Here is a 115687-nt window from a genome sequence, read left to right as displayed (position 1 = left end):
TTTTACTCAGTCGCTTTGGTACATTTCTCGAATCATCCTCGACATTTGCAAAATAGTAAGTGCATTTCTCAAAACAATTCGTACAAATTGCAAAACACCATGGATTACCTGCAAAAGCCAGTCTCTTGCTCAAAATCCTTAGTTCATCTCTCAAAAGTAAATATCTGTGTCAATGAACATGTCAGTGCCATCAGAATGACAAGTCCTTGTGTCATTGTGTACGGATAAGACGGTCAAATTGCTTAGTCATGTTGTCAATATAACCGTGTACACTGGAGGGATGTTCTGATGTAAATATGGCTAAAGTTTTGATGACAATTATTGTAAATTGTTGGTTACACCTTAGTGTATGTGGGAGTTTGAATGCAAGAGACTGGACAAGATTCACATTTACACTTTTTACTGTTTGTACTGTAATTTGTTGACAGATGTCATTGCCATATAGAAAGGAAAAGACAGCACTTCATAGCACAAAGAAAAAAAAAAAGTAGAAATGTGAACGTCTAATGGAAATGTATAGAAATATGATTGACATATTATGACAACTTGTTCAACCATTTTGCATGTAAAGACTTATGCTATGAACTAATGGCTAAATGTTGTGGGGGGTGAGACTATTCAACAGAGACCCATTATAATACATTTTGATCAACATGACATAGGCAACTGATAATGTAGGAAACAGCAGAGAATTGTACATAATCATTTGCATGGATGTACCAAAGCATTTGCAACTTGTTCAAAGAAATGAGAAACTGCTTTTTTGATGTGCACAAGTGACACAATGATGTGAAGATTGAACAGGTAGTTTGAGAATTTCAATTCTGATCTGAGAAATGTACCAAAGCGACTGAGAAAAACTGTAATATAATATATAATAAAACATCTAATAATAAAATATAATATAATAAAATAAATATAAAATAAATAAAAATTTATATATATATATATATATATATATATATATATATATATATATATATATATATATATATATATATATATATATATATATTTATATATATATATATATATATATATATATAAATTTTTATTTATTTTATAATATATATAATTTGTATTTAGTATTATAACTTAATTTATTATTTGCTAAGTACTAACTGCAAACAATAAATATAGATATATAGATATATAATAAATATAATATAGATAAACAGACAGACAGACAGACAGACAGACAGACAGACAGACAGACAGACATAGATAGATAGATAGATAGATAGATAGATAGATAGATAGATAGATAGATAGATAGATAGATAGATAGATAGATAGATAGATAGATAGATAGATAGATAGATAGATAGATAGATAGATAGATAGATAGATAGATAGATAGATAGATAGATAGATAGATACAGATGGACAGACTGATATATCTTTATTTCATTTGTTTGTTTGCTGTATGGCCTCAGTTGCAGACAGACAGAGCCGGAAATAAACCAACAATGTCATGCAGAGAAAAGGCCCTCTCCTCTCTGTGGATAAAAAGAGATCCAAGTCTTGCCATGTGTCTGCCAGACCTGTCAGTAAGGCCTGTTTTATCAGGTCACATTGTCCATGGATTATGGATGTTACTGTGGAAACCTGACAGAATGGAATGCTTTGTCTCAGTGTCTCTCTATCTATCTCTCTCTCTCTTTTCCTGCATATGAGCAGTGATTTCTGAAGGGTCCTTCTAGCTCTGAGGCCGTGCTTTCAGGCTGCTTCACTCCATCAAACAGCTGATAAAACGGTCCAGGGAGAGAGAGAAAGATAGACTGCTTTGCCAGACGTCTATACCGGGCTTGTGAAATGGACCAGATAAACTCCAGTAAGTGTGAATATATCTCTCTTCGAATAAATGTTGTTCTTTAATATTAAAAGACTACATTAAACAAGCCAACAAATGCTTGAGTGATTCTTCGATTATAGTGTGAAAATCTATTTTATTTTCTTCTCTGCGTGCCGGCTGAGTATTAATAGGCTGTTGCGAGAAAACCGTTAATAAACTATGTCTAATAATGCTTCAGTAAACAAAATTTGTCAACTATACTGAATGGCTCACTATTTGCTAATACAGAGAACTGGCCACCAGGGGCAATTTAATAAGTCAAGTCAAGTCAAGTCAACTTTATTTATATAGCGCTTTTAACAATGTAGATTGTTTCAAAGCAGCTTTACAGTGTTAAACAGGAAAATAATGCAGCATAATTTTATTCAGCTGTATAGCCATTCTGGAAAAATTTCAAGTATCATACAGTGACAGTGTGGGCTTTAGATTCATAATTTGATCAGTAATTTAGTTTAAATGGTTAATTTAGTTTATTATTTAGATGTATTTTGATGTTTAGTTGAAAAATTTAGTGTCCCCAACTGAGCACGCCAAGCCAGAGGCAACAGTGGCAAGGAAACCAAAACCCCATTAGGTGACCTAATGGAGAAAAATAAACCTTGGGAGAAACCAGGCTCAGTCGGGGTGCCAGTTCTCCTCTGGCCAATTAACAAACAGCGTATTATTATTATTATTCTGGCAGTTTTACAGCTCGGAGGTCATAATAGATCAGAATATTCGAGGGACTGGGGGCAACATGCTGGAGACGGGTTTATTGAGGATGATGTTGATTAAATAATTATTAAAGTGCAATATTCGAATGATCGGAGGCAACACGCAGGAGACGGGTTTATTGAGATGCCGTGTCGATGAGGCAGTTTCAGGGGGAGTCTAATCACGGTCTCCCAGACACTTCGGGGTCCTGTGTTGGTCTTCTCTGGGCGCAGGTCCACCATCTGATCTGGATACGGCCCGGATCCAGCTGACTGCAGTAAACCTCGGGATAAAACAGAGAGACTAACATTAGCGTAGATGCCATTCTTCTGATGATGTAACGAGTACATCAGGTGTTATGGGAAGTGTTCCCGGTTCCGGCTGACCTAGTTAATGCAGCCTAACAATCATTTCATTGAAAAAGTGTTTTATGTGTATGCCACAGTAAAGAGATGTGTTTTTAGTCTAGATTTAAACTGACAGAGTGTGTCTGCTTCCCGAACAATGTTAGGAAGACTGTTCCAGAGTTTAGGTGCTAAATAGGAAAACGATCGACCGCCTGCAGTTGATTTGGATATTCTCGGTATGATCAACTGGCCAGAATTTTGAGACCGCAGTAGACGTGATGGAGTATAATATGTTAAGAGCTCGCTCAAGTATTGGGGAGCTAAACCATTTAGTGCTTTGTAAGTAATAAGTAAGATTTTAAAATGTATGAGATGTTTAATAAGGAGCCAGTGCAGTGTTGACAGAACTGGGCTAATATGGTCATACTTCCTGGTTCTAGTAAGAACTCGAGCTGCTGCGTTTTGGACCAGCTGGAGTTTATTTATTATGCGAGCAGGGCAACCACCCAGTAGAGCATTACAATAATCTAACCTTGAGGTCATGAACGCATGAACTAACTGTTCAGCATTTTGCATTGAGAGCATGTGCCGTAATTTAGATATATTTTTAAGATGGTAGAAAGCAGTTTTACAGATGCTAGAAACGTGGCTTTCAAACGAAAGATTGGTATCAAAGAGCACACCCAGGTTCCTCACTGACGACGAGGACTTGACAGAACAGCCATCAAGTGTTAGACAGTATTCTAGGTTACTACTTGTAGAGCTTTTTTGTCCAATAATTAAAAATTCAGTTTTTTCTGAATTGAGTTGCAGGAAATTACCAGTCATCCAATGTTTTATATCAGCTATGCATTCCGTTAATCTTGTGGATTGGTAAGTTTCTTTAGGGCGTGAAGAAATATAGAGCTGAGTATCGTCAGCATAACAATGAAAACTAACGCCATGCTTCCTAATGATATCTCCCAGTGGTAGCATGTACAGGGTGAAGAGTAGCGGTCCTAGCACTGAGCCTTGCGGTACTCCATACTGAACTTGCGATCGGTGTGACATATCTTCATTTACTACTACAAACTGATAACGGTCGCATAGGTATGATTTAAACCATGATAATGCAATTCCACTAATACCTACATAATTTTCGAGTCTATTCAAAAGAATGTTGTGGTCGATAGTATCAAATGCAGCGCTAAGATCGAGTAACACTAATAGAGAGATACAGCCACGATCGGATGATAAGAGCAAATCATTTGTAACTCTGACGAGAGCAGTCTCAGTGCTATGATACGGTCTAAATCCTGACTGGAAATCCTCACAGATACCATTTCTTTCTAAAAAGGAACATAATTGTGAAGACACTGCCTTTTCAAGTATTTTTGACAGAAAGGGTAGATTTGAGATTGGTCTATAATTGACTAAATCTGTAGGATCAAGTTGCGGTTTTTTAATAAGTGGTTTAATAATTGCCAACTTAAAAGTTTTCGGTACATATCCTAATGACAAAGATGAATTAATGATATTAAGAAGAGGATCTATGACCTCTGGTAGCATCTCTTTTAATAGCCTAGTTGGTATAGGGTCGAGCATACATGTTGTCGATTTTGATGATTTAACGAGTTTAGCCAATTCTTCTTCTCCTATAGCAGTGAATGAGTGTAATTTTTCCTCAGTGACACTACAATGCTCTGTCTGATGTGATGCTGTATTAGACGGCTGCATGGTTAAAAATTTTTTCCTAATATTATCAATCTTACATGTGAAGAAGTTCATAAAGTCATTACTGCTGTGCTGTTTACAATCATCAGAAGTTGAAGCTTTATTTTTGGTTAATTTAGCCACTGTATCGAATAAATACCTTGGGTTGTGTTTGTTTTCTTCCAAGAGAGTTGAGAAATAAGCAGATCTAGCAGTTTTTACAGCCTTTCTGTATGTGATCATGTGCTCTTTCCACGAATTACGAAATACCTCTAATTTTGTTTTCTTCCAGCTGCGCTCCATTTTTCTGGCTGCTGTTTTAAGGGCCCGGGTGTGCTCGTTGTACCACGGCGTTGGACTATTTTCTTTAATCTTCTTTAAGCGCAGAGGAGCAACTGTGTCTAAAGTACTGCAAAAGAGAGAGTCAATAGTTTCTGTTGCAACATCGAGTTCTTCTATACTATCTGGGATGCTGAGCAGATGATACTGATGAGGGAGATTATTTAAAAAGTAATCTTTAGTAGCGGCAGTGATTGTCCTGCCATTTTTAAAGCGAGGGGGCGGCTTTGCAACCTTAGCTAAATTAAGTATACATGATACTAAGTAATGATCTGAGATGTCATCGCTCTGCTGCAGAATTTCAACGGTATCAACATTTATTCCATGTGACAATATTAGGTCTAAAGTATGATTATGGCGATGAGTGGCTCCTGACACGTGTTGCCTAACTCCAATAGAGTTTAGTGTGTCTTTAAATGCTAATCCCAATACGTCTTTTCCGTTGTCAACATGGATATTAAAATCACCAACAATTAGTACTTTATCTACGGCCAGTACTAACTCTGATAGAAAATCAGCAAATTCTTTGATAAAGTCTGTATTATGCCCAGGTGGCCTGTATACAGTAGCTAACACAAATGTTGAACGGGTTTTATCATGTACACTACATAGCGTTACATAAAGCACCAAAACTTCGAAGGAATTATATTTGAAACTAGACTTCTGAGTAATACTGAAGATATTATTATAAATTACAGCGACCCCTCCCCCTTTACCTTTCAGACGCGGCTCATGTTTATAACAATAATCTTGGGGGGTGGACTCATTTAAGGTAATGTAGTCGTCAGGTTTTAGCCAGGTTTCTGTCAAACAGAGCACATCTAGATTATTATCTGTAATAATATCATTAACAATAAGCGCTTTTGGGGAAAGGGATCTAATATTCAGCAACCCAAGCTTTATCAATTGTTCATCTGTATAAGAATAAGAATCCAAGAGTCCTAATAGCTTCTGCTAAGGATTTCTAATATCTCTGGAAAAAGCTAACTGTTAGCTTTCACATTCATCTCAATGGGAAAGTGCGAGGTATGCGACCTGGATGGACCCCAAAAGATATTTCTCGTTTTTTTTATTTAGCAGTGTTATCTAAAGTAAACTAGCTGGCAGGGTTATTGTCGTTATCTTTCAACTAGCATGGTATCTATCTGAAACATGCTAGCAATGTGATAAAACATACTAGCAACTGCATAGCAACACCCTAGCAACCACCAAGAGCACCCAGCAACCACATAGAAACACCGTAGAAACCACCCAGAATGCCCTAGCAACTGCATAATGTAGAAACACCCTAGCAACCACACAGAGTATCCAGCAACCACATAGAAACACAGTAGAAACCACCCAGAATGCCCTAGCAACTGCATAATGTAGCAACACCCTAGCAACCACACAGAGTATCCAGCAACCACATACACTCTAAAAAATGCTGGATTAAAAATAACCCAAGTTGGGTTGAAAATGGACAAACCCAGCGGTTGAGTTGTTTTAACCCAGTGAATGGGTTGTTTTAACTCAGCGGTTGGGTTAAATGTTTGCGTAAAACAACCCAATTGCTGGGTTAAATTAACCCAATCGCTGGGTTAAAACAACCCAATCGCTGGGTCTGTCCATTTTCAACCCAACTTGGGTTATTTTTAACCCAGCATTTTTTAGAGGGTAGAAACCACCCAGAATGCCCTAGCAACTGCATAATGTAGCAACACCCTAGCAACCACAGAGTACCCAGCAACTGCATTGAAACACCCTAGAAACCAACCAGAATGCCCTAGCAACTGCATAATGTAGCAACACCCTAGCAACCACACAGAGTTCCAGCAACCGCATAGAAACACCATAGAAACCACCCAGAATGCCCTAGCGACTGCATAATGTAGCAACACCCTAGCAACCACACAGAGTATCCAGCAACCACATAGAAACACAGTAGAAACCACCCAGAATGCCCTAGCAACTGCATAATGTAGAAATACCCTAGCAACCACACAGAGTACCCAGCAACCACATAGAAACACCATAGAAACCACCAAGAATGCCCTAGCAACTGCATAATGTAGCAACACCCTAGCAACCACGCAGAGTATCCAGCAACCACATAGAAACACAGTAGAAACAACCCAGAATACCCTAGCAACTGCATAATTTAGCAACACCCTAGCAACTACACAGAGTATCCAGCAACCACATAGAAACACCCTAGAAACCACCCAGAATGCCCTAGCGACTGCATAATGTAGCAACAACCTAGCAACCACACAGAGTATCCAGCAACCACATAGAAACACCATAGAAACCACCCAGAATGCCCTAGCAACTGCATAATGTAGAAATACCCTAGCAACCACACAGAGTACCCAGCAACCACATAGAAACACCCTAGAAACCACCCAGAATGCCCTAGAAAATATTTTATATATTTATATAACACAATTGTACTATGAACAATTACAACGATTTCTAAGAAGACACTCAATAGAAATAAAGAATAATAAAAAATAAAAAACGATATAATATGATTTATATATATATATATATATATATATATATATATATATATATATATATATATATATATATATATATATATATATATATATATATATATATATATATATGTATATGTATATATTATTAGTAATATATATTTTTGGCCATTGTTTGTATATTTAAAATGTGTTTCATTGCCCCCACAGCTCTTAAAAACCTCCTCTGCTATAATATAATTACATTTTTACTTTAATTACGGCATCTACCATGGTGAAATCTGACCCCTCTGGATCCTACTGGTAACGTTTTGAACTTCTTTCAGTGACTTCTGTCTTTTAAGATCTCATCAATACACTTTTTAACACGCTTAACTCTCCGTTTATGTTTTTACAGCAATGATCTGCAAGTACTTCACTACCTAACGACCAGCAGATGGACTCAGCATGTGGAAATCATCAGGGCCACACGCACAATGCGGTGATCGGAAGAGCTTTTGTCATCCAGTAATTGTTGCCATCTCCAGCCTCTAATCTTTCACTGAGTCATTCCGGTCACTGATCTGGGACCAGATTCACTGTTTCGTTAAAAAGTTGTGTCTGAGCGACACATGGAGGGAGATGCTCATAGATTACATTTCTATTCGAGGGTTTGCCTGTTCAAAAATATTTCACATTGATAGAATCAGAACTGCATTTCCAGTTGCACTTTTGTAAGAGTGGTAGCTAAATCAGCATGCTAATCAGCTAGCATTAGACCACTCATACAGTCTACTTATTTTTAATGTAGTTTGACATCTTGGTGTGTTGTGAAATAGCTGTGAAATGTTTAGCTATTTTTAGCAAGTTTTAAACCCTCACTCAACTCTAAAAACTCTCACATCTAAAGTTGCATCTGAGTCACCCCTGTGTCTAATTAAGATTGAGACAGTTCCACTGACGCTTTAGCAAAGAGACAATGGCCCTGTATCATGACCTATTCGCGTTGCCATGGCAGTCAATGGTCTTTTCAACGTCCCAGGACAAATAGCGACTCAATCGCTAATTAGCCAACAGATTGAACAAGAGGCTCAGGCTCCACATGTTTAGAGCAGCTTAGTGGTCACTGTTTTAGGCTGATGAAGCGGTCTTTTTACGCGCCAAAGAGCCGCAGGTGGTTGTGCCGACTTCTTAGCTGAGGTAAATCACTCATTGGCTAGGCTAGGCTAGGCTAGTGTAAAGTGTTGTTATCATTTGGATGGTAAAATGGGACCTGTTATGCCCTTTTTAAAAGTCTTGATTTGGTTTTTGGGCTCTACTAGAAGGTTTTCATACTTGAATGTTCAAAAAACACATTATTTCTCACATATTTGACAATGTTGCACCATCTCTCTTCACTAGCCGGGTTTCCATTACAGATTTGCGCAAAACTTTAGCGATATTTTCAAAATGGAGAAACGGCGGTATTTCCATTAATCGATGTTATGATGACTAAAATATTTTTTCTTCTCATGAGAAGTAATTCCAAAACCACTAGCAACCACACAGAGTATCCAGCAACCGCATATAAATACCCTAGAAACCACCCAGAATGCCCTAGCAACTGCATAAGGTAGCAACACCCTGGCAACCACCCAGAGCACCCAGCAACCACATAGAAACAGCGTAGAAACCAACCAGAATGCCCTAACAACTGCAAAACTTAGCAACACCCTAGCAACCACACCGAGTATCCAGCAACCGCATAGAAACACCCTAGAAACCACCGAGAATGCCCTAGCAACTGAATAATGTAGCAGCACCCTAACAACCACACAGAGTATCCAGCAACCACATAGAAACACCCTAGAAACTACCCAGAATGCCCTAGCAACTGCATAAGGTAGCAACACCCTGGCAACCACCCAGAGCACCCAGCAACCACATAGAAACAGTGTAGAAACCACCCAGAATGCCCTAGCAACTGCATAAGGTAACAACACCCTGGCAACCACCCAGAGCACCCAGCAACCACATAGAAACAGCGTAGAAACCAACCAGAATGCCCTACCAACTGCAAAACTTAGCAACACCCTAGCAACCACACAGAGTATCCAGCAACCGCATAGAAACACCCTAGAAACCACCGAGAATGCCCTAGCAACTGAATAATGTAGCAACACCCTATCAACCACACAGAGTATCCAGCAACCGCATAGAAACCACCCAGAATGCCCTAACAACTGCATAATTTAGCAACACCCTAGCAACTACACAGAGTATCCAGCAACCGTATAGAAACACCCTAGAAACCACCCAGAATGCCCTAGCAACTGAATAATGTAGCAACACCCTAGCAACCACACAGAGTATCCAGCAACTGCATAGAAAGTCCCAGGACAAATAGTGACTCAATCGCTAATTAGCCAACAGATTGAACAAGAGGCTCAGGCTCCACATGTTTAGAGCAGCTTAGCGGCCACTGTTTTAGGCTGATGAAGCGGTCTTTTTACGCGCCAAAGAGCCGCAGGTGGTTGTGCCGACTTCTTAGCTGAGGTAAATCACTCATTGGCCAGGCTAGGCTAGGCTAGTGTTAAGTGTTGTTATCATTTGGATTGTAAAATGGCACCCGTTATGCCCTTTTTCAAAGTCTTGATTTGGTTTTTGGGCCCTACTAGAAGGTTAAATGTTCAAAAAACACATTATTTCTCACATATTTGACAATGTAGCACCACCTCTCTTCACAAGCCGGGTTTCCATTAGGCCTACAGATTTGGGCAAAACTTTTGCGATATTTTCTAAATTGAGAAATGGCGGTATTTCCATTATTCGATGTTATGATGACTAACATATTTTTTCCTCTCATGAGAAGTAATTCCAAAACCACTAGCAACCACACAGAGTATCCAGCATCCGCATAGAAACACCCTAGAAACCACCCAGAATGCCCTAGCAACTGCATAATGTAGCAACACCCTAGCAACCACACAGAGTATCCAGCAACCACATACAAACACCGTAGAAACCACCCAGAATGCCCTAACAACTGCATAATTTAGCAACACCCTAGCAACCACACAGAGTATCCAGCAACCACATAGAAACACCCTAGAAACCACCGAGAATGCCCTAGCAACTGAATAATGTAGCAACACCCTATCAACCACACAGAGTATCCAGCAACCGCATAGAAACACGGTAGAAACCACCCAGAATGCCCTAGCAAATGCATAAGGTAGCAACACCCTAGCAACCACCCAGAGCACCCAGCAACCACATAGAAACAGCGTAGAAACCACACAGAATGCCCTAGCGACTGCATAATGTAGCAACACCCTAGCAACCACCCAGAGCACCCAGCAACCATATAGAAACACCCTAGAAACCACCCAGAATTCCCTAGCAACTGCATAAAGTAGCAACACCCTAGCAACCACACAGAGTATCCAGCAACCGCATAGAAACCACCCAGAATGCCCTAACAACTGCATAATTTAGCAACACCCTAGCAACTACACAGAGTATCCAGCAACCGCATAGAAACACCCTAGAAACCACCCAGAATGCCCTAGCAACTGAATAATGTAGCAACACCCTAGCAACTACACAGAGTATCCAGCAACCGCATAGAAACACCCTAGAAACCACCCAGAATGCCCTAGCAACTGAATAATGTAGCAACACCCTACATCCAGCAACCGCATAGAAACGTCCCAGGACAAATAGTGACTCAATCGCTAATTAGCCAACAGATTGAACAAGAGGCTCAGGCTCCACATGTTTAGAGCAGCTTAGCGGCCACTGTTTTAGGCTGATGAAGCGGTCCTTTTACGCGCCAAAGAGCCGCAGGTGGTTGTGCTGACTTCTTAGCTGAGGTAAATCACTCATTGGCCAGGCTAGGCTAGTGTTAAGTGTTGTTATCATTTGGATGGTAAAATGGGACCCGTTATGCCCTTTTTCAAAGTCTTGATTTGGTTTTTGGGCTCTACTAGAAGGTTGAATGTTCAAAAAACACATTATTTCTCACATATTTGACAATATTGCACCACCTCTTTTCACTAGCCGGGTTTCAATTACAGATTAGCGCAAAACTTTAGCGATATATTTTCTTAATAAATTGTGGCATTTCTTTGTTGTTTAGAATTCAGTATTCCCATAATTCTTTTGTTTTTTATGAGTTTAATAAAGAACTTTAATAAAGCACCCACTGATCGCCTGGATCTCACAACTCCGAAAACGCCGGATAAAATTTTCAAATAGGCGCTCTCTTTATAAATAAACCACATATTTGAACTTTAAACAACTACATTCTCACCTGAACAACTCTTTTCGTGACACAATAACAGTTATTAAACATTTTTAAATTACGCTGGGTTTCTCATCCGCTATTGACGCTTGCTGGTTGGCGCGAGATGCATTCTGGGATACCTGTCTGTCTCAAGTCTGCCCAAGTCACCTCTCGATGCATTCTCGATAAAAGGGGCGGATCCAGGACACATCCGGGGATTTGAACTGTACTTGGCTAGATGTGAACAGTACTCAATCACAAGTCCACGAGAACACAAGTACAGACAAGAACGCATATTGAGCGCCTCTGTTTAGTTCTGTCTCTATGAAGCCCCTCCTTCTGAAATGCACAGTGTGCTCTGATTGGTCGGTTGGACCAATGTGTTGTGATTGGTCAGCCGCTTCAAGCGTGTTTTAGAAAAGTCACGTCCCTTACCATAATCACGAGTTTCAACACATTAATGCATTTTCTTATGCGTTGGGTGGGAATTATTTAAATGAGGAATATTGTGACGTGTTTGTTCCCATAAGAAAACTCAAGACTACAAGAAAGGCGTTTCATGGATTTCAGAAACACAAACTTTGTGCTTTTGTAACAGATCTTTTTCATGCTCAAACAGCAACATTACACACTAAAGAAAGTTGACTATATAAAAAAGCAAAATAGGACCCCTTTAAGATGAAGAAAGTTCCTCAAAATGAAGAACATCATTGTGTGTAGCCTGCATACTGGCCTGACGATCCATCTACAGCAATAACATTGACAGTTATTCGTATGTGTTTGTGGACACCCTGAAGGAGAATGAACAATGCGGAAAGGCAATTCATTTCGCTTCACTATAACCTTGCTTCCACTGAGAGTTCACAGCTCCCAGGAAGCTTTCAAAATGTCAGCGCATATCACGAATGCAAAAGGACGACACTAAGCCATCAATATTTTCTTGCAGTTTCCCAGCTTGAGGTCCACGGATCTAAAGTACAAAATCTGATAACCGGAGATTGATTTTTTTTTTCTCTCTCTCTCAAATGTGTCAAGTCGAACGTCACATTTCATGGAAATCAATTATATTCTGGTTGGTCTCAAGAAGAAAACTAAATGTAAAGCACCAGAAATGGCTAAACATCTTTTTTTAATTGTACTTATTTACATATTATATATAAAATCAATAAAAAAAATGCTTTCAAAACAGATCACATCTTTAAAAAAAACAGTGTGTGTGTGTTATATTGTATATAATATATATACCAGGACAGCTGGAACCAATGAGATCCTAAGACGTTGGGTGTGACGGGATTGGGCCATTTTCCACACACTATTTCTGAAGTCACAGCCGCTGGAATGGAGGCTCATATCTATCAGAAGTGTGTCTGTGTGTGTGTGTGTGTGTGTGTGTGTGTGTGTGTGTGTGTGTGTGTGTGTGTGTGTGTGTGTGTGTGTGTGTGTGTGTGTGTGTGTGTGTGTGTGTGTGTGTGTGTGTGTGTGTGTGTGTGTGTGTGTGTGTGTGTGTGTGTGTGTGTGTTTGTGTGTTTGTGTGTGTCTCTGACAAAGGGAAATGAAATGGCAGTGAGGGCAATCGAATAAATCAGCATGTTCACATCTCAGCTCCCATAATGCATTTCAACCGTGTGGTATTTTTTATACTACATGGGCACTTTTTACTCTAAGAATTCAGAGTTTTTCAAACCTTAAAGGGTTACTTCAGTGATTAGCATTAAGCTTTGTATCAGTAGAAACCCGTTAGTATATTCGAATTATCGTACTTTCCCCCCTCATGTCCCCCTGAAACGAGAGATTTGTGCCTTTTATTTATGGACAAAATCCTCAGATGACGCAAATATCGTCATTTTGCGTCATCGGAGGATTTTAGAAGCTAGTTCTGCATGTTTTCAACCCGCCCACAGGGGGAGGGATCTGTACGTTAAATAATGTTTTATCAACAAAGCTCGGGAGGAGCACGTTCAGGAAATTGACAAGAGTGGAGAGTTATGTGGCGTTCACACCGGACACGAATGACGCAAATAAATCGCGCTGTTCGCGCAAAGTTGGACGCTTTGACGCACATTTTGAGTTTACTCGCTTCATTCGCACGTGAAATTCGCTTCACAAAAGATGCGAATTCGCGTCATGGGAGGGGCTTCTGCCAGCCGGCTCATCTCGTTGAGAAATGGCTGACATGGGCTGTGTTTACACATCTTTTTTGTTAAAATCTACTGTTAATGTGTGACAAAACGTAGTTTTAAGACTTTTTCAGGCGATAATGTAGTTATTTAAAGCTCAAATCTGTGGTTTATTTCTAAAAAGAGCGCCTATTTGAAAATTTTATCTGGCGTTTTCAGAGTTGTGAGCTCCAGTGGATCAGCAGCGCTCATTAACCCCGGCGAGAGCAGCCTTTCCTCGGCTAGTCCTTCAGACATTTGCCGCTGGCTCTGATGTCTCTGTAGTGTTTTGAGCTATAATTCGTCTTGTGTAGATGTTGTGTAGAGATCTTTGGTCTCATGGATCTATAATTTGTTCCCTGGCAAATTGTTTAGGCTGAGGACAAAGAGAAGTTTCATTACTATTTTTTTTTAGGCTATTTAACTTTGCATTACCGTTGTAGCCGACTAGCACTGACTTTCAATGTTTGACTGAATTGTTTGCTTTATTTCATGTATAGCTTATTATACCTTTTACTTATACTTTTGTATTATTGATCAAACATAAACTTGCATTTAACAAAAAGAGACTGGGCTGTGTTTCATGTCATTTAATGTTATCACAGTGATAATCATATGCACACTTGTCTGAACCAGATATTAATATACAGATTTTCTCCTCATTGTTGTCACTACTAGAGCAAGCTCCTGATTGGTTAACGCGGCGCAAATATCCGCCAAAGTTCAGATTTTTCAACTCGGGCGATTCGCGCGAGTCACGCTCCAAACGCTCAATTCGCGCCGTGTCATTCGCGCGAATCGCGTCATTCGCGCCGCCTCATTCGCGCAAATCGCACCACAGAATGTCTATTTGCGTCTTTGCATTGACTTAACATGTAAATCACTCGCGCAAATCGCGTCATTCGCATCCGGTGTGAACGCACCATTACTCAGCGCATATGCGTGGTAACGTTAGCATAACACAACAAGAAAGTTAGCTCGTTACTTTGCTAACAACTCTATCACTATGTATAGCCTACTGTTTGATCAGAAATCGTGTGGAGTTTTAGCGAGAGTTTTGCCTCTAGGCGAATGTGTTTAGTACCAGATGGCCCAGGCTGTTGGTCATCTGGGAAGGTGAATATCGAAGGAATCGCGGTGTCCTTCAGAGTGGCTCTCTTCATTCCAAGCACATTCGGTTCTTTCCGTATTTTCAGGTTTTCCATATAATAGTGTCCTCTCCAAAATTCGGGTGGTTGATAGCCCGCAGCCACTGTTTGCACCGCTCCAAATTTTTAACCGCAAACGATGAAAACTTTCTGGTTTTGGCTGTACATCCCGGTACAAAGCAACTTAGCACCATTTGGATGGAAAATACACAACTGTTTAAGTTATTTTAGGAACTATCTCGTCACGGAGACTCACGATAAAACGGCGTCGTTTTAGTTTCTAGTCAACTAACGTTAGACCCGGGAGTGGCCTCATAGGGCAGCGAAGCAAGTGCATTCTGGGAGTTGTTGTCTTTCATCCACATGAGCCAAAAACACATTTTCTGTCTTTTCTCAGTCTAGAAGGCACCAACTTCAAAAATAATTTCACCTTTCTACTACATAAATGACCCAGTTTAAATACACATTCATCTTCCCAGTGCTGAAGTGCCCCTTTAATAAGCTACTACTGACAAACAACGTCTTAACTGAAATGGAACCCCATAAGTTACAGCTTTGTAACTTTACATGCGCTTAAACTCGCGCTTAAAGGGATAGTTCACCCAAAAATTTTAATTAGCCCATGATTTACTCATCCTCAAGTCATCCGAGGTGTGTATGACATTCTTCTTTCAGACGAATAAAATCTGAGTTATATTAAAAATGTTCTGGCTAATCCAAGCTTTATAATAGCAGTAATAGTTGCTCTGTTTTTGATCCATATTTAAAAATGTATTTAATTTTTTTCTATGGCTCTGCATCAGCCGTCCCCGCGCCATCACTTCCGGCGAATAAGGTCAAAATACATGCAAAATACTGGCGCGATCATAGATATATACATAGATTCCTCATTAGAGCCTGCGCGGATCGGTCGAATGAGGCATCTACGTATATATATCTTTGATCGCGCCAGTATTTTGACCTTATTCACCGGAAGTTATGGCGCTGGGAAAACTAGATGACATTCGTCTCATAAGAGGTAAAAAAATAACAAATACTGTTGGGTTTCTCGCAGAAACCGATGGTTTCGTGTCTTAAGACATCAATGTGTCGCCACGAGCCGCATGGTTTAATAAGGATTCGTATGTCTGTGTGTTTTTACTCTCATTGCTCTCATACTCTAAAATATCCCCATTGACATTATTATACGACTATAACACTGCAGCGGTTGGAGTTAAAAATCTTCATTTGTGTTCTACTGAAGAAACAAAAACACCTAGGATGCCCTGGGGGTAAGCAGATAAACATAAAAATGTCGTTTTTGAGTGAACTATCCCTTTAATATAACCCAACTCCCACCAGAGAGAGACTCAATTCAGTGCTTGACATTATCATGTTGCTAAGCTAACAGAGAATTTACATTTCGGTGAATTAAGTTGGTCAACCTCATTTGTAAGTGTTATATCATGCTTACTTTTATCTAAAAATCACGTTTATGTACAAATCGCTACCTCAAAGTTACATTTCTGTTACATTTTTCTCATAATATCAGGTTGTGATACTCTAACAAGAATATAAATGTGTAAAATGTTAAGTTAGATTGAACTTTATCTATATTTGTCTGGATTTAAATATTTTTCATTGAGCATGCAATGCATTCTAGGAGTACTTCTCATTTATGAAGGATGATTGAAATTCCGACTTACAATTTGGCCATAATAAGGTATCTAAACTCATTTTACTTCTGTAATGGGATGTGTTTCTGAATACTAGATATTTGATGAGGGAAAAAGCATGTCATTTTATAGATTGGGAAGTGATTGAAAAGCTGACAGCTTCATTTTAGTGGCCAATTTGGAACGCAACTATAGACTATAATTTTGCTGCGTTCCATTTACCTCAAAGGATGGATGTCGTAGGGAATGACGTCGAACATGTTGACCATGTTCCAATACAAAGGTCAGAAAACTATGAGTGCATTCAGACAAACCTTTGCCTTGCTCTTTTGGAATATAAACACATAAAAAGAGGGATTTTCCACAGTATCATGTCCACAGATAGAGGGTGGATAGTACTGTGTGCACCACAGAGTTGGAGACAGAAGTGTTAAAAAACAATTTATTACTATGGTTTCACTGCGCTTGATGCGCTGAGCAGCCATTTTGGATTCGGAGGTCAGAGTTGTTGTGCTTCCCCTATATACTATCAGTTTATAATATTGTGTTGGTCCATTTTTGCATTGTAGTGTGGACTGAGAAAATATTTGAAAATGCTGATGCATTTTTAGTCATGTGATATATAGTATAGATATTTATGTTTATTCCGGCTATTAATTTTCATAGTGTAAAAATAAATGTTACTTTGTACAATCTTCATGTTACATTCCTGCAAAGATGACAGAACATGTACTCACAATTGCTGTTTTGGATCAAAATATGAGGGCAATTGTGTTTAGACCATACATGGAATGGCGACTGGATCCACCAGTAAGTGGCGAGATATTTTGCTATTAAAAGAAAATGTATCCAGATTAACGTAGACGTAGACGTCTGTCTCGTGAGTTATGTTGGAGCAGTGTTTAATTGCTGTCTGGGGCGAAATTACTGAATTAATTCAAAATTAATTCAGTTCACATTTACTTCACTTCACATTTACTCCACTTCAGTTTACATTTACTTCACTTCACACTTACTTCACTTCAGTTTACATGTACTTCACTTCACACTTACTTCACTTCAGTTTACATGTAATTCAGTTCAGATTTACTTCAGTTCACATTTACCTCACTTAACTTCACACTTACTTCACTTCAGTTTACATTTGCTTCAGTTCACATTTACCTCACTTCACACTTACTTCAGTTCACACTTACTTCACTTCAGTTTACAATTACTTCAGTTCACATTTACTTCAGTTCACATTTACTTCAGTTCACATTTACTCCACTTCAATTTACATTTACTTCAGTTCACATTTACCTCACTTCACACTTCAGTTCACATTTACTTCAGTTCACATTTACTTCACTTCACACTTACTTCACTTCACATTTACTTCAGTTCACATTTACTTCAGTTCACACTTACTTCAGTTCGCATTTACTTCAGTTCACATTTACTTCAGTTCACATTTACTTCAGTTCATATTTACTTCAGTTCACATTTACTTCAGTTCACATTTACTTCACTTCACACTTACTTCACTTCACATTTACTTCACTTCACATTTACTTCAGTTCACACTTACTTCAGATCGCATTTACTTCACTTCACATTTACTTCAGTTCACATTTACTTCAGTTCATATTTACTTCAGTTCACATTTACTTCAGTTCACATTTACTTCAGTTCACACTTCAGTTCGCATTTACTTCAGTTCACATTTACTTCACTTCACACTTACTTCAGTTCACACTTACTTCAGTTCATATTTACTTCAGTTCACATTTACTTCACTTCACACTTACTTCACTTCACATTTACTTCAGTTCACATTTACTTCCCTTCAGTTCACATTTACTTTACTTCACATTTACTTCACTTCACATTTACTTCACTTTACATTTACTTCACATTTACTTCACTTCACATTTACTTCACTTCACATTTACTTCAAATTGACTTCACTTCGCATTTACTTCACTTACTTCACTTCACAATAAAACAGATTAAAATCTTTGAAACTCCTCACATGCTTCATTCAGACTGCCTCACAGCATTACACCTTTATGGGGAAAAAATAGCCATTGGGGGAGTGTCTTTTGTCTCCCCTGGTGTGAATCACATAAATATCCATGGTAACCAACACTCCCACACGTACAGCAAAATTACATGTTGGCCAATAGTATGTTATAAGTAGCTGAAATAAGCACAAATGTCAGGGCATGTCAAACATCTCAAGGGCCCCAAAAACACTTCAGACCCCAGAGGGTTAATAGTGTCCAGACGTTACGCTCTGTTCTCCATGTGTGCCATGCCACACACATTTCTTTTTTGAAGCACACACCCTTGCTAAGCAGCACTGTTTCTGTGTAAATCGTTAATTACAAAGCCTTGCGTCATTGTGTGTGTGTGTGTGTCAGTCCGTTTTATAAATTTGCCGATGCTCTTGGGTTTTAATGTTAACAGATCTTTGGAAATGGCCCAAACCCTTGAGAAGAGCTGCCCACTGTGACATGTTTTACAGATTACGCTGGCTGCAGATAAATTTCCAGCTCGACACTTATGCAGAAACCGCCACTAATTGGCCTAAATATTATCATGTGATCTCCTGAGAGTCAAACTGCAATACTTTTATTCCCAAATGCCTTCATTTACTTTCAAAATGATTGTGTTTTTTGTGTGTTGATTTTGCAGCCAGGTGCAACAACGTGCTACCCAGCGTCACCGCGTGACCTCGGAGCTCAAACAGAAGTCCAGATAAGGATGTGGCCGCTTGAATACCCCTGTGTGTTTCCCATAGTTCAGTTCCCAGACAGAAAAACCTCTGAGTCAATGCCTGAGAATGCAGTGCGGGCAAAGAAAACTACTGCAGCCTGCACAAATACCCTCTGTGTGACGATACATAAAGATAATGACAACAGAAACAGCCTGAATTGTTCTGGCTGGTTTACAGAGACACAGCGCTTACTTTTAAAGGAACGTATGTACTTGGTTAAATACAAGATGTGACATGCTGTTAGTAACCACAGAAAACCATTTCAATACTCCTCCCTCAGTTGAAAAAACAAACCATGGTAATGTTTACATTCATTTTCTTACAATGGAAGTCAAAGATAACATTTTTGTTTAAACGCTGTATAAAATTGTAAACGTTGTTTGTTGTTTTGAGCTGTATAGTTGTCTAAAACACCCTTAAAGGGGTCATGAACTGGCTTTTAAAAAAAATGTATACTGTTGTCTGAGGTCAACTTATGACGTTTGTGTGTTTTTTACATTCAAAAACATCATAATGAATAAGTGACAGGCTATTTTCTGCCCTAGTTTTGAGGCTCTCTCAAGAAACGCTCTGTTTTTATGGGCACTAAAGACTTGGAAGTAAACGCCCACGGCTAGGATTGGATAAGATTTGCATATTTAATGAGCTTCAGCTCCCCTGTCAGTACATGTGGGAATTGTTTTGAAAGCGTGTGGGGAAACGGCAACCGGAATGAATCACTCACAGGGCTTGCAAAATATCTTTATCAAACAAACACAATGATTTATCTCTCATCCACCCGCGATTGATTGTAATGTTATTTTTTTATTAACGTTACTTGGCCTGCCCGGTCGATGAATATAACCGCGAACCGCACACACACACACACACACATATCAAGTCAAGAGAGTGAACAACGCACATCAAGAAAGGAGTGTTATTTCACTATTTAAGATATCCGGCCGTTGATATGTTTTGGTAGCCCGTCTGAAAAACACATAGCCCCGGGACGTTGGGCTTTGCGAGCCCTGGCCCATAAACATGTCAGAGTCTTATCCCGAATCGCAATGAACCAACATCGTCACAAATAAAGGATTCTCCAGCCTTTGACAGCGTGCTAAGGTATGTTCAGTTAGACATTTTTACTCACATTAGTGTTTCGCTTCATTCATTCATGTAATCTCATCCTGTCCGCAAATCCAGTCTCTTGTTTACAAATGAATCCGCGGTTAAATGAAGGAACAGACGCGCAATGTCTTCCCCATGTGAGCTGGATATTCATTAAAAACAAAGTTCATGCATTCATAATATTGGAATCCGAATGAAGCTTATGTGGTATGTTTATTGATTAGAAGTTCAATGCGGTTTAGCTCTATGTAGGCCTATATCATCTCAGGCACGAGTCGGTGGGCGGGGCTACAGAATCAGGCGTTGTTCTTCTTCTGTTGAGGCGGTGTTTCACCACACGGTAACGTCAAGGTGTAGCATATTCTGAGATCGAGCGTTTTCTGGGCCTGGTGTCAATAAAAGCTTTTCTTTGACTAACAAGGAAGTTTTAAGTTCCAAAACTTATATTACCATGACTTTTTATATATCAAAAGCTCAAGGGAAAGTTGATTTTTCATTTCATGACCTTTTTAAGCTCCTTTTATTGACTATTTTCTCATTTAAGTAGCCTATGTGAAACATTAGCATGTTGCTATGCTAACAATGCAACTCTCTACTGTAATATCTGACATGATTAGCTTAATAAACCCATAAATTTTCATTTAAATGGATAGTTCATCCAAATGTATTCACCGTGAAAGTCAATAGGGGTCCAGTGGACCCCTTTGACTTGCATTATAATCACATTTTATTTGTATTCCACAGTATAAAGAAAGTCATACAGGTCATACATGACAAAAAAAATGAGGTGAACTGTCCCTTTAAGACTAAAGTAAACAGGTTTGAAGTTGACTATGTTTTGTACTATGGTAAAACAAAAATACTAAAAGAATAATTTAAGAACCATAATTGATCGTTTACGTTTATATTTGTAGCCTACATTTACGATTATATCCCTCAATATAAGATGCAGCCGCTAATGTTACATATTTATTCACCGTCTGCATCATGGAGTTGACATAAAGCTTATGTGGAAGATATTATACAAACATATTTGGCATGCCATATTTTTCATTTCATGGGCATGCACCTCAGGCTAAAATTCAGAATAAGTGTAAACAGGCCTGTGCGGAGACCGTACAAATGTCAACAAAAGGATGTGCAAATAGGGAACTTCTCAAATAATGAGCTCTCTGCTTACACGACTGTATGCTAATCCCGCGCAACCTTTATACCTGAGCGATCCTGTATTTTTGCGCATTTAAATCTGCTTTTAGTTGACGTCCTTTCAAACCCGGGCCTCTGACTGAGAGTAAAGCTCAAACTTTGACACCGTGTCACGGAGACTAATGAACTGTGTGGTATTGCTTCATGCATAAGAACGGGTGTCAGTCAAATCGAAATGCAACTCTTTGATCCAGTACAAAGTACATCACTTTCTAATGACTTGATTTTTGTTCATTCGCTGCTTCTATGCCAGACAAAGGTGTGTGTTTTTTGTCTATGCACTGTGAAAGCTTATACCATGTGGATTTTCATATGTTTTTCATCTCTTTCTCTCTCCGTTTTGCCTTTCAATGCATTTTTTTCTCCCTCTCTCACAAAACAGACAACAACCCCTCACCACCCCCAGAGAATGCGGGGCATGATGCTGGTGGTGAAGAGGAGTCTCTTTGTTGCCGTCTCAAAGCTTGCAGCAGCTCTAGCTCCCTCCTCGAGTCTGCTATCAAATTATTGCACCGGCCCCTTGAGCTTCACCCCACAGACCCCCACTCATTTTTTTGTGGATATATATAAAGGTCTTTGTAGCTTTCTTGGAACTTCAAACTCTAAGCTGAAGGATGTTTTTGTTCTTTGTGGGTTTTCAACTCACTACATACACCGTTCCGGCATAACATTATGACCACTGACAGGTGAAGTGAATAACACTGATTATCTCTTCATCTCCTGTTAGTGGGTGGGATATATTAGGCATCAAGTGAACATTTTGTCCTCAAAGTTGATGTGTTAGAAGCAGGAAAAATGGGCAAGCGTAAGGATTTGAGCGAGTTTGACAAAGATCAAATTGTGATGGCTAGACCAATGTTTCCCAACCTTTTTTCAGTCATGGCACCCTTTGAAAATGTTCTCCATTTTGTGGCACCCCCTCGCATACGTTACGCTAGGGGTATAACGGTACAGATTGCTCACGGTTCGTTTTGTATCACGGTTTTAGGTTCACGGTTCAGTTTTTGCTGTATGTTAAGGGAAAAAAGGACTACTGTCAAATTAAAATAAAGAAAATAATAAGAACAATTAATTTAAATACAAGCAGCAGCACAAATAAATACTTTTGAGCAAAGATACTAATAAAATAAACTGCTTTTCAGGTTTTTCAGGTACGTCTAACATTAGTTATCAAGTACAGAAATTGATCAAATGTAAAATAACATTGCATATTTGACTGTATAAAGTAAAGATAAATCCTATTAAACTTACAAAAGCTATTCAATCAAGAGCAGTAAGTGATGTCCTTGTCTTTTGTTGTTTGACATTAAACAGACAGCAGTAAAGGCTACTGCCCCTTTAAGACCTAATGCTCGGATATGCGTCGTCTTTCTCGACTGTATAAAGTTTACTTAAAGGGTTAGTTCACCCCAAAATGAAAATTCTGTCATTAATTACTCACCCTCATGTCGTTCGACACCCGTAAGACCTCTGTTCATCTTCGGAACACAAATGAAGATATTTTTGTTGAAAGCTGATGGCTGAGAAAGGCTTCAGATAGGCCTCCATTGGCATTCAGTACATTTACACTCCCAAGACCCATAAAAGGCACTTAAAATGTCGTTACAAAGTCCATCTCACCACAGTGGCTCTACAATAATTTTACGATGCGACGACAATAGTTTTTGTGCGCAAAAAAAAATCAAAATAACGACTTTATTTAACCTCTTCTTGTCTTCCGTGTGTGCCTCCACGACGCATGCGCGAGAATATGACGTAGCGCCGGCGTTTAGACGCACATCAAGAATCAGCATTTGAATCTCAACAATGGTGACATTCTTAATCTTGCAATGCATGCTGGAAGTCATGAGTTTTATACTGTGGTGGCTTAGTAGGGTTGGAGCTAAACTCTGCAGGACATAAGCTCTCTAGGACTGAACTTGCCTACCCCTGCACTGTAAAAAAAAAATTGGGGGGAAAAATTGTGCAAATTGATCATTACATATTGGCCCAATAAATGACTTCCAAATAATTATCGCCATGCAAAAAGATGCATTGTACTAATCATAGCTTAAGGTCTTCACTCAAAATTATAATTGTATATTCACCGAACATATTTAATTGTGCTCAGTCAATCTATGAAGTCGAAGTGAAAAATCCATGTTGGCTGAACAAGTCATACGTCCGAAAAACGGTATACGCATGCGCAAAATGCACTTGAAGAAAACCGTTTGTGTGGAGATTTCAAATGCGGATCGCGGGAGCGGCAGCGCGAGCGGAGCCGAACCAGCCGGTGCTGAAGACCGAAACACATTCCCAAGAGAATAGAGAGATATTCATCTCACAAAGACGTTGGTGAGTATTGAGCACTGAAATTATTCTCCAGAGTTTTGCTTTATGACCGGGTATGAAGTTTAAAAGACATTTTGTAGAATCACGAGTTCATGCATTCATTGTTTTCATGAGTGTGTTCTCGTTTACCACATAATTATCTAATGGTAGCCTGTAGCCAATAGTTTCATTTTCCTCATGTCTTATATGTCTAAAACAATAGGTAATAAGGAAATTACGTCATTTGTGTGAAATGTGCGGCATGCGACTGTTGAACACGGTGCGTTTGGCGTCGGCCTCTTTCAGGGCTTAAGTTATTGCCTTTTAATATCAAACACGTCAAGCTCGTGATTTTCTTATGTCCATTCATTCGTCTCATCCTCATTATATAATGAAGAAATTTCTGTTCTGTCTCTTGCCAGATGTGATGCAGGGGAACTTTGTCATTAATGTTAGTTTTTATTTTTATTTGCAGGTTTTTAGCCTATGCAGTGCCGTGTTTTCTTCACCACATTAAGACATCCTGTTATGCAGAAGACTTCTTGAATTCAGAGTTTTTCCTTATTGAAAATAAGGTATTTTCACCCAAATATCCTGTGTTGGAATTTACTTGTTAATAAAGGAATGTGATAAAATGTCAACCCTGTTGTCTGTTTCTGTATTATGCTTAATATATTTATGTTTTTAGTCATTTTTGTCTTTTGGGACAGTGAGAAATAAACAATTGTTACTACAATTTAAAATATTTAATTGGACCAACCTCACAGTTTCACTGTAAAACATTTGTCCAATTCAAAATTTTCTAGTGACTGATCACATCTATGTTTTAGTTGGCCAGATTGAAAAATTTAGATGTGATCGGTCACTAGAAAAATTTTAAATTGGAGAGGCCTGACATTTTTTACAGTGTTGGTAAATTACATTTTTCCATTGGCTCAACATATTATTTCTAATTGAGCCCATGTTAACAGGCTGTTGCCACAATGGATAAAATTAAATTCACAGAAATTCAATTGGCCAATTGAAACTTTTAGATGTGACCAGTCACTAGAAAATTTTGAGTTGGGAAGATTATAAATTTTTTACAGTGTGACTTAGAGGTACAAAAACAAGTGCACTTGTACCTTAAAAGGTACAATTTTGTACTCTTATTTTTGAGAGTGTACGCTTTAAGCCGCTTCACCTTTTCTGATGATTTGGAAGCAAATCTGCCACGCTACCCTTTTTATTACAGGATTCAGCCTTTAATTGAAATATTTTAAAGCCTTTTCATGTGTTGCAATCTATCAGTATATCACCTTGACATTTTGACTGTGCAACAAAAGAAATTTATATTTTCATCATTGAACAGGTAAGTCTTTGTTGATTACATGTTTAATGCACTTTTATTTAATCACAAAAACGTGTCATTCATTAAGTAATAAATATGACTGTATTAGAGAATTGAGTATATTAATATTCTTGGGAGTATAAGTATGTATTAAAGAGATTGAAAGCTTGATGGAGGGTATAGAGTGAATATCATCCGCATCATCACTCAAAGAAAATTAATAATTGATCAGGCAAACTCCAGACGCCAGGGGAAAAGTGATTTTCCTTGAGGGCCCGCGGTGACAGATGGCGAACCACCGGCTCCCAGGCTCCGCCCAGCCGCCTCACACTCCCCGCCCCTCTCCGTGACATCACCGGCGCTCCGACCCCGCCCAGATGCGTTGCGAGACTCGTTTTGCCCAAGAACCACAAAGGAGCACAAAGTGACCAACTCAACACTACAACTGCGCGCTGCTGTGGATAAACATAACAGGAATGCAGAGGTGAGTTTACACCATCGTTGCGCGTTTTGTGCCTGTCAATCCTCACGCCTGCTTTTGAAACCAGTCGGATTATATTTTGAAACCTCCGAAATGTTTGTGTCCCTGTCTGAGCGCTCAGTGTTAAGTAGAACATGCGTTTCTTGTAACATTTCTGCTGCTTTTACAAGCCTGAAGTTGCAATGATGCACACGTATCAGGTGTATTCACATTTGAAATGTATAAACTTAAAATGGGTGTATTAATAAGGCAAAATTGACTAATACATTACATATATAACGGGTTTTAGACCTAGAAATTATGGATTTATTATTTGAATGAACTCATTTACACTTAATTTGTACCTATTTAACCAACTTGTACAGTTAAGTAGTAGGGTATAAAGTAAAAAGCTTAAATTATCAATTATAATTGATATTCCCAGAATTCTCTTTGTGAACCATCACTTATTGTTGTAAGCAAATGTTGTCTTCATCGAGATATAGCCAATGCCTACCTGTGTTATTTTTTGAATACTTTTAATTTGGCAAAATGGTCAAACCCATTTAAAACCACTATAATACTATACCGAAGTAACTGCAGTTCTACTACTAAAAAAGAATGAATACAGTATGAATTTGGTAACAGTGTCTAATTTGAATTACTAAACTACTGAAACTCTGATTACAATGGTACAGTTTCATTAGGAACGACTTGTTTTCGTTTGACACTTGGTTATTAGTTACCGTGGTTATCAGTGTTTGATAGTCACGACCACCCTGGTGGTCATTTCTAATGGTGAGGAGGACATCCTATACACCCCCTTCTCCCTCCCTCTCTCTCCGCTCCCATTCCCTGCCGTCGATCCCTCTCCTCTTCCTCCCTCCCCTTCCCACATTCCTTTCAGACTTTGAATGGAACAGGATTGACCTGTGGCATAACTCAGTCTCGTTTTCCTACAAGACCTCAGCTTTCCCTCTGTTATATTAACAATTTATTTTCAAGTTAGGTGGTGTATTAAATATTCATGGCTTGCAGAACAAATGGCTGCTACTTTAGATCCGTATGGGCGTGTGTGTGCTTGTGTATTTTGAATAACAAAGTTATGTTCTATATCCGTATTGAATGTTTTTTAACTGTAGAATATAACGTTAACTTGTTTTGTACAAACTCGCTTGCAGTGAAACCACATTTGTTGAGTTCGAATACATCTTGAAATCTTGAAAGTCAAGATATAAAGAGGCTTTCCTTCAAGGAATGTTCCGGATTCTACACAAGTTAAAGTGTGTCGATAACCACAGAAACATTGTCTTTTTTGATTAGGACTTTTCATTCGGTTGGTAAAAACAAACAAAAGATGCTTGTAACACGCTTACAATGGAACTAAAGCTTGGCTTCAGTACGACAAGTAAAGTCATGAGTTTTAAACAATTATATGTGTAATTTTTTTTGGTGGAAAACAAGCCATTAGAATGAATGCACGTAGACCTTGTTAGACGCTTTATCTTTACTCTTTGTAATGGTTACGATTTATTTTTGCTTGTTGCAGTCCCGAAAAGTTGCCATGTGGCGTTCTGCACCTTTAGTAAGTTAAAAAACCCTGATCTGAAGTTTTAAACTGCTAAATAAACAGACGGAACAAGCCATTACAATTAAAGGGGTGATGAATTGAGAAATAAACTTTCCCTTGAGCCTTTGATATATAAAAGTTTTGGAGCTAAAAACGTCATTGTTAGTCAAAGAAAAGCTTTTATTGACACCAGGCCCAGAAAACGAGAGATCTCAGAATATGTCGACCATTGACGTCATAGAAGGCAGAAGCGCTGCCTCAAGCCCCGCCCACCGACTCGTGGAGCTAAACGGGTCACGCTACCGGGCAATAAACATGCCGGTTCCAGCTCACGTGTGTAAGGCGTTGCGCGTTTTGTTCGCTTCATTTCACCGCGGATTCGTTTGTAAACAAGACGCAGGTCGAGACTGGATTTGCAGACATATTGAGATTAAAACATAATGCTGTGCCTTCTATATTGGATCCGACAGTAACGGCGCAACACACTTATGTGAGTAAAACATGTTTTTATATGTGTTCGTACTGCATTGTTACAGATCGTTTGATATCTATTGATTACAAACCTTAGCACGCTGTCACAGGCTGGAGTATCCTTTATTTGAGGTGTTATTGGTTCATTCGGGATCAGACTCGGACTTGTAACATTATGGGACAGGGCTTGCAAAGCCCAACGTCCCGGGGCTACCAAAACGTATCACCGGCCTGCCGACGGGCTATCTTAAATAGTGAAATAAAGCATGTGTGTGTACGGTTCGCGGTTATATTCACTAATCGGGCCGGCCAAGTAATACAAAAAAAAACATTCCAATCAATCGCGGGTGGATGAGAGATAAATCATTATGTTTGTTTGATAAAGATATTTTTCGAGCCCTGTGAGTGTTTCCCCAGATTCCCACATGTACTGAGGGGAGCTGAAGCTCATTAAATTTTCAAATCTTATCCAATCCTAGCCGTGGGCGATTACTTCCAAGTCTTCAGTGCGGCACGCCCATAAAAACCGAGCGTTTCTTCAGAGAGCCTCACAACCAGGGCAATAGCCTATTAGTTATTCATTATGATGTTTCTGAATGTAAAAACCATGCGAAGGTCATAAGTTGACCTCGTGATTCGCGCAAATGACGCAAATCACCCGAGTTGAAAAATCTGAACTTTGGCGGATATTCGCGCCACGTTGACACATCAGGAGCTTGCTCTAGTAGTGACAACAATAAGGAGAAAATCTGGATATTAATATCTGGTTCAGACATTGTGAGTATCACTGTGATAACATTAAATGACATGAAACACAGCCCAGTCTCTTTTTGTTAAATGCAAGTTTATGTATAATCAATAATACAAAAGTATAAGTAAAAGGTATAATAAGCTACACATGAAATAAAGCAAACAATTCAGTCAAACATTGAAAGTCAGTGCTAGTCGGCTACAACGGTAACGCAAAGTTAAATAGCCTAAAAATAAAAAGTAATGAAACTTCACTTTGTCCTCAGCTTAAACGATTTGCCAGGGAACAAATTATAGATCCATGAGACCAAAGCTCGGCCGTTACATCTACACAAGACGAATTATAGCTCGAGACACCACAGAGACATCAGAGCCAGCGGCAAATGTCTGAAGAACTAGCCGAGGAAAGGCTGCTCTCGCCGGGGTTAATGAGCGCTGCTGATCCACTGGAGCTCACAACTCTGAAAACGCCAGATAAAATGTATATGTATAATGTAAATGTTATAAATAAACCACAGATTTGAGCTTTAAACAACTACATTATCGCCTGAAAAAGTCTTAAAACTACGTTTTGTCACACATTAACAGTAGATTTTAACAAAAAAGACGTGTAAACACAGCCCATGTCAGCCATTTATCAATGAGACGAGCCGGCTGGCAGAAGCCCCTCCCATGACGCAAATTTGCGTCTTTTGTGAAGCGAATGTCACGCGCGACTGAAGCGAGTAAACTCAAAATGTTCAAGCGTCCAACTTCACGCGAATAGTGCGATTTAGTCGCGTCATTCGCGTCCGGTGTGAACGCCACATTAAAGGGAAAGTTCACCTAAAAATGAAAATTCTGTTTTCATTTACTCACCCAAATGCTGTATGAGTTTTTTTCTTCTGTTGAACTAAAAAGAAGATATTTTGATTAATGTTGGTAACCAGACAGTTGACGGTAGCCATTGACTTCCATAGTAGGAACACTTTTTTTTGCGAATTTTTGATCAGGCTTTAGCTACTTTCCATCGAATAGTTAGTAACACTGACCCATATTTTTTAGCCGTCTCTGTCCGCTTGTTTGGTGTACAGCATTTGAATCGCACTAACAGAGCAACTGTATCGAACCAAACTTGCCAAGTGTCTTCACACTTGTAAGCGGACAGAGACCCATCTTTTCAGGGTGTGTCTCCGCGTCTCCTCGCTGCAGATCTTCATTTGTGTGTGTGACGGAGGGACACATTTTATAAGCTCTTCACGAGTTCTCAGCTGGTCAAAATACCATCATATGTAGGCTACGCACACACAACGAGCACATTTAGTCTGGCAAACAGCATTGTTTTGGATGTTTGGTATCATAAAAGCGACCAATCAGGTCGTGAACATATCCCTGTTCCTTTAGTTTGGGTATCTTTTGGTTCGGTGTTAAAATGTCAGTGTGAACGTTAAGTAGGGATGCGCGGTATACCGGAACTGGGAAAATACCAATATGTATTTTATTTCAAACGGTACGAAATCAAGAATTTTCTCATTTCGGTATATGCTGCTGTTTCGAAGTTCACCGCTAGGTGGCAGTGCGCTACCCAAACTGACGCGAAACCGGCAAATGTGGTGCCAGAGGAACAAAATGAATACAGCAGTTGAATCTCACTCAACACGCACAAAAGGAGTTAATAAAGAGAGAAGTAGAAGTGAAATTTGAAATTGCTTTGCTTATAAAACTGCTGAAGAACCATCAAACCTTGCCAAGCATTTGTCTCTTGCCATTCCTGCCTTGTATAAGACATTAAGAGATCGACAGGTGAGTGCATAAATCAAACAATCTAATTTAGACATTTATTTTCTTTTAACACTGATCAACGCACATACATAAGATCGTATTGTTTAAATATATTGAAATCTCCAGCGTTCGTTTCAACCAATGACGTTTGGATTTCATAATATTTGCACACATACTATTGCACTATATTCGCGCAAGACATAACCAACTGTGTTTATGTGACTGCTCACCAAAGATGGACATTTGACATAAGTTTGTGTGTATTTGACTAAGGAAAAACAACTTAATTTGGAATGCACGACGCTCTTTATGCTGCGTTCACACCAAACGCGAATAGAGGGTCAAAATCGCGTCTACCGCATCTAGTTTCACGCGCAAACATTTTGAATGCATTCGCGCGTCCGCAACGAGTTAGCGAAGCGAAATTGACGTGCGTTCAAGGCACTCCAGGAGAAATATGTCATAAAACACCACTCTGCCTCTTCATTTTCATTAAAAATATATATTAAGCATTAATAGCCACACAAATGTGGTCCAGGCAACTCCTACATTATCTTCACTGCATGTATATTTAAATATCCTTAAAATATAAAGTTATGAAACTTCTCTTTGCCCTCAGTCAAAACAATTTGGCAGACAACAAATGATAGATTCATGACACCAAAGATCGGCCGTTAGATCCACACAAGATGAACCACTACAGGACATCAGAGCCAGCGGCAAACATCAGAAGGACTGGCAGAGGAAAGTCTGCCCTCGCCGGGGTTATGAGCGGTGATTGCCCGGTGATCGCCTGGATCTCACAACTCCAAAAACACAAGATTATTTTTTTTAAATATGCGCTCTCTTTATAAATAAACCACAGATTTGAGCTTTAAACAACTACATTCTGCAGGGTTTCTCATCACGTCACTTCGCCACGTGACAGCAGCGAGCAGGCTCCTGATTGGTTAACGCGGCGCGAATTGACGAAAAGTTCAAAGTTCAAATTTTTCAACTCTGGCGTCAGACACGAATTCGTTTCAAACGCGTGAATGCACAAAAGCACCATTCACGTGTAACGCGCATATCGTGCAAGACGCTCAATTCGCGTCATTCGCGCGAACTGGACGCGCGAATGAGGCGGATTCGCGTCCTTCGTGCCGCGGAACCTCCAGACGCGCGTCAACGAGCCTTTCCATTGACTTAACATTGAAATCACTCGCGCCAGACGCTCTATTCGCGTTTGGTGTGAACGCAGCATTAGGCTTGTGTGTTTGTCGTTAGTATGAGCGCAAAGAAAACTCTCTCTTAGCTCCCATCCCCATGTATGACGGAATGCTATAAAATCACTCGCATGTTCAAATTGGCAAGATTTAAAAAGACGTGGCCAGTGATTTCCATCAGCTGTCCCGCAACGAAAGCATAAGTTTTGAATTCTCTAGCTCATTTTGAGAGCTAGAGAAGGGTGTATTGCTGAAATTACTTTGCACAAGAAAGTTTCCAAATGACTGATTTGATCATCTTTTTTTGATTCATTTAATAATAAACATTTGCGTTAATTTCCCGCGTGATAAACCTCAAACCTGCGAGAGTGAGTAAAATTATGCGCAATTCCCGCGGCAAAATTCAGACCCTGCATGGTATCGATTTAATATCGGTACTTTGGTATTAGATTGTGGTACCGTACCGAAGCCAAAATTGTGGTATCGAGCCATCCCTAACATTAAGCAGACCAGGTCTAAATGTTTTTTTTTGGTCCAAACCAAACAAACCGAGCTGTGAACACGGCCTCAGGGGCCTCGGCCCGCTTGTTTCACACATATTCAAATGAACCGCCCCAACAGAGCAATCGCACCAGGGTTCGTTTTAATCAAACCAAACATGACAAGTGTGAACACACCCTTAGGCAACCTTTAGCACAGCAAGCTAATTTAAGAATCAATGCCAAAACTACAGAAAAAAAAACACATCTAACTAGCAAAATAACTAAAAATAAATTATGCAGTAAATCAAACAAAAAGCAACACGTCACAGATGTTCTCCATATGGCTTAACTTGGATCAAAGCTGTAGCATTCCTTTCACAGAAAGGCCTATCAGCCAAAAAACACTTTCTATTATTTGTGTCGTGCCACTGTACATAAAGCCATGTTAGTCCAGCTTAGAACAGCAGTGTTAAAATCCCCCTGGAGTCAGATGGCAGTAGACTGTGAAAGACAGGGCATAAAATGGCAGATCGTTTTACGAGGATTTAATGTTTCAGCGCTGGCCATCAGGAGAGATTACATTGTAAGTATATTGTGGCTTTTACAGCGTTTATCCTGAGGCAAGCAGGCCTGATCTAGAAACACTTTGCTCCGACTCCCATCCAAATGCTCTTTCCATTCCCATATCCCTTGGCCGCTCTTCCAATATGAATGCGACTATTATAGACGGCCTGCGTTATGATGCTATGTTTAAAGAAAGCCACTGGTTTCAGTTCAGCTAAGGGTAAGTATTACTCAGAATAGCCTAGAATTACATACTCTCTTTTGCTTTTTCTGTGTGTCGGGATGAGGGAGTGTATTGTTGATGGTATCAGTGGGTGTCTTTAGCCGGGATCAGGACCAAGACCTGGGCGGTTTGTTTTCAGGACTCATGTCTCGGGCATCTATTCAAGCCTGTTGTCTAACTCTCTGATTCCTGGTGATTCATCGGCCGCAGATGTGTTTATATACAAAATAGCCATCTTTGTCCATTTCGCTCAAGTAGAAGCATGAAACGTGTCAAGAAAGGCTCGTATTTTAAGCTCAAAATCAAAATGAAACTAGAAATTGGTTTGTTGGAGAAAAATGTATTTATTTATTGCATTTCTGTTCATGACAATTACATACATTTTCTCCAAAATGAGATTTATTTATGAGGTTTTCTTTCTTGGACTATGTTAATGAGATTTTTGGAGAAAAATGTTTTTAATCATCAGAGAGAGCGAAAGAGAGAATTTAAATCCTTAGGATTTCAACCAGGGGACTGAACTTTTCATGACATTTATGAGTATTAATTTCCAATTTAATTGTGATTTTAAATCATGAAATATGTATTGCCTTTTATTATGCTGATATATTAATTTAAAAATGGTTGTAATAATCATAATGGGGTTTCAAAAAAAAAAAAGCTAAAATGTCTGTACATACATATGTGTGTGTGTGTGTGTGTGTGTGTGTGTGTATAAATATTAGACACACACAGTTTATAACGTTTTTATATATATATATATATATATAATAAAAATATACATGCACTGTACATGGGTGGTTGACATATGTGGCTGAAAAATCTCAAATATAAGTAAAGGAACTCATTGGGTTATATTCTACCAACTCTTATATTTCCATATATATATATATATATATATGTTTATATATATATTTATATATATATATATATATATATATGTTTATATATATATATATATATATATATATATATGTTTATATATATATTATATATATATTATATATATATATATATATATATATATATATATATATATATATATATATATATATATATATATATATATATATATATATATATATATTTCACAAATGGACTTAGGTTGCCACCTGTGCAATATCACGGTACCACGCTTGAGTTGACCCATTCTTTCACAAATGTGTGTAGAAGCGTCTGCATGCCTAGTGCTTGATTTATACACCTGTGGCCATGGAAGTGATTGGAACACCTGTATGATTTGGAGGGGCGTCCCAATACTTCTGGCAATATATTCGTTAGTGGTATTTTTTATGTGAAGTGAGAGACATGCTTTAGTGAGATTTGCTGTTTTTATGTGTTCGTTACATGTCATATAAGGGCATCTTCACCGTACATTCACCTCGATCACTGATTCAGCTGACTGACGGGCTGCTTGACATCTGTAGTTTGTCTGCGTTCTTTGGCGTTTTTGCTTCCTATATTTGGCCCAGAGGAAGCTCGGGGTTATGAGTGAGATTCTTGTGCTGTTTATGTTCTATCAGCTGAGGAACGATATGAAATTCCAGTCTGTGGCAGCCCATTTCCAGCTGCAGGGCTTCAGATACACACACACACACACACACACACACAGCAGGAGGAGGAGGAGATGGGGAGGGACGCCAGCTACTCATCAGCCAAGCATTTCCTCTCTTTCTTTTTCTCTTTTCCTCTCTTGCTGTTTCTCCTTTATTCTGTCAGTCTGTCCAGGGCACTTCCTGTCATAGTTTGGCCACTTCCTGTTTCTGTAAACAGAGTCGTTGTCCAGGAGAAGGCTTGACCCGTCCCAAAGTGGTCATTGTTTATATGCTAAATATAATGGTCAGTTGTGAAATTTTGGATATATTTTGAGATCAAGAGCATTGGTCGTTTCCCACTTTCATCAGGAGAAAAGGCCTTCTTATTATGTGCTTTGATAATAGTTAATTAAGTTAATGAAAGCTTTCGAATGTCTAAGTACATGTTTAAGTCCCATTTAATGAAGTGTTCCGTAGATAAAGTCACAGCAAACAAACTCTGACAGTCACAGATGGAGCGTTTTCTCCACTTGGTCAATTTCTGAATGATTTTCTTTAAATGGAAAGATCTAGTCGTTATCATGTGTGCTTCCATTTATTTTCTAGCCAAAAGGGCCTTCCGGGAAGTATTTGGCATCTGAGAAAGACTCTGTGGCTGAAATGTAGATGCAATGCATACATTTGAGATGCAGGCTGTCGGACATCTGAGACGAGGAAATCTGATTGGCCCTTGCTATTCTGGAGTTTGGCCAATTGGGTGTTTGATTCTGTCCGAATGACTGAGAGATTGAAGTGGCAGCTTGAGTTTCATTAATGCTAGACTGAAAACACAATTTATTTTTTACATTTCTCACCAGGCACACCCTGACAGACCCTAGAGCATTTACACTTCCATATTTGTGCTGATTTGTGAGCGATGTGGATTTCTAAATGGCAAATCTAGAATTGCAGATGGTCAGTTCATTACCTTTGTCACTTCTTGTTCCTGGCCCTGCATGGTTTTGAGTTTGGCTTTCCAGGCTTGAATTATTTTAAAATATATTGAATATATACAATAAGTATATTAAATAAATGAACTAATGTAAAAACTTTTTTTTTTTTTTTGCTAAATTATTTATTTAATTTCATATGGTAAATAAATTGCATTAAAACTATTAATATTTGGATGATTAAATTATTAATTAGATATGAATTAAAAAATATAAATAAATATTACAAATCTAGATCATTTACTCTAAATAACCATAACGAAATGATTTATTTGATATAGTTATTTTGTTAATTTAATATAAATAGTTCTAGTAATAATTATAATATTAAAATAAAAATATAAATATAAAATATTATAAATAATATATTATACTTATTTCCAAATTGTATTATCTTAATATCTTATTACTAAAATATTTAAGCAATATTAAAAATGTATTATTATTTATAATATACTAAATATAAATAATTTTGTATCAATTGTATAATTAAAATAAAATATAAAAAAACTGTTTAAATATATTAATGTAAAATATGAAATATATATATAATATAATATTTTATTTTAATAAAATTACGGAAATATTTAATATAAATTATACAATAATATATAATAATTAAATCAATAATATAAATAAGTCCGTAATATTTAGAATTATAAACTACTAATAACAGAATAGTCTCTTATTTATACTTATTTATAAATTACTAATAAAATAATATATAATAATTAAATAAGTAATTTATAAATAAGAGACTATTCTGTTATAAGTAGTTTATAATTCTAAATATTACTAACTTATTTATATAATTTATTTAATTATTATATATTATTTTTAAGTTATATTACATTTTTTCTATTAAAATAAAATATCAATATAATTTCTTAATATATTAATATTATCAATTTATTTATATAACATTATTTTATAACATAATTATATTAAATATAAATAATTTAGTAATATTATTATTGTAAACCATTATGAAAATATTCATATAAATATTACAAATATAAATAATATATTATAATATTATCAAATTATTTGTATTTATTTAATATAATTATTAATAATAATATACAAGTATTTAAGTAACTTATTCAAGCAAGATTGTTCTTAACCTCACAACACTTCATAGACATAACAAAATACACTCTAAAAACGAGAAGCAAACTTTGGCACTCTTTCATTGCATAGACACCTCGGCTTATCACAAATGTTGGTTGCGTCATGAAACGGTTGTGTGATGATGCAAGAGCTCTGATGTGAAGGCTGCACCACCCCAGTAACACACTGGTGAGAAAATACACAGATGTCCTGCGCTTCAGGTTTTATTCAATTTCAGGCCACATTTGGTGTGTAATGTAAAATATGATTCCATAGCACCATGAACATGTTAAATGATGAATGTGTAGGGATGCTGGCTTCCTGTCAGCACTGCTCTCCAGAGAAGTGTGTGTGTGTGTGCTATAATAATTAGGTTTGACACCATGGTTTTGCTCTGGTTAGTCTCTGCAGGGTTTCTCCTCCCACCAAGGACTTCACTCTCTCCCAAACACATGTACGCGCTAAACTCAGAAAATAAATGATGAGATTATGCACTTGCTGAAGCGCTGGAATCACATCCTGTAGGGCATCTCGTGTCCAATTTACTAGAACTAATATAACCTATAAAAAAACTCTACGCAAATGTAAACATCACCAATGTACGGCCTTGAGTATATACTGTGTCTTCTGAATAGGTCACGATGGTTGACTAGTCGATCAGTTGCCTAACAACATACAGGTGCTGGTCATATAATTAGAATATCATCAAAAAGTTGATTTATTTCACTAATTCCATTCAAAAAGTGAAACTTGTATATTATATTATATTCATTCATAACACACAGACTGATATATTTCAAATTATTATTTCTTTTAATTTTGATGATTATAACTGACAACTAAGGAAAATCCCAAATTCAGTATCTCAGAAAATTAGAATATTACTTAAGACCAATACAAAGAAAGGATTTTTAGAAATCTTGGCCAACTGAAAAGTATGAGCATGTCCAGCACTCAATACTTAGTTGGGGCTCCTTTTGCCTGAATTACTGCAGCAATGCGGCGTGGCATGAGGAGATCAGTCTGTGGCACTGCTCAGGTGTTATGAGAGCCCAGGTTGCTCTGATAGTGACCTTCAGCTCTTCTGCATTGTTGGGTCTGGCATATCGCATCTTCATCTTCACAATACCCCATAGATTTTCTATGGGGTTAAAGTCAGGCGAGTTTGCAGGCCAATTAAGAACAGGGATACCATGGTCCTTAAACCAGGTACAGGTTGCTTTGGCACTGTGTGCAGGTACCAAGTCCTGTTGGAAAATTAAATCTGCATCTCCATAAAGTTGGTCAGCAGCAGGAAGCATGAAGTGCTCTAAAACTTCCTGGTATACGGCTGCGTTGACCTTGGACCTCAGAAAACACAGTGGACCAACACCAGCAGATGACATGGCACCCCAAACCATCACTGACTGTGGAAACTTTACACTGGACCTCAAGCAACGTGGATTGTGTGCCTCTCCTCTCTTCCTCCAGACTCTGGGACCCTGATTTCCAAAGGAAATGCAAAATTGACTTTCATCAGAGAACATAACTTTGGACCATTCTGCAGCAGTCCAGTCCTTTTTGTCTTTAGCCCAGGCGAGACGCGTCAAGAGTGGCTTGACACAAGGATTGCGACAGCTGAAATCCATGTCTTGCATACGTCTGTGCGTAGTGGTTCTTGAAGCACTGACTCCAGTTGCAGTCCACTCTTTGTGAATCTCCCCCACATTTTTGAATGGGTTTTGTTTCACAATCCTCTCCAGGGTGTTGTTATCCCTATTGCTTGTACACTTTTTTCTACCACATCTTTTCCTTCCCTTCGCCGCTCTATTAATGTTCTTGGACACAGAGCTCTGTGAACTGCCAGCCTCTTTTGCAATGACCTTTTGTGTCTTGCCCTCCTTGTGCAAGGTGTCAATGGTCGTCTTTTGGACTGTCTGGTCAGCAGTCTTCCCCATGATTGTGTAGCCTACAGAACTAGACTGAGAGACCATTTAAAGGCCTTTGCAGGTGTTTTGAGTTAATTAGCTGATTAGAGTGTGGCACCAGGTGTCTTCAATATTGAACCTTTTCACAATATTCAAATTTACTGAATTTGGGATTTTCCTTAGTTGTCAGTTATAATCATCAAAATTAAAAGAAATAAACATTTGAAATATATCAGTCTGTGTGTAATGAATGAATATAATATACAAGTTTCACTTTTTGAATGGAATTAGTGAAATAAATCAACTTTTTGATGATATTCTAATTATATGACCAGCACCTGTACATGTTGACTAGATTTTGTTCCTCAAGTTGTTGTTGAGCCAGAGTTTAATTAGCCTGCTTTGCTTTAGCTCTTAGCATTAGCTTAATCGGTTAGCTTGAAATAAAGTGGGACTTTGGCTAGCTTTCTTCATACTATTCTCTTCTAACTGTTGCTCGCCATGACAGTAGTTGACCTGAAAGATAAACTGACTATAGAAGACAATAGATGATATCAGGAAGCAACTTAATACCATAGACTGTAAAAAAATATGGACGTAGTGTCTGTGACGTCACCCGTAGGATTCTGAAGAGCAGTTTTGAAGCGTAAAGTAGGGATGAGCTTTCCGTTGCCATCTTGGCAGTGCCTCATCGCGCGTCACTCCTGGATAATAGAAAATGGACAGAGACGGGACGTGGGCGGAGCTGAGGTGACGACTAACAGACAGCAGACAAACTGCAATCCACCTGTCACTCAAAGTGGCCATGCCCTTAATTATGCAGGACTTTAAGGCTTTATATAATGTAAACGAATATTTTAAAAAAAAATCACGCCCCTCACAGTAGTCATGAAGGGCAAAATTAGCCGTATAGACCAAAACCACAATTTGTCCCAGACTGTAAACATGTGTTCTTCTGCTGTAAAGTTGGGCATTTTAACATGAGCTCAATGAGATTCTGCTCCTTCTGGAGTCTGTCTCTAGTGGCCATTTGATGAATTGCAGTTTAAGTCACTTCCGTATTGGCTTCAAGAGAAACTGGGGGAGGTTGCCGCTTGAGCTTAATACACACATGACGGCGGTATGTAAATCGAGTTACCCCTCCCACTTCTGCTTGTTTTACTGAGATTTCTTATCCCGTGCGAGTCAGCCATTAATATTACAGACGTCCCATGGTAAAATGACATTACTCCAATCTACCCTTGTAAAACTCATCCCATCTTAAAAGGGCTTTAGTGGCCGAAAGCATGACTTCTGCAGCATTGCGATCTACACCTTGTGAGTCCCTCAGGAATAGAACAAACCTTAAAAAGCACAATCGTCATCAGTTTCCACAAGCACAATAGTGTTGCATTGTTTCATAATTAATGAGGACTCAGCACAAATTCAGTCCTTGTAATCCTCCTAAATGCCCCTGTAACTCTTGTTGTCAGTCGCCATGCCTCCTGAGGTAAATCTTCACTGGCTTATGGTGAACGCACCGAGATGCGTGTCTGTCAGAGTGTTCGGGGGTGTTTGTGAAGATGGACGGGGGTGGGCAATGCTAGGGAAAAGTCTTCATTGATATGTAGAGCGTTTCTTGAGAGACAGTCCGACCTTAAGCAACACAACAGTTCATTCGCAGAGGACTTTGTTTAAGCCTCGGCTAATCCAGACCGCCCGACAGGAATGAAACCTGGCATCGTTTTCTTCTGTCTTTGGAGGGATACATTTGGGAACCGTTTACTGGCCTTGAATTGTTTCTTTTTGTGTATTCATGTATGCAAATTAAATTCTGAATATAATTGAAACAACAGTATGATGTGCTCTCCTTTGACTTGTGGTACACCAGAAATAAAACGAGTGCACATGCTTCAGCACAGCGAGCCAGCTATGATGTGCTTGTAAATGTGGCACAAGGCTCGCAACATTTCCTAATTGCATATGTGTATGTATGTAAGTTTTTTTGGTTTGTGATATTGACAAAAACATAACATTTTAGAATATAATTTACTGAAGCACAAAATCAGATCCAGAATCCCCTCTGTAAAAGCCCTCTCATCTAATATGTCAACAAATAGAACCAAGAATTTTAAACCTGGTCCTTTCCAATTTCCAGATTTTGTTTGGAAAATGTATGCAAATGAGCATTTATTTAAGTATATAAGGCCTCATTTGCATATTAAAACATTAATTTACACACAACTTGTAATACCTTTTTTTCTTATGTTTATGCCAGTAATAAACTGGAGAAGTTTCACAGTGATATCCAGTAATTTATAAAAATCCCTATTCACCTGTAGTGTCTCGCCTTAAAAAGTAACTTATTTTTAAGAAAAGTAATGCGTTACTTAGTTACTTTCGTGTGACCCTTCTTACCTGGACTGGGCTTGTTTTTTTTATATATATCTTCCTGGGACCCAGGAATAGACTTTTGTCCACTGTAGTGGACATTATATTTTAGTGAATTTCTCTGACATCATACATGTCACAGTTTTAATGGATGTTTGGATGTCCTGTAAAGAGCACATTTGGGGCTTTGCTGAGATACCAAATGTTTGGAGGTTTCACCAGGACAACAACTTCTTCTTGGTCTTTAAAATCGGCTGACATTAATGTTTAGCACTCTTATGGAAATATGATAATATTTTGTAATTATAATTTAAATCAGATTAATTTTCAAGGAAAATTTCAGGAAAATGCTATGGGATTTCTAATCAAATTATGACTTTCTGTAACAACAAAACAGGGCATTGATTTCATAAATGTTCACTGTAGAGGACGTCAGGACTTAAATCATGTTTATCAGGCATTTTGGAGACCCAACAAGTGCGAACGCACGAAAACTGCTTGAAGGCCGACCATCGGCTTGGTGTGTTCCGGGCATAGACTGTAAAAAAATATGGACGTAGTGTCCGTGACGACACCCTTAGGATAGAAGAGCAGTTTTGAAGCGTAAAGTAGGGTCGAGCTGGCCGTTGCCATCTTAGCAGCGCGTCATTTCTGGATAACAGAAAATGGGCAAAGAGTCGGGATGTGGAGGTGACTTGATAACTAACAGACAGCAGACAAACGGCAATCCACCTGTCACTCAAAGTGGCCCCGCCCTTAATTATGCAGAACTTTAAGCCTTTATATAATGTAAACGAATGAGTTCACCCTCCTCACAGTCGTCATGAAGGGCAAAATTAGCCGTTTAGACCAAAACCACAATTTGTCCCAGACTGTAAACATGTGTTCTTCTGCTGTAAAGTTGGCCATTTTAACATGAGCTCAGTGAGATTCTGCTCCTTCTGGAGTCTGTCTCTAGTGGCCAGTCGATGAATTGCAGTTTAAGTCACTTCCGTATTGGCTTCAAGAGAAACTGGGAGAGGTTGCCGCTTGGTTCCGGGCTTAACACTTCACCAATAAAAACAAAAGTCATTTTTGCTTGTGGTTTAACTGAATCATCGAAGGTCAGCAGCAAGTACATTGGTCAATATGCAAATGCAAGCTCACATTTAGTCTAGAACTATAATAACCATCATGTTTACACACGCCTCTGCACTTACGATTTTTCTCAACATGTAGACAGGAGAGATGTCAGTCAATAAATTGGAAAACAAAGACGTCGGCTAGTCCTTCTGACGTCTGCCGCTGGCTCTGATGTCTCTGTAGTGGTTAAACACGAGATATGATTCGTCTTGTCTAACGGGCGATCTTTGGTCTCATGAATCTATCATTTGTTCCCTGGCAAATCGTTTTGGCTGAGGGCAAAGTGAAGTTTCATAACTTTATATTTATAGGCCTTTTCTTCTGCAATCCAGAATGGCAGCACAGCTGAAAGATTAGTTTGAGCTGCTCCCTCTACTGGACAGGAGTGAATTTCCACTTCCTTCAGCTTGAGACACTTTTGGTGTGAAAGGGCCTTTAAATTTGTGAAAAATAGAACTTTTGACAAGCAAGCAAGCCCAACCCAGATGAGAAAAAGTAACGCAAAAGTAATGTAACGCATTACTTTCCACAAAAAGTACCTCGCACAATTAGTTACTTTTTTTTAGAGAGTAACACAATATTGTAATGCATAAAGTTTAAAAGTAGGCTAACTTTCCCCAACACTGTGTGTGCGTGTGTGTGCGTGCGCGTGTACATTTTAAAATAAATATTTAATTTTGTTATATTTCTAAAACACATTTTACCTAACATTTATATATATATATATATATATGTATATATGTGTGTGTGTGTGTAAAACAAATCTAGAAAAATTTTACCAAAAAAAACGTTACTAATTATTAGTGCTGTGAATCGATTAAAAAAAGTAACTAATTATCAAATTTTTTCTGTAATTAATCACGATTAATCACGATTAACGATTTTTATATTGTAATAATTTCAGTTACTCTCCAAATGAATGAAGAAACAATTTAAAGACAGCATATTTTTTAATATTTGTAGTAATGGCATCTTTTTATGAATGAAGGCCTGATGTCTCTATGAAACATTAATGACGTTACATTACAGTATAACTGAAAGCTACATTGTGTCCTATTTTTACAGATTCATTTAGAGTGTAGTTGTGTGTTGTCTGTTTACTTCACTGATCCCTAGTCAGAAAGATCCAGTTTGTACTGAGGAATATGTTTGATAAATGTTGTAATGTCAGACTCATTTGCGTTAGCTGAACCTTGTCAGGTAGAATGACCTATTCACGTAGAGAGGATAAATGAAGTCTGTCATTTAATGGGCTCCTGAAAATTAGCTTCTTATGGGCACTTTGAAATATTATCTCCCACCCACACCCCTCTGCACCTCTTTACCTGAGTAAACCTTTTGTTTTAGAGTCAGTGGTGAAGTATGGAATCGCGGGGTACTGGAGGGAGAAATTGCTTTTTCCTCTGCTATATATACGAGGTGGTCATATTTACCAAGTAATGAGCAACCGGAAAATCCCACTTGTCTGATTCACCCAATTAGCTCGTCACAGAAAAATAAAATTCATTCATATCATTAATGGAACTAATAATGAAATGTTATAACCACAGGCCATAATGTGCCACGTTATCTCCGTTATTGGCCAAACGCCACGTTTTGGAAATGTAATTATAATGATTCAGTTGAAATGACAGGTGTTTTAATGCGAGTTGGAAGGATCTGTTTGATATGGATGTGGTAATGCCGCTCTGTTTGGATTAATTAATTCAGCCAAACACTTTTTTTAATCTGTATGAAGCCGTCTGAAGGACAATGATTAAGGAGTGCTTGAATTTAAACTCATGAGGTTTCTGCAGAGCTAACAATGTATCTAAGAGCATCTAAATTCCCTGGCCTCCAGCTTGAACTGCTTTCGACTCATCTTCTGTGAGTTACGTGCCGCATCTGAGATAAGGGTTCTCTTGTCTTATGGGACACCCGAGAGACGTGGATTACCAGTGTTTCATGTTGTAGACGGATGGTTAAAAATGTCTCTTTGGGTGAATTTTATGGGGTTGTAACTATACGGGAATTGCAAGATGTAGTTTTTCGATTTCAGTTCCATTAGCCTAATGGTCCTTGTAGTACTTTTGAGGATGTATTGAGTTTTGTTTTATAGTGCATATGCCATTCCGTCCATGTTGGTGGACATTTTCTTTTTATGTTTAGTAAAGGTTAGTACTGGAACTAAATTGTTGCATTTTCGTAACTGAAAAGTTGCGTAATTTCGAATGTTTTTGTGATACGGGATGTGACTATATGGGAATTGCAAAGCTCTTTTTCCGAATAGCCAGCAGCCATTTCACCCTGTAACCCAAGACTGGTTTCCCACTGAAGTTAAGCAGGGCTGAGCCTGGGCAGTACCTGGATGGGAGACCTCCTGGGAAAACTAGGTTGCTTCTGGTAGAGGTGTTAGTGAGGCCAGCAGGGGGTGCTCACCCTGTGGTCTGTGTGGGTCCTAACACCCCAGTGTAGTGATGGGGACACTATACTCTCAATTCGTCCTTTGGATGAGACGTTAAACCGAGGTCCTGACTCTCTGTGGTTTTAAAAAAATCCCTTTGTCCTTCGGAGAAAAGAGTAGGGGTGTAACCCCGGCATCATGGCCAAATTTGCCCATCGGCCTCTGTCCATCATGGCTTCCAAATCATCCCCATATACAGATTTGTTTCCTCACTCTGTCAATAAACTGGTGTGTGGTGGGCGTTGTGGCGCAATATGGCTGACGTCGCATCATCCAGGTGGATACTGCACATTGGTGGTGGTTGAGGAGATTCGCCCTTCTATATGTTAAGCGATTTGATTACCCAGAAAAGCGATATATACAATTTTATTATTATTATTATTATTATTATTCTATTATTACATATTATGGCCCTTTTTACAAGATGTAATACGTCTCAGATGTCCCCAGAATGTATCTGTGAATTTTCACCTCAAAATACCCCACATATTTATTATATCATGTTGTAAATGCCCATTTTTGAGTTGAAGGAAAAACATGCTATTTTTGTGCATGTATCTTTAAATGCAAATGAGCTGCTGCTCCCCACCCCACTTTCCAGAAGAGGGCGGAGCCTTTATAGCTCGGATACTCTGCCAAACTAACAAAACATCCGTTTGGTTTTGATCATCATATCTATTGTGGTCACGCTCACGCGACATTACAGTTTTTTATCATCATGAAAGTGTATTATCTGTGTGCGTTTTAAAGCCATATCAGTCTAAACTTCTGATATATGGTTTTCTGAGCGCACACATCTGAAGCACGCGCACAGAAAGCTGTGTGTCAGACGGCGTGTCCTGTGAGTATTAAACTAAGTTCTCTTTCATGTCTTAAACTGTCAAAAACACATAAAAGTTCACATAAACACAGTCGGTTATGTCTGTGAACATAAACAGCAAGTAAAGAAATCGCTTGTGTATATTAGATCTGTGTATTAAAGTGACGGCAGCGTAATACACAGTACCTACTGCTAAATATGCTGTTAATATGAATCAAAAAACAAAAGAAAAACAGAAAACCTCTCACTGCTCTTGATTGAATTAACTTTAGTAGCTTTAATAAGAATACATTTCTTACTTGAATACAAATGTTCTGGAGAGGAGATTAACTGTGACTCATTCAGGGCGGGGTCTATGTTAATAGGGCGGAGCTTGTCAGCATTCGTGGGCGGGACCTAAGCATATGGGACATCACAAAAGCTAGAATCTGCAAACGGCTTGTTCTGAGACGCTGCGTATGATTTATGGAGATTAAAAAAAGAGTAGTGGATTTGTACCATTATAGGGTGCTTGTGTACACACGCGACACACATTTTTGTTCAAACAAACACCATGTAAAAGTGAATTTTGCACAACAGGTCCCCTTTAACAGCTCTTGTAGTACTTTTGAAGTAGTTATTGAGTGTTGTGTTGTTTTGTATTGCACACCGCCATTCCGTCCATGTTGACGGGAAAAAAATGGATGCAAGTCTTTTGTTTTGTTTTATTACCGTTGAAATGTTAAAAGTTGCCTTTTCATAATCGAAAATAATGATTTCAGCTACACACTTTTTTTTTCTTCAAGTCTGGTCACATTAGAGCATTTCAGTGCCATTTTGTGGGCAACAAAGGATGCACTGAAATGAAAATTCTGGATTCAAAACCGAAAATGCTTTTTAATAATTATTTATTTCTTATTTTAAATTGGCTTTCTTTTGTATTAATAATATTATACTTTTTTTAATTAAATTCAATCATTTGAATGATACTGAATTTAGAAAATATATAAGCCAATAAAAACAAATAACCACACTTTTATTGAAAGTAACACTAAAACTGGACAGAAAATATATTAATATTTAATATCAATATATTATTCTTTATTTTGTACATAAAAACTGTAGCGAATGGCAATGTATGAAGCACTGCTCACAAACAAGTCACTTTCAAACCAATTTCTGATAGTCAACACAGCAAATTCACGAGACCAATTTAAACAAGCAATTTTGTTCTCAAACGAAACGAGTAGATTCCTATATAAATGACTGGATATTGCCCACATTTCGCCAAACAATGGTTAAGTGTGACTGTACCTTCAGACCGTAATTCATAGTAGATTTGAGTCTGAGATTGTCAGATCAATGACGAAATGGCTTTATCACCAGAGTCCATGAAAATAGACATAAAAGGGATAGATGGATTGTGGGAAGGAGACGGTAGTCTTCAGTCATTGGAGTGCCCCAGGTGCTCTTATCAGAAATCATGATTACATCCTTGTCAGACCTAGGTTTCTAATCCATCAATTGCTCTTCCTCTGCCTCCTAAAACCAACCCCATTGACACATCCTACTGGGCCAGTGATGGTCTCGTAGACGTTTATTTGCGGGAGCTCCCAGTGTTAGAAGAGCCGTAGACCTTGAAGCATTTCTCCAGCTCTGATAAAGCTGTGGGAGGTCAGAGCTGTAATTTTTACAATTTCGTTCATCCAGGAAGGCACTTTCTCCATCAGCTTCTGATGGCCTGAATTATGAATAAAATAAAAGAGGGTTGGACTTAAGGGAACGGAAGACGTGGTGGTATTGCTGACCTACTTTAGCATCTTATGTAGATAAAAAGAAATGGACATTTAAAGGGGAATGAATCCTTCCACGAGTCTTTTGTGTGAAAGGCTTTTAAAACATACATGGCAAAGATGCTTTCCTTCTTTTGAAGGGTTCATTAAGCATTTAAGTAACGGGCATGAAAGTTCCTTCCAAGGCCTTCATGGATTTCCTTCCAAAGAGCCTTTTAAAATTATTTTTCACCATAAAATTGTGCATTCACATAAGTAGTACAGGGACACCCTCATGTCATTTCAACCTCGTTTATGACTTTGAGGTTAACTCTTGTAGAAATGACATTATTATCAGCTAATCTGAGTTACTTGGCCCTTTAGTCTTGTTTGATATTCTTTTCATGCTTCTACGCTTATTTAGTCCAACTAATTATAGCTTGTTTTACATCTCGGTGTTGTTTTGCATGTCTGTCACGTCAAGAGCAGATTAATAGCGCTCATCGTCTCTCACAGAAGTCGAGGCAATCATGCATGGAAATTGAGTCTGTTTCTCCCCCCCCAAAGCCAAACTGTTGCTCATCTTAAGAGAGCATAAATCATAACAGGAAAAATAGTGCCTCTAATCCACAACAAATTGCAAAAATTGATCATTTTTATAAAGTGCTTTGCAAAAAGTTTTTTTTTTTTATGGAACCATGCTGACACAAAAAGTAATGTCTTCACTTTTACGATAGTGTTTATTCATTGTCATCACCCAGCGGGTGTTTTAGTTTGTTTAATTGGAGGAACCCCTGCTGCACCGTATGCATGTGATTTTTAGTTCAAGGTGTCCTTTGATATGCTTTGATATCTTTCTTTGTGAACCCGGCAAATCAAACGCTCTACCAGTGATAAAAGACTGTTTCATCCAGATATTAGGTCTATAAATGAGTACATTTTACATTGTTGCTGTTTCCAGCAAGGACAACCACCTTACCTTTTATATTTATTCTATTTATTGATGTTATAAATTACATATTTAAGTGATTTTATTACTTTGTTTTAGATAGTATGGCTTGCAGTCTCAAGTAAATGTGCACAATATTGTCCCATAAAGCCTTATGAATCTTTAAAGCTACAATAAGTGCCCTTTTATGATGAATGAAATTAGTGTATTTTTCTGAAATGCTGTTTACCTCCCATAATCTGTCATATTTACAAATGAAACAGAATATTCAAGATGAAAAAAATGTAAAATGGGGATTAGTGACTTTGCTTAAAATAAATGTTGTCTCAGAAATGCAGCAAGGCATTAAATTGAATAAAAGACTTGGTGTTTTTGTTGATGTTTGGACTGGAGTAGCATACACAATGAGGCCAGGAATGTGCAGTAAGTAAGTAAACTGGATATATTTTGATTTTTATGCCGGCTTTAAGCTCTATTAGCGGTGAGACTTTACTAAGATGTTTTATGAGAGATTAAAAAAGGGTAGAAGTCAAGCTAAGGTCAAAGATTGAACACATTTAGCCATTTCCGGAGGTGGCAGCACCTTGTTATGGCTGTATATGAGCCACATACATGGCTTATTGATCGTTCATCAGCAGTAACCTCCTTCATTGTCATCCCTTAGCCATCAGATGTGACAGGACTGAATGTTTAGCAAAGAGCATAAAAAAATTATATTGAGAGATTCAGAATTCACTAGGATCTTTTGTTTGAGTTCTAAACTAATCGTTTCTGACTCAAGTTTTCAACTTCTAAATAGACAAAACATAAACCTCTTTCAAGATCGAGTGCTAAAGGGACAAACTTGTCCCAGTTTGTCCCTGTAGCTATGCCACACTAATCTACAATCTCTCTGAAGAGTTTTGCCTTAATGATTCATTAATCTGATTGCAGCGTGTCTCGTTATTCTCAGTGCATCAAGCGTTTGTCCTGCCACACAAAGCTAATCAAGATTGTCCTTTTTGTTTTCCCAGCAGGAAGAAAATGCAAAACTGCCAGTGTTTGATTGTCAGGTTTGGAGCAATGGTAAAGTAGCCTAACCAATCCAAGATGGCCGCCCACAGGATCAGAGTGACCAACAACATCAATGTGCTCCCTAGATGTAAATCAGAGGGCACTCTTATTGACCTTGATGAGGGAGTGACTGAGGCGAGTCTCATAGATGTCAAAGGTCAGTTTATTGCGTTGCAAATAAAAGAGGACATCTAATACGGTTGTACTGTGTACATCGCAAATCAGTAATTCTTATTATGTTTATCTCTACAGTGCCTTCTCCCAGTGCCTTGCGTTTGGCCCCCTCAACATCATTTGGGACTGCACGGGAAGTGGTTGCCATAAAGGATTATTGTCCATCCAGTTTTACCACTCTAAAGTTCTCCAAAGGTGATCATCTCTATGTGCTGGACACATCTGGTGGGGAATGGTGGTACGCCCACAACAACCGAGAAATGGGATACATTCCTTCGACATATGTCCAACCGATCAACTACAGGAACTCATCTCTAAGTGACAGTGGGATGATTGACAATCTTGGGGACTGCTCGGAGGAGGGAGCAAAAGAGCTGGACCTGCTGGGGGAGTGGACTGGAGTGTCGCTGATGCCCTCCATGCCTTATGACAACAACAACCCCTTCTCCATGCTCTCCTCGACCAACCCATTCCTAAATGGGTCCTTGGATGATGTTCTCGATCAGAATAGCAATGAGAAGACGAACCAATGCAACAGCATGGATTTGCTTTTCTTTGACTTGCCTTCAGCCCCCATCTCCACCACCAGCAACACAAAAGGGTACAGCAATAGTGTCTTTGATGGAACACACACCAGCGCTAATCTTGAAGCCCTGCAAATGCTTCGCAAGGACAATCCCTTTTTTCGGAGCAAGAGATCTTACAGTTTATCCGAGTTATCAACCTTACAAGCTCAGTCAAATCCTCCATTGCCTTCATCAGGGTTTTTTTCAGGGCTTAAAGCTCCCTCACCGGAGCAGTTTCAGAACAGAGAGGACTTTAGGACAGCATGGCTAAACCATCGAAAGTTGGCACGGTCTTGCCATGACCTTGAGTCCCTTGGGCAGAACCCAGGCTGGGGTCAAACACAACCCGTAGAGACTAACATTGTCTGCAAGTTGGACAGCTGTGGAGGGGCAGTACAGCTCCCAGATACAAATATCAGTATTCATGTTCCCGAAGGCCACGTTGCAGTGGGAGACACTCAGCAAATCTCTATGAAGGCTCTACTAGATCCTCCCTTGGAGTTGAACAATGACAGATGCTCGACTGTCAGTCCAGTGGTTGAAATCAAACTGAGTAACATGGAGATAAAGTCATTCATTACCTTAGAGATGAAGGTATCCGTCACGACTAAGACAGAAAGTCCAATGGCTGAGGTTTTGTGTGTAAGAAGTGACTGCAAAGAGGGTCCTTATTCTCCTGTTCCACATGCATACATTTATGGTGATACGGTTCAGGTTCAGCTGGACAACTTGGAGCCTTGCATGTATGTAGCCGTTGTTGTTCAGACCCAACAGGTTTCCTTCAATTCATCTGTTTGGGATCATATGATGAAGAAAGTTACATTGGGTCTCTACGGGCCCAAACACATTCATCCATCTTTTAAGACTGTGGTGGCCATTTTTGGCCATGACTGTGCTCCCAAGACTCTACTAGTCAGCGAGGTTGGGAAGCAAGCAAAGTCTGCCCCTCCTGTTTCACTACAACTGTGGGGGAAGCACCAGTTTGTCCTTGGCAGACCTCAGGACTTGCAGATAGGTATGTACTCTAACATGTCAAACTATGAGGTCAAGGCAAATGAACAGGCTAGGATTGTTCGTGGGTTTCAGATCAAGCTAGGCAAGGTGAGCCGGCTCATCTACATGATTACGTCTCGGAACGCAGATGAGATTTCTGACTTCACGTTACGTGTCCAGGTAAAAGATGATCAGGATTGCATCCTTGCACAGTTTTGCGTTCAGACACCACAGCCGCCCCCTAAAACTGGGATACGGAACAACGGCCAGAGGCGGTTCCTTAAGAAAAAGGAAGTTGATAAAATAATTTTGTCTCCTCTGGCTATCACCACCAAATACCCACAGTTTCAAGAGCGCTGCATTACCAACTTGAAATTTGGTAAGCTGATCAAAACGGTTATCAGGCAGACCAAGAATCAGTACTTGCTGGAATATAAAAAAGGGGATATTATCGCCCTACTCAGTGAGGAGAAGATCAAACTCAAAGGACAACTATGGACCAAAGAGTGGTACATTGGATACTATCAGGGAAAGATTGGGCTTGTACATGTAAAAAATGTGCTCGTCTTGGGAAAGGTTAAGCCTATATACTTTTGTGGGCCAGACCTTACAACCACAATGCTGATGGAACAAATCCTAAAGCCCTGCAAGTTTCTCACTTATATTTACGCCTCTGTGAGGACAATACTTATGGAAAATCTGGGAAACTGGCGAGCATTTGCTGATGCTCTGGGCTACGTGAATCTTCCTTTGACATATTTTTGCAGAGCAGAGCTGGATAGTGAACCAGAGAGGGTTGCCTCAGTGCTGGAGAAACTAAAGGAAGATTGCCTCAACATGGAGACCAAAGAGAAGAAATCCTTTCAGAAGGAACTGATGACGGTAAGCCCATGTGTGTGTTGGTTTGTCCGAACTGCATAGTTTTCAAACTATTGTGGTTGTGTTTGCTTTTTCAATACAGTTGAAGCCCTGTTCACAATGGATAACTATTGGAAATTTGGCCACAAAGTACTTAATTTAAACCTGTTTTTATGCAGTTCTGCTTATCTGCCTTTTCTCTTATTAATGCTTGGGGCTAATTCTGATGAGAGTGCACTTAGCTGCTCTGTGCTGCCTTTCTTATCTGTACAGCTGTGGAAACCTGCAAGTACAGCAGCCGAATCCCTTCTTGGCTCGCTCACACTCTGACTGAAAGAAAGACTGCACTTGTATTTGTTTTTTTATCTCTGGGCACAGGATGTCCAGGGATGGTTATGTACAGTACAAGCTGCCACTGTTTAATGTCCAGAAATATAAACTCTTTGTTGACCTTAAAAGATTAGTTCATCTAAAAATGAAAATTGTCTTCTTTTACTCACCACTTTTGCTCATGTTTTTACAAACCTTTATGGCTCTCTTAAATGTGATCTGGTCCTCACACAAAGTTATTGTATGGCTTGAAAAGACTTAAAATATTGTTCACAAGTCATATGGAACACTGGATATGTTCATGGTACATGTACTGGATTGGAATGACATTAGTGGGTGATTTTTGAGTGAACTACACTACACTGTAAACCCAAATAAGATGGCAAACCTCAACATATTTGAGGTAATCAGTTACATAAAAAAATTAAGTTTCAAGAAATCAATAAATCTGCATTTTCGTGTATACAGCCAATCTGTATATTTTGTGGTGATGTCATCACACCTCGTCCTGCGCAGTAAAAGGGATACAGCTACGGCCACTGGGCATGTGCACATCAATATTGCGAATCGGTAACGTAATGCTTTGATAGCCATAGCGTAGCTCATGCTCCACCTCAAATCTGGCCCACAAGAGCCACTTTCATGCAGAGCTTAGCTCTAACGCTAATCAAACACACCTGAACATGCTAATCACTGTCATGAGTAGTATCAGTAGTATCGGTCACTGTGTATCACAGGTAGATGAGTTTGATCAGGGTTGGTGCTAAACTCGTCAGCGCATTGGCCCTCGAGGGCAAGATTTGAGGAACCCTGCCATATATGGTAACAAAAAATGCCACATAACAGAAACTAGCATAGCAAAACATTAAACAATACTAAATATCCCATTTAACATGAATCTTGCACAAAAAAACCATTATATAACACTTAACTTTAAGCAGTTACTCTCCCTTTCGAGTGTCATGGTAAAGCATGCTGGCAAATCGAAATCCCAGCCCACTTTCAGTTAAATTTAATTTTGTCTAAATTAAAAGAAACAAGTTCATAAAACTCAAAATGATTAACCAATTCAGATTACTTTAAATTGTGTCAGTTTTGTGAACTCAAAAGAAAAAGAAAGTTGTAAATACTCATAGAAGTTCATTTGATTGAACCAATTTGCTTAATGTAAGTTTACACTAATCCAAACCAAATCATTATATTGAGCGTTAGGGTTTACAGTGTACTCCTTTTAGTTCAAAGTGCTCTTTTCCACTATTGTGTTACTGTCAACACTAGTGTGGTTGAGCTACTGTCAAAGCAGCAGATATATATTTTTTTTACAGTGTAGGCATTTCTACCTTATTCTAATAGCACTGACCAATATCCCATTCATAAATAAACAGGTTAGTACCCCACTTTTGTCAGCTTAGGTCTTGCAGATCTGAAAGATCAGAAAGATGTGTTATCACCTGTTCAGACTGGACAGCAAAAGAGAGAACAAAGGACGTATTCACGAAACATTTTAGCTTGCCACTAAGAGTTCTCCTAAATGGCAGTAAAAGTTCTTAGTGACGAGTTTTTTCTATTCACAAAGCTGCTGAGAGCCACTTTTACTAAGGAATAGATAGAAGTCTTAAGCTAAGAGTAAGGGTGGGCTTGACCTCGTTGCTATGGATGATGTCAACACGCTTACTATGACCACAGTGATTGGCTGATAGGGGAGGGATCTCTGTCAGTGATTTAATTATTGAAATATTTTGTTGAACGAGGTTTCATGTTGCTATATTCAAATAAAAAGTTTAAATAAGAATGTTGCCATATTCAAATAAAGATTTTAAAAAGTAGGCCAAGTGTCACTAATTAAATTAACATATGTTCAGCTAATTGTCAGCCTCTTATATGTCTCTTACACGAATTCAAGCAAAAATTATGTTTTATAAACAAAGTTCGTGAGGAGCACGTTCAAATGGTCTATATAATCAGCGCGAGAGGAGGTATATACACAGCCGAGAGCCGACTCGCCTAGTTACCGCATTAGTTCGTTTCGCCTAGTTAGTTTTCTGCATCCCTCCACCACCCCGTTCCTCACTCACGGTCGGCATAACTCTGGGTTTGGGCTAAATTCCAAGTTCGGAGCCCTCGATCCCCTTGGACAGTCCTAATATGCTTATAATTTTTACTCTATTCGATCATTTGTAAGTGTGAACTCGTAAAAAAACAACTGCCACAGGTAATCTTACATAAGTTTTTTTAAATTAAACATACATTTATTATCACTATTGCCTCAATGTTGTATAGTGTCTTTGGGCGGATTGAGGCAACAGCCAGTAGGATTGTTTAGTGATTTGGTCTTAGTGACTTAGGAGTCCTCTAAACTACTCCTAGCGTTTCACGGATTCAGGAGCTAGTTTTAGTGCTAAAATGCTTTGTGAAATACTCTTATGCTGCGTTCACACCAAACGCGAATAGAGCGTCAGGAGCAAGTGATTTCAATGTTAAGTCAATGGAAAGGCGCGTTGACGCGCATCCGGAGGTTCTGCAGCGCGACAGACGCGATTCCACCTCATTCGCGCGTAAAATTCACGAGAATTGGATGCGAATTGAGCTTCTTGCGCGATACGCGCGTTTCACGCGAGTGGTCCTTTTTGTGCATTCACGCATTTGAAGCGAAATCGCGTCTGACGGCGAGTTGAAAGATTTGATCTTTGGCGTCAGTTCACGCCGCATTAACCAATCAGGAGCCTGCTTGCTGCTGTCATGTGGTAAAGAGACGTGATGAGAAACCCTGCAAAATTTAAAAACTGCTATTATTGTGTCACAAAATGAGGTTTTAAGACTTTTTCAGGTGAGAATGCAGTTGTTTAAAGCTCAAATCTGTGGTTTATTTATAAAGAGAGCGTTTTTGGAGTTGTGAGATCCAGGTGATCACCGGGCGCTCAGCGCTCATTAACCCCGGCGAGAGCAGCCTTTCCTCGGCCAGTCCTTCAGACGTTTGCCGCTGGCTCTGATGTCCTGTAGTGGTTCGTCTTGTGTGGATCTAACGGGCGATCTTTGGTGTCATGAATCTATAATTTGTTGTCTGCCAAATCGTTTTGACTGAGGGCAAAGAAGTTTCATAACTTTTATTTTTTTAAGGATATTTAAATATACATGCAGTGAAGATAATGTAGGAGTTGCCTGGACCACATTTGTGTGGCTATTAATGATTAATATATATATTTTTAATGAAAATGAAAAGAGGCAGAGTGGTGTTTTATGACATATTTCTTCTGGAGCGCCTTGAACGCCCGTCTATTTCGCTTCAAACTCTCAATTTATACGAGTCCTAAAATTAGGACTGACACGCCCATTATTTTTAAGAGTTTCTCCTAAAGTTGGGAGCTACTTTTAGCCTTAAGATGTTTTGTGAATACGGCCCCTGATGTAGTAAGTGTAGTCTTCTCTAGCAAAATACTAGCTTTAGCATCTTATCTTGGATAAAAAAAAATACTAATGTAAGTTTTGCTACATTGTAGTTATTTTTGAAGGTCTGACTATTCCCTGACCTCAGTGTTAAAGTAATATATCCCTGGCAGAAATCTTCATTTGATCTCCACAACAGCCAGTGCTTTTGTTAAAGTTAAATTATTCAAGACTTGAGTGGGTGGTAAGCGGCTGTTATACCTCAACAATCGTTCGCATCTCTTTCATAGCGTTTCTGATAATGTTTCTGCTGGCTGAGAGGGAGCTTCATCATTGTTTCCCTGCCGTGCTTCTAGTGCTGACACATTCATCAAGTGGAGATGAGGCTTTTATTCCCAAGGCCTGACGTCAAAGGCTAGCCGATTGTCTTCTGTGGTTGTGAATCGATTTTGAAATTGCAGCCTGTAGTCCCCTGATGGACGCACGGCCTTTCCTTGCCTCGCTATTGCTATTATTTAGTGATTTGTCTTTTTGAGTTTGGTAATTACGGCCAATGCTTCTGAGCCTGGTGACATTTTGAGCTGTGCAAACAATGAGATGGAAAAAATTTAGCTCAGCGTTAAGTCTGCCAGGCCAGCTATTAAGCTTAGCGTAGCAATTTATAGGTCTTTCAAGCTAATACCCATCGGTATTGTGATTGAACAATTCTGTATGCTGCCTCGGTATCCTAACTTACAGTCAGCATTCCACACTCACAAATGTGCTTAGCCTAAATCCATAAATGTATGACTTTTCCTATTAAGCCAAGTTTTGTCAAGTCAAATGGCAGCTTGCCACCTTTACTCAGCAAGTGGTGCGTTTTCAAAGCTTGCATGCTAGGTGGTTAGCTAGGCATTCTGGAAGCTTCCAAACACTCAAAGAGCTTGGCAGCTGCCTCAGCCATATCTAAACACTCCTAAAATAAAACCAAACAGCAGGAGGGCACTCCGAGGCCACCAGGCTAGTAAAGAAAACAAGCTAAACTGAGACATTTTTAATGTGCTTGGTTTAAATATTTGGGGGTGGGCAGAACTGGGGTTATCGCCGGCTAACAGTGAGCCACCTGGTTTGGGCTCGGTGTGGCTTCTTTGTGTAAATGTCACTGTAGTCACAAAAAAAATAGCTTTGTTGTAAGATTATGTTTAATAGCTTGGATAATTCTAGCTATTTCTAAATACAGTCCCTCCAGAAAAACGCGATTATGCGATCGCGTGATTTAATGCATAATCAGCCAAAGTCCGCATATTCATGCGGGGGCCGCATTTTTTCAAATACGGCGCACTTTCGCCGCATAAATTGCCTATTTCCGCGTGCAAAATATGCGGGGCTATCATGATTTCATAATCCCCGCATTTTCGTTGCAAAAAAAGTCATATATATTAGCAGAAAGTTGAAAATTTTTCGTTTACTTCACACAAGAGCCGCCATTTCTGCCTATTGCCATGAGAACGTTTTGAAGTGACGTGATTACCCGACGCGAACGTCATCGAAAAGCTTCAAACCCCGTGGAGAAACCATTGATACCGGTGAAACCATGATGAAGCACAAACTCCCATTGGCCAACAAAAATAACAGCAAAAGAGCAAAGCAGTTTCCCTGTGTTCCCTGTGCTGACTGATTTCAAAACACAGCATCATGAAGCTTTGAAGCGTTATGAATCAATGAGTCGATTCAGCGGTTTGAAGCGTTATGAATCAATGAGTTGATTCAGCGGTTTGAAGCGTTATGAATCAATGAGTCGATTCAGCGGTTTGAAGCGTTATGAATCAATGAGTTGATTCAGCGGTTTGAAGCGTTATGAATCAATGAGTTGATTCAGCGGTTTGAAGCGTTATGAATCAATGAGTCGATTCAGCGGGTTGGATCGCCAAAGTCACGTATTTCAGCAATTTGACACGCGATCCGAATCATGAATCGACTCGATGATTCATAGCATCATGATGCTGTGTTTTGAAATCAGTCATCACTATATAAGTCGTTATTTAGTTTTTTTTGCACACAATAACTATTATCGTCGCTTCATAAAGTTATTGTGGAACCACTGTAGTGAGATGGACTTTGTAACGACGTCTTTAGTAGGCTACCTTTTATGGGTCTTGAGAGTGTACATTGTGCCAATGGAGGCCTTTCTGAGCCATCGGAATTCAACTAAAATATCTTAATTTGTGTCCAACAACATAAAGGGAAGTCATTAATGACAGAATTTTCATTTTTAGGTGAACTAACCCTTTAAGAGATTGCACTTTGTGCATTGGAAGCACTCAAATGTCTGTTTTGTATAGCGACATCTGTAAAACAGGAAGTTATTTATTAATTTTTTCAGAAGTTGTAGCATATTCCTTTTGTAAAGCTACAGAACTTGATTGACTAAATGTTTTGTAAATTTGAGCCATTATTAAGGTCTTCAATAAAACAATATGAGAACTTAAATATTCCAGCACTTTCTGTGATGTAGTGCTTTTTTTCTCTTTCTCATCAAACCGCAGTTTTTGCAAGTTCCTGCAATTTTATCGCATAAAATTGCATAAATATCCCGCATTTTTCATCGCATTTTTTAAGAAAACGTGCCGCATAATCAAGGATTTTTGCCCGCAACAATCACAAAAAAAAGCCGCATTTTTCTGGAAGGACTGTAAATAGCGCATTTCATCTCAATTTGCTGACAGTTTTGTCTGGTTTAAATTGGCCATCTCTGCCCCTAAGGGTTAAATAATGCATTTATAAGAGATTTCCAACAGCTTTTGCCTGAGGACTGGCTTGCTGAGCCCTGACATTTTTCTCAAATAGCCATGGTGTGGTGGGACACATTTTACATGCTTCTTTAGAAATCAATGCGAAACATGACCTTCACCTCTCCCTGCCCTCTGGTAGCAAAACTAAAATTAGATTATTTTTCTGTGGCTGTTAGACCATAACCTCAGAACTCATTTTACAGTCATTTATTGTGAGTGTAAGTAGTATATTGACACTTTGTGTCCACTACTCTACTCTTCAACAGTATCATTTAGCTCTATTTAGTTTCAAAGGGAAAAGCTGAAACTTTGCACTCCCTCCTAACTACTCGCATTCTAATTTGCATACTAACTGTTCACAATAGCATGCAAGATTAGAATTTGTGGATTCTAAATGATAAATGCAAGGTGCTCACATGGTGTAGTATTTCCAGTAGATTGTCGAAGTGAACATCTTTACATGGTTTTTCAGTTAAAATTGCTCACAAATATTTGCTGTGTTTGTAATTTAGAAAGAAATTGAGATAAGCTAGATTGTTTAAACGTCAACATTGAAGTTTTGTTACATGTTTAACTAAATGCTAATGTTCAAATCATGCTAGAAACTATATTGCCAAAAGTTTTGGGACGCCTGTCTTTACATGCACATGAACTTTAAAGGTCCCGTTTTTCCAGTTTTTTTAAAGCTTTGATTGTGTTTACAGTGTGTTTCGCGTGTAAAAAAACAGTATTTTTCACACAATTTACTTATCTGTATACTAGGGGTGCTCCGATTGATCGGCAACCGATCTCGATCGGTCGATAATCGCTTTGGGATGATTGATCGGCGGTCTCCAAAAAGGCCGATCTCATGAACCGATCGCATGCTGACGACACATTAAACCCGCACCTGCCATGAGAGCTAGGGCATGATATGCAGCGTCATCGTCTCATTCTCTTTCCAGCGCGGGTAAAATTATTATAATGCTGAAGGTGAGGTACAATTCATATTTCTATATTAAATAACTTACGCAGTCATTTGAAAACTTTCTGTGGGACGTAAGTTCACAAACAGCGCGCGTACTATGTATGTACTAAATTACCGTCTTGACGAGTGTGCATGTAAACCCCGTCGTGACTCGCGAGTGAACGTTTGTGCAACTGCATGTAATTGTAACCGTGTTCGCTCTTAAAGTGACAGCTGTCGAATAAACTGCTGCTGTCTCTGAGTTTCTCTTTGTCTTGTGTTGTTTGATGAACCTTTATGACACTCACTGCTCTTGAATGACTAACTTTTGCAACCTTAAGTGTAAGGATTAATCTAATTTAATTTATTCAGGGAAGACCAATATTAATTTACATTTGATTTCTTATTAAATGTCTTTAGTATTTCTTACCTCAATACTAATGTTAGACCTACCTGAAAAATTGTTTTTAAAAACAGAAATGCACTGCATGATCAAATATTTAGGTGAGATAATTATATACATTTATTATATACATTTATTTGGGAAAGATGGCCTACAGTAGCCTTAAGTTATCTCATTTTCTAAAATAAACACTTGGTGGTTCTTCAAGATCTTGACTCAGTTAATTTAGAGTTAGTTTCATTTCTATAAATGGTGCACGATTATAGATAAAAGATTGCCATTCCCCTGCCATTCTGTGATCGGCAGTGATCGGCAATCGGCAGATCATGATCTTGGTGATCGGTGATCGGCCCCAAAAATGCTGATCTGTTTTCACTGTCCTAAAAACGGCCTGATGATTTCCTTGTTCTATGAAGTCCCTCCTTCAGAAAAACGTAACGAGTTCTGATTGTGCCAGCGGTTCCCGTGTTGTGATTGGACAGCAGCTTAGCGCACGTTGCCCGGAAAGGTCACGCCTCTTACCATAACGGGGAGATGCATGCGCTCAAAGTACAGAGTACCTGAAGGCCAAACAAAGGTGATTTGACTCCGGGATGAAAATAACAGCGTCTCGACGATATAGCGACAAACGCACTACAACGCAACCGAACGCAACACTTCCTCTTCTCCACGTGGGAGAGCAACAAGACCACGCCCCCTTTTTTGCGTATTCTTGTGGGCGGAGGTTAGTCAACAAACTGTTCTACTGACGTCATTAAAGCAGGATGTACAGGGATGTAGTCCAAATCGGCCGTTCACTGTAGGCTTTGAAAGGGAACTTCTGTTAAATAAAATATCTCGCTTGGCATTGAACTTTGAGCTTTATAATTTTACAGGTATTATTTATGCTCTTACAGCAACATTACACACTAACTAAAGTTTTAAAAATGGGATCACGAAGAACAGGACCTTTAATGACATCCCATTCTTAATCCGTAGGGTTTAATATGGAGTTGGCCCACCCTTTGCAGCTCTAACAGCTTCAGCTCTTCTGGGAAGGCTTTCCACAAGGTTTAGGAGTGTGTTTATGGGAATTTTTGTCCATTCTTCTAGAAGCGCATTTGTGAGGTCAGGCGCTGATGTTGGACGAGAAGGCCTGGCTCTCAGTCTCAGCTCTAATTCATCCTAAAGGTGTTCTATCGAGTTGAGGTTAGGACTCCACACCAAACTCACTCGTCCATGTCTTAATGGACCGACGCTTTGTGCACTGGTGCGCAGTCATGTTGGGACAGGAAGGGGCCATCCCCAAACTGTTCCCACAAAGTTGGGTGCATGAAATTGTCCAAAATATCTTGGTATGCTGAAGCATTAAGAGTTCCTTTAAACTAAGGGGCCAAGCCCAATACGGATCATTAAAGTTCATGTGCATGTAAAGGCAGGCGTCACAAAACTTTTGGCAATATTATGTGTGTGTGTGTGCCTGTGTGGATTTATATAAACATTGATCCAACTACTACATTTGCTTGAGTGAAGAAAAGTTATATCTTAGAGGCAAGTGGCTTTGTTTAGCTATATACAGACCTGCTTGACTGGTTTGCTGTTCATATTTTTAATGACTCGTGTAAGTATCCATTGTCTCAGTCTCGTTACTCAAATGTGTTAGCAAGTCCAATTAGCATTCATCACTGTGTTTGTTTCAGAACTGCTTTCCAAGACTTTGACTTATGCTGCATTGACGCACTGCTGCATGAATGATTCGAAATCAGTTTTATTGCTCAAATATATCACTGTGTTATCAAGACCTTACCTAATAAATAACATCTTACAACTGAGATCAGGCCAGTCTTGTGGACAGAGGTCATTATTTTCCTAGAGTTACTTTTTCCCTCCGCACAGTGAGTTCTGACAGCAGACATTTGCCGTAAATTTATTTCCTTAACCCTGCAGACTACAAACCACCTTTACCTCATGGGCGGCTCTCAGTCAGATCTGTCTGATTCGGGTGTCGTGTGGTGCCAACGGTTGATCTTGGCAGGTGTAATCTATCTGATGATAGGGGAAACCAGCTAATGGGAGGATGCCAAGGGAGGCCAAGATAAATCCAGCAGCTATGATTCGTTTTCCACGGCATGATAGATGCCGCGATGTATCACTTGGTAATTGAATGATTGAGGTATCGTACCATCAATCACTGAAATTAAAGTTAATGGGAGGGAGTCAGCTGGACCCGAAAGTAAATTGCAAACATGGATTACATTTTGGAATGATTGATAAAAAAAATTCAGAGTTACAGTATAAAAAAACAAGCCATTAATTTTGTTATCATGAACATATTTTAAGCTGTAGTTTGTCTAAACCTGAAAAGTTCTGGAAGTTATTCAACATTTAAAAGTAATAGAAATGTATATAGTGAATACAATCCAAAAGTCTAAGATCACTAGTTAAAATGATTCTGTTGTATTTGTTTCTAATTTAATTCAGATGTTTATTACAAAATATTTAATCAGCATAATTAAAGGTGCACTATGTAACTTTTCCGTCCGCTAGAGGTCGCCTGTTCAAAACAAAGGCGTAGTTTGATGATGGCACGTTTGTGGAGCTGAGGAACCGCTGAAGCGATTGTTAATAAGATGAACGCAACACACGCCTTGCGAGCAGCGGGACATTTATTATGACACAGTTGCCGGCGCCATTTCCGCTTTTCTGGTCATGAGTATCAGGTAACGCAGCTCTGTTGATCATATTAGACACATCTGAGTGTGTTGAAAATGATGTTATGACGTTACTCTGTGCGTTCTCTCGACGGCTGCTATGACACTTGTTCACACTGCAGTGAGAGTAAAGCGTTTCTGCAAAATAACCGGAAACCGAGGGGAACGCAGATATGACGCCATTGAAAGGGCGACTTCCTCACACGTCCCGGTTCCTTGGTTAAAATAGCAATTTTCTAACGATTTACAAATAGTTGGAAACATTTGGCATAAGAACTCAACTGAACAAAATATATAACACTGGCCTAATGGCTTTTGGATACTTTACCGAAAATGTTTTAACATAACTATTTGCTGGTTTAAATAAAGGTCTCACACACTTTTGCTATTCTTGCTTTAAAAAGCTTGAGCGCCGTGGTCCTCCTCATTCACTTTTTTTTTTATTTCACGTTCCACAAAAGAAAGAAAGTCATAGAGAAAGTCATGAGGGTGAGTAAGTGATGAATTGTCATTTTTGGGTGAACTATTCTTGTAATATGTTGGTCAGAAAGCAGAACAAATCTGATATTATACATTCTCCCGCACAGGCAAAAAGCCTTTCAACTAGAAAATAAAGCTCTTCTCATTATTCTTGTCACTAGAGAGATAGAAAATCCTTGGCGGGTTCATTTTATTCAGTTTTACAACTAAGAAAGAAAATCTTTCGTCTTCCTCCCACTCATCGGCTTGCCTCCCCCCCCCCCTGCTGTTTCTTTTATTTCCATCTTTTTTGCTTCCCATCTCTCTCTAAACTACCGAAACGCAGGAAGCCACAGCAGGCATCTGAACTGTAGAAAATGAGATGCCACCGTTCCTAAGCTCACAGGTCAATTTCATCTGTCCATCATTCCCTTCATGTTGTCTCCGAAGAAAGTGGACGATAGTGTGCCGAGGACGAGTGGTTCGGCAATCCCATTTGAGAGCATGTCTCTTATAGTCACCTTTCAGCCACTATTCCGATACCCTTAATGGGTTTTTTTTTTTGTGATTTGAACTTTCCTGTAAAACCTGAAATTGGTTTCAATCCCACTTTCAGGTCTGAGTCCCTCAGACCTGGATGTTTCACACAGAACTGAAGGACTACTTCAGTCGTTGATGTAGTGTTTTCATTCATAAAACTAAACCGGAGATATATCTGACAATACAAGTCTGTGAGAAGTCCAGCCCAGTCTTTCAGCCTTAGAGTTAGAGTTAGCCTGGTCCTACCAGACTCTCGTACATTTAATTTGTACAGAGAGTCTGGCCACTCTCCATTGACAAGCGTTAACTTCCTTGAAGGCGGGTACTCTGTTGAAGTTTAAAACCATTGGATCTGCCCAGAGCCACTCTGGAACTGCCATAACCAATCGCTAACTTCTGGTCGTGACGTATGTCATCTCAAATTAGGGCACGACATCAGCGTCATCGTTCTCAGCCACTCCCTCTGTTCGCTGATTGGACAGGTTAAAATTTGATCGGAGAAAACCAGAGAATATACCACAATCCCAGACGGAGTACTGAAGGAAAATGAAAATTGAGCTGAAGTGCGTAGGAGGGCGGAGCCAGGCTAAGTTAGAGTTAGCAAAGATGGCTAAATATGTATGGAATCGCATGCTTGCTTTTACTTTACATATGGTAGAGCATTCTAGCATTCCAATATGTTTGTATCGTTGTAAACCAATATTTATATGGCAGAAATAGGAAGGGTAGTATGCTATTCTATAGGCTTCTTGTTAAGGTAGCAGCACATTATCTGCTCTGATTGGTTAATTGAGCCGGTCTGTTGTGATTGCTCTTTTAGCGTGCGTCGGAAACAAAACGACCATTAAATATATTTCATCTCTGGAAGCTCCTCAGCACCTTTATAAACAGTGATACGAACAGTAACAATGGTGTCTGTTTTACCGTATCAATTCGAGCTTGACTCCTCATCCTTTTGAAGTGCATGCAAAGTGTATTTGCAGTGTAGAAAACAGCATTTTCTTGACATGTCAGCAACACAAACTAAACTCTTCCAGGTCTCAGTTACAATCAAAGTGTATTTCACACATACAGTATTTACCTAGCCTAGAAATCTAGACGCACCCTAGCGGCAGAAAATATATTTTGCCACGAGTGTAGTCTAGCAACTCTCGGTAGACCTGAGAGCTGGAAAAACCAAACTCTGGTCAGGCCAATCACAGCGTGTGTAGAGTCGGTGGGCGGGCTTAACATAATGACGGCACGTCACGGCAGAATTGCAGAGGTTCTGCGTGTTACTCGTAATCAAAGAAGCTGACGAACAGCGGTCTTTTGAATCGGCTTTGGCCGCGACTCTGGAAGACTTGGAGTTAAGCTTTTCTTTGAGAAAAGAACAAAGAACGGCACTGAAGTCATTCTTAAGAAAAGAAGATATGTTCGAAGTTTTGCCGACCGGATACGGCGAAAGTCTATCAACTAACGTTAGCTCGGCTCACCTTCTTCGCTCTGGTTGGTTGTGGCGCTCATGGCGCTATTCAATTGCATGCAAAGGGAATTTGAAAGACAACCATTTATCCCGCCCCTCGGATTGAGCCCTGTCAATGGTGAGGGCTTGTCAGGCTAGTATTTACTGATAAATTACCTGTAAATTACCGTTGAGAGTAGAGGGTGGAGGTATAGAGTGGTGGGTAGGGTTAGGGTGTAGTTGGATATTCTAGATCCACCCATTAGGCCCAAATTACATTTGCTCCTCCTCGCTGTACATCTTGCTAGGAGTAGCTAGACGTATGCTCCACCCATTTGCTCTGCAGTGAGCAGCCTGTCCAACATGGCGCCATTTATCGGTTAATCCAAAATTTCAAAACTGATACCCGATTATGAAAAAATGCTTAAATATTGGGGAAAATATCCCTAAAACTGATTATCGGTCGATCTCTAGTTAAGAGATCACGTGTGAACAGGACCTTACCAGTAAATTGGTTGTGGCAGTTTACTATTATGAGAAATTGTAACATCACCAGTAAATTACCAATATGATGCAGTGTGTGAACAAAGAATGAAGATTGCCGGTATGAGCACATACTAGGTCAAAATACACTGTCGTTTACTGTACTTTGGGCTAATCATAAAGCTCTTTTGGAGCTGTTTACGGTGAATTCCGCTGCTTTTAACGTTTTTTCGTAAATTTGCGCTAGGCCTATTGTTAAAATTCACAGAAAGAATCGGGTGACCAGATCACAAAATAGAATGAAAAAGTGCTATCTGACCATCATTTCCTTTCTAGGCTAAACAAAGCTTTGTGCTTCACTCCTGTGGTAATATTCACGTGAAACAGCATTCACATACAAAACACTGGGTTAGTAAAATAACGAAATTATTGTTTTTAAGTAGAAAATAGTATTTATGTAAAGAGATATATTAAAATAAAAAGAGCTCTTTCCCCCTCACGTGCAACCTAGCGGATGAGTCATTATTTGGGTTAGTAAAAATAATGAAATGATAGTTTTAAGTAGAAAATAGTATTTATGTAAAGAGATATAGTAAATTAGCGTGTGTACCCAAACGACGATATCATCGACCATCACAATGTTTTACTGTAAACATCGTCAACTGCCAATTTAGGGGACATTGCCCAACCCTATTACAAATCTACAGAGACATTTTACGGAAGTGAGACTGAAATTGCTGACAAATCGTTTCAGCAGTTCAGAATCGAAACTTTATTTGTCGTGCACTGTGATCTTTAAAACTTTGCAGACCTTTTACATTCACAAACAGTTACACACTACATGAAAGGTAATATTCGAAAAAGCATAATATGGGCACTTTTTAAAAACAAGTGAATTTCAATTCAGATATTTGCCTACATACGTAACTACACCATCCCAAACTTGAATTTCACCTCAGATATTTGCCTACGTAACTACACCATCCCAAATCCAATCATCTTGTTCGTCTATTGACGCATCTTATTGAGCTTGGCATCTGCACTCTGATATTTTGTTTGACTTGGATAACACTGTGGTTGTGGCCACAAGGCAGTTTATTCATATTCATAGAGTTCTGATATTTGCTTAATTCCAAACGGCATCATCCATTTTAGCCCGATTAAAAGGTCTCATTCCGAACAGGTGGCCTGCTGGCCTCCGGAATGTTCCGTGTTCTAATTCCGGAACATTCCTTTGTGATGGATAGGCACAAGAATTCTGATCATGCCTGTGGTCCCGTTCCTTCACGATTCATCATTTTCTTATTAACCAGGTAATTCAGGAGGTATTCTGGTCCAACTGGAGGTGTCTCTTATGCTCTTGTTACATTCCAAACACACTCCAGGAGGGAGTTTACATTCCTGTGAGTCTGGACTCTGGATGGGTATTCTAGTGAGGTGATGTTGTAATTCAGGCAAGTCAGATTTGAATCAGAAAGACGGATGGGAAGCCGTTTATGCCTTAGCAGACGTCTAATTAATTTGCATGTTCACTTTTCCCGAGTCTTTATACCAAAACATCCAATCAATCATTTTTGTGAGTTCCTTTTGGCTGGATACTCTTTATGGTCTTGTTAGTAAAACAAACATTTTTAGAGCCTGAAACATTCTTCCCATTTGTTTATAGAGCTCATTTCGGAAAGACTTAGAAAGATGAAAAAGCTCAGGAAGTGGACACATAAATAGAAAAAGTCTATTCAGAGAGTGGCAGTTCACCAAAACATCTCTGGAAATAGACGCTCGACCCTGGACTGACTAGACACATTCAAATAATAAATAAACCATCCATTTTAAAGCCACTCATTTCTTTCTTACCTTGAGTAAAGGACCATTGGAGACTCATTCATAGAGGGAATTCTGTCAGTTGTTCTTTGATGAGGGTACGGTAATGAATACCACCTACAGTCCTTAACATTACTGTGCAAATGCAGAAACGGTCCTGTGTGGTCCAACTCTTGATGGCATAATTGGTGTACAAAAGATTCTTATGAACAAGATTGTGTTTAGCGAATCGATAACATACAGCACAACTGTAGTTTGATTCCCAAACGAGTGACTAAATTAATTGCTCATTTTATAGCTCAACCGGTGTAGTTTGATACCTAAAGGAATGACTCTTAGGAAGCAAATTTTTTTTAAAGTTATGTTTTTGGCCTTGTTGTGCCTTTATTATTGGATATGGCAGTAGAGATTTGACAGGAAAGCATAGGGTGGAGTAAAAGGGGAATAGGATCGGCAAAGGACCCCAAGCCGGGAATTGAACACGGATCACCGGAGGCTCAGTTGCTCGATATGTCGGTGCACTAACCACAAGGCTTTCAGCTCTGATCTTTTAGAGAATAAAAAGAGTCTTATTCCTGAACAAATGATTGTAGACTAATGAATCTTTTGAATCAGTTCTTTTTAATGAATCAAAACACATAAGGTAAACCACGGGTGCTTCTCAATATCCCTCCTCGTTTCCTCGCTCCTCCGTCCTCCACTTCCTGAGGAGTCTCAGGTATATCCTTTGCGGAAGTGTTTTATCGACTAAACGTGACACACACATTAATTCTCCTCCACCTTCACATCTTGGCACAGTTTATTCATCATTATTATTAATTATATTTACATGTACAAGACACAAATATTATGTCAAATAACAACAACTGACAGTTGCAGAATTATAAGCACAAGAAAATGAAAGAAACAAACTGTAATACTATACAACAAATAAAAAGCAGTTAATAACTGGGAATCATTTGTTGTTAATAACTGGTAATATTAAATAAAATATGGACAAATGTGGTATTTTGTGGAGGTTGAAACTATTACAATATAAATGGTTATCTCTAACGCTTTGAAGTGACGCTAAAGGGAGCGAGGATATATCATTTCACTTGATTCAATTCCTCCGTCCTTGTGTCTTTTCCTTACGTCCTTCCCGCGCATCCTGAAGGGGTGGCGATAAGACACGAGGAAAGGAAGCTAGGAAAGGAAACGAGGATGCACAAATAAGAATTTAGAAGCACCCAATGTATTCCGATTTCAGAGCGATTGGCCCCTATGATTCGGTTCGTTTTAGTGAATCAAAACAAAAAGCACAACTGGTGTAGTCTGATTCAAGAAGGAGTCGATTCTTTTTAGTGATTTAAAGATAAACCGTGTGACCAATTAAAGGTGCACTATGTAACATATTTTCAGTAAAATATCCAAAAACCACTAGCCCAGTGTTATATATTTTGTTCAGTTGAATTCTTACAATATCCCAAACTTCCAACTATTTGTAAATCGTGAGAAAATTGCTATTTTAACCGAGGAACCGGGACGTGTGAGGGAGTCGCCTGTCGATGACATCATATCTGCGTTCCCCTCGGTTTCCGGTTTTATTCTGCAGAAACGCTTTACTCTCACTGCAGTGTGAACAAGTGTCATAGCAGCCGGCGAGAGAACACACAGAGTAACGTCATAACATCATCAACACACTCAGATGTGTCTAATATGATAAAGAGCTCCGTAACCTCACACTCATGACCGGAAAAGCGGAAATGGCGCTGGCGACTGTGTCATAATAAAAGTCCCGCTGCTCGTGAGGCGTGTATTGCGTTCATCTTATTAACAATTGCTCTAGCGGTTCCTCAGCTCCAGAACACTCGGTCCTGCTCTGCTTCAGACTACAGTAACGTTAATAATCACATCCATCAACATGATTTCTGCCTGAGTCCTATCCCGATTCTTTCCCACCGGCTGTGAGCTGAAGACCACATGTCCCAAGATTCTGCGCTCAAACTTGCCATCCTCAAGTTACGCCCTTTGTTTTGAATAGGTGACCTCTAGTGGACAGAAAAGTTACATAGTGCACCTTTTATGATAAAGAATGCCTATTAAAGGGATAGTTTACCCAAAAATGAAAATTCTATCATCTACTCACCCTTGAGTTAAATTACTTTCTTTCCTCTGCTGAACACAAAAGACGTTATTTTGAAGAATGTCGGTAATCAAAAAAGTTGATGGACCCCATTATTGTATTTTTTTTCATCCTATGGATGGCAATGGGGACCTGGGCCTGTTAGGTTACTCATAATCTTCAAAATATCTTGTGTTCAGCAGAAGACAGAAACTTTGAAAGAAAAGTGGAAGTACAATTCCAAAAGGAATCAGTCTTATGAGGCGAATCAAAGAAATACAGTGCCTCATGAATGACTCTTATGAAAGGAATCAAACAACAAACAGTGCTACCTGTTTAATCTGATTCCTGAATTAATGACTTTTATGAGCCAATTGTTTTTAGCGAATCAAATGTGAAGTACCGTGTGTGTCCAGTGCACTGTGAATGAGTCTTAGGAATCTGATCAAAAACATACAGCCCTTACTGTTTAGAAAGGTTTACTATGCATGTTGCAGAGATTATGCAAATGCAACTGGAAATTTGAGATCTTCGTAAGCAAGTAATTAGCTGAAAGACTCATCTGTCATTCATTAAAGGTTATCTGGAGGTACTGTTGGGAGCAGTAATGCAACTCTGTGCATTTCTTGGGAACATTTATGCGAAGTGAGCCTTCCAACAATAATAAATTACAGGGCAATTTGGCAAGAAAGAAAATTACCCTGGCTGTTCAGCTGAACGTATTTTTCCCTCTAATGACTGTGACATTTTGCCATCTCATCCCAAATGTCAGGAATCAGCAGACCTCTTGAGTGCTTTCAACAGATCCAAAGAGAATCTTCTCTCTGGCCGTGAACGCAGCGAGGGCGTTTGTGTTAAAGATCAGCCGTGGATCGGCCCGCTTTCAGAATGAAGTGTGCAAAAAGAGAAACAGACAAAGAAAGATGAGAGAAGATGGTGGGGGGGGGGGGGGGGGGTAGATGGAAATTGCTTTTTCAGAAAAGCATTACTGCATTCAAACAAAATGATATTTGCATCCTGTGGTGTCAGATACTGTCAAAGCAATATGTGTATGTATGTATGTGTGTATAAATACATGCATATGACCGCAGGATATAAATAGTCTTTATATGAATGTGGCAATAATGTTTTTCTGAAAAATAATATTTCATGTATTCTAAATAAATAAATGTGTGGGTCTCTATTGCATTAAATATATATATATATATATATATCAATTCCACTGTGTTATGGTCCATCCCAGATGCCTCCGAGCCCAGAGAAGTCGACGGCGCTTCTGGACACTGTTAACATAGGGCTTCCTTTTGGCACAGAACAGTTTTAACTGGCATTTGTGGATGTAACTACGCATATATATAATTAATTAATATATATAATTAATAATAATAAATAAAATAAAAAAATATATTAAGTACACATATACACTGTATTTATAATGTAAATATGAAATTATATTAAATATTATATTTTAATTATAATTTTAATATATACTAGTTATTCATAGTTATTATAAATTCATAAAATTATTCCTATAATTATAAAATCCTAATCTTATAAAATCTTTATATATATATATATATATATATATTATTTAATTATATTTTTTGTTCAACTGTTTCAAATCACATCATTATTTAACCATTTTATATCACATATATATACACATATATACACACACACACATATACACACACACGTATATGTATATATATATATGTGTGTGTGTGTATATATATATATATATATGTGTGTGTGTGTGTGTGTATATATATATATATATAACATTTTATTTAGTTATAATAATCAGATTTTTATCAAATTTGGATTTTATTATATATATTATAATATTAATAATAATAAATAAAATCAAAAAATATATGAACATATACACTGTATTTATAATGTAAATATGAAATTATATTAAATATTATATTTTATTTATAATTTTAATATATACTAGTTATTCATTGTTCTTATAAATTCATAAAATTATTCCTATAATTATAAAATCCTAATCTTATAAAATCTTTATATATATATATATATATATATATATATATATATATATATATATATATATATATATATATATATATATATATATATATATATATATATATATATATATATATATATATATATATATATAATTATTTAATTATATTTTTTTCTCTTTTTTTCTCAATACTTTCATATATTTATAAAGTGTGTGTGTGTGTGTGTGTGTATATGTGTATAAACAGTAAACAATAAGGATATCTGAAAACAAATATATATAACAATAATTCAGTTACAGTATATTATGAAGTTATTTTCTCGCCAATACGTTTTTGTAGATATTCGCTTGTTTTTGTCCCTCAAACTACAGTGCCTGTCCTTTAGGTTTAGATTTTCCGAAGCGCTCTGTAGTTGCTTCATATCGAGTCTGTAAAGAATATGAATTTGTCCTTTAAACAAAAGAACTCTGTGCGCTGCGGGGGAATAAATCTAAAGTCTCCTCACAGCTTTATCACGCGTCTGAAGCGATACCTCCCTCATCTCACTTATACATGTACAGTGCCCCCCCATCGAGCAGTGGAAAGGAAGTCATTGACTTTATTTACCCAACAGGGAGACTGGATGTGTGCGGCCGTTCTCATGATTGTATACATCTGAAGTTATCGTCTCGCTGAGATTCTCCCCCGGCTCCAGTTGTGCTTTTCTTTCCTCTTTTCCCTTCTTTGGCAGCAAGCATGAAAGAGAGAGGGGATTACCACTCCGTTCTGCTGGACCCCAGGGGTCCCGTCTCATTCCAAACATTGCTGTGTTTGCGTGTGTGTGTGGCAGGAAACAGGGTCGGTCGGGTCCTCTGAAGGGTTCAGTCACTCATCCGTGGAGGCTGCAGAGAGTACAAACTCCTGACCTTGCATTTTTGTCTTACCTTATCCATTCTTTCTTTATGATGGTTTACAGCCTACTGTTGTACACACGGGCGTTGTTTTAAAACGCATCAGTTTGATTTCTTCTCCTAGGGGAAGCTGGATCACTCTCTCTAGTGTGTGTGCTGGGAGGATCGTGTGTCGCACACAATTGGATTTAGAAATATGGCTGTCTAATCTCTAACACTATGTATGTGTGTGTCTGTGTGATTGTTATCCTTGGCTGTTTTTAACTTGTGTGGTTTAATTTAAGCTGTTTTGCATAAATATGCTTGGTACTTGCTTTCACGTTGTTTTTGTTTTGTTAATTTTTTACATTCTATTCATAAAAGAATCCTGAAACAAAATGTATCAGTTTCCAGAGAGATATTAAGTGGCACAACTGATTTAAACATTGATAATAATCAGAAATGGGTAACGCTTTACAATGAGGTTGTATTAGTTAACATTTACTAAACAGCGTTAGTTAACTAGTGAACCTTATTGTAAAGTGTTACCAAGAAATGTTTCTCGAGCAGCAAATCATCATATTAGAATGATTTCTGAAGGATCATGTGAAACTGAAGACTGGAGTATTGATCCTGAAAATGCATGATGGCTCATGATATAGGCTACCTCATGATATACCTGCCAGCCCTATGTGAGTCAATAAATGATTGTGTATTATGGCTCTAGAAAGATGTCCAGTCATGTTGAAGACCTCACAATATCATCATATATTAACCAGAGACGTCCTAATAACTTCTAATGGAGTTCTCTAATGGCGTAATTATGAGATATGATGAGCGTTTTATGCAGGGCCAGAGGGCAGCACTAATGTTAATTGTGTTGCTCGTGAAACATTAATTTAAAAGAACAGAAACCTTTAGGGTAAAATGTGACTTTAAATACTGGCATAATTGCAGAAAAAAGTCATAAAGATATTTTTGCCCTATTTCGGATCTATTGTATGTTCGTTGATATCAAATTAAAAGGGGACCCGTAATCCCCTTTTACAATGTCTTTATTTAGTTTCTGGGGTCTACTAGATTTTTTAATGCTTGAATGTCCAAAAAACACTTTTTCATTTACTTGACATTGTTGCAGCACCTCTCTTCCCAGTCTGTTGAGTTCATGTCTCTATGAAGCTCCTCCTTCCGAAATGGTGTGCTCTGATTGGTCGGCTGGACCAGTGTGTTGTGATTGGTCAGCGTGTTTCAGAAATGACACGCCCCTTACCATAATCGCAAGCATCAACACACTACTACCGCAACTCAACCAGGCCCCGCCCCTTTATTTTTTTAGGGGCGGGAATTATTTAAATGAGGAATATTGTGGCATGTTTGTTCCCGAAAGAAAACTCAATTGAGGCGTTTCAGGGAGTTCATAAACAGTGTTTGCTGATATAGAGAATAACTAATTGAATGTTTCTTCCATTTTGTCTCTCACCCAGGCTCTTCTGAAAATGGATTGTCAGGGTTTAGTGGCCCGGCTCATCATGGACTTTGTGTTGCTGACGACGGCAGTGGAAGTGGCTCCTCGCTGGAGGGAACTGGCCGAAAAACTCGCCCATGTATCCAAGCAACAAATGGAGGCCTATGAGGCTCCACACAGGGACAAAACCGGGATGGTGGACAGTGAGGTGAGGACATAAAACCTCCTTTTGAATATGAAAGAGCACAGTTAACATTTCGTGAGTTCAATCACAAGATGTATCCATTTACATTTATCTCATCATTTCAGGCCATGTGGAAACCAGCCTACGACTTCCTGTTGACGTGGGCGGCTCAAATTGGCGACAGCTACCGCGATGTCATCCACGAACTGCACATGGGCCTGGACCGGATGAAAAATCCCATCACCAAACGCTGGAAACACCTCACCGGCACGCTTATCCTTGTCAATTGCCTCGACTTGCTTCGAAGCTCCGCCTTTAGCCCCGCCCCTCAGGATGACTTCGCCATTTAGCTCCGCAAACCTCGCAGAATCAACATCACCTCGGAAGACTGCTGGACTTTTAACGGATATACACTTTTCTATGTCACCGCCAGCTGTGAGTTTACCTCAATCCAATCGACGCGAGGACGTCCTGTACCCGCCCACATCCATATAAGGGCATACGGAAAGCCAATAAAGCCAAAACACAGAGTGTTTTAAGTGTAGCTATTTTTTGAGATTTCTGAAGGACGTTTTTATCAGTTTTGTTCTTTGTGATATCTATATTTTTTTATATCGGATGGCACAAAGGAAATTTTTACAATCACGTTTTTCACGATTTCATCTTTGTTCGTTACTAAAAACGAAGGTCTATTTTGTGACGTCACATTTACCCACGTTCGTCTTGGTCCAGCTGTTCTGTAATTTGTTGCCAATGTAACGGAGGCCAGCTAGTAGTCGCTGTGCGAGGAAACCTCACTCCTCTGATCTCAAGAGATGCTCTAGCGACTGACGCTAGAAGTTGCAGCCTTTAACCTCCTTGTTAGAGCGGCGGACCCGTGTTCGAGTCCCACTTGGAACGGGTGGTTCGAACAGAAGGGGGGCCGTGACCCGGATGGGAGTGAGATTTGGGGGGGTTAGTGTAACGGAGGCCAGCTAGTAGTCGCTGTGCAAGGAAACCTCACTCCTCTGATCTCAAGAGACGCTCTAGCGACTGACGCTAGAGGTTGCAGCCTTTAACCTCTTTGTTAGAGCGGCGGACCCGGGTTCGAGTCCCGCTTGGAACGGGTGGTTCGAACAGAAGGGGGGCCGTGACCCGGATGGGAGTGAGGCTTAGGGGGGTTAGTGTAACGGAGGCCAGCTAGTAGTCGCTGTGCGAGTAAACCTCACTCCTCTGATCTCAAGAGACGCTCTAGCGACTGACGCTAGAGGTTGCAGCCTTTAACCTCTTTGTTAGAGCGGCGGACCCGGGTTCGAGTCCCGCTTGGAACGGGTGGTTCGAACAGGAAGGGTTACATTGGTGCCGTGACCCAGATGGGAGTGAGGCTTAGGGGGGTGAGTGTAACGGAGGCCGGCTAGTAGTTGCTGTGCTAGTAAACCTCACCCCTCTGATCTCAAGAGACACTCTAGCGACTGACGCTAGAAGTTGCAGCCTTTAACCTCCTTGTTAGAGCGGCGGACCCGTGTTCGAGTCCCACTTGGAACGGGTGGTTCGAACAGAAGGGGGGCCGTGACCCGGATGGGAGTGAGGTTTGGGGGGTTTGTGTAACGGAGGCCAGCTAGTAGTCGCTGTGCGAGTAAACCTCACTCCTCTGATCTCAAGAGACGCTCTAGCGACTGATGCTGGAGGTTGCAGCCTTTAACCTCTTTGTTAGAGCGGCGGACCGGGGTTCGAGTCCCGCTTGGAACGGGTGGTGCGAACAGGAGGGGTTACACCAAATGCAATGATTTTTATTTGTTGCATTATATTTGATCGGTTGCTTTGCACAAGGAATAAGACGGATTAGTCTTACTAGACACACAAAACGCCACAAACTGAGAGGAAGGAGCATATGGTGTGTTAATGAGATGGTAAGTTCAGACTGTGGGTCATGTGTTTCATCTTTTTAAGCTTTTGCAAAAAGTGCAACGTTTGCTTTTGAGACCAGATGTCGAACCGTGTACTAGGTATTACATTGCAGTGTTGCTTTAGTTTCAATCGTGAGTCGTTCATTCAGTGTTTTTGTCCAGAAACAAATGCAGTCAGATGAATAAATGAATAGATCATAGCGTGATTTTTATTTATGACTGATTTTTTTTTCTCTTTTGTGTTCTGCATTTATATATTTTTTTCCATATTTTCCATTTTTATGTTCTTGTAAAGCTTTTTTGTTGGTCTAACAATCATTTATTTTACGTCCTGTACATGTCGAGGAGATTTTGTGCTGTTTATTGTAACAGCATGTAGGGAAAAAAAAGCGAATATATGTATGTATATCTGTGATTTGAGATTTCTGTCACACATTTATAACTTGTTTTTGTGTTAGCTCTTTGAGAGTGACTGTTTGAAAAGTTATAATTCACACATTGTCTTAGTTGCAGCCAAATGTTTAGCACGAAAACAAATGAAACACGCTGTCCCATGTTGTTCCCATGGATTCAATAAAGCAGCTGTAAATTGAGAGAATGCTGTTGTTCGATTTGTCTGCTCCCTCTTTATTGCAACAATTTCTCATCATTTTTCAAATCGCGACTTCATTTCTAGTCATTGCAACTGGTTCTAAATATTACAACTTTCTCAGTGCATTTTATATCTGACAATTGTGACTTCTTTTTTTCTTTTTGTTGCGACCATTTCTTATGATTGCAAGAGTATATCTCTTGCAAAGTTTTTTCCACAATAGACTACTAACTTTTTGTTCATAGATTCGACTATTTGTCCAAAATGCAACCAAATTTTATGTTACCGTGACTATTTCTCGTAATTGCGACTATATCTCGCAATTGTGACTTCATTTCCCGTTATTGCAACTGTTTCTCGTTATTATCGAGACTTATTTCTCAACTTGTGATTTCTCAACTTGTGATTATCACAGTTGTTACTTCATGTCCTGTTATTGCAAATGTTTCTTATAATTGTGACTTTATATCACAATTGTGACTTCTTCATTTTTCTGTTATTGACTATAGACATTTTTAAATTCATGTTATACTCACAATTAGCTTTTAGAAACAGGCTTACATGGTGATATACAGGTTAAAATGTTAAATCAGTATAGAAATGCTAATCCTCTAGTTACAGTTAACTCTGTCAAGCTTTTATAATAGCACTTATAAATTGAAAAAGTTTTGTTTATTATCCACCCCAAAGATATTACTACCACTAAGGATTTAGATCATTTGAGTTTTCATGCATTTAAAAAGTCTGTGCCCTTTAGTGTGTGTGTGTGTGTGTGTGTGTGTGTGTGTGTGTGTGTGTGTGTGTGTGTGTGTGTGTGTGTGTGTGTGTGTGTGTGTGTGTGTGTGTCTGACCTCCGCTCAACAGCTTTCTGCATCCCTAAGCACTTCAATAGAGCTGACTGTGAAAAATCAATTTACACTATATTTAAACCGCTAAATTAATTACAAGCTTGCAGAAAGTTGAATGGCCTCTATAAAATCTAGATCGATTTTTTACGATCATAATTAAAGAAGAATAGCACGATGACTAGAATCATTGTGGCGCAGCTCTGCACGAACTAAAATCATGAAGAGCAAACGCATCAAATCACAGAATCAAATCCTGTCTCCTTTATAAAGAAATGGTTAGATCCAGTCCTGGATGCTGATTGGTCCATACAGCGTTGCAGCTGTGCTAAATTAAACAATATAATAACAGCTATGACACAAAACACCTGTTCAGAATAATGTGTATATCAATGCACAGAACCCATAGAGGCAGATTTCAGATATTCTGTTAGGCTTCTTTTCTTTTCTTTTTTAAACAACACTCGAGTCGCATTAAGTAATTGTATGATATTTTTGTTTTTTTCTCACTTTTGAAGCTTGACATACTCTCTCTCATTTTTTATAAAAGATTGACTAATCGTCAAAAGAAAGAAAATCATACCGAGTGTGAGTAAACGATTGTTTCAAGCTTAGTTAAAATGTTAGGTGCAATATCTTCTAGTTGAAGTATGGCAGTTAATTAGCTTAATATTTTAAAGAACATTTGAACCCTTAATATTTTTATTTTGTACAATAGTTTTATAAATAATAAATAAAATACAGGCAATTACTGTTACTCAAAAACCCTTGTTTACAAGACTGGAATTGGCAGTGAAGTGTTTTAAATGACTAAAATGGAAACAAATTAAAAAGAACAATCTTGTAGCACATATTTAAGTCTTTTCACGGTGTCAAGGGCTCTGATGTGTTTGATTTCATTGTTTGCGATGTCTACATGTCTCGTCACAGACAAGATTTGTTACGGCTAGAATCTGAGGAAATTGACAAATATTCCCTTGGGTCTTTCTTTCATCTACATCGCACATTCTTTGAAGTTAGACGGTATGTGTTGTTTCAAGTTAAAGGGGTAGTTCACCCAAAAGTGAAATTCTGTCATAATTTACTCACCCTCAATTTTTCTAAACCTGTATGAACACAAAGGAAGATATTTGGAAGAATGTTTGTAACCAAGCAGATCTCTGCCCCCATTGCCTACCATAGTATTTTTTGTCCTACTTGTTAGTCAATGGGGGCCAAGATATGCTTGGTTCCAAACATTCTTCCAAATATCTTCCTTTGTGTACAGCAGAACAAAGAAAGATATGCAGGTTTGAAACAACGTGAGGGTGAGTCATTTATGACAGAATTTTCATTTTTGGGTGAACTATTCCTTTAAAAAGATACTTTTGCCTATTTAGATTTTCCAACGTTCAACAAGACTTTAATCAAATAAACTGAAAGTAAAGGGCGGCAGCCACCCCACCTTGACCCAGGGGCATGGCAGCGAGCTCTCCGTCCCACTGGTCTTCACTTGCTCCAGCACCACCTCACTCTTCCGCGCTGTCTGACCTCCTCAGCACTGTGATCCCCCTCAGCAGTGAGGGCACTCCCTCCTTCCTCCTGGGTTTTGGCACCAATGTAATGGGGTTTGCTGTTATGGGAAGAAGGAGGCAGGAACCGGCGAATGTTCAACAAGACTTTTATCAAATAAACAAATAAACTGAAAGTAAAGGTGGCAGCCCCTCACAGACGACTGCCGCACACACACACATAACAAAACATAAACAAAACACAACGTAAACTCCAGGCCTGGTCCTCTCTCGTCCTTCACTGTCGTCGCTCCTCCTTTTATGCTCCTGTCACTCCTCCGTGAGATCGCGTTGCTCTCTCGCGGCTCTCGCTCGCCCTGCTCGTCACATACCCCCATCGCCCCTCGCAGGCCGGGGAGTACCCACGAGACTGTGCTCTACTCCCCCCCCGGGGCCAGTCTTGGTGGCCACAGCACCTGGGGTTAAGGACAGATGAAACGAGAGAAAAGGAGACGGAAGCACAAGGAGCGATAAAGACGAGAGAGGGGAGAGAGAAAAAAATTAATCTTGGTCTGGTTCCCGGACACACTGCCACTCGGTCCTCAGCCAGCCGAGAGGCTCTTCCTCGCGGTGTTATGTGATGGTACTGGACGCTCAGTGGACGTCTCGATCCTCCTCCGCCCCCTGGCGGCTGTCGGTGGCTCCTTCGGTTGAGGGCAGCCAGCAGTGAGTCCCGCACTCCCTGCTCCTCCCCAACATTGTGGACGGCAACAGGCTCTGGCTCACAGCGAACGCCGGCGATTCCTCCGCTCCCTCTCAGACGGCAGCCACACCACCTTGACCCAGGGGCACGACAGCGAGCTCTCCGTCCCATCGGATCTTAATTTGCTCTAGCACCGCCGCCTCGGGTCAGCCAGTCACGGCCTTCACTCTTCCGCGCTGTCCGACCTCCTCAGCACCGCGACCCCCTCAGCAGCGAGGGCACTCCGACAGCATGTCTCTCCTTCCTCCCGGGTTTCGGCAACAATGTAATTGTGTTTGTTGTTATGGGAAGAAGGGGGCGGGAACCGGTGAACGTTCATCAATATTTTAATAAAATAAACAAATAAACTGAAAGTAAAGGCGGCAGCCCCTCACGGACGACTGCCGCGCACAAACATAACAAAATGTAAACAAAACACAACGTAAACTCCAGGCCTGGTCCTCTCTCGTCCTTCACTGTCGTCGCTCCTCCTTTTATGCTCCCGTCACTGCTCCGTGAGATATCCGAGACCAGTGTAACGCGCAGCTGGCGCTCATCATCCAATCACTCATTGGTCTCGCATCGCTCTCTTGCGGCTCTCGCTCGCCCTGCTCGTCACATACCCCCATCGCCCCTCGCAGGCCGGGGGGTACCCACGAGACTGCGCTCTCCGTCCCACCGGGTCTTCACTCGCTCCAGCACCACCGCCTCGGGTCAGTCAGTCGCGGCCTTCACTCTTCTGCGCTGCCTGACCTCCTCAGCACCGCGACCCCCTCAGCAGCGAGGTCACTCCGACACCATGCCCCTCCTTCCTCCCGGGTTTCGGCAACAATGTAATGGGGTTTGTCGTTATGAGAAGAAGGAGACGGGAACCGGCAAATGTTCAACAAGACTTTTCAATGTAAACTCCAGGCCTGGTCCTCTCTCATCCTTCACTGTCATCGCGCCTCCTTTTATGCTCCTGTCACTCCTCCATGGGAGATCCGAGACCGGTGTGACGCGCCGCTGGCGCTCATCATCCAATCACTCACCGGCCTCGCGTCATTCTCAAGGCTTTCGTTCGCCCTGCTCGTCACAATTATAATAAAGATGAATCTCACTAAACGTCTCAAGAACATGTCCAGGCCATGACATTTAAGCACAGTTTCCCTACAATTATTATTATTAAAGGTATTTTAATAATGTCCAGCAATAAAAAAAACATCAGGACACTGAAAATGAAAATGTGGGCATTTTTGTGAGATTCACTCAAAGCCGAACTTCTATGAGAAAGAATAAAATGTCTCTTCTTTAATGAATAAATGAACTGAGGAGGGACTTAAAGGTGTCTTCTTTTGAAACATTAGGCTTTAGGTTTTAAAAAAAGACGTTTGATCTGTTCTCTTCATCATCTAATGGAGTCTTTTCATGGCGGTGGTTTCAAAGCGTTACTCTGAGGAGTAAAACTTCACGAGAAGCAAAGGAGGACGAATCTCCAAAGTACTTTTCTGTTTATTTCACACCCTTTGCTTCTCATAGACGTCGGATCGAGAGTGAAATTCAAGCACAGATGCAAAACAAGTGGCAGAAATGGAAAAGCAAACGAAGCGGTGGGACAGAAAAACCTCCACCAAACAAACAACCAGCATTCTTGTTTTCTTTCACACAAACACAAAAAACAAAAGCCCCATCATGATGGTTTCATTTGCAAAAGGCTCTTTTGTCTGAAATGCTGTAATGCGACACTCTTCTCATTCGCTCCTTTTAATAAGCTTGCATTCCTGCTAATGATCAACTGAATGTATCATTCTGATGACATAATTGTCTGTCACAGGCATCCATTGCGAAATTAGGTTAATTAAACGTTCCAGCAATGCATTACGCATCACAATGGGCAGCTGACACCGAGAGCTTTCTGCGATGAGGCAAGGCCACACAGCGGGAGATGCGGGAAACATTCCAGATGGTTGCCAGGATACGAGGGAATGCTTCAGGCTGATTGGCTCAAGGGGAAGAGGTCATTGCCTTGTGAAGAAGCTCAATCTAAGGGTATGTTTTACACTGGACCGTTTTCAACTGAAAACTTTTGATGCGTTTTGGCCATTGATTTACACGACAACAGCGTTTTGGAGGCCTGAAAATGCAAGCTTTCACAGGTTTCAAAGTGCAAGGTTTTGAAAACGATGCCTTTAGGCCGTGTGTCCACCAAAGCATTTTTTCATGCGGCTGGCGTATTTTTTCAGTTGTTTTCAATGGGAGCGCCACGTTTTTAGAACACCATGAGCGTAGTAATGAGACGCCGAGCGTCTATTTCACGCTCAAGCGCTGAGAGTTAAAGAATGTTCAACTTTGAGTAAAATGCAACACTCATCACTGTCACTTTTCACCCAGCCGTCCAATCACAGTGGAGGAGGGGCGGGACAAATACAACACCGACCAACCGCCACATTCTATTTGTACAACGTCAACAGATGACAACAAGCAGCATAATAACAGAACAAAATCATTTAAAACAAGAGCCAGAGCAAATACTTTATATAGAATCAATACAGAAAAAAAATATGTGTGAAATGTGATAACACTTCCGCGGATATTCCATAGCATAGCAAGCAAATAGTCTCAACTTAAAAAAAAACGCTGAGCTGCCAAAATGCTCTCAAACGCCCACAGCAAGGCGTTTTCAGCTTTGCTTTGGTTGCCTTACCGTCTCCATGGAAACAACAAAACTGTGAATTTGTAAAAAACAGTGATGTCGCACATGCATATTTCATGTTTATGCATGCATATTATGGGCCCTATCACATAGCAAGTGTTTTTTGCTAGTTTCAGCCTGACGCAGTTATCATTTTCACGTCCAGCGCCACGTTGTTTAAATAACAAATTCACTAGTGCCCATCTGTTTGCCCATTGGCGTGCTGGTCTGAAAACCAGGTGTGTTCAGGCACACAGTTGGTGCATTGCCATTTTGAGGAACTGAAAACGACTACACCATTGATCAACAAAAACCTGGTCTAAAGTCAATAGCGTAGTATTTATTGTGTTATTAAAAGAGCGTGTTAGTAATATGTGCCTATAGGCGGGTCCACAATGAGTGTACACTCGCAACACCACACAAACATTTTTAAAATATGAAAAATTAGAGGATTAAAATGTAAAAGATTATAATTGTGTACATTAATATAAAAATGCCTACATGTCATAATGGATGGGCATTGCGTGTATCAGAATTAGCCTATACCTATTTTCAGTAATGACGAGTGTAACCCCTCCTGTTTGAACCGCCCGCTCCAAGCGGGACTCGAACCCGGGTCCGCCGGCATGGCTAAAGGCTGCAACCTCTAGCATCAGTCACTAGAGCGTCTCTTGAGATCAGAGGAGTGAGGTTTTACTCACACAGCAACTACTATCTGGCCTCCGTTACACTCACCCCCCTAAACCTCACTCCCATCCGGGTCACGGCACCAATGTAACCCCTCCTGTTCGAACCGCTCGCTCCAAGCGGGACTCGAACCCGGGTGCGAACCCGGGTGAGTCGGACACTCTAACAAGAAGGCTAAAGGCTGCAACCACTAGCATCAGTCGCTAGAGCGTCACTTGAGATCAGAGGAGTGAGGTTTACTCACACAGCGGCTACTAGCTGGCCTCCGTTAAACGAGCAAGTAGGCATCATTGGACAAGCAGATCCGTTTCCTTGCCAGAGAAGCGTTCAGTTTTTCCGCTTGCAAATTCCGCCATGTAAATAGTGAGTCCGCCATGACACGAGCGCAACTGGCTTTTAAAGGGAATGGGAGATGAGACTCTGATTGGTTTATTGCACTTTATGCCAAAAACACACCACACCCTTTTGGGCCATGCGCCGGGCGTGCCGACCGTTTTTTTTCATCGTTAAACTAGCAAAAGTGGATTCGGACACGCCCTAAGTGCACTTGTGCTGTGCGCTTTAGACCATGCGCTAAGATTGTTAAAATAGGGCCCTACATGTTTCGCGGAGAGTTTCTTAACAAAGTGACATCGCCAACTACTGGCCTGGCATGCTTAATACAACCCTTTTTAGTTATTTTCGCAGATCCGTGTGAACTGGGATCATTTTGACAACGTTGTCAAACCTACCCAAATACTGGTCAGTGAATGTCAAAATAATGTGGACCTGATTGGTTTAAATGGTGTGCAATACCTAAAGCAGGGGCGCCGCTAGCAATTTTGGGCCCTATGAAAGAAAATGATTTTGGGCCCTCTACCGCACCAACCTAGCTATCCAAAATCTTTGTCTGCTATTTAATAATACTGACCAATTAAGCTCCGCTCGCTCAACCCAGAATGCCCCAATTGGCTGATGAAACATTGATTAAAATTAAGATAAAATTTGAACAAAATGAAATTAACTTTAAAGAAAGGCTTTCTACTAATCAAAACTTGAAGAAGCGGTCAAAATCATGTCTGACCCACTCCGTGTCTCCTGGCATTGCGCATCTTACGATGTGTCCTTTCTCACTCATGCTGTTCATTTTTCATAATCAACATAGATTGACAGATTGACAACATAGATAGACATAAAAAAAATAACATTATAATATTTAAACATAAATATAAAACGAAATACCTTTTCTTAATGGCTACAACAATATAGTAGCCTACAGTACCGAAAAATTTCATGTCGGAGTGGGATTTGAGCAAATGTTGTTTTACCCGTGAGCGGTTCATGAGTGGAGCGTTTTGCTGGATTTTGCCGGAAATGCAGAAATAAGCCATAATTTTGTTATATTTGTAACTGTTTGGTAGATTATACATTTATAATTTCTATTACATTACTACTAGTACTGTTACTACTAAACCAATCTCTGGGGGCCCCAAAAGTGCGTGGGCCCTTAGAATCGTCCCAACTCCCCCCCCCTTAGCAGCGCCCCTGACCTAAAGGGACCAGTTTTGTAGAAAGTTTATGTTTCTCTTATTGTTAAGGTTTATTGTACCAAAATCAGTTAAACATTTTTTTAATAGGCTATATTTTGCTTTATCAAAAACATTTATATTATTTTTTATATTATTGTAGGCTATACTTTTATATTATAACATTTTTTTTGTGTAGGTTTTTTTGCCCAATTTTGCACTGGCCTACAAGGAAATCAACTTCGACTACTGGTCATGTGATTTCAAAATGTAAAAGTAGCATGTTGTTTTTGGTAAACTCGCACTTTTCGAAACTGTGTTTGGCTCATAATTTAAACACATAGGAATCTAAGAGCATGTTTTCCCCACAATAATCGCTTTCTGCACTTTTTCTAATGCCCTGTCTCTATGACAACAACCACTACACACAGCTGTCAGCAATATGTAGAGGACAAAAGCGCGCGGGCGCGCGAACACACAAACAAACACACACACACACACACACACACACACACACACACACACACACACAAAGCCTGAGGAAGGGGACGAATTTAAATTTCCTTTCTTTGAATTGAATACCCAGCATCCTGTGAGTCATTAACACCCGTTTGTCTCATGGCAGCAATGAAAAGGTGAGTAAACAGCCTCGTTTAGTAGCTAATCTTGCAGTAAAACAGCAAAAACGTCTCCTGAGGGAGCAGCAATCTAATTCATATTCCTGTTCGGACGGCTTAGACCTGTGAAGGTGAATGATGTGCAGGTGGAAGAAACTGACTCGGAATAGAAAGTTTAATAGGAAAGAAAGAGAGAGCTCGAACTGCCCTTGCACTTGAAGTAAAGCCCTTTAATTAACATCTCCCCATCCCGCCGAGTGCAGTGGACGGATAATAGGTAGAAGAATAAATCAATATCTCCTGCTCATCTTTGACTGGATGAATCCAGCCTCAGTAAAATGTGCAAACATTAACGACATGACTGAATGTAAACCGAACAGGTCACTTAAGTCCCTAACAACATTCAAAACCCCATTTAACTTCTGCTGTGGTTATAGAACTTACTGGTAAAAAAGAATAGTATGGCAAGCCGTTTTGATATTTATTCATTCCCTGTATGAATTCTTGATAGCAACAATATTAGTGACAACGTAAATTTCTGATATCATGAATGTGATTGTTACTAGTAAGAAAGCCATTTTAGATGTCTGAAATTATATTGATATCAGAAATACATTTTCAGATGTCAGAAATGTCAAATGTAACATGTTGAAATACATTTACAGGTATCAAGAATTTATCAAAGGATTTCAACTAGTGACAATTGAATTCTTGATGTCAGAGATTTATATCTTACTAGTAACAAAGTAATTATTGATATCCAAATTATGATTTTTACTAGTAAGAAGTCCATTCTTGATATCAACAATTGAATTTGAATGGCAGCCAATGGTGACATTTCACTTGTGAAAATACAATTACAGATATCAAGAATTATAGTTTTGTCAGGGAGCTAAAAGGGAGGTAAAAACAAACACAGACCAAAACCCCCACGAGGGGAAAACCAAACTAAGAATACAATAGCAACTGGAGCAGAAACGTGTAGCACAACGGACAAAAGACAACGATCCAACACAGGGCTGCGGTTTCATTTACCTCTCTCTCACATACACACACAATGAAACTCGCTGTGTTTTTCAGCCTCTGCCACCAAAATATGAAGACATGAATGCATCTCCCAGTCACTTCATCAGCATTTTACCGTTTCATTTGACAAAATCTATCGCCATATCATAAACACACACACACACACACACACACACACACACACACACACACACACACACACACACACACACACACACACACACACACAGGAACTCGAAGTACACAGCAACCCGTCAAAATAAAAGTTCAGTTTAACAAAGTTGTGACAGGATTAATGTTGTACAGAAGAGCTACATCTCAATAATAATAATATATAGACAGTAAACAGTAATAATAATATATAATTTATACAGTGAAGAATATGCAGTGTTATTTAACATTAAACCTACTTAAAAAGCACTGTTTATTTAATATTTTTGTTATATATATATATATATATATATATATATATATATATATATATATATATATATATATATATATATATATTTATACATTTATGTTGACCTGCTGAATGTTAAAAGGATGTTTTAGAAATTATTTGATAAAGCAGCAATAAACTAGCTAGTAGGCTATAAGTTAATGTAATGTTGTTGTTGTTTTAATTTTGCTGATTTAAAACATGATCAAAACCGGTATCGGTATTGGCCCCAAAAAATCCTATCGGTGCTTTACTAGTTATTATTTAATTATTGATATCAATAATTCGATTTCTGCGAATGATGAAGTCATTGTTGATATCAAGAATGAACATTTTTACTTGTAGAAATCTAATTCCTGATATCAAAAATAAGCATTTTAACTAGTGAAAATTGAATGATTGATATCAAGAATTCATATCCTGTGAATGATTAAAAGTCAAAACGGCTTGCCATATACTCAGTGGTAAAAAATGAAGGGCACAAACTTCATTTTATCCATCAAGATTAGTTTAGATTGAAAAGTACACCAATAAAAAGTAGGTAATGGCACAATGTTTTGGACATACACCATGGTTATTTAGTTATAGACTATGCATTGTAATACCATGTTACATAATACAATGGTACAATATCAATAGAAAAGCACCATGATAATGTTATGTTTTTCCCTCAGAAATATACCATGGGAATATGTTTAGTTTGCTCATTTACCATGGTAATACCACATTGTTGTACTTGCACCAAAATCCTTTAAGTACATTGTAAATACTATATTGGCATATTGTGTGATTGCTGTATTATGGTAAACTTTCTGTTAAAGAAATCATTATTGATAAAATATTTTATAATACTATGTTATATATTAATATAGAGGACATCTTTTTTTTTTTTTTTTTTTAAATGGGGTCAATTTAGATTGAATGTCTTTAACTTTTTTACTTTTTTTCACCACCAGCATTTTTTGGTTATTTTCACAAATATTTCATGGCCCCAGTGACATGAATATCTGAACACGCAATATATCAAAAGGAAGAACAGACCCTCTGCTTTTAAACAAAAGCTTCATGCATTATTTTTTTTTATCAACACTTGAATGTGGGTCAGTTTCAATAAAAAAGCAACATTTTCTCTGCATCACATTCAGTACGATGAGCAAAACACAGATGGGGTAGATAGAGTTCACTTTTTTGTTCACAAGGTTTCACAACAGTTTTGACCTTTTTCAATCACAAACATATTTCAGTGCAATAAACCCATCAGCATCTCCCCTTGCTTTTTGCCATCCTTTGCCAACTCCTATCTCCCAAATCTGTGGCAGGCAAGCGACACTAACTCATTTTCAATTTCACGAGGTGTCCAGATCGAGCTCGCTGTTTTGGCCCAACAGAGCTCATTTCCATAATACACAGTAGATGCAAACACACGGTGACAATGGTATGAAAAGAAATGCACCTCGATCATTTCATCCATGGGAAAACAACCCTTTAAGATGGAGAAAGACTATCTTTGCACCCTTAGAATAATGCAAACGGATAAATCAACTTCCATTTCGGCTACAAAACAAGATATTTTATAGACATTTTAATTAGCTTAAAATGCATATATAGAACCTTATTGTACATCAGTTCATCTTTAAAGAATATTGTGTAATTTCTAAATTGACAAAGTATGCTGATCGTAATCTGAAGAAACACCTACCAATCAGGGAAGCTTTATGAAAGATTTAATTGAATAGGTTTTCTCACACTTTCAAACTTCTTGGATATCTGAATATATTTCGCAGTCATGACTTTAAAGGATATACATAGCCTAATGATAATAAAATGTACAATATTAATATTTTTAATTACGTTTTTAAATATTTGTGTGTATATATATATATATATATATATATAGAGAGAGAGAGAGTAAATATTAATTTTAAATGAGTAATTAGTTCTTATAATCAATGAATTTAAGTGAATAAATTTGACATTTTTTTATAAATATAAAAAAATTATATATTTTTTAATAATCTATACTTTTGACTGTCAAAAATACATTTCTGTTTTTGTTTAAATAAATATAAATATTTTTACACTTATAATCATTGACTGTCAATACATTTGACCAAATAAAATATATATATTTAATTTATTATTTGTATTATTTATTATCATATTAATATTTGTTTCTATAATCTATAATTTTGACTTTAAAAAATTTAAAAACATTTTTAAAAATTTTTATTTTTGTATATTGTTTTTATACTTAAAATAAATGAGTTTTTGACTTGATCAAATCATTTTTAATGCTTCATGGAATTAGTTGTTCATTCCCTTATTAAAAAGTAATAATTTTTACTTCAAAAAAAAATTGGAAATCTGCTTTTATTAGACTACTGATATGCTGGGATTATGTATTTTATCTAAATAAATAAAAAAAAAGTTTTAAATTCATATTGTAAACCATTTTTTTTTAAAGCAATAAAATATAATTTACTAAAATCTTTCAAATATGATTTTTAAGTAGGCTACCATTTACTTCATGGAGGTTTACGTAAGAATGGAAGGCAACTTTTGGATTTTTTTTTAATGTTTTAATTCTTTCAAATGAAATGTCTCAGAGCTTGTTGGTTGGGTCAGTGCTTAACTATATTGATTTTAAAAAATATATTTTTTTAATAAAATTAATTTGAATAATACTTGAACCAAGGTCGCTGTAAAAGTGAGTGGTCACTGTTATGCTCTATTGCAGCAACGAAGAATTCTGTCTCATTTCATTGGCTTTTAATTTGAGAAACTCTCCCCAAGGTCAGGTCATAAGGCCGGCAGAACAATGTAAAAAATGATCTGTGATGGACTCCAATATGTCTTTATAATTCCCTCGATGTGTGTGAGATTAATGAGCTCTCTTGTGCCCGCAGTTTGTCACTGGGACAACCCTTTAGGCCACTCACAGATCAGCTGATTAAATATGTATTCCACGCTGGTTTTTGTCCCCGATGGGTTTTGGATTGATGTGACATGCTTTGATTTGTCAGTCGCTGTTAGGAGATGTGGCGGAGTATAGTGCCCTGTCCTTTAGGGGATGTAGTTTTTGACTTTGTGTTTCAAAAACGTCTGAAGCCTGTGTGCGTCAAACAGAGGTTGTGATATTTGTCTTTGATCACATGGAAATTAATTCTGGACAAAAAAAAAAGACCTAAAAATGAACTTCATTTTTATATTGTAGTTTAGACCCCATCTAACTTATAGTAGGGCGGTTGGCAAAGCAAGTATCAATACTAACTTTGAAATGCAACCTTTCTTTAAATCTTGTTGCAGTAATTAAAAAGTCATGTAATTGAAATAATTTCTGGTATCAATCACACATTATATTGAAAAATATAATGAAAAATCCCATAAATACACTGGTCAGGCATAACACTAACATATCGTCGCTGTCCGATGAAAACCACGTATGTCCATTTTGCCGATTTTGAGATTTTTCGACGGATTGAATGTCCAGGTTCATTTCCGTATACAGTATGCTTCACATATCTAAATGGCCAATGAAAAGTTGTGAAATCATGTCATCTGATTTTCACGTATATCCATTTGGTGTCAAAGCTGTCAATCACACCGCGTATCTCCCGCCCTGAGGAAGCATCTCGCCGGTCTCGTGAAGTTTCATCGAAGCTCAGCACTGGATAGCCGAAAGTACGACATTGAAGCTCTCCACAGTTTAGTTCTAATCTAGTTCTTCACAGATTAGTTTGCTTGCTAGTATGTAAATAAACCCGGTCTCATTGATAAGATTCAAACTTTTTTTTTCTTAGTCAAACTGATCAAATTATAGCCTGTAATGCTACTGTCATGATTGTCGCTAGAACATGCCTCACTCATACTGCGATCACCGCTTGCCAGAGGCTGAGAATGTCCAGCACGTATTCCTCTGTCAATATGAAACGCGACTTGGCCATTCTAATAATGATCGGAAGAACGCGTATCGACCACCGTTACTGTAAAATATGCACGTATGTCCATTTAAACTCAATTTTGGTCAAATGTGGATTATATCATTACACTGGCAAGAATATGGTTACATGTAAAGATGCCGTACCAAGTATGACAACGCTACATTCAACTGCTTTTGAAATACGGTGTTTTTTTCACTTCCTGAAAAGTAACCGTTTTGGACATACGTGAGTTTCATCGGGCAGCGACGATATATTGTGTTGGTCCCCCTTTTGCTGCCAAAACAGCCCTGACCCGTCGAGGCATGGACTCCACTAGACCCCTGAAGGTGTGCTGTGGTATTTGGCACAGAGATGTTTGCAGCAGATCCTTTAAGTCCTGTAAGTTGCGAGGTGGGGCCTCCATGGATCGGACTTGTTTGTTCAGATCATCCCACAGACGCTCGATTGGATTGAGATCTGGGGAATTTGAAGGCTGAGTCAACACCTCAAACTCATAGTTGTGCTCCTCAAATCATTCCTGAAGCATTTTTGCTTTGTGGTGGAGCATTATCTGCTGAAAGAGCCACAGCCACCAGGGAATACCGTTTCCATGAAAGGGTGTACATGGTCTGCAACAATGCTTAGGTAGGTGGGACGTGTCAAAGTAACATCCACATGGATGGCAGGACCTAAGGTTTCCCAGCAGAACATTGCCCAAAGCATCACTGCCTCCGCCGGCTTGCCTTCTTCCCATAGTGCACCTGGTGCCATGTGTTCCCCAGGTAAGCCACGCACACACACCCGGCCATCCACATGATGTAAAAGAAAACGTGATTCATCAAACCAGGCCACCTTCTCCCATTGCTCCGTGGTTCATGTGCCACTGTTGGCTCTTTCGGCAATGGACGGGGGTCAGCATGGGCACCCTGACTGGTCAGCGGCTGTGCCGCCCCATACACAACAAACTGAGATGACCTGTGTATTCTGACACCTTTCTATCAGAACCAGCATTAACTTCTTGAGCAATTTGAGCTCCAGTAGCTCGTCTGTTTGATCAGACCACACAGGCCAGCCTTCGCTACCCACGTGCATCAATGACCCTGTCGCCGCTTCTCCACTGTTCCTTCCTTGGAGCACTTTTGATAGAGACTGACCACTGCAGACCAGGAACACCCCACAAGAGCTGCAGTTTTGGAGATGCTCTGACCCAGTCGTCTAGCCATCACAATCTGGCCCTTGTCAAACTCGCTCAAATCCTTACGCTTGCCCATTTTCCCTGCTTCTAACAGATCAACACGCAAATATTGAGACTTCTTTCAATTCCTGCGCTTGATTATGAAAAGTGAAAAAATGCGCAATATGTCAGAAGACAGAAGGTCAGAAATGATTTTGAAAGAAATTTTGCTTAGAAAGCCTTTCTTTAATGTGAATTTCGTTTTGTATAAGTTGTATCTTAATTTTAATCAACGTTTAATCAGATAATTGCCTGGATTTAATAAATAAGAAGCAAATAATCTATAGCAGACAATAATCTCGGGAGCGATCACATACTTTGCGCATGAAGTGGAGCGCGTCTCAAATAAACCGAAACTCAGCACCTACTTGTCTCACAAACATGAGAAATATGTGTATATAAAGCTTGAAATGTCCACTTTTAAACGTAACGAAAAGAAAATAGTTAAACAATGCAATAATGTTCAATAGTGGCAACGATATGCGTCCGTTCATTCACTCTTGTCAAAGAAGCTGACGTCTGTTTATAAACCAATCAATGTCCAGATGCAGCCCACATAGATGATGACAACAGGACATGAGTGTGTCATGTAAAGTTCTTTAGTTCGCTCGCATAATTGCAATGTGAAACCAAACCAAAACTAACCGAATGTATAAAATGTATCAAAACATGAACTTCGGTTCGGACCTTGGTGCAGACTTTCAGGTGTGAAAACGCCCTTAAATCCGTTGATCCTGGAGAGTTTAGCTCCAACCCTGAAAAAAAAAAAAACACTCACCTGCCTGTAACTTTAGTAACTTTAGTAATCCTGAAGACCTTGATTAGCTTCAGGTGTGTTTGATTAGGGTTGGAGCTAAACTCTGCAAGAGAGTGGCCCTCCAGGATCAACGTTTCCCTAAGTGAAAAAAAAAAAAAAAAACGCGAGTCACTTACATGTATATTTACATGTATATTACTCTGTTCCCATATTACTTTGAGTTATTATGACTCTTGGGTAGCAACATTTCAAGTGTCTAGTTTAAAATAAGACCAGATTTATGAATGTAGACCATAGGGTTTAAGAGCTGCAGACATTTTCATTTGGGTATGTCGTTTTCAAAAAATTCTCAAAAATAGGGGCGCAGGTTAAGAGATTAAAGTGACGGCAGCCTTATATTCCTGCTGTGTTTTTACTGTTAATCAAACAACAGAACACAAGGAAATCACTCACGGCTCTTGACTGAATAGCTTTTGTAACTTTAATAATGATTTAATTTTTATTGAATTTATAGAGTGAAGATTATATGCAACGTTTATTACTTTTCTGTACCTGTAAAACCTGAAAAGCACTGTTTATTTTATTTATATCTTTGCTCTCTTGTATTTATTTGCGCTGTTGCCTGTAGTTTGATTATTAGGGTGGTGCAAGGACCCTATTAGAATAGCTCTGTTTATTATTATTATTTGATCTTTTTTTTTACACACCAAACTGTACTGAAACCATATGGAAGCTTGTTTCCGCCACAAAATAAAACATTTTAAAAGATAATTGCGACTTTTTATCTCACAATTGTGAGATTGTGATTTTTATCTCGTTATTGCGAGTTATAAAGTCATTCTTACTTTGACTTCAGAATTGTGAGAGATAGTCGCAATTGCGAGGAAAAAAAGTCTGAATTGTGAGATAAAAAGTCGCAATGACCTTTTTTATTTTTATTAAGCTTCCATAAAACCGTGACCCTAAAACTGTGATGATTACTGAACCGTGAGTAATTTGAACCGTTACAGCCCCAGTTAACACAAGTATAATATTTTCAAATATATTATTTCTATAAGGAACAATTTTTTTTATTTTTTTTTTTTTACTAGTGTAGAGACACATGGACACAAAATGGCATGGTTTCCTGAGAATCCCCCTGCCTCGATTAGTGCTGCTCCATTGGAGGAAAGCAATTATTGCTGATGGTCTCATTCCAGTTTTTTGGCTTGATTCATTACAATTTGGCATCGGCAATTAAACATGTTAAACCAAACTCTTATTCAGTTTCGAATTAAAAGTGAGTGCCAAGACAATGAGCGCTGCGCATGCAGAAAATTAATTATGAAGTTAATCATGAAGCAGGAATTAGCAAGTCCCAAGACACCAGACTGTTATAAATCAGATCCAGCTTTTGATCGTGAATGTTGATTAGTCGATACGGCATTATGGGCATGTTAAAATACATAACATCTTTACCTTTACTTTTCCGCACGCTGTATTTCAAAGCCCTTTAAAAAAAATGGCTTCAAAAGGCCTTATTGCATAAAAAGTGTATTGACTCACGTTTGAAGCGCTTTATAACTTTCAGCACGTCACAAAAACACTTGATTCCATCTGTTTCAAAGGCAGAATAATGAGTTTCAGACGATGTCTCTGGTGTGTGCTTGCATCTGTTGAGAAAAACATGAGTTTCCTGCTTGGCCAATCTTTGTGGATAACAGGTGGACTTTATTACACCTGAGCGAATGCAGAGAGAGAGAGAGAATGAGATCATCAAGGTGTGGGAGATGCTAGGGAAAAAAAGGATTGTAAGCAAGACAAGTGGATCGTGTCAGTTGTTTCACTTCATCAGGTAGCAACTTTCATGAATCCATGAAATGGGAATAAATAGCCGATAGTTAATAGTTTTAAAGAGCACCTATCATGGAATTTTGAAATTTACCTTTCATGTAGTGTGTAACATAGATCTAAGTGAACAAAAACATCCTGCAAAGTTTGAAACATGTCAGTGCACCGTATATATAGTTATTTTCTTTCAAAAGTAAGAGTCGACTCTGAGTCATTTTTAAGAATCGTTAGAAGACCGAAGCTTTTTCTCTGACTAGATGACGTCAACTTGTAAAGTTATTTGAATACGATACGCCCACTTATTGCGCTCCAAGACGCCAGTGAAAACTAGAAAACATCATGGCGACGAGACGCTGTGTTCTGAAGTGCGACTCAAAAGCAAACTTTTTTCATCTGCCCAAGGATGAGCATTTGAAGACTAAGTGGCTTGAAGACAAACCAAACATCATCGCGATTGAGTGTTTATTAGTCGTCAAATGTCTCTATTTGCAATTTCGCGATCTCAGGAAGCTTTTATTATGGACTTCTATTATGTATCTTCTTCGTCTGTCTGTACCATATATGGACTACATGTGCACAGAGCGCCCCCCGGCTGCCAGTATGAATTGAAAACAACACATAAGAGACTCAATCGCTCATGATTAGGCTACATCTGCGCATTTTGAGGAAGTATTGAATAAAAAATACTCCTCTGTTTAGAAATTTCACACAGACATATGAGAATCTATCAATATGTCTCCTCATCTGCACACTTTTGAACTAAAAGCCCTGAGGGATGTTGATTGAAAAAAGCCCTGAGGGATGTTGAGGGATGTTGATTGTTGAGGGATGCTGGTGAACGAGTTAAACTCTTTCTACGCTCGCTTTGATGGTAATCGCGGCAGCGCGACTCCGGCGAGTGACGCGTCAGAGAGAGTCCCTCAGAGCAGCAACGGTCACGTGATCTCTGTCTCGGAGGACGAGGTTCGGAGAGCACTCAAACGTGTGGATGTCAGGAAAGCTGCTGGGCCGGATGGTATTTCAGGTCGTGTTCTGCGGTCCTGTGCTGATCAGCTCGCAGGGCTCTTTACATCCATATTTAACGAGTCCCTTGCTACATCTGTTGTCCCCACCTCCTTCAAACGATCCTCTATAATCCCTGTACCTAAGATCAGTAAACCCTCTTGCCTAAATGACTATCGTCCAGTGGCTCTCACATCTTTAGTCATGAAGGTCTTTGAGAGACTCATTAAAAACAACATTTGCTCCTCCATTCCTGACACTTTGGACCCTCTTCAGTTTGCCTATCGTCCCAATAGATCGACTGAAGATGCCATCTCTCACGTCCTTCACTCCTGCCTCACTCACATCGACAGCAAAAGTGGGAACTATGTCAGGCTGCTATTTATTGACTATAGCTCAGCCTTTAACACCATAGTTCCCATTAAGCTAACACACAAACTCCTGGATCTAGGCCTGAATTCTTCTCTCTGCCTCTGGATTGAAGATTTCCTCACTGGCAGACCCCAGGCGGTGAGAGTAGGCCAGTTCACCTCCACCTCCATCACCCTGAGTGTTGGAGCTCCACAGGGCTGTGTGCTTAGTCCCCTGCTCTACTCTCTCTACACCCATGACTGTTTGTCCACACACAGCTCCACCTCAATCATCAAGTTTGCTGATGATACTGTTGTCCTGGGTCTCATCTCCAACAACAATGAGACGGCATACTTGGACGAAGTGGAGCAACTGACATCATGGTGCCAGGACAACTGTCTCTCTCTGAATGTTAACAAGACCAAAGAACTGATTGTGGACTTCAGGAAGAGACAGCATCGGTCATACTCCCCTCTCATGATCAGCGGGACACCGGTAGAGAGAGTGAGCAGCTTCAAATACCTAGGTGTGAACATCTCCGAGGATCTGACCTGGACTACACACATCCAGACACAGGTGAAAAAAGCCTGGCAAAGACTGTACCACCTGCGCCAGCTGAGGAAATTCAGGGTTTCACCAGCCATCCTGAAAACTTTCTATCGAGGGGCGATAGAAAGTGTCCTGACTCAGTGCATCACAGCGTGGTACGGGAACAGCACCAGTCACGACTGCAAAGCCCTGCAAAGAGTGGTGCGCTTATCCGAGCGCATCTCAGGCTCAGCTCTCCCGTCTCTGCAGGACATCTACACCAAACGCTGCAGAGGTAGAGCTACCAAAATCATCAGAGACATTAATCACCCTGCAAACTCTCACTTCACCCTGCTGCCATCTGGTAAGCGCTTCCGTAGCCTGATGGCAAAGACTGAAAGACTCAGGAGGAGTTTCTTCCCCCAGGCCATCAGACTCCTGAACTCAGTCACGTGACTTCACTTCACCCCGCACACGCATAAACATCCAGTTTATACATTAACATCCACATACTGCCATTGCACTGCACTTTACTTTCCTATTGTTACTGCGTAACAACCTGTAATAAACCTTGCACATTATACTTCTTTATATATACATATATATATATATATATATATATATCTTATGTTAACCACTTATTTTTTAAGTCTACAGCTTATCTCACTTATCATATCCACTTATTTTTTTATATTTTTTATATTTTTATATTTTAATTTTTATATTTTTATTTTTATCTTATTTCCTATTTTTATCTTTTACTTGATTTATTTATAATTCTACTTATGTTAATACTTTTTATTCTAATTTTATTCTATTTCTATTTTAATTTCTTGTAACTGTTATTTGCACTGTCCATGGAGCGGACCTGTTTACATTTCACTGCCAGTTGTATATTGTGTATATAACTGTGTATGTGACAAATAAAACTCTTGAATCTTGAATCTTGAATCTTGAATCTTGAATCTTGATTTGTCGCGAGTCTTCGTGAGGAGAATAGAGGAGTTTTTTTATGAATGAGATCAGCGTGAGCCTCATATTACAATCAAACGGTACCGACGCGGTTTTCATATTCATAACTCCTGAGTCTGACACATATTAAGAAATTACTGTCACTATAAGACTTTGATGGGCGTTCCGTTTCCGAAAATATCTGCACAGACTATACCAATCACAACTGACTGGGTCATCGGACCAATCACCGCAGATTTGCGTCACGTAAAGGCGGGGTTTTGAAAAGTGAATCACTAAAGGAATCATTTGAGAATCGCTGTCAAAACAGGTAAAAATAAATGCATATTATAAGAAAACTAAAGTCTTTTTTGTCATTGCATGCATGCAAAACTGTTGTTGGGGACTTCTAAAACAATATTTGGAACATTTTAAATGCCATTTTAACAAATGTGCTCTTTAACAAATACTTTGAAGCTTCATTTAGCCATAGCCACGTGACATGGGTGTTTCGAATCACAGTTCGGAGCAGTGTTTCAAAACATCTGCGCTTCGGGATCTAGACAAGGCGTCGAAACGTCAGTTTCGCGTCAGCCATCCCTAGTTTCAAGTCTAGTCATCATTGATTTTGCATCTGTTCACTTTGGATTTATAATAAACTGCACTTGGGTTCATAAAGCTTGCCTCCAGTGGACCATTCATTACAAAAATACTATTTTAAATGGGGTTAAAAATGTGTAGCCTCAAAGTAGCTTCGCTAACATTGCTAATAGAGACAATTGAGATACAAAAAAAGATCTAATTTGAGATGGCCGTGGTTCCAGGGGGTTGCTCACCCTGATCTGATGTAAGACCGCTGATCGTGTCTTGGTTGATCTTACAGCATCATCGAATACAAAATCAATGAGCCTCACGGGGAACAGAAACCGATTAGCAGCACATCCCATTCAGGCCTGTTGCTCGGTTACGCACCCTCTCTGCATGCTAATGCGGCCACTCGTCTACCTGTTCCTCACGCAAGAGCTCTTGTGGGTAAAACAGAAAGGAGATGAGAAGATTCCGCTGACAGCACATTTGTACGTCAAAACACATTAACATAAGAGGCCGCTTTGCATTGAGAGTGAGAGGGTGTCGAAAGGGATATAAATACTGTATGAAATAGTAGGTCTGTTTGCTCGCTGTTTTCTGGAGGAACCTCAAAGGAACTCCCCGAGGAGGTCCTGGTCTCCATAGCAAACAAAGAACGCTAGATGTTCTGGAGCAGCTGGAGTTAGATTAACCCTGAGGATTACGTCCCCTTGGCATCCGAAAAGCTCTCAAATATTCAGCTTGAAATGTTTGTAAGATCCAAAATCCTTCACCACCATGCAAAACTTTGAATACTTCTGAATACTTTAAAAACAGGATATGTTAGATAACTTAAGTACAATCAACTTGGATGTTTAAGTCATTGAAACTTAGGGCGTTTTCACACCTGAAAGTCCGCACCAAGGTCCGAACCGAAGTTCATGTTTTGATACATTTTATACATTCGGTTAGTTTTGGTTTGGATTCACATTGCAATTATGCGAGCGGACTAAAGAACTTTACATTACACACTCGTCCTTTCGTCATCATCTATGTGGGCTGCATCTGGACATTGATTGGTTTGTAAACGGACGTCAGCGTTTTTGACAAGATTGAATGAATGAACGGACGCATATCGTTGCTACTATTGAACATTATTGCATTGCTTGACTATTTTTTTTTCTCGTTACGTTTAAAAGTGGACATTTCAAGCTTTGTATACACATATTTCTCATGTTTGTGAGACAAGTAGGTGCTGAGTTTCGGTTTATTTGAGACGCGCTCCAGTTCATGCGCAAAGAATGTGATCGATCCCACAATTATTGTCTGCTATTGACTATTTGCTTCTTATTTATTAAATCCAGGCAATTATCTGATTAAACGTTGATTAAAATTAAGATACAATTTATACAAAACGAAATTCACTTTAAAGAAAGGCTTTCTAAGCGAAATCATACAAAATTTCTTTCAAAATAATTTCTGACCTTCTGTCTTCTGACATATTGCGCATCTTTTCACTTTTAATAATCAATGTAGCCTAGATGAAATTTAAAAATAACATTATAATATTTAAACATAAACTTCCTGTAAATAGTCTGAAAGTCCGAACCATACAGAAAATGCTTTCACACTAGAAACAAACCGAACCTTTGTTCAGTTTGATCCGGACCAAAACTACCTCTTTTCATCTGACCAAATTCCGTCTGTTTGGTCCAAACAAGGTAGGTGTGAAAGGGCCCTAAGTCATTGAAACTTAAATTACATGAAACTGACTTAAAATAATGAGTTGTATCTTGTATAACTTATGAAAAAGTTATTTTAATGAGTTAAAGGTGCACTGTGTAACTTTTCCATCTGCTAGAGGTCGCCTATTCAAAACAAAGTCGTAGTTTGATGACGGCACGTTTGAGTGCAGAATCTTGGGACATGTGGTCTTCACCTCACAGCCGGTGGGAAGAAACAGGATAGGACTCGGGCAGAAATCATGTTGATGGATGTGATTATTAACGTTACTGTAGTGAAGCAGAGCAGGAGTGAGTGTTGTGGAGCTGAGGAACCGCTGGAGCGATTGTTAATAAGATGAACGCAACACAAGCCTCGCAAGCAGCTGGACTTTTATTATGCCACAGTCGCCGGCTCCACTTCCGCTCCTCCGCTCATGAGTGTGAGGTAACGCAGCTCTGTTGATCATATTAGACACATCTGAGTGTGTTGATGATGTTATGCCGTTACTCTGGGCGTTCTCTCGCCGCTGCTATGACACTTGTTCACACTGCAGTGAGAGTAAAGCGTTTCTGCAAAATAAAACTGGAAACCGAGGGGAACATGGATATGATGTCATCGACGGGCGACTCCCTCACACGTCCCGGTTCCTCGGTTAAAATAGCATCTCACGATTTACAAATAGTTGGAAACATTTGGGATATTGTAAGTACTCAACTGAACAAAATATATAACACTGGCCTAGTGGTTTTTGGATATTTTACTGAAAAATGTTTACATAGTGCACCTTTTAAAGCAATGTAAAAACATTTGTTGTCATATTTTTTTAGTGTATGTTAGACAGATATATATCTTACGTCCATGAGACCGTAGGGTGTCCTATTTGTCATTTTAGGTTTCAGACAGGTGCTCGTGTGCCCCATTTGCGGTTGATATGTGGCCCTTGATGCACACTTTTACCAAGCCCACACTGAAGCGAGCTCCGCAGACTAATACCCAAGCGGCAGCCTCCCCAGTTTCTCTTGAAGCCAATACGGAAGTGACTTAAACTGCAATTCATCGACTGGTCACTAGAGACAGATTCCAGAAGGAGCAGAATCTCATTGAGCTCATGTTAAAATGCCCAACTTTACAGCAGAAGAACACATGTCTACAGTCTGGGACAAATTGCGGTTTGGGTCTATACGCATAGATATCCATAATAAAGGCTAGATATCTCGTCCGCGCTACTGGCCAATGGAGGTCGACGTCCGCACCTGGCGGCCATCTTGCCACAGTCAGCTCGCTCACTCGTAACATTGTGTTTTCACGGTGCTTGCACTTTTTAAATAACCGTAACTTGCTCAATTTTCTACCGATTTCCAAACGGTTTGGTTTGTTATAAACGTCAGAGATGTAGTTATGACACTGCATACTTATGAAAAATTATTCATAATTTGTTCAAGCATCCATAATTATAGCCACGTCAATAACGTTTGTAAGAAACCAAACCATTTGTAAATCTGTCAAGATTTCAGCGAGGTAAGAGTATTTGTTTTCATGCAGATCACTCGCCTTACATCAGGTACCACAGAGCCCTGCCTGTGACAAGATGGCCGCCAGTGATGAAGCCTGATGAAGAAAGATTATATAAAGCCTTAAAGTTCTGCATAATTAAGGGCGTGGCCACTTTGAGTGACAGGTGGATAGCCATTTATCTGCTGTCTGTTGGTCATTGCATCACCTCAGCTCCGCCCACGTCCCGCCTCTTTGCCCATTTTCTGTCAAGATGGCGACGGCCAGCTCGTCCCTACTTTACGCTTCAAATCTGCTCTTCAGAATCCTATGGGTGACGTCACGGACACTACGACCATATTTTTTTACAGTCTATTCTAGCTTCTACCCGACAGTCAAAGCGACGTTACGTCACGAAAGTGCGGAATCGTAGGAAGACCGCAAGTGTTTAGGGTGCCATTTGGGACAGGGCCTTGAACTGAGGCTACTGCGATAGGCTGTGTCATGACATTTGTGTGTGTGTGTGTTGTCCTATTCCCCTGGTCTCTCTCCCCCACTGCTGGCTGCCGGAGCGGCTGTCGAAGTGGAAAGGAAGGACTAAAGGGCATGGACCTGTTTGAGCTCATTTATAACAAGGTGCAACCTCAGGAAGTTAGTCCCGGCGTCCTCTGTCTTAAAACATTTCCTCATTACTTCGCTTCCTGTAGGAGCCAATACCTCCTGTAAGGAACAGATAATAAATACCTGTGAAATACTGTGCCATGCCATTTTAAGGTATGAGAGGCTGTGCTAAATTGTGTAAAATGTGGTGTTAGATACTGTATTAGCACACCTCAAGTACCTTACAGCGTTTATAACAGTTTCTAATACCAAGGACTTCACTTCCATCCATCCAATCAATCCATCCCATCCATAAAAATCCATCCAAAAATCAATCGTTGGGTAAAGTTTCTCTAAACTTCTTCAGTCGGCCATTTTGAACTTTATTTTGACTAAAGTCATTGCAGTGCGTTCTGGGATTGTGTTTTTTTCTTAGAAATTGACCAAAACGAGGGCACTAGAAAGTAATAAGGATATCTTTGTTCTTTATTCTTCATGGCAGAAATTCTTCTTATTCTTCTTTGAGGCCCATGTGAATTTGAAGCGAGCTTTGATCTGGATTGAATTGTTCGGCCACAATAAACCTGTTCCTCTGTAAGACCCACATGCTCCTTCCTGAGCCCTTTCCTTCCTCTTGAAGGACTGTCAGAATGGCAGGAACTCGCTATTTTGTTTTCTTCTCTAAATCCTTTTTATATAGACATTCTTACACACACACACTTTCTCCTCAGACAGACTGAATCCAGTCGGGTTAAAGCCTTCATGTGATGGTTGACACTGTGTGAGAAAGTAGACAACAGTAGAAAGTAGAAACAATCCACTTAAAACATCATGTCAGAAATGACAGAACTATTAACATAAAAAAACATCAAGCTTAATAAGAATAAATACTTCTTTCTTTTTTTACACACAAAATGAACACCATGTAAACTCTATTTTATTCTGACGCCTATTGATGCAGATTTTGTTCAATTCCTTTAGTAAATTAAAGCATAATGTTTTGACCAACAAAAAAAATGGTTCACTTATTCAGGGATTGATCCTATTTTTGTAAACTTCTGCAATCCTGACATCTAGTGATCGAAAGGCAACATTACATTTTGGCTGTCAACAATCCTGAGTACACTTAGATTCACAAACTAATAAAATAATCTTAAAAATAAGGCCTATTTAAAACTTAAAATAAATCTACTACAATTAATAGTTACATGTCACATTTGAGTTGTTAAAATTCACCACACACACACACACACACACACTACCCCTAAACCTACCCATCACAGGAAACATTCTGCATTTTTAATAAAATATTTAGTATGTCCTGAAATGTTAAATATGAAATATGTCATCATGTCATGTTTACGTCGTAATACCAGTGTAATACCCGTGTCATTTATACAAATATGTGTCCTCATAAATCACAAACACACACACACATATATATATTTACTTATATATGTATGTGTGTGTGTGTATATATATATATATATATTATATATTTGCCAAATCCAATGTGTGTGTGTGTGTGTGCGGATAATTCAGATGAAGCAGACCCTGCAAATGAGCGGGACTAACGCTAGGAAAATATAATATCTAAACACACACACGTCTGGTTCACTATCATTGTGGGGACTCTCCATAGACGTAATGGTTTTTATACTGTCCAAACCCCTAAACATACCCATCACACACAACTTTCTGGACTTTTACATTTTCAGAAAAACTCATTCTTTTTTATAAGCTTGTTTTCTCATTGGGACCTCAATTTAGGTCCCCCCCAGTGACGCAAGTCCCCATGTAGTCTCAGCCTCAGACGTCATGCCCACGGGCCGTTGGCTGAACGTCTGATGCGTATGGCACACTCTTCTGGAAACACTTCAGGAGTTTCGAAGTCTTCATCTGATTGGTTGAATTCTACTGGATGTCCGCAAGATGTGCGATGTCTCACAGACATCCTGTAGAATTCAACCACTCAGATGAAGACTTCGAAACTCCTGAAGACTTCCGAGAAGAGTGTGCCATACGCTTAAGTCACAACATTTGTTTCCAGGCGGACCGTTAAAGAACGTAACACACGTTCTTTAATGGTCCGCCTAGAAACAAATGTCGTGATGCCAAACTCCCTCGTGGAAGAAGAACGCTGTTGTGTTTACAACTGTGACAATGAGCGCTTACCAGTATCAACTAAACACTGGGTTTTCAAAAGTATGTGAAGTTTGCAGCTCCATTGTTGCAGTAAACTTACAACGTTCTTGAATGAATCACTATAGATGCATGCCGGTCTGTTACTGCAGGGACATCGACTTTACATTTTTCCGCCCCTAAAAATGACGCGGAACAAAACGAACTGTAATTGGTTGTGTTACATGTCAGTCAAACGTCCTCTTGGGCAGTTTTCGACCAATGAAAGCTGTGATGGAGTCCAGACCTTCTGCCGTCAGTCTGAAGCTCTGGGTATGCGAGACTAGTCCTAATGAGGCCCTGTCCCAAATGGCGCTCTTCATGTGCACTTTCGGTCTTGTGGACTTATAATGGGCCCTACACTCTAAAAAAAAAAGTTCTATATGGCATCAAAAATGGTTCTTGGCTCGTAATCATAGGGGAACCTTTTTTAGTGCTATATAGCACCAGTTTTGGTTCTTCAGCGGTTCTTCAGAGGTTTTTCAGCAGTTCTTCAGAGGTTCTTCACCGGTTCTTTGACTAAGGTGCTATATAGCACCTCTGAAGCACCGCTGAAGAACCACTGAAGCACCAAAATTTGTGTATAGCACTAAAAAAGTTCCCCTATGATTACGAGCCTTTTTTTTAAAGTGTATGTGTGCGTGCGTCCGTTAAGACAAGACCACAGGTACCCCTTTTCCACCAGAATGAACTGGGTGCTAGTTCAGACAAGCCTTCTAAGAACCGGTTTGCCTTTCCACATGGTAGAGAGCCACCACAGAGGCGGATCTTACGTCACTGTACACGCCTCGTCTTTCTCAGCAACACTAGCGAGGCAGCGAATCCAACGCATTCGTGCAGCTCACCGTAAACTTTATAGACGGAGATTACAATCGAGCAGCTATTCGCTCGATTAGCTGCTGTTTTAAAAATGGCGGTCACAAGTTTGTGTTGGTCTTGTTGGTCACGGTAACCCCGCCCCCAGCCCCTGACGCAAGCGGTTCTTACCTCTAGACCAGCAATGTTTTGGTGCTACTTAAGAACCACTTTTCCTGGTTCGGAGCTGGTGCTTTGGGTGTGGAAAGACAAAGAACCGATTTGAAACTAGGCTCTGGCTCAGAACCAGCACCAGCACTGCCTCGGTGGAAAAGGGGTAAGGGTGTCCCATTTGTCATTTTAGGTCTCAGAAGGGTGTTCGCGAGCACCCCCTTTGAGGTCGATATGCGCCCTCGATACGCACTTTTGCCGAGCCCACACTGGTGCGGGTTACACAGTGGACTTCTTCCCGGCAGTCAAAGCGGCATTACGTCATGAAAGTGCAGACTCAGAGGGAGACCATGAGGGGTTAGGGTGCCATTTGAGACAAGACCTCTGACTGTGTGCATTCAGGTTAAAGTCCCCACCAGCATAGAAAAACATGAACACACACACGCACACACATGGAAAGTCCTCATAAAAAAACCAACATGTATGTGCATGCATTTCATCAGTCATGTTATTTTCATGATAGGATTTTAAATATTTAAAATGTTATTTTAAGAGACTGTCATACATATATTTCACACCAGGTGTCAGCAGACTCACAAATCACATATTTAAATAGAGAATGTGCTGCACTTGCATCTAATCCTTTGATATATATATATATATTACAATCTATTCACTCTATATGGAAAAAAACGTAATTTTTCAATTTACATTTAATTAAATGCATCAAATTTGGGATTTTAAAAGTAGCAATTATGTATAGCAGTTTTCACAGCATAACGTTTCAAAGCAGCTTTACAGAAAATGCATCACTTAGAGTGATCTGTTATCAGAGGTGATGGTATTTTTCAAAAATGTACATGTGCAAATCACGCAGTTAGCTAACATCACACACCGCATCAGGCAGAATCAATTAGCTCATTGAAGTAATTTATTTCAAATTGTGAACATAATGATATAATGCTTAAATGTGTAATGCTTGAGCTCCAAACTTTTTTTTTTTTTTTTGCTGTCTCATGATGTAGGCTACATAGGGTGGCTTTGCAAGCCGTGTTATGATGTGACTTTCTGAACTGGTGTCTCCGGGCTTCTGCTTGAGTGTGGGAGGAGTTCACACAGATTTGTATTCCTCATGCACACGCACAGACAGCAGCAGCAGCGCTTCAGTGTGAGGCAGAGCACAGCGGGGAAACCTCCGTCTACTCTCACTGTCGGCTTGTTTTTATCACCACTGAGGAAACGCCTCGCTCCCTGACCTTACAGTCTCGGATTTATGCAGTGCGTGGAAGAAATCTGATCGGGCTATTCGTAAACTCTTCACGGTGGGGAGATAAACGGAGGCCGGCGGTCTGCAGTACAACATATCATCAGAAAACAGGAGGAGAACCAAACGCCCTTCCCAGACCGACCATGCATACCTGCCTGGGTTGATGTGCAGTGGAGATCTAGGATGCGTTCATGGGGTTGGATAAGTGTGCACCATTGACACGCTGAGGTGCAGTGTTTTATGGATCGCTTTAGGGGATCATAACCTGGTGTTTTTTCCTCTCCGTTTGGAAGCTAACCGATGAATCGGAAGCCTGGAAGCCTCAGGGTTGAAGAGGGAAGATAGGCGACGTTGCTATGATTTATTGATTGCCATACATTTGTCATAAGATGGGGAACGGTTTCTCCAACATCGCAGCCTTCCAGTCCCTGCACATCGTGATGCTAGGCTTGGATTCGGCCGGGAAAACCACAGTGCTGTATCGGTTGAAGTTCAACGAATTCGTCAACACCGTTCCCACCATCGGCTTCAACACAGAGAAGATCAAACTCAGCAATGGCACCGCCAAAGGGATCAGCTGTCACTTCTGGGACGTCGGCGGACAGGAGAAGTTAAGACCCCTGTGGAAATCCTACAGCCGTTGCACGGACGGTATTATATACGTGGTGGACTCTGTAGACGTCGACCGGCTCGAGGAGGCCAAGACGGAACTGCATAAAGTCACCAAATTCGCAGAGAACCAAGGCACTCCTCTGCTGGTGATCGCCAATAAGCAGGACCTTCCCAAATCCCTGACAGTCACGGAGATCGAGAAGCACCTGGCTCTCCACGAGCTGAGTCCCTCCACCACGTACCACGTCCAACCGGCCTGCGCCATCATTGGCGAGGGTCTCCATGAAGGAATGGACAAACTGTACGAGATGATCGTCAAACGAAGGAAATCTCTTAAACAGAAGAAGAAGCGATAGACAATTACAGACTTGTAGAGACAATTCAAGGGGTAGTTCGCCTAAAAAAAGGACAATTCTGTCATAATTTACTCGCCCTCATGTTCCAAACCGTTCCCGTTGACTTTCATTGAGCGACACAAATCACCTTTTCGTGTTTTTCAGAAGAAAGTCGTACAGATTTCTAATGACAGAATTGGCATTTTTGTGTGAACTAAATGTTGCCATGAAAGATATGACGGGTTTTGCCTTGGTGTGCAAGATCTGGTAACGCTTTATAATAACTTTCATTAATAATATATAGTTCTGTCTGAAGCGTTTATACGTTTGCATAAATATTTGATTCTACATTAACTCTTGATCGAATAACTGTGATATATTAAAGTATTTATTAGCGTAAGTAGTAAAATACATGACTATTTACAGCTTACTTGAACAGCGTCTTTGCCTCAACCAATGGCATGAGTTTGGGGCAGGACAATCTGTTTGTCCGACAAGTTTGTAAAACCTGTTTGAAAGCAATGCAGAAATGACACGCGTTAAGCACGTTTCTTACTGACTTATTAGTGAAAGTTATTATAAAGTGTTACAGAAGATACAAAAAAACAGAAGTGGTACATAATATGCTTGCGTATAGAACCAAAAACTACTTAAATAGCGAGAAAATATGTAACTAGCCAATAATTTAAAATGCATAAAATAAGAGAAAAGAAAAATGGGCCGGACCCATGTTGCTGCTTGATATTAACATAAATATCCGCTAATAAACAGTAGCCTGTGCTTTGAAGAAAAAAAAACCCCTATACGAAGAGTACTTTTGTTACAAAATCAGTCCTTAAATAATCTGAATGCCCATATGCACCTATACGTAAATTCGAATGATTATTTTGTACATTTTATTATGCTTTTCTTGCATAACTAACAGCACATATAGTTCCTCCGATGCAGTTTTTCCATGTTGTCTTTCTTTTGAAATATTGGTTGAAGTGCCCTACGCAGGCTACATGCTACTTTGTACTACAATCAAAGGTTGTTGTATTATGAAACCATGTAGTGAAATGAAGACTGTTTATGCACATGATGCCAAAAATAAATTATACTGAAATACACGTGGAGCGTTTTGTTGGTTTGCAACCTGACCTAAACACTTCAGAAAAGTCTGCATTCAGCATTACCATGGGCGGAGAGGCTGTTTTCTGTAATTAAAGTTGCCGTTCGGTACAACAGCCATCACCCATAATTCCCTGAGCTGTCAGATCTACATGATTTCACAGCGCTGGACGACGTAAATCCCTTTGATTTAGCTCCAGGCTAGCCGAGGCCCACACGTGCTCGCTTTTGAGCGTGGCACACTCTCGGGACCGGGATAATGACCTTTTAGTGCTCAGCGAGATTGAAAATGGATATTAATAGGAGAAGTCGTCCATTGTGTAATTAGAATAAGCCACAGCGGGCCAGAAAACTCCCTCTGATGGGAGTGTGACTGGGGCCTTGAGGCGTGCAACACAACACCTGCTGGGTGGTAAAACATACACAGGGCTACATAGCGTGATTTTTAAATCAAATGTACTTGTACCAGGCTGTACTGTTTTTTTTTTTAAGTTTAAGAAAAATGTTGTCTACAAAAATCTCACTTTTTTTTTTTTTTTTTTTTTGGAAATTGCTCGCAATTTAGAAGACACTTTAATTCTTAAAGAAAAATAGATCAATGGGTGTGGCACTTTATTTTGGTTGGACATACGGCTGTTTGAGGAAATCTTGACCAAAAAAATGCATGCACCTCTTAGTAAATGTTGTGATGTTATTTTTGGTCAACATCTTGTATTGACAATGCAAGAGTCCGGCACTCTTTAAAGTCTCCTCCAGCACATCCCAAGGACTTTCAATGAATTTAACCCTCTGGGGTTCTTCATTTATGGGTCACACTCAGGACCTTCGGGTCAAAAATGACCCTGAGGGTGGGATTAAGATAAAAAAAAGATTTGAGTAAAATTAATGAAATATATTTTTGTTCAATAATATTTTTTCTTTTCTTTTTTGGTGTTTTGAGATAATTTTATGATTTATAATTAATATTTATGCAATAATTATGACCAATTTTTTCCCCCATTCAATATAATAATAAAAAAAAAGACTTTATTGGTACTTGGTATATGAACACCCAAAAAAATTGGGGACAGGATTTGAAAAGTGGTCGTAAAAAAAAATAGTCACACTCAGGACCTTCAGGTCAAAAATGACCCCCATAGGAAATGAATGGGAAATTAGTTTTTTTATGGATACAATCTACAAATCAGCCAGGATGCAGAAAAAAAGGACTCAACAGTGAAGGGGTGAATCTCTAAAACATCAAGAGTGCAAAACAGACAAAAAAACTCACACTTATACACACAAAAACACACGCACACACAAATTAACGCGTGCCATTCCAAAAGCTAATTGTGTTTTTGTGTGTGTGTGTGTGTGAGTTTTTTTGTCTGTTTTGCACTCTTGATGTTTTAGAGATTCACCCCTTCACTGTTGAGTCCTTTTTTTCTGCATCCTGGCTGATTTGTAGATTGTATGCACAAAAAACCTCTGTATTTTCATATTTTTGCCATTTTCCCATTCATTTCCTATGGGGGTCATTTTTGACCCGGAGGTCCTGAGTGTGACTATTTTTTTACGACCACTTAGACTTTTCAAATCCTGTCCCCAATTTTTTTTGTGTTCACATACCAAGTACCAATCAAGTGACCAAGTTTCAGACCATTCCGATGAAGCTACGATTTTTTATGTTAAAAAATTCGGGTCAGAAATGACCGAAGAGCCCCAGAGGGTTAAAGGGATAGTTCACTCAAAAACATTTTTTTTATGTTTATCTGCTTACCCCCAGGGCATCCAAGATGTAGGTGTGTGTGTTTCTTCAGTAGAACACAAATTAAGATTTTTAACTCCAACCGTTGCAGTGTGATAGTCGTATAATGATGTCAATGGGGATATTTTAGAGTATGAGAGCAATGAGAGTAAAAACACACAGACATACGAATCCTTATTAAACCATGCGGCTCGTGGCGACACATTGATGTCTTAAGACACGAAACCATCAGTTTCTGCGAGAAACCCAACAATATTTATGTAATTTTTTTACCTCTTATCAGACGAATGTCATCTAGTTTTCCCAGCGCCATAACTTCCGGTGAATAAGGTCAAAATACTGGAGCGATCAAAGAAATATATACACTTAGATGCCTCATTCGACCGATCCACGCAGGCACTAATGAGGACTCTATGTATATATCTATGATCGCGCCGGTATTTTGCATGTATTTTGACCTTATTCACCGAAAGTGATGGCGCGGGGACGGCTGATGCAGAGCCATGAAAAAAATTTAATACATTATTAAATATGGATATTTTTCTTACACAAACGCATCGATTCGCTTCAGAAGGCCTTTATTAACACCCTGGAGCTGCGTGGAGCAGTTATTTGACGGACAGATGACAGACCTCCTGCAAAGCACCATGCTAATACAGCTAGCTAAACAATGGGCGACAGTGGCGGGGTAGGTTGTAACATATTTTGAAACAACCATCCACTCTGTGATTTTAATAACTCTACAGAATGCCTATGTTTATGTTAATTTGCTCTCGCTCACACATATCACTTGGAGTACCCTTAGTTTTTGTGAATTTTGTCTACCTGTAACAACTTACCCCAGTAAGGACTAATTTGTATTTGTCATCTCACAAAGTCTGTGATATAGTTGAAGAAATGTAAATGATTGCCATTTGTAGTAGACAAATGTGGGTACTTTGCCTAAAAGTTTCAGACGTGTAGCTAAAAAAAAGGGTAGTTTTAGATGCTGAAGAAAAAAGTGCCATACCCGGTCTCCCCTTTTTTTTAAAAAAATGTATGAAACCAACCAACGTGATCATGAACTACTAGACTTTTAAAACTGTCTCCTTCTGATCATCCAATCCAACTCATTTGTCATTGACCCATAAACCAATATAGCTAAGATCTTCTGCTATATTTGTACTGCTTCCGCTTATTCCTGTTTCACGATCGCCATAATATCAGCCACATTAATTACCCATCATCTCAATGAACCCATGGCCTTGAGTGTAGAGTTCTGGAAAGGTTGGAAAGGTACATCACATGATGAGGGACTGGCTCTGAATAATCCAGAAACCCACAGGGGCGACAAGAAAGATGATATAGATAATTAATCTCAACATCAACCCATCTGAAAACCCAGGCTGTGGGAATGACAGGCTTTTTTTGGAGCAGCAGGTAATGGGGTCCTATAAATAGACCTTAGTAATTAATGTAGCACCCACTGGAAATATACGAAAAGGCCAGAAATGGGGATCTTAGCCACGATTGAGCTAGTAGTGCTAGACAGTCAATGTGATCCAAAGCATGATTTTAATTTTCCCAATGAATTTACAGTGAATTGCTCATATTTTGTTGTCTTATCATACTTGAAGGCAGGGATTACTCATATAGTTATTTATGGAAATTGAGATATCGGAGTATCTCAGTTCCCAGGGAAACTATCTGATTTGATCAGTAAACAAGACTCATGACAAGACCGTTACCGGCAACTACCAGAGAAATACAAAAAGTAAACAATGATGGGTATAAAACATTATTTTGATGCTATTTTTTTTAACCATGGTAACCATAGTTCCGGCTGTGAAACCCTTGAGGTCTTCCATTGTAACCCGTGGTGGTTAACGCATTGATTCGCTTCAGCGACAGCAGAGTGGCACGTTAAGCATATAAGTAATACCGGTCAAGATAACTCGAAGTACCCGGATGAGCGGTGTGTTATTCAATTTGGCGGTTGTTATCTGGGAATAACATACCGCTGGAATGCACCAATCAGAATCAAGTATTCCACAGAGCCGTGTAATAAGACAGGTGAAGTGAATAACACTTGTTATCTCTTCATCACCGATGGACAAGCGCAAGGATTTGGGCGAGTTTGACAAAGGCCAAATTGTGATGTCTAGACGACTGGGTCAGAGCATCTCCAAAACTGCAGCTCTTGTGGGGTGTTCCCGGTCTGCAGTGGTCAGTGTCTATCAAAAGTGCTCCAAGGAAGGACCAGTCATTGAAGCACGTGGGGAGCGAAGGCTGGCCCGTGTGGTCCGATCAAACAGACGAGCTACTGGAGCTCAAATTACTCAAGAAGTTAATGCTGGTTCTGATAGAAAGGTGTCAGAATATACAGGTCATCTCAGTTTGTTGTGTATGGGGCGGCATAGCCGCTGACCAGTCAGGCCCATCCATGTGGATGTTACTTTGACACGTGCCACCTACCTAAGCATTTTTGCAGACCATGTACAGCCTTTCATGGAAACGGTATCAGGAATATTGGTCATAATGTTGATCAGGGAATACATACACACCACACAAAAGTAAAGAATCTCAAAGTAGATCCCATATTCATTTATTATTTTATTTAATTGTAATAAATATTATATTGAGAACTTTCCTTTATAAAGTTTTAAATATGGATATTTTTCTTAGAAAAACACATCGATTCGCTTCAGAAGGCCTTTATTAACACCCCGGAGCCGCGTGGAGCAGTTATATGACGGACAGATGCATTTTTTTTGGACTTCAAAAAGAGCTAGAACTACTATAGGCTATTATGAAGCTTGGATTAGCCAGGACTTTTTTAATATAACTCAAGATTGTGTTCGTCTGAAAGAAGAATGTCATATACACCTAGGATGGCTTGAGGGTGAGTAAATCATGCGCTAATTTTCATTTTTGGGTGAACTATCCCTTTCAGCATTAATTTCAACATATATGGTAAAAACTAATATTTTCAGCAATAGATAAAAGCTTAAAACAGTTTGGAACTGTTTTTCTTTGTGGAAGCTTTGCGGAAGAGCTAATAAAATATTTAAACTCAAGACAATACTTAGTGTCTAATTTACTTGAGACAAGTAGCCGCTTGACAAGTAGCCGCTTCACAAGTAGCCGCTTAGCAAGTAGCCGCTTCACAAGTAGCCGCTTGACAAGTAGCCGATTGACAAGCAGCCGCTTAGCAAGTAGCTGCTATACAAGTAGCCGCTTCACAAGTAGCCGCTTGACAAGTAGCCGCTTGACAAGTAGCCGCTTCACAAGTAGCCGCTTCACAAGTAGCCGCTTCACAAGTAGACGCTTCACAAGTAGACGCTTCACAAGTAGCCACCTGCTTGACAAGTAGCCGCTTAGCAAGTAGCCGCTTCACAAATAGCCACCCGCTTGACAAGTAGCCGCTTAGCAAGTAGCCGCTTGACAAGTAGCCGCTTAGCAAGTAGCCGCTTCACAAGTAGCCGCTTCACAAGTAGCCGCTTCACAAGTAGCCGCTTCACAAGTAGCCACCCGCTTGACAAGTAGCCGCTTAGCAAGTAGCCGCTTCAAAAGTAGCCGCTTCACAAGTAGCCACTTCACAAGTAGCCACCCGCTTGACAAGTAGCCACTTACCAAGTAGCCGCTTAGCAAGTAGCCGCTTGACAAGTAACCGCTTCACAAGTAGCCGATTCACAAGTAGCCACCCACTTGACAAGTAGCCGCTTAGCAAGTAGCCGCTTAGCAAGTAGCCGCTTGACAAGTAGCCGCTTGACAAGTAGCCGCTTGACAAGTAGCCGCTTGACAAGTAGCCGCTTAACGAGTAGCCGCTTCACAAGTAGCCACTTGACAAGTAGCCGTTTCACAAGTAGCCACCCGCTTGACAAGTAGCCGCTTCACAAGTAGCCACACGCTTGACAAGTAGCCGCTTAGCAAGTAGCCGCTTCACAAGTAGCCGCTTAGCAAGTAGCCGCTTGACAAGTAGCCGCTTAATGAGTAGCCGCTTCACAAGTAGCCGCTTCACAAGTAGCTGATTCGTGTCTGGGTCCTGATCACTCTGTCAGGGTTTATTCTGCGATAACAACCGGCTGGACGTACATTATCCCTTACATTTCCATCGAAATTACCCGGAACAATTTGTACCAGGAACTTTTTTTACAGGAACTTTTTTCCCCCAGATCTGCTACTGTCTGCGTTTCCACTGCGGTCTAAAGTACCGTGAAGATTAGGCAAATTAGTCCGGTGACGTAGGACTGCGCGCGACTTCAAGCTGTGCTGCTTTTGCTAGTTGTGTATTGGTTTACTAAAGAGGTAATTAACAAAACTGAGGAAAAGAGAAGAGCACTGATACTAAGGCGTATTCTGAAAGCTCGTAAAGCTAGATTTAAAATAAGACAACGTATGTTATTATCAGCTATTACGGACATTGACCGTGAGGTGGCTGAGACAAACGCACGCCATCGGACAGAGCAAGACTGATATTTGCTGAACGCAGAACGATCCTCGCAAAAAATGCCGGTTGAAATAAAATGCTGCATCGTGAGCTCGACCAATCAGCATGTTCAGCGCCCAAGTCCCACCCCTGAAAATTCCTAAACTTTGAAAAAGTACTACCTCACGAGCAGGGACTTTCGGAGGGGGACACTTTTATCCGGAGCTTCATTTAGACCCCGGTTCCTGCAGTCGAAACACACTGAGTACCACCCCAAAGTCCCTAGTTCCTGGGGAAAGTTCCTGCGGTGGAAACGCGGCTATTTACAATCCTTGCAATACAAATAACATACAATGAATTTTAAAAATATTCTAGGGTTTTTTTGTGTGTTGCAGGAATTCAATATTTATTTACGCACCAAAGTGAAATTACAGACAGACAGAAATGCATAAATTTTGCCTTCGCAAGTACCACTAATAACCAACTACAATATAAACAAGCTAGTACAACAACCTCACTTCATTCAAGCTTTCATTGTCTCGGATTTCTTTAATTATACATTTACGCATGTTAAAAATGGTGTACAATTACACCCATTGTCACATTGAAGGATGTATTGCTATTGGAACTCACACCCCATACAAACAAGTAATTAAAATGTCATTTGTTACTCTGAACATACAGCCCATGTTTTGTTTTGCTGTCCGTAATGAGTTGTTTGTACATTTTGCATGCAAATTGTATGTTTTTGTGGACCGATGTGAAAGAATCGATCAATTAGACACAGAGAAGGCCCTATTTTGAATTCCTAAGAGGAAAACTCAAAATGGCCATGACGGAGCAGGGAAAATAGTTTCTGCATCTATTTGGGTCATATCGAAGGATTTGTCTATTAATATACCCCTTTCCCGTACGCCTCCATCCCGGTTTTCTGGGTGAATCCGTGAAGCTTTGAAAAGCACACCTGGATCTTTGTGACTGAAATATTTGGGAGTTTGCTGCCCGTCATGACATGCCTATTTGTGTTGCTCGTCTTTTTGTTTGACACCTGTTTCCCTTCCACTTTTCATCGCTCTGTAGCTTCTTGTTCTCTTCTCCTCCAAGCATTCTCTTTCTCTGCCTGCTTTTAGACTCGTCATCCTGCAGCTAACCAGATTGAATTGAGTGGAGAAATCTATAGTAGAACAGATGCTCTCAGGAATGAGGTAAAACCCACTGGAGAGAGAAGCGTATTTATGCATTTACCGTCTCTCTCTCTCTCTCTCTCTCTCTCTCTCTCTCTCTCTCTCTCTCTCTCTCTCTCTCTCTCTCTCTCTCTCTCTCTCTCTCTCTCACTCACACACACACGCACACACACACACACACACTACAGCAGTTTACTACTGGTCAAATGGACTAAAATGTGGCCTATAGTAGTAAAGCCTTCAGCAAATGGTGCAATCCATGAATACAGTATTTTGGTGTCCCTTTAGAGAGTCTGTTTTTGTTGTTGTTTTTGTGTAATGAGACCTTGTGTCGACATGTTCTAAAACTATTAAAAGAAATTCAGGCACACAAAATAATGTTACCCTGTATAACACTGAACACATATCAATATTGACCTTATTTATATAGTTCACCCAGTCATAATTTACTCACCAGAATGTGCATTTTCAAACGTATATTTTATTTTATATTCTATATTATTTATTGAATAATATGTAATAGATTATATGACAATATATAGATACCATAATTATATTTTAAAATGGTAAAAAATTAAGGATTTCTTAAATATTTCTGGTCTTAAAGGAACATTTAGGAATTTGGAAATCATTTTCTAACTCCCCTAGAGTTAAACAGTTGAGTTTTACCATTTTCGAATCCATTCAGCCGATCTCCGGGTCTGGCGGTAGCACTTTTAGCATAGCTTAGCATAGATCATTGAATCTGATTAGACCGTTAGCATCTCGCTCAAAAACCGGTATACCTGCAACTCTACACAAACTTAATGCCGATCATGTTGGAAGTTCTCTAGCTGGGGACTATTTTCAGGCGCTGCGTAATATCATTGCGCCGCTACACTCATGGTACGGCTCAAAGTTCCTTGATCATTACGCAGGAATGAGAGTATAGCTCCTAGCCATATCAGCCTAGAAAATCACACTTTTCTTTTTCCGTCGGTCTTAGTACACGATGTAACTACAGAAGAGTCAAGTTTTAAATAGGAAAAATATTGAAACTCTTTGGTAATTTTTTGGAGCGAGATGCTAACGGTCTAA

At 39.4% G+C, this 115687-nt stretch overlaps 2 protein-coding genes across 3 annotated transcripts; both read left to right on the top strand.

Annotated features, from left to right (window-relative positions):
- The first annotated feature begins 25708 nt into the window (after positions 1-25708).
- sh3bp4a (SH3-domain binding protein 4a) lies at positions 25709-75832 on the top strand. Of its 2 annotated transcripts, none has more exons than XM_079807533.1 (5): positions 25709-25809; positions 48821-49017; positions 49113-51475; positions 73177-73365; positions 73467-75832. In XM_079807533.1, exons 2-5 carry the CDS (start codon positions 48897-48899, stop codon positions 73689-73691), a joined length of 2898 nt encoding a protein of 965 aa, XP_079663659.1. In that variant the 5' UTR covers positions 25709-25809; positions 48821-48896; the 3' UTR covers positions 73692-75832. The 2 variants fall into 2 exon arrangements, with proteins under 2 accessions (XP_079663659.1, XP_079663660.1); XM_079807534.1 differs by having other exon boundaries at positions 25732-25809; positions 48824-49017.
- Positions 75833-105097: 29265 nt separating this feature from the next.
- On the top strand, positions 105098-107257 carry arl4ca (ADP-ribosylation factor-like 4Ca). Its single transcript, XM_079807680.1, has one exon. It carries the CDS (start codon positions 105604-105606, stop codon positions 106180-106182), a length of 579 nt encoding a protein of 192 aa, XP_079663806.1. The 5' UTR covers positions 105098-105603; the 3' UTR covers positions 106183-107257.
- Positions 107258-115687: the final 8430 nt, after the last annotated feature.

The sequence above is a fragment of the Gobio gobio genome (genome assembly GCF_949357685.1).
Source record: "Gobio gobio genome assembly, chromosome: 24".
Lineage (NCBI taxonomy): Eukaryota > Metazoa > Chordata > Actinopteri > Cypriniformes > Gobionidae > Gobio > Gobio gobio.
The sequence above is the reverse complement of the archived record's forward strand: the minus strand, read 5'-3'. Positions and strand labels throughout refer to the sequence as shown.

Excerpts from the sequence above, each read along its gene's own strand:
- sh3bp4a (XM_079807533.1), top strand. The coding sequence starts at position 48,897 with ATGGCCGCCCACAGGATCAGAGTGACCAACAACATCAATGTGCTCCCT. Across the intron at positions 49,018-49,112 it reads GAGTCTCATAGATGTCAAAG|TGCCTTCTCCCAGTGCCTTG; the intron begins GTCAGTTTATTG and ends TTATCTCTACAG. Across the intron at positions 51,476-73,176 it reads TTCAGAAGGAACTGATGACG|GCTCTTCTGAAAATGGATTG; the intron begins GTAAGCCCATGT and ends TCTCTCACCCAG.
- arl4ca (XM_079807680.1), top strand. The coding sequence starts at position 105,604 with ATGGGGAACGGTTTCTCCAACATCGCAGCCTTCCAGTCCCTGCACATC.